The following is a 144,179-nucleotide window of genomic DNA, read 5'->3' as shown; positions in this document are numbered from 1 at the left end:
ACATTTTTCAACATAAATTTGGCATTTTACTGGGACATACCCCATTTTTACTATTTTTGGTGCTTTCAGCCTTCTTCCAGTTAGTGACAGGAATGGATGTGAAACCAATGCTGGATCCCGGACAGCTAAACATTTCTGAAAAGTAGACAAATTTCTGAATTCAGCAAGGGGTCATTTGTGTAGATCCTACAAGGTTTTTCTACAGAAAATAACAGCTGAAATAAAAAAAAAATTGAAATTGAGCTGAAAACAACAGCCATTTTTCTTTCTGTTTTACTCTGTAACTTTTTCCTGCGATGTCGGATTTTTTAAAGCAATATACCGTTATGTCTGCTGGCCTCTTCTGGTTGCGGGGCTATATAGGACTTGTAGGTTCATCAAGAACCCTAGGTACCCAGAGCTAATAAATGAGCTGTACCCTGCAGTTGGTTTTCATTCTATACCGGGTATACAGCAATTCATTTGCTGAAATATAAAGAGTGAAAAATAGGTATCAAAAAAACCTTTGCATTTCCAAAATGGGCTCATGATAAGGTGTTGAGGAGCAGTGGTTATTTGCACATCTCTGAATTCCGGGGTGCCCATACTAGCATGTGAATTTCAGGGCATTTCTCAAATAGACGTCTTTTTTACACACTCTCTTATATTTGGAAGGAAAAAATGTAGAGAAAGATAAGGGGCAATAACAATGTTTGCTATTATATGTTCCCCCAAGTCTCCCAATAAAAATGGTACCTCACTTGTGTGGGTAGGCCTAGCGCCTGCGACAGGAAATGCCCCAAAACACAACATGGACACATAACATTTTCCCAAAGAAAACAGAGCTGTTTTTTGCAAAGTGCCTACCTGTAGATTTTGGCCTCTAGCTCAGCCGGCACCTAGGGAAACCTACCAAACCTGTGCATTTTTTAAAACTAGAGACCTAGGGGAATCCAAGATGGGGTGACTTGTGGGGCTCTGACCAGGTTCTGTTACCCAGAATCCTTTGCAAACCTCAAAATGTGGCTAAATAAACATGTTTTCCTCACATTTCAGTGACAGAAAGTTCTGGAATCTGAGAGGAGCCACAAATGTCCTTCCACCCAGCGTTACCCCAAGTCTCCCGATAAAAATGATACCTCACTTGTGTGGGTAGGCCTAGCGCCCGTGACAGGAAATGCCCCAAAACACAACGTGGACATATCCATTTTTTGACAGAAAACAGAGCTGTTTTTTGCAAAGTGCCTACCTGTAGATTTTGGCCTCTAGCTCAGCCGGCACCTATGGTAACCTACCAAATCTGTGCATTTTTGAAAACTAGAGTCCTAGGGGAATCCAAAATGGGTGACTTGCGGGGCTCTGACCAGGTTCTGTTACCCAGAATCCTTTGCAAACCTCACAATGTGGCTAAAAAAACAAGTTTTCCTCACATTTTGGTGACAGAAAGTCCTAAAATCTGAGAGGAGCCACAAATTACCTTCCACCCAGCGTTCCTCCAAGTTTCCCGATAAAAATGATACCTCACTTGTGTGCGTAGGCCTAGCGCCCGCGACAGGAAATGCCCCAAAACACAATCTGAACACATCCCATTATTTGACAGAAAACAGAGCTGTTTTTTGCAAAAGTGCCTACCTGTAGATTTTGGCATCTAACTCAGCCGGCACCTAGGGAAACCTATCAAACCTGTGCATTTATTAAAACTAGAGACCTAGGGGTATCTAAGATGGGGTAACGTGTTAGGGCTCTGGCCAGGTTCTGTTACCCAGAATCCTTTGCAAACCTCAAAATGTGGCTAAAAAACAGGTTTTCCTCACATTTCGGTGACAGAAAGTTCTGGAATCTGAGAGGAGCCACAAATTTACTTCCACCCAGCGTTCCCCCAAGTCTCCCGATAAAAATGATACCTCACTTGTGTGGGTAGGCCTAGCGCCCGCGACAGGAAATGCCCCAAAACACAACTTGGACACATCCCATTTTTTGACAGAAAACAGAGCTGTTTTTTGCAAAGTGCCTACCTGTAGATTTTGGCCTCTAGCTCAGCCGGCACCTAGGGAAACCTACCAAACCTGTGCATTTTTTAAAACTAGAGTCCTAGGGGAATCCAAGATGGGTGACTTGTGGGGCTCTGACCAGGTTCTGTTACCCAGAATCCTTTGCATACCTCACAATGTGGCTAAAAAAACACGTTTTCCTCACATTTTGGTGACAGAAAGTCCTGGAATCTGAGAGGAGCCACTATTTCCTTGCACCCAGCGTTCCTCCAAGTCTCCCGATAAAAATGATACCTCACTTGTGTGCGTAGGCCTAGCGCCCGCGACAGGAAATGCCCCAAAACACAATGTGAACACATCCCATTATTTGACAGAAAACAGAGGTGTTTTTTGCAAAAGTGCCTACCTGTAGATTTTGGCGTCTAACTCAGCCGGCACCTAGGGAAACCTGTCAAACCTGTGCATTTATTAAAACTAGAGACCTGGGGAATCTAAGATGGGGTAATGTGTTAGGGCTCTGGCCAGGTTCTGTTACCCAGAATCCTTTGCAAACCTCAAAATGTGGCTAAAAAACATGTTTTCCTCACATTTCGGTGACAGAAAGTTCTGGAATCTGAGAGGAGCCACAAATTTCCTTCCACCCAGCGTTCCCCCAAGACTCCTGATAAAAATGATACCTCACTTTTGTGGGTAGGCCTAGCGCCTGCGACAGGAAATGCCCTAAAACACAACGTGGACACATCCCATTTTTTGACAGAAAACAGAGCTGTTTTTTGCAAAGTGCCTACGTGTAGATTTTGGCCTCTAGCTCAGCCGGCACCTAGGGAAACCTACCAAACCTGTGCATTTTTGAAAACTAGAGACCTAGGGGAATCTAAGATGGGGTCACGTGTTAGGGCTCTGGCCAGGTTCTGTTACCCAGAATCCTTTGCAAACCTCAAAATGTGGCTAAAAAACATGTTTTCCTCACATTTCGGTGACAGAAAGTTCTGGAATCTGAGAGGAGCCACAAATTTCCTTCCACCCAGCGTTCCCCCAAGTCTCCCGATAAAAATGATACCTCAGTTGTGTGGGTAGGCCTACCGCCCGCAACAGGATATGCCCCAAAACACAACATGGACACATCCCATTTTTTTGACAGAAAACAGAGCTGTTTTTTGCAAAGGTCCTACCTGTAGATTTTGGCCTCTAGCTCAGCCGGCACCTAGGGAAACATACCAAACCTGTGCATTTTTGAAAACTACAGTCCTAGGGGAATCCAAGATGTGGTGACTTGTGGGGCTCTGACCAGGTTCTGTTATCCAGAATCCTTTGCAAACCTCACAATGTGGCTAAAAAAACAAGTTTTCCTCACATTTCGGTGACAGAAAGTTCTGGAATCAGAGAGGAGGCACAAATTTCTTTCCACCTAGCGTTTCCCCAAGTCTCCTGATAAAAATGATACCTCACTTTTGTGGGTAGGCCTAGCGCCTGCGACAGGAAATGCCCTAAAACACAACGTGGACACATCCCATTTTTTGACAGAAAACAGAGCTGTTTTTTGCAAAGTGCCTACCTGTAGATTTTGGCCTCTAGCTCAGCCGGCACCTAGGGAAACATACCAAACCTGTGCATTTTTGAAAACTAGAGACCCAGGGCAATCTAAGATGGAGTGACTTGTGGGGCTCTGACCAGGTTCTGTTACCCAGAATCCTTTGCAAACCTCACAATGTGGCTAAAAAAACAAGTTTTCCTCACATTTCGGTGACAGAAAGTTCTGGAATCAGAGAGGAGGCACAAATTTCTTTCCACCTAGCGTTTCCCCAAGTCTCCTGATAAAAATTATACCTCACTTTTGTGGGTAGGCCTAGCGCCTGCGACAGGAAATGCCCTAAAACACAACGTGGACACATCCCATTTTTTGACAGAAAACAGAGCGGTTTTTTGCAAAGTGCCTACCTGTAGATTTTGGCCTCTAGCTCAGCCGGCACCTAGGGAAACATACCAAACCTGTGCATTTTTGAAAACTAGAGACCTAGGGGAATCTAAGACGGAGTGACTTGTGGGGCTCTGACCAGGTTCTGTTACCCAGAATCCTTTGCAAACCTCAAAATGTGGCTAAAAAAACACTTTTTCCTCACATTTCGGTGACAGAAAGTTCTGGAATCTGAGAGGAGCCACAAATTTCCTTCCACCCAGCGTTCCCCCAAGTCTCCCGATAAAAATGATACCTCACTTGTGTGGGTAGGCCTAGCGCCCGCAACAGGAAATGCCCCAAAACACAACGTGGACACATCCCATTTTTTGACAGAAAACAGAGCTGTTTTTTGCAAAGTGCCTACCTGTAGATTTTAGCCTCTAGCTCATCCGGCACCTAGGGAAACCTACCAAACCTGGGCATTTTTTAAAACTAGAGACCTAGGGGAATCCAAGATGGGGTGACTTGTGGGGCTCTGACCAGGTTCTGTTACCCAGAATCCTTTGCAAACCTCAAAATGTGGCTAAAAAACATGTTTTCCTCACATTTCGGTGACAGAAAGTTCTGGAATCTGAGAGGAGCCACAAATTTCCAAGGGTCAATGGTAGTCCTTGCATGAGGGCTACTGTTAACCCTGGAGTGATTAATTCCTGAAGCAGGCACTAGCCTTAGGCACACAAGCGGGGTTGTGTTTTTCCTAACATTTCGGTGACAGAAAGTTCTGGAATCTGAGAGGAGTCACAAATTTCCTTCCACCCAGTGTTCCCCCAAGTCTCCCGATAAAAATGATACCTCACTTGTGTGGGTAGGCCTAGCGCCCGCGACAGGATATGCCCCAAAACACAACGTGGACACATCCCATTTTTTGACAGAAAACAGAGCTGTTTTTTGCAAAGTGCCTACCTGTAGATTTTGGCCTCTAGCTCAGCTGGCACCTAGGGAAACCTACCAAACCTGTGCATTTTTGAAAACTAGAGTCCTAGGGGAATCTAAGATGGGATGACTTGTGGGGCTCTGACCAGGTTCTGTTACCCAGAATCTTTTGCAAACCTCACAATGTGGCTAAAAAAACAAGGTTTCCTCACATTTCGGTGACAGAAAGTTCTGGAATCTGAGAGGAGCCACAAATTTCCAAGGGTCAATGGTAGTCCTTGCATGAGGGCTACTGTTAACCCTGGAGTGATTAATTCCTGAAGCAGGCACTAGCCTTAGGCACACAAGCGGGGTTGTGTTTTTATCAGGACAAGTGGGGAAACACTGGGTGGTAGGTTTCCCTACATGGTTGCCGAGCCCAGGACCAAATACTTAGGTAGGTAATTTTAATGGCTCCCTGCAGATCCCTGGACTTCTGCTCATTGGAATGCAAGGAAAATGTGTTTTTTAAACACATTTTGTGATTTCAAGGGGATTCTGGGTGAATGAAAACTGGTGAGAGCCACACAAGTCATGCACCCTTGGACTCCCCTGGTACTAGTTTGTTAAAGTTAACCCACCACTCACACTGGTTGGTTTTAGCACCTCCAGAAATTATGGTTTCAAAGCATGAATACTTATCAAAGTATCAGAATATTGAAACCAAGCCTTCTGAAGGTGGGCCATAAAGCCGCGTCCAGGCACCAACCTCTTTATGGTCCATTCACTCGCCATTAACGCATAACAAACAACCCTTTTATATCGCCAGCCACTGGCCCAATCCAACCAATCACTGCACTCACATTAACTTACCGCTGCCAGACAACGGCCCATCACATTCACACGCCACAGAACGGAATAAGTTTGACTACATTTTACCACCTGTCAAGTAACTGCATCCTTCTTCCTTAACATTACCAAATGCATGCGTAACGAACCTTTACTAATGACTCCTGTGAGAGCCACCTGAGGCTCAGGAAGATATGTTTTTCATGCGCCTTTAAAGCACTCTCTGTGCTAAATCCAACTCCTTCCAGTTTGTGGATGCAAATTGGGGGTGTCCGAGTATGCCGTACAAAGCGATTCTTCGAACTGAGTGAGCATATCTACCTTTGAAACTAAGGGAGACATGCTGGGGATTTCTCACGATGTTACCTAAAGAGAAGGTCATAGGCTAACTGCCTCCTTCTTCCTTAACATTACCAAATGCATGCGTAACAAACCTTTACTAATGACTCCTGTGACAGCCACCTGAGGCTCAGGAAGACATGTTTTTCATGCGCTTTTAACGCACTCTCTGTGCTAAATCCAACTCCTTCCAGTTTGTGGATGCAAGTTGGGGGTGTCCGAGAATGCCGTACAAAGCGATTCCTCGAACTGAGAGAGCATATCTACCTTTGAAACTAAGGGAGACATGCTGGGGATTTCTAATGATGTTCCCTAAAGAGAATGTCATAGGCTATGAAAAAGGGTAGTGTTTGGTACATAGGGGGGTCCATGAGAACGTAGCATATGTCCCAGCCAACATTATGTGCAGTGATGTGACTATAATGCACTTATACAGCAAACTGAACATCTACTAAGTTCTGATGGAGGATGAACATGAAAAGCAGGTCAAACACTGACCTATACAAGTCATTCTCCTTCAGTGCTGGGATGGCACCAATGGGTTTGAATCCATAGGTGTAGATGATCTACATCTGTACTACCTTTACGATCTGCCTTCTACCTGTGCAAGGCACTCCTACCATAAGCTTTCCTTACCCATTCATGTCTCTGGTCTCATCAGAGTCCTGGCTACTCCTGTACAATTGCCAAGTGAACATATACTAGTTTGTGGATGCAAGTTGGGGGTTTCCAACTATGTCGTACAAAGTGATTCCTCGAACTGAGAGAGCATATCTACCGTTGAAAGTAAGGTAGGCATGCTGGTGAAGAAAGGGTACTGCGTGACAATGTGGCATATGTTCTGTCCACTAGTACATGCAGTAGGGGGAATATAATGCATGTTAATTGAACAGAACACCAACCACGTTCTGACGGTGGATTTAGCTGTCAAGCAGTCGAAAAGGAAGTCCATGATGAAGTAAAATTCTGTGGCTCCTTGCCTAACGAAGCAGTGGCCCATGGACGTTCGGTATCCATGCACTTCCACTGAAAGGATTACCCAACGGCAGCTCAACCTCAGTCGATTTCCTAGAACTTTGCTTTAGTATGACACAATGTAAGGCAAGTAGGGATACAGAGGCCTGGTTGTGATGGACACTGGGGACAGTAATACCGACTCTCCTGCCGCTTTCCATGCTTCGAGCACACTTTACAGCGAAGACATGGACGATCCTTTTTGGGTGTTTTAGGAATGCGATCAGCAAAGTGTCACTCCTGCAGCCTTGCCACATCCTCCAGAACATATGAGGTGGAGGCTGCTGCTGCTTCTGAAACAGCAGTGAGGCTTTCAATTACAGACAACTGGAAGTCAAGGAAAATCATGAGTCTTCCTGTGGTTGTCTGACGGTAAACAACATACGCATTATATGTTGCCATCTGAATCAGGTGGGTAAACAGTTTCTTGTACCAAGTGAGAGTTTTACGACACGCATTGTATGGTTGAAGAACCTGGTCGTTTTTGTCCACTCCGCCCCTGTACTTATTGTAATCAATTATACAGATGGGCTTGTGGACTTCGGCCATCTGACCCTAAACCCTGATGGTGCTCTCATCATGAATTGTAGTGAGCACGTATACATCACGCCTATCTAGGAACTTGACTGCGAGCAGTTCATTAGAACGCAATGCAGTACTCTGGGATTTCTGGAGCTACTTGCAAATAAGCTCCTGCGGGAATCCTTTGCGGTTACAACGAACTGTACCGCAGGCCACATTGCCAGCTTTGTATAGCTCACTGAACAGCTCTACTCCTGTATAGAAATTGTCCACATAAAGGTTATAAGACTGGACAAGGCTGGACAAGTTCCCATACAATTTTACCTGTGACCCCTAACGCGGGAGGGCAACCTACAGGGTTTAGGGTTGAATCCTTCCCTGTATACACTCTCAAGCTGTACACATAGCCAGAAGAGCTCTCACACAGCATGTACAGCTTTATGCCATAGCGAGCTATTTTGCTCGCAATGTACTGTCTGAAAAGCAGCTGTCCTTTGTACAGGATCAAGGACTCATCGACTGCTACATTCTTTCCAGGAGTATAGATCTTTGGAAACCTGGCAGACAAATGTTCCACGACAGGCCGAATTTTGAACAACCTGTCATGATCTGGATGGTCCCGGGGCAATGCAGCTGAATTGTCATTGAAATGCAGCATGCGCTGCAGTAGCAAAAAATGATCTCTGCTCATGCATGGTGCGAAGATGGGAGTTACCCAAACCGTGCGAGTCGTCCAGTAGGACTGCAAGGTGGGTTTCTGCACTAACCCCATTTTGAGTGTAAGGCCGAAAAAATATCTTCAGCTCCACCAGCGAAGTGGGAGTCCACTGGCGTGCCCTAGAACGGAGCCCTAGAGTGCCTCCGCCCTCTCCCAGAAATTGGTCTGCACGCAAATTTGTTTGCTACACAATTTTCTGAAGGAAGTCAACATCCAAAAATAGATAGATGTAGTCGACTGACAAAAAGTTAGCTGTATCGACTTTACATCCAGCGTCACCAGTAAAAGGTGGAATTTGGGGCTGCACTAAACAGGGGGGCTGCCAAGAGAGCACTCTCTCTGTGCTTGCAGCCGCAAGCACGTGCTCTCTGGGTTCGGCTAACCCAATGTGGTCCTGCTGCCCAGAATGTGCTTGCGAGGGGACCGCAAGGATTTCGTCATTGTCTCCTTCAGACTCACTGGAAGAGGTGTCGTCGGATGGGACTCCGCCGACTAAAAAATCTCTCCCAGATTCTGCCCCATTGTCCTCTCCCTCAGATGCTGTCTCAGTGTCTGCTATCTCAGTCTCTGAGCCTACATCAGAACTGTCCTCCCTAACCCAAGTTAGGGCTTGATAAGCAGTCATCCAACGAGACGCCATCTCTGCTACTGGCTAAACTGTCCCTCTAAATTACTAGCCTACGTAGAAGGCAGATAGTCACAAAATTGCTTGTTGGTATGTTTGTTGTGTACAATAGGAAATGTCGTCACCTTACCTTTGCTTCTTCTCCAATTCTGCAGATTCTCTGAAAACACTGAAAAAAAACAAAAAAGAATATATTACTTCACCTTACCACACACCCAGTGCAACAGTCACTTTTGGTGATCTGTCCCCCATTACCTCCTCTTCTAATTCCCTCAGTACTACCCAGCAAAAGTGCCACATAGTCCCCCAGGCATAACATTTGTTTTAAAGCGCAGGTAACGCTTGCCTTTACTAATTCACTCAGCTAAATACATATAAATGTATCTCCTTTGCAGCAGGACAATAAACCATCTGCGCTACTTTATGGCAACTGCCACTACAGAAAAGACATGCATGCATGCATGCATGCATATATAAAATACATATCAAATCTCACTGCACTCCACGAGGTTCAAATTGCCATGTTTCATTGCAAGCAACAGCCACGTACGCGTTTCGACTCTCAAGGAGTCTTGATCACAGTAAATGAGTCCCTCTTTTCTTTCATTTTTTATACTTGCAATAAAACATGTCAATTTGAACCTCGTGGAGTGCGGTGAGATTCTTGTTCACAAAATATTTTCGAGGTTGCTCTCCTCCATCACCGAGCACCGGCAGTGGAGTGCGATGCACAACAATCTTTTAACCAATTTGTGTTGCATATATATATATATATGTGTTTAGAAACAAAGTGGTCGAGGGGTGCTGGGCGGCGCACTCCACTGCCGGTGCCCAGTGACAGAGAAGATCTCGAAATTATGTAATGCCGAAAAATGTCACCGCACTCCACGAGGTACAAATAAACGTGTATTTTATTGCAGTCAATAACCACCAATGCATTTCACCTCACCAAGGAGTCTTGATCACGGTCCTCGTGGAGTGCGGTGAAATTGTTCGCCATTATCTATATATATATATATATATATATATATATATATATATATATATATATATATATAACTTTTATGTATATGTGTGGTTTCCCTAGGGGGCCAATTGTGGCTCCCAGAAAACAACACACAAAAGAAAAACAAGCATTTACAATGCAATGGGTCTTGCATCTGCTCGAGTTAGAGCTATTAGCGTTATAAACTCCTAACCCAACTTTTCTTGCCACATAAATTGAAAATTGAAAGCTAAGCACTTTCACATAAGGGAGCCGATTCACAGCGCCACGGCCACCATAAGCATCAGGTGAAGAGATACACAAAAGGAAAAGAAGTTTGCTCACAGTTAAACGTAACAGCAAAAGTGAAATTAGCCATGTACCAGGGGCGATGGCCAAGGCGGTAACAAAACCTCCCCAATGAGGGACAAAGGTAAACCATTTACCAATGTAATCAAAGGATTTTTGAAGGGCAAGCCCACGAACGAGTGGTAGTAATGGACGTGAGGTGGGCGTTGTTAAAAGCCCAGATACACACCAACACGTCAGAAAAGCAGCGCATGCGCGCTGCAATGCTCACACTGAAAAAAATAAAATATATATATATGTTTGTATATATATGTATATGTATATATAAAATATATATATATGTGTGTATATATATATATATATATATATATATATATATAGAGAGAGAGAGAGAGAGAGAGAAAACAAGACACTCATTTTACATAACTTTTTTTTCAGACATGTGTGCTTGCCCTTGGCAAAGCATTCATGTATAAAAAAAAAGAAATGGCCCCATAGATGGTCACCCTAAGGGCTGACCACCAACAATTTGTATTTATTTATTTTTTCTTACAAGTTTTACCCGGGGGGGGTGATCCCCCCAGGGAAAACTAGATTTTTTTCTTTTACCCCCAGGGATCGGCCCGTGTTCTGAGGGCCAACCCCCCATTTTGTTTTAAATTTTTATGTTTTGTTTTATTATTTTTTAAATGTGGGGGCGCGATCGCCCCCCAAAACAGTACAGATTACAAAATAATGCCCCCGGGGGGCGGCCCTTTTACAAGTGGGCCGACCCCCCCAAAGAAGATCCCTGGTGTCTAGGGGCGTTTCCTGGCCATGGATCGCAACCATGCTGCGATCCATGGGCAGGAAACAGTGCCAGGGAGGCATCGATGGAAAGGGGAGAGCCTCCCCTTTCCATCGATGCCTCCTGACATCTGACCTTTTTTTTCCCACCGGAGCAAAAGAGAACGCTTACCTGATTCTCTTCTGCTCTGGTGGGGAAAAAAAGTGACGTCAGACGTCACAAAGGGGCGGGAGGGTGGCGGGATGGAGACGCAGAAGTTGTTCCGCGTCTCCTACGGGGGAAAAAAAATAATAATAATCCTCCGGTACATTGCACCGGAGGATTTTTAACCCCCTCCCTGGTGTCGGCCACCGGTCGTGACCTGCACCAGGGAGGGAGTGTGGGCGTCGGCCAGTGGTCGACGCCCGCACTTATAGGGTTAAACATGATTTGGAAAAGAAAGTACATTTCTACAGCATAAGCCTGTCGATTCATGGGATTGTCTTCCACTTCTTTGCTTATTTCTTCAAAACCATCATCAATGTTGTAGGCTTCTGTTGCAAAACAAAGTACTTTAGCTTATCACAGTTTTGTTTGGCTCATATTAAACAATGATGAAAAACATGGTAAGGCATCATCAGGCATTCTTGTAGACTCCCATGATTGGCGGAGCTCTGGGGCATTACATACTTTGTCATTAAGTCCATTATCTAAATCTTTCAGGATATTTCTTAAAATGGTTCTTGCTGATTGTACTGCTTCCTGTGATCTTATTTTGGCAGCAAGAACTCCAGGGGGCAAATCAACTGAGAACACCATAAGTAGCTTTTGTTAGACTGACAAAAACACATTCTATCATTGCACATTCTCACCACAAAAATCTTAATTTAATTATTAAGGATCAATCCCGTTTTATCAATGTTGACCAATATTTCTCTGATCTCACTGAATGTGGACCCATAGCCAGCACTCAAGAGTGGCTTTAAAACTTTGCTTGTTTTTCAAAGAGTGCACATTTAACTGAAGATTGGTGGTTACATTGCTGTTGGGAGCTCATTGTACATTCATATTTTCAAATGTATGCACACATGCAGTTCGGATGGGCATACAAATCTGCTCCAAATATATTCACCTCTCTCTTTAGATCAGCTATTCGGCTGAAAACTTAATCTTGGAAGAATCTAGCTTCAGATAAAACATGTTTGCCATTTGAGACTCACATACTCTATACTTTATTCTTTCATCAATGCCTTTCGCCCTTGTTCTGGCTAGACCACAGATAACGCATTGAAGAGCCTCTCCTTTCTGATCAGTTGTTGGGAGTAGAGGAGGGGTAGCCATCGAGTTTCTAAGCGGATAGGCATTGTGTTTGGCTGTCGCCACTTTCTGAGAAGACTCAGATTCTTTTTGTGATTCACTGGTTTCTGCTATTTTCTGACAATTTGTTCCAAGCTTTTTTCCATTGTATATGACTTATAGCACTTGTTGTTGTAATGATCAAATATGTGATCCTCTTAATCCATCAGTTTCAATCTTTTGAGAACTTCGTCTTGCCATATTTCGGCAGCATCTCAAACTCTCTTCTGTCCAGCTGCAGTTGATGTTAGCTTTTCCTTTTGATTCGTTTGGCATTTTTGTTAAAGGAATCCTTAGATTTTGTAGTTAGCAACACTCTGTCAGGAGGTAATGATCCTCTGCTTCCACCTGCTTCACTCATGTTTAGGAATTTAAATCAGCTAAACCACCTGAAACAAAAACAATGTTAAAATAAATTACCAATATAATGGCTAAAACACATTGTTTTACAGCCATCATTTTGGAAAATGACAGAAAGGTTGCTCTGAGGAGTTACTTTCTGTCTCTATAAGAGTACTTGACCCTCAAAACCTGTTTTGACACCAAAATGAAGTATATAGGTCTCATGGTTCCTGAAATACTACATCATCACTGCAACACATCCATCATTTTAAAAAAAGTTGTCAAGAAAAAATCTTCCGGATTAGCAATTTCTACGCACAATAAATTACTTCTCTAATGACACAAACACACAAATCAAAAATGAAAATCTCTGGAAAACAATTTTTACAGAGGTATATCAAGGGGCCAGGACTATCTTTAAACCTGACTGAGATTCCTGACCAGACCTACCTGGACATTTAAAAAAAAAGAAAATATAGTTTAGAATCATGTTTGATTGTGTCAGTAGTCCGTGGAATATATTATGAGGCTATAGACTCAACAAATCCATAATGACATATTTTTCTGTAGTCTATGGTCTCACTACAAGTACTCTAGACTATAGAAACAGATCCATCAGGGGTATACAGGTTTCAAAGTCCATGGTACTTCTACTGCACCCACAGATGCCATGTTGGATGCATTGAATCTGCAGATTCGGTAGCATGGATCACAGACTATGAAATTTGTAGACTTATTTTGGATGCCCGTATACATGGTAAATTAGATTCCAAGACCTCAAATTGTGGATCATGAACGCAGGAGGTGAGCCTTTTGAGGGTTCACTAACACTCTTCAAGACATTTTCAAGGTAACTTATTTTTCAGTTTATGGATACTGTGTCCCATGACCTGTAATGGTGTCATCTTCTCTTGCAGTCTGCCAATTGGAGCTCTTAGGCCCCTATTCTGTATTCTCAATCCAGAGACCAAATCGAACAATTGGAAAAAAGTTATTTTCTCCAATGTTGCACCTTTACACCTTTACCTATTATATGTAGGCCTTCAATTTCCCCTTAAAAAAGGTAATGCTCTTTTCTGGGAATAAATGCTATATCATGAAATGTTTGGTGTAATTACAGAGAGCTTTTTTTGTAGTGGACAGCAACTATTACAATGAGAGCTAAAATGGAAAACACCAGTACTTAACCCCTCCTTTACTTCCCCACTGGATGGATAGGTACGAAAATTGCCATACCAACCCAAATCGGATGAATTGTGTTTTGGAAACTTGGTCTAACTATAAGTATACTATGTTATATATAAATATAATAATACACATATCAGCTCAGAACATGCATCTAGGAGCAAAGTATCAGGCTAACTTAAAGTGCTTTTACTGCAAGTCATGACTCAGAGAGAGGATTTTGTCAAACATGTCACTGAAAAGCTCTCCAATCAGAAGCATCACAATGGCAAGATTAATGGGAACTGCTAGTTCCTCACCCATGTTCAATCCACAAAGGATCTTTGACCCAAATTCTATTATGTAATATGACTTCAACTTTCTCAATATTTTATTCCTATCTCCTCTTTGTCTTTTGAGGAGGCATCTGTCAATGCCAAAGAAAGTAATAAGATCAGAGTCATTATTGTCTTTTTCAGCAAAATGCCTTGCTTCAGGATATGTGGAGGTTGTTGCACCTTATTGCGCTAAGGTGCTCCAACACTCTTTTTCCCAAGAGAAAATAATTATACTACAGAGGCACTTTTAAACATCGATACAGTAATCCAAGGCACAAGTCAAGTGTTTGCAAAGTCTGAGTTTGTGCCCAATGATGACAACAAAATTCTTCTCATTTCTACTTTTTCAGCATGCCATGCAATGTCCACATACTAAGAATGCTGCTGTTCTCTCAGTGATCTGTTCTTTCTCAGGGTCACCATATCACTATTGACAAATAATACTCTCAGCAATTTAGATTTCCTATAATTGATGTTGTCCTGTGAATTGATGTCATGACCAATGATTCTGTCTGTTTTGTTAACATTTTACGTATTTCAATTGTTCTCTTACTAAAATTGATAATGAATCTGATAGTATTGAATATGTTTTCATTTGTCTTAGTGGGGTAAAGTAATGTATATTTTTCTTGCAAATATGCTTTATATGCTGGATTTGATAGTACCTGCAAGTGATATTCTGACAAAATCCTAAAATCATAGCCTGCTCTTCTTTGGTGTACAAATCTAGGGTAGTGTAAATTCTCTAATGACATACCTATTTGGGATGTTGCATTCAAGACTAGTTGTGTGATGAATTGAAGCATGTAGTAGGCTGTTGGCTGATGTAAGTGATTAACCTTTCCTTGTGTAGTCTATATGTTTGCTGAGAAAATCTATTTTCTTATCAATAGTATATGCTGTGAAGGAAAGGTTAAGGTTATTCTGATGTAACCTGTTTATAGAAGTTTCTGCTGTTGCCCAATCACCATCCCTAATAAGACATCTTTGATATAACAAATCCACATTATAATGTGGCACATGCACGTGTTGTTTTCACCTGAACTGACAATGTGCTTCTCCCACTAGCCCCTGAAAAAAATTGCATAGATAGGGACTAAGCAGATGTCCATTACAGTCTCAGATGTTACCTAAAAAGTGGGCCCCCAGAAATGAAGATTCTATTTCTTTTTTTCTAAGGACTTTATTTAACCTTTTTGCATGGCTCGAACACACAGTTGTTCTACTGAATACCATACAGTGACAGGCAGCAGAAAGGGAAACAAACCAATATAATTTACATAATCATATAGTATGGTCCCATATTAGTCAACCATCATCCAAATGAGAAGAAGGTACAGCAGATTCTAGGGAAATCATACAGTTTTTTTCATGTAGAAAATATATGACTGTATCCAGTTCCAGAATACAAATTTGTGTCTGCTTGGTCCCACACATTTTTTTCCAACCACCAGCCAGTCTCACCAACTCTAGATGCCCTGGTAACCTAGTATGTTGTTTGTTATAGTTATAAAAGGAGTCCCATACATTATCATACTGGGGCATTCCATTTTCAAATATGGTGGTAAGATAGGTGCTCCATATGTTAGTCCACCACATGCCAATTGTTGGCAAAGACGCACCCCATCATCTCTGGGCAAACATCAGCTGAGCCACCAGCAATAATTTATTTGTGTAGAAAAAAGAGATGGCACAGTCCTTCTTCAACTGTCAGAACCAGTAAGACAGTCTGAGGTGTCATTAGAATTGCAACCTTAGTAATTTCCTTAATGGTATTCAATACTTGTTTCCAAAATTATTGTACTTTAGGGAGAACTACCACATGGGCTTATAAGTCCAAATACACCCCCTCCAAACAGGTGCCTGTGCTGGCAGTGATCACATTAAGGTGGACCACAGTCTTATAGCACCTTAAAATACTTTTGAAGTTGTTAGTTCTCTGTTGGATCCATAGATATAATTTTGCCACTCCCTTCAGCTCAAGATCCAATCAGCTTCAATTAGTTTGAGGTCAAGATTTTCTATTGAATTCTTTGTGTATGTAGGCTGTGTTAAGGGAATGGGCTTGGCTAATACTCTATAGTGCCAGACAGCATTTTGGTAGGGTCCCCTTCAGAAAACATAACTTCCACCTTTGTGGTTATCCTCACCCAGTATTCTCGCACTGTGGGCTGTCTAGCCCAGTCCAGGAGCTGTGTCACCTGGTATAAATCACCTTATTAAGAAGCCATTGTTTCACTGTTCCCTGGTATTAATGGTACAATTCTGGTACAGCTGGCCCAGGTGCAATGTGTTACCTCCATCCCTGGATAAGTACACCCTATCAGTCATGCCCAGACTGAAGTCAGGATTTTCACCTACCACAGTCAGGGAGAGGGATGAGTCATCATTCTCCTTGTTTTGTCCACTTTAATCCAATATTATAGGGACACACTACCAAGAGAGCATCAGGAGTTTCTTAGAGAGGGAGGTTAATATATTCCTGTTCCAAAAGGCACCAATATTTATGCGCATCTACAGAATACCATAGCAAAGCCAAGGATAGTTGAGCAGCTCGACTATAGCATTGTGTATCAAGGTCTACTCCTACACTCATTGTCAAAAGGGATTTAGCTATGCACAGTGATTTATTGTGCAGTTTAAATGGCACATTTTTTATTTGGAAGAGTTTAGAACATCTGCAGGAAGCCTCACTGGTAGGGAAAAAACCTGGGTAGAGCAGGCAAGTTCATATTAATGCAATATATTCTGCATACCCATGAAATTTCAAATCTACCCTATTGGTACAAACCTTTAAATAGGGTGTCAAAGAGAGGAGGCAAATCGAATTAGAAAATATCACTTATCTAAGGAAGGATAACCACTCCCAGGTAAGTGATCGCAGTCGAGGCCAACTGTAACCCATAGTTAGCAGTCACTCTCTCACTATCTTCTAGATTCTCCCCCTCCCCCATTGCTTTAGATTTTTGGTGGGCAACTTAAAATCCTGACATAAGTTGGAATCATTCCAACTCTCTCATCAGTGCTGGGAGAGAGTTAGACAGGTTGGTTAGAACAAATAGAACGCCATCCTCAAAAGGGCTGTTCCCTTGTTTCCAGCCCTGTGATCTCAGGATTACGCATGAGGTGTTTTAACAATGGCCCCATAATCAGGGCTAAGGATTAAAGGAGATAGGGGGGCACTCTTGTTTCATTCCTTGAGTTAACCGTATGGTTTCTGAAAGTTGTGAGCCTATCCGGAGTAACACAGAAGGACCTACATAGTTTCCCAAAATGGAGGTTCAGGTTTGTCTTATCTAGTAATTTAGTTAAAAATGCCCAATTAACACTGATAAATGCCTTTGCAACATCAAACAAGAGAAGGAGTACCTGAGTTCTTGTGGTATATGTGTTATTATCTACACTGAGAGCTAATCTAATATTATTCCATGTAGGTCGGTCCCTGATAAAACCTGCTGGGTAAGGAGACAATAAGGTAAGCCAGGCTCCATTCAGCCTGATAGTTAAGATCTTATCAAATATCATGTCACTGTTTAGGAGGGCAATTGGGCGATGAGAGGCACAGTCCTTGGTGTCTTTGCCCAGCTTCACTATCAAAATAAGGAGAGATTCCACCATTGATGGTATTATCTCCTGGGTGTCAAGGAAAGAATTGTAAATCTTAGTCATATAGGCAGTCAAGAGCACCAAAAATGCCTGGCAAAGTGAGCTAGAGAACCCATCAGAGCATGAAACCTTTTTATCAGACAATGTTGTTTTAATTGCTTGTAGCAACCTTTCCACTGTGATCAGTTGTTCAAACTCCTTTCTTATACGAGAGTCAAGTTTGGGGAAGAAGATTACTGCAATATACTCATCTTGTCATTGTTGGCTACCCTTCTTCTTCCCATAGAGAACCTTGTAATAATTGGAAAAAATCTCTATGATTCCCTGGTTTGTTGTATGGGTGCATTCCCCTTCATCCACTTTAAAGTGTACGTGATTCCATATTTAATGCTCATTAATCTTATTGGCCAATGGCCTGTTTGCGTTGTCTCTTTCTTGTATTAAAATTGCTTAGTTTTAACAGTTCGTGGGGCAGATCTTTTGTTATTAACACCTCTAAGTCACACTGGGCTCGACACAGGGCCCTTTCCATTCTCCTAGAGCTTTATTTTTTAAATCTAGCTCTTATTTGGTGATTTCAGCCTGAAGCACTAAGCATCTGGTACTTCCCATGCTTAAAAAGGCGTGGTGCATTTAATTAGTTCCTCTAGTGTCCCATATTGTATCCCAAGAGATACATTCCATTTCATTCTCATTAAAATCATTTTCCCTCGCTTCTGTTATATTGCCTGTAAGGACAGGATCCCAAAAGGGATTCTAAGATCAACTTACTAACAAGCACATATGGAACTTGGAATAAACTGAATTGTGAGGACCTAGAAACACAACTAACATGCACACTGACCTGGACACAATAAATTGTGCGGCTTCTGAAAGAACTTGATATCCTAATTCCAGTAGAAAAATGAAAACAAGCACCTTTCATGACTGCCAAACTAAAAAAAGATAAAACAGCAAATTACAAAGCTGCAATGCACCTGGCACAAAACAAAAGCACTCAAGACCAACTTTGCCTGTACAACAACCACAGAGTATGTGCCATCTACCAACAAAGCTGACAAAACTACTATTCAAACAGAATTCAGAATATAAAATGTGTGAATAAAGAATTTTACAAACTTCCGTAAACCTAAATGGAAAAAAGAAAACCATACTATTTCCCAAGCATTTACTAACAAACTGACATATCCTTACACAACCAACACAGCCATTTTGTATTCCTATGTAAAACAAATGAAACCCACCAGCACCACCCCTTTTCAAACAATTCCCCCCAGAGACATGGTCAACCCAGTCTCTGCAGTCATTTAAATAACTACCAGAAACTGATTTTATAGTGATTTGTTAAAAGAAGCAGGCAAGCCCCTTTCTCCATTGTCCACCACAATTCTTCAAGACATCCTTTTAACAAACTCTGCTGCCACCCAATCAGAACATTCAGCTGTTATTCCTTGGCAAAAGGAGTTTTTTTCAGAAAACGCAAAAAAACTATGCATGCCCCCAATATTTAAGAAAACAAATCTGGACCTTCAAGACCTGAGAAACTACAGTCCAATTGCAAAAGGGCCATTGCTCAGCTAACAAATAGAAAGAGCAGCATTCACCCAGATTTCTCAATTTATTGAAAATAACTCCATACTTTTAGACTTCCAAACAGGATTCCATCAGGGAAGAGGCACATCATCTACCAAAACCACCATCTAGGATGACCTTAAAAGTGCTTAAAAGTGCAGTATACCACAACAAGGTCACTGCACTACTACTCTTGAACCTTTCAGCTGCCTTGGACACAGTTGCCCATGACACTAATACAAAGACTCCACAAAGCCAGCATTGAGGGGGCTGGTCTTAACTGGATCACATCCGACCTTCAAAATAGAGCAAATGTTATCCATACTCCTCCTTTCTCATCTGAACCCTAAATCTTAAAAACAGGGGCCTGCTAAGCCTCTATCATCTCACTTATGCTTTCCTACATCTACACAAAGACAGCAATGGTGCATATACATGTGTTGGTAAAAATGTATATTCTGATTACATTTATGTATTATGATATGTTCATCTCTCTGATGAAATACAGCTCCGATGATGAACATTTCGTGCACATTTGAATTGGTGTTAATTGTCATTACATAAATATGATTAAGGTATTGATGTATTTGATTAATTTAAGAGAACAAATGAGGTAGATAATTGCTATGATGTAACTTCTTCAATTGGTTTTTCCTTTTCTTTTATATATGGTTTCATACTCATTATTAATATTTAGATTATGTGATAAGGAATAGAAAGAAGAAAAGTGGATTGCAGACTTATGATTCAGATGATGAAATTCAGCCACTTGGCTTTGATGTTATGAACATTTATTATTTTATCATGTTAAAGAAGTGTAAAATGACTGATACACAAAAAAAATGGTTGAACTTTATTGTGTATAATTGATATCTGTTTGAAATAATTAAATTTTTGCATTTGCACCCTGACTATTATACATGTATTTATGATAATTTTTGTTGGTAGATTTCATTTGTTAGTGAATATGTGAAGAGTCTGTCTTCTAACATGGAGTTTGAAGTCTGTTCTCTTCTTCTGTTCTTAGTGTAGGAAAGTGATGTTTGAGGAAAGTTGGGCACACATGTCAAAAATACCTTGGAAGAAGATCGTGCAGATGGAAACGCGTTGCCAATAAAGCGTTTTTGGAACTCTGTGGAGGAGTGCAATTCATTGGTGTTCATATATCAGTGTGGCACCTTATTAAAATATATACATTCCCTATATGCTTGCTTAAAAGCACATAGGTCATTGCAAATATATAAATAAAATTAAACATGCTTATGGGTCTCTAATAGAATCACTCATATTACAACATATAAACCGAATTACATGGAAAGTAGGTGTAAATATGAATTGTTAAATATACTTATCACTTCAAAAATCATAAAATCATCATTCAAAATGACTACAATTAGTTAAAAAAAATACTAATTAGCTAATTGGAAAAAATAACAAAAATAAAATGGGAATGTATCACTCGCTCTACATATTTATACTTACTAGATGAATGAAAGATATATAAATATATTGAAAAAAGAAAGAAATAAAAAATAAACTATATTATAAGTACATGTATATGTAAATGTTATTATTATATCCCTATATAAGTAGAGCAACATATCAATAACATATAAGGTGATGAGCATATGTTGACAGCTTTATTTTCCTACAATAACACATACCTGTCACAATGTGGAAATATGATCATAGCAATTGTATCTATATGTTCTTCACTACTGAAACATTGGGAGGAGGAATATAAAAATAAACATTTATTTACAGCTACAATGGAAAGTCTAAGTTTGTACATATTTATCCATGTATGTACATATGGGACGTTATCTAGTAAAATTTTACATCTCCTGAATATTTTCCATATGTGTATCATGTTAAAACACTCTATGACTCATCCCATTCCTCTTCTGAAATATCTGCAACCTCCACTCTCTGACTCACCCCAAAACGCTTTTACTACTTTAAACTCCCATATAACCCTTTCCAAACTCTTGTCTCCTCTATCCATCCTTTTTCCTATTCATCCAACTAACAGGCTCACTGACTCCTCCCAAACCTCTTTTACTATTATGGAGTGATCACCCCAGAGGGTGGCACCCTGCACCCAATTGGCAAGTGGCGCCCCACTCCTTACTAACCCAGACGCAAGGATACATTTTGCAGAGCTGCCCAACTATTCAGATCCCTGCGGGAAGAAAATACTGGAGAAGAATGACTGCCCTACTGAACACTGTTCTGTACCTTGAGAACTGTACCCACAAGAACTGCACCAGCTGCACACATTGGGTTTCATCAAGAAAAGGACTTTGCCGTGATTCTGCAACTCCGGGAGTGGACCACTGTAAACTACAGGAACAAAGGAGCTAACCAGAGTCCCTGCATCAAGTCTGGCAAAAAGAGCCTAGCTGACAACTATCCAGTGGCCATTTGAGGATTCTGACCAGATGCATTCTGGGAATTGTAGTCCCAACTCTCAAGGAACAACTCAGAGCTTCTGAAACCTTGGATCAAGTTTGTGGACACTTCAAGGACCCAAAAAGGACATTTGGAAGAAGAACCAGAAGTTTGGAGAAATTTGAAGTAACTGATGTAAAAAAAAACTCCTTGATCTGAAGAAGTGCATTGTGAGAGTTGTAGTCCCTGACCTCAAAAGGCAAACCAGAGAACTCTGGACTTTGTCCCAGTCCAGTGTGACCATTTTTTTTTAACCCTTTCAGTGCAATATGCGTTAAATCACTACTTCTACTTTTAATCTTTAACAATTAATGTCTCTGGTTCCCTACATTGAGTTTTTGTCATTTTGGTGTCATTTTAAAGATACAAATATTTTCTATTTTTATGAATTGGAATCCGATTTTTATATTGTGTGTTGTGTTTTACTTATTTACTGTTTTGTTGAAATGAAATGCTTTACACCCTTGTTCCTAAGTTAAGTCTAATACTGGGTCCAGCTACCAAGGGTTGAGCAAGGCTTAATTTTTTTGAGACCTTGACTGGGTGGGGTATTGTGGCCTATTGCTAAGTCTAGGTTCCTACCTGCTTAGCCAATAACCCACTTTCCAACAGTAAGTGCAATCTACTTTGAATGTGAGATCATCTGGGCCTGCAAGAGTGATTTTAAAAAGTCATGAACATATTGCAGTAAATATCAAATTACTGAACAGGTTGGCTTGCAATAGGCCCATCTCATTTTCTAACTCAGCCAGCATTGATTAAATGTCGCATTTCATAGCCAAGGAACTCATGTCCCTGTTAGCACAACCACAGAAAACACCCACTTCTGCCTTACTAGTCTTGTCAACATCCAAGGATATATTTTGCTGTGGTCTCTGAGAATGTCAGAGGTGTTTGATAGCTTGGCCCCTTTGTACACTTGCATTCACCATTAGGTCATGCATGAAACTTTTGGATGTAGGTGACTTGGGGCCCAATTTTTCTCAGTCCATAGGCCCAGCCCAATTTGAGAACCATATGGTGAGCCTTTAAGTCCCAAATAATCTAACTATACAAGTCTATTGTGTGCCTTCATATGGGGGGAAGTCTGTCACTACCAGTGCGGGTATCTAATTTGCTAGATTCTATCCCAAGAGCCGCCCACCAAATCTGTCTTTTCTCAGGCCTAAGCCCCTCCCAAGTCATGTCTCATGCCAAGATACCTCACAAGGCTCTCACCTCTGATGTCTCTGGTCCTTTGGGCTCTCAAATGCAAAAAATAGGGGTCCTGTGAAGGCATCACATGCATACTGCAGACCCTCCCAGGGCCATGGAGATGTGATCAATAAATCAGTCAACAATAATTGAGGTGGTTTCTTTCCCAGTGTAACTTCTGGGGGAAGGAGGCTTACTTCTGTGCTCCCTGGACCACATGCCAGGGGGACTACATGGCTGGATCTCAACCCCCGCATCGAGAGTTCCAGCAACTGCCATTTTGCATCATTTGACCTGGAGACAGAGGGAGAATGTTCTGGCTGTCACTCTTGTTATTCTCTAGGATACAAAGATGCCCTCCAGTTGCACCAGCAGGCACAAGATCACTTCCTGTACATTTTAGGGTTATTGACTCCCATCTGGACATTGCAGGGGTTTTGGATAGCTTTCCAGCTCGCAGAACTCAGTGAGAGCATGGTTGTTTGAGTCTTTGTTGTAGCCACACTCTCAAGATGCTATTTCATAAACTCAAGTCAATCATTAACAAAGCATTTTGACATTATCATTAGATGCCACCCCAAAAGATAACTTGCCTCGAGCAAGCTAGAATGTTAATGCGAACCAGGGCAGTGTAAATTGCAAACAGGTATCAAAACACCTCAATGGGGAAAGTTCCCAAAAAGCCTGGAAGCAAGCCATTCTCCATCCAACCTGCCAAAACAGACCAAGAGGACACTTAGGCATGGCATGTATTCATAATAAACCAGTTCTGGACACCCAACCATTAATATGTCTCCCCAAAAGAATATTAGAACTGAAGTCCAGAGGAACTCTCAAAATGTCATCACCACCCCACCAATGCCATTATCGCAAAATGCACTCAGTGCATGGGTCTATAGGGTGGAGGTCACTGCTAGAGGTTGACTGGTGCTTTTAACGTTACCTGCATGTCTCCCATCATCTAGTTTTCTTTGTTTGCTGTTTCCTCCAAGTAGGATGCTGCTTGTCCAGTTATTCTCCTTGAGTTGCTGGTCACCATCCAGTTTGAAAAAAGAAACAGCTTCCTGTCCTGTGATAGCAAGACTTGTTTCTCTTGATATTGAAACTAGTGGTGTACTAGAAAACCCCATTGACATGGAATCTTATAGGATTGTAAATAGTCTGTAAATATTTTAAAGGACTTCCTCCTGGCAATCCTTAGTGCAGAGACAGCCTGATATAGTCACAGTTTTGATCCATGGAACACTATGGAGTTGGATTTGGATTGTGTAGCTGCTTTCATTATATCCTCTTTCTGTAAAATGATAGTCTAGTCACAAAATCAGGAGTCAGCTTATTCTGGCTTTTGTATGATCTCAACACCTCGTTAATGCAATCTACTTTCACTGTGAGGTCCTCAAGGCATCTGGGCTGGCCTGACACTCAGAATGTGTCTACAAGGTCTAATGCCATCTACATGTCGGATGTAAGTGTAAAGGCAACACACATGTACAATTGTCATCAGACAGTCAGATTCCTAGTGTATGCTTTAAATTTTTCTAAAAAAAAAGTCAGTAGTGTAGTAATAAGAAATCAAACCTACTACAAAGGATAACAGAAAAAACGATTTTTATAGATTATGTTCTCAAAAAAGTCCCATGAGAGGAGACTATCAACCTCCCAGGAAGTCTTGTGTAGCTACTGTCTACCTTTGGGGGCACACAAAAAATATATAGAACACATTATTCGATTTTTGTTGGTCATGTAAAACATCCAGGCCCATATTTATACTCGGTTTGTGCCAAATTAGCATCTTTCTTTAACGCTAATTCAGCGCAAAACTAACTCCATATTTATACTTTGGCGCTAGACACGGCCACCGCCAAAGTTATGGAGTTTGTGTCATTTTCTGGAAGGGAAACCTACCTTGCGTCAATGAGATGCAAGGTAGGCGTTCCCATCCAGAAAATGACAATATGGCCTTAGAGCCATATTTATACCCCGTGCTAAAATCTAGCACGAGGAGATGGGGGCCTTAAATAATGGCACTAAGCTTGCTTAGCGCGATTATTAAAGCCTGGGTCAGTGCAGGTGTTAGGGGAACTGTGGGCCTTTTTCCTTGGTCAGAGACCATGGAAAGAGCCCACAGGTGCCATTCCATGGCCCCAGGGACACCCTCACCCACCCCCACCCACACCAAGAGGATACCGAAGGATGGGAGGACCTATCCCAGCTAAGTCCCAGTAAGTATGGATTTCTTTTTGTCATCAGCTCGGGGACCCTGACTTGGGGCCCACTGCATGGCGCTGGCCTTAATGCCCATGCTCAGGGGATATTCGTTCCCTGGACATGGCCAATGTGGGGGTTGGGCATGGCTCCTGTCTTTAGTAAGACAGTAGCCATGTCCATGGGGGTTGTGCACCAGGAAATGGAGTTACATTGGTTAAAGGCATGTTTTTGCCTCTAAACAGTGATGCACCATTATTCTTCGCACAAGCTCTGGTTTCCCCTACGCTTCACCCAGAAATCTCATTAAAATTGCTCCAATCATGATGGAATTCACAAAGAGAGTATCGCATTTCACTTATAGGCCCTAGCTGGCAGAGCAACATGGTGGACTCAATGTTTGATAAAGTGTGTTTCTCTGTACGTCCCATAATTGGCCATAGCTTCCCAGGACGAGGGAGGGAAGTCACTGTTCCTGAAGATGAAAAGATTAAAAGAAACATTTTAACTGTTTGTTTTTGAAGTTTTGAAGTAGGAAGTTTCTACAACTTGCATCATATTTTACATTTACATTTCTGAAACTACTCCTTCATGCAAATGTGAAGGTCATGCAAATGTGAAGGTCAGTGAACTTGGTTGAGGAAGAAGAGTGGTTCACCTTATTTGCTATTGAAGCGTTATGTGCTCAACACAAACCATGAATAGATTACTGAATGCCAGAAAGCAAAGATTTTCAATGTGGCCGAGGGTGAGTTCATGTTCTGTGTGACCTAAGCTTAGCTGTGAGCAATAGCAGAGTTTGAACTCAAATTGAAGGGTACAGTGGTGCATAAACTGGCTACTATCAAAACAAATGTTGAGCATAAGTTGGTAGCAACATTTCAGGCATTCATTTCGGCAGCAAATAAAACATATGCATGTTGCACATTGGCAAAATAGCCCTCTCAGGTCACAGCAATATCAAATTAGAATGAAACATGGACAACATTTGACAACTGCTTAGAGACTGGTGACTTTAACCTGAAATTACAAAGAGGTTTTAAAAAGCAGTGCAGTGACACGTTGCTGTGCTGCAATGTGTGTGAGAGAGAGAGGAGGAAAGCACCATATCTACTAAGATATAGCACTAGCCAGCTCTCTCCCTGGCGCTGGTGTACAATAAGGCTGTCCAACACCACACACACCTTTACATTATAGTGCAAATGTGCCTTCATCATGTCTAGCATATATTTTTTACTGAGAGGTTATGCTTCCTGTACACAATACTATGTTTAACTAACTTTAAAATGTTCCCCACTTCAGATGTGTGCTCTACAGTGCAGCAAAAGTGCAAAGTGGGAAACGTTAGGAGAAATAAAAGCACTTCTCTTTTTAATGCCTGATTCAAAGTAGCATTCTTTTTTGTGCAAAACCTTGTGCACTATTGTTAGAAGATAGTGTTTGCATCAAGAACAACAGAAGGTTGCATGGGGATGCTCATGTACCACCCCTTCATGCAGAATAAGGCCAAGCAGTATTTGAACTGCTGTGCACAGGATTACAGCGCAAAACAAGAATTAAGAGCTGTGGCAATCTTTAGCATCAGCATTGAATAGTGCTAAGGCATTGTTATGGACCATCCACTGAACATTGTTATCTCCCATTCAGTGGAGATTTTGTTAACCCGTACAAAGACTCAAAATCCAATGCAGCCGTACCAAGACTAAATACCCAAAGCATGTTTGACCCGTTATGAGCAAGTTATATTGGGTTCCCCAAATGTCAATATAAAAAGATACATCGTACTGAATTTAGCCACTCTTCCGGAATCCAATTGAAAATGCAAGGACCCCAAAGATGAGGTTGAGTATGACTGTCTCAAAGTGACTGTATTGTGCACCAAACCTAGAACTGATTTTCAAGAAGTCCGCTTGGATGAAAATGACTATGTCATATTCATTGATGGGTTCTGTTAAAGAGACCCTGATGGAAATATGTGAGTTGGTTATGCCTTTGCACAGTCTCAGTTGTGATAGAAGCTGCTTGGTTTCAAGAGGTCTTTTCTGCCCAAATTGCCAAATTGATTGCTCTTACTGTTTGTGTTTGCATGCTGTGTTTCTGAACAGTTCATAGTGACCATTTTAGCTAGCAGCCTCTACAGATTTGGTGTTGTTCACAACTTTGGACAGTTATGGGCCCAGAGGGGTTTCATGACCTCTTCTCAATCACCTATCCAAAATGGTGGGAACATTTATCAGTTATTGAAATCATTACAGTTACCTGTGAAAACTGCAGTTCTAAAATGTACAGCTCACCAAAGGTCAAATGTTATGCATCCTTCTGCAATAGCTTAGCACACGAAGAAGCTAGGTTTTGTGCCCTGCATTGCACTTCCTTCAATGAGGAATGGAGCTATGGAAGTGCAAATGAGACAAGTCAACATTTATTATGACAGCCATTGATACTTGAGATGCAGTTAAAAGATTGCAGGAAGAAGCGACAGAGGAAGAAAAAAGCACAGTTGGGAAAGAGCAGGATGTCTGGCAAAATGAGGATGAAGTTTGGGAGTTGAGTTATGTGAAAGCAGTGTTGCCAAATAGCTATTAGTCCCTGATTACTAGGTACTACCATGGACAGGCACCCATAGGTAGAGATGCGATGAGCAAAACATTTAGGCAAAATGATACAATGGCAGATTTAGATCAGTTGTGGAAGCAGTGTGTCACAGATGTGTACTATGTCAGCAGAGGAGTGTAGTGAAATTCACTGTTGTTGCCCTGAGTCATATAAGTAGATCAGGAGGACCATTCAACAGAATGCAACTTGATTTTATCGAGCTGCCAGTGTGTAGTGGACTGCGATATATTCTAACTATTGTCCTTATTTTCTCCCATTGGGTAGAAGCTTACCCAACCCAAAGGAATCATAGCCTCACAGTTGCAAAGCTGCTTTTGAGGGTGTTGATACCTCGATTCAGCTTTCCAATGTCTCTGGAATTAGACCAAGGAACTCATTTAAACAGTGAGATTCTTAAACTGTTGTGTGTGGCATTACAAGTTGCGCAAAGATTGCATTGCAGTTATTGTCCAGAAGATTCAGGTCTGGTAGAACAGATAAATGGAACACTGAAGTATTGACTCATGAAAGTATGTGCATCTACAACAATGAAATGGCTAGAAGCCTTGCCTCTCGTCCTGATGAGTATTTGCAGCACACCTGACAGGAAGATAGAACTGTCACCTCATAAGATCATCATAGGGTGCTATGAGATTGCCAGTCATGCCTGCAAATGTTCTTGTGAAATTATAGATGACTTGGTACTGGGTTATTGCAAAGGACTAGCTGATGTGCTTTGTTCTTTGTCTTGCGGTGTTGAATAAGCAACTGTACAACCACTACAAGAACTTTGTCATGACCTGAGTCCTGGTTCATGTGTGATGGTGAAAAGGTATGTTAGAAAGACATGCTTGGAACTGCATTGGGTTGGGCTGTATCAGGTTGTTCTATTAATAATGACAGCTGTGAAGTGTGCTTGTCCTCCGAACTGCATTCGTGCAAGCCACACACACAAAGTCCCATGTCCTCTTGATGAAACAGCACCTGTTCCAGAAGGGACGGTTACAGTGAGAGAAAGCTTTAGCCAAACTGTGGCCAAGGTTAGCCAAGCTGTGGGGACTGGACAAGTGGCTAATGCAGAGCATGCACTATCTGGTGGACTTCTGAGCGAGTCAACAGCAGTTGAAGGTACAGACGTGTCAGGACAGAGTTGGGTGACTCCTGCTAGCTCAGATCAAGATTGAATTCCCAGTCGTGCCAGAGGAAAGAGTTGGACCTGGAGATCAATGGTCCGAGAAAAGTCAAGAGCCAGTGACAAAAATGCCTCCTACCAGTGCTAAGGTAACTAAAGAATAAGAACAAAGTGACAGTGAAACTGAAGGTCGTGTAACAAGGAGGTCAAAGAGAAAAAGAGAGCCAAGTCAAAGATATGGCCCTTGAATGGACTTATTTCACAACTGCTGACAAAGTTTGTTTATTTTGTGTTAACAATTTGACTCCAGATAAACATTTTGGAACCTGAAATTGCTCTTGAAAGGAACTTTGAAATCTCATTACCGTTTGATGAACAAAGGCATTATTTGCTGGAAGTGTTTATTAGTGATTATCAGTTGCTTTAATATTTTATCTTTTTAGTAGAAGCATTTTAATATTTGAAAGCAGAGAAACTCTTGATGTACTTTCTGAAAGTTCAAGGAACTTTGTGAACAATTGAAGCAATTTTTATTTTTGTTTTGAAGAAACAGTTTTTTTTCTTTGCTCAAACAAAGAAAAGACTGAAAAGAGATAGTGAAATAATTAAAAGCTGCTTTGCATTTTTGATTTTTTTAGATGTTATTTTTAATTTTGAATAAGGAACAAAATGTGGTCTGGGTCTAGACAAGCCATGAAACCCGATCGTAGTAAGAGGAAAAAAAATGTAAGTATGTGTGTAGTTTTAGCAGTAGTATGTGTGATTGTGATTATTTTGATAATTGTTGGATTGAGTTTGTCTGTTGGGAATACAAATAAGAACATTTCAGTAATGTGTCCCAAATTCAAAAAATGTACTCACAGATAAAGATTCCATATATGAAAATGAGAGACTTTTACATATTGATAGATCTAAGGGAGATTTGACATCAACTATGTATTACAAATTGTTATACAAATATAGTAAAACAATGGAAGTTCGTAACTGCTATGTATGTACACAAATTCCTTCATCAGTGCATGAACGAATCACTTACCACAGCTTTCGACTAACATATGGAATACCTTGTAGTCTATTACTAACTCTATTGTATGAGCAGGAGTACTTTCAATACTTCTATTCCAATTGTGACTTAGTATTTTCAATCATTCCTATTATAAAGCACCTGAGTAGTAATACTAAAGTGAAAAGGTTTTACACTATGGAAGGATTCTTTAAACCTACCCTGACGTTTGGAACAGTATAGGCCCACAAGAATAATTTGACTTGCAGACTTAGCCCAGTAGAAAAAGAGTTCATTGGACAAGTTGAGAAAAGAAGGATGGCAATGAAAGCCAAATTGGCTGAGAGAGACCCCGCTCATGCCCCAATGAAGAATAGTCAAGGCTTCTTAAACTTAGATTGGCAATGTGTAGGGAAATTATATGTACATAGGCCAAAGACAAAGACAAACAGTCATTATGTAGGAACTAGTGATTTAAGCATATTTTTGTGTTTAGAAGCACATGGATCTTTATGTTAAATGGACAGGATCCCACCATACCAGGTGTTTATTGCATAATAATGATCCAATCTGGGATGAGAAATCAAACTCCAGAGTTAAAAGAGGAGTGAGTGCCTCAGAGATAATGGGAGATATTTTTAGTGCCATAATTCCATCAATGGAAGTGATCTTGAATGATCTCAATATTATGAGGTGTTCAACAATAGTAGACAAACTATCTACTGACACTGCAGGTGCTATGTTTTTAACCAATCAAGAGATGGTTGCTTTGAGATCAATGGCTTTATAAAATCGCCTTGTGTTTAACATTTTGCTCGCAAAGGAAGGTGGAGTCTGTAAAAAGTTGCATGCTCAATATTCTTGCATGTACATTGCTGACAATGGTAAAGAGATAAGAAAGTATATCTTGAAAATCACTAGTTTGAAAAATGACCTGAAAAGTCTGAAAGCCACCGCTGCATGGGAAGCTATTAGAAGCACTGGGAAAGGGAATGATGGGTACCATTGTGAGACCCCAGTTGATTGTGGCTTTATGTGTCATAGTTAGACTTGAACTTTACAAGCTATACAAGATATGGAAAGAGAGAAGAACCAAGACTTGGCAGACGAAAGAGGAGAGAGAAATAGGAACTAGGAGAAACATTTATTATTGTAACCTCAAGAGATTGGAGGATTGCAGCACACCTTATCAGAACCAGTCACTGAATCTTTGAATAGTCCCAGTGGAATGAGAATTTGGCCTCTTTGTGATGGCGCATTTTGCCATCAAAGGAAGGACTGATAGACCTTAAAATTAAGTGATGTCCCTCATGTCACAAAATACATCAGAATGTGACAGTTTAAGTTTTATTTAAAAGTAAAAGAGTGAAAATCTAATGGAGAAAGCTGCACTCACATGCAATTTAAATATGCAAGTGCTTGTATTTCAGAGTTCGACTTAGGTGCTGTTTGAATTAAATCACTTAGAAGGAAAGGATCAAGCTAATGCTAAAATATAATTTAGACTCTAGACTAAAAGTACACATAGAAACAATATTGCATTTTTAGTGATTAGTAAATGATTGAGGTTAAAAATATTTGCAAAGTAAGAAAAATGCACTTCTCTTTAGTACCTTATGAAATGCAGTAGCAAAGCCATTCCATTTCTATGAAATGTAATATTCATATTGATTAAGTATTCTTAATGCTGGATTTAGAAGTTTCCACATAACACATGCTTTAATAAAACATATTAATTGAATGCATTATTATGATTTTGCGTTAGCATAAGTAAGGCATGCAGAGCTTGCATTCTGTAGTCATGTAAGGCACTGAGGGCCAGATGTAGCAAAAATTTGCGAGTCGCAAATGGCCCGAATCGCCATTTGCGACCCTGCAAAATCGGAAATGGAATGCAAAAATCCAGTTTCTGTAGTGCAAATTGCGATAAGAGCCATTGCCGACTCACAAAAATTGCGACATGATTTTGCGACCCGCAAATAGGAAGACGCAATTTGCGAGTCGCAAACCATATGAAAAAGCCACTGGCAAATTGCGACTAGTCCCAAAAAGCCCATTTTGCACACCCAAATTACCACTAAGTCAGAGCAGGTGGTAACCAGAACCAAAGTATAAAAGGAGAACCAGAAGGCATCTGGGTTACTCAAAATGGCTGAAATATATGTGATAGCAAGGAGGAGGAGAGTCCACGCCGCACAGCAGGGGAGGAGGAGGAGCCAGAGACAGGAGAGGATATACAGAACCAGGCAGACACTTTTCCAACAAACTGAGGAGGAGATTTATGACAAATAAAGACTCAGCAGTGCAGCAATCTTAGAATTAATTGATCTACTTAATCCGCAGCTTCAACTACAGACTGTGCACGGCAGTGCCATCCCCACACATGTGCAAGTGCTATTCTCACTGCACCTCTTGGCCTCGGATAGCTATCAGGGGGTCATTTCTGTGGCAGGTGGGGTATCCCAAAGTGCACTCTCACGTTTCTTCAGATGTTTCCTAGATGGCATACTCACACACATGGCCAGATACATATACCTACCCAGGAATGAGGCAGAAATTAACAGCACCAAGTTGGAATTCTACAGAATTGCCAACTTCCCTCATGTAATAGGGTGTGTAGACAGGACACATATACAAATATGCCCTCCTGCAAATCTGGAATATCTGTTCCACAATCAGAAGTGTACCCACTCACTGAACATCCAGGTGGTATGTGACGCCCATTATGTCATCACTGACATGGTAGCCAAATTCACAGGGAGTACACATGACTCATACATTTTCAGGCACAGTGGGATACACCAACGCCTAGAACGTGGAGAGTTTGGAGACGGATATCTATTAGGTATTGCTGAAGACACCCTGAAGCCATACACAAATGTCACTGTAGAAACCATCCATGCCCTGCTAAAATTGCTTATTTTTGCCAAACAGGTGACAGTGCATATGCGCTACGACCATGGATACTTACCCCGTACCTAACACCCAGCAGTGAGAATGAGAGGCGATACAACAGTGCACATAGGCGGACCAGAAATGTCACAGAGAGGACCCTTGGACTGTTAAAGGCAAGATTCCGATGCCTCCACAGAAGTGGAGGTGCGCTCCAGTATGCCCCAATAACAGCATTCAAGATAGTTGGCGCATGCGCAATACTACACAACATTGCCACCAGACGTGGGCTACATCCCACTCATGCAGACCCTGATTCGGAGGATGACGAGCAAGAGCTACCACATCGCCAGCCTGGGGATAGAAGCATTGCAAATCAAGGCAGACAGAGACGGGACCACATTGCAAACCAATACTTTGGAAGGTATGTGGCAACAGACACCACACTCACCAATGTCACACACAAAGAGCCCAGTTGTGAAGTGGATCAAACAAAACATTTTAATAAGTGAACCTAATAACTAAAGAACAGAACTGTCGGTAAGGGGCTGCACATGTCCACCCTTAATGAGGACACATTAACTGCATGTGCCTCATGAGTCCTGCAGTGTTTGTGCCTAACACCTCCTCCTGGTTCGCCCAGCATGGCTCGTGCCAGGTGGGTCAGCAGACCCCTGACGTGCACTGCCACTCCGCAGTACACGTGTGTCTGTGGCAGATGCACTGCTGATAGTGGACCCCTCCTCACTGTCCTGAGGGGTCTCAGCCGTGCCCCTTGACACCTGCCTGGCACCCAACATGTCCACAGCGTGGCTAATGCAGCCCAGTCCCCACGCCACATCCCCTGCAAAGTGGCCCAGTTCTACCTGCAGGCTCACGGTCCGTCGTGACAGGCCTGTGATGTTCAATGCAAGACGGACAATGGACGCTGCCATGCGGTCAAATCTCTGCACTAGTTGGCGCTCACGATGCCTTGCACTTTGTCTCTCTGCCACCAGTTCCATCACCAGTTGACGTATTGATTGTGTTAGGTCACTGACATTGCCATTCAGTCTTGTGAACTGTGTGTTCACTTCTGCCAGGCCATGAGTGAAATTGTGTTCCATCCTCTGCATTGCCCCTGAAATAATCCTCAATTGCCTTGTTTGCAGTCGCTGACCAGATAGGAGGGACGCCTCAACTGCAGACATGGATGCCTCCCCTGTTTCCTCCTGGGACACTGCCTGGACCAGGACTCTGCCTCTGCGACGCGGTGGTGCTTCTGGCTCTTGCTGTCTCACAGTGTGACTGGGACCAGGTGTCGTGTCTCTTTCCTCCGTGCCCACTTCTTCATCTGGAGGGGACTGTGGTGGTGTTGTGCTGGGCCCTTTATTGGCTGCTGCAGCCTCCTGCCCTGCCTGTGGCCTGCTGTCTTCACCCTGGATGGTGTGGCTGGTGGGGGAGTCTTGTGGGAGACCTGTGGGACATAGGGAACACACTGTCAGTCTCTAACATCTGTTGCATGCCTCATAATAAACAATTGCCTATATGCTGCCTTTTGTACTACATTGCCCATAATGCACCATTCTGGTGGTTGCTAGTCTGGAATGGAGCTAGTCTGGTTGTGCATGCTGCTGTGTACTGGGTGAGTGTGGGTATGGCATTTATAGGTGTACATGCATGTTTCATGGTACTCACTTTTGGATGTCCCTTGCGCTGACATGTCCAGTTCTCCCATTCCTGACAGAGCCGTAGGCTCCAGGGTCTGCTCCACCAATTCCTCCATGGCTGTGGGTGGTGGGATGGTGGATGGGCCTCCTCCTGTGCCCCTCATCTCCATGAGGCGCTCTGCCACCCTCTCCTTTGTCCTGGAGCGCAGGTCATACCACAGTTTTTTAATTTCTTCAATGCTTCTGTGGCTCACCCCAATGGCATTGATCCTCTCCTGGATTTCCTGCCAGATCCTCCTTTTATCAGTGTATGGGACACTCAGGGCTGTCTTTCCAAATAGCTGGTCATGGTGCTGGCAGAATTCCTCTGTCAGCACCTCAAGTTCCTTCTCTGAGAATTTAAATTTCCTCTTCCTTCCTGCACTGCCTATGTCTTCCATGGTAGCAGCTGTTCCTCCAGGTAGTTGTTCAGCAGTTTGAAAAAGGTGTGGTCCTCCCTCCTCCCAGGTGTATTTGATATCTTCCTGGCTCTGATGTCATCAGCAAGAGCCAGGAAGTGTTTTTCCAACTGTTTTGCTGCACCTGCATGCAATTTGCGGCCCAGTCGCAATTTGCGACACCCAACTCGCAAATTGCGAGTTCGTTTTTAGCGAGGTCGCAAAAAGCCACCTCGCTAACAACGGACTCGCAATCTGCGGTGCGACATCATTTGCGAGTCGCCAATTGATGTCGCTTTTTTTTGTTGGATCCCATTTTGCGAGTCGGAAATTGCGAGTCGCAATGACTCGCAATTTCCGACTCACACATTTTTTCCTTCCTACATCTGCCCCTGAGTTCCTATTTTTGCATAAAGTCTTCTTTCAGATTTTGCTCCTATGAGAAGCAAAGTCCTTTTGTAATAGACCCCATTGATTAAATGTACTAAGATGGATTCCTTTGTCCTTGAAAGCAACACATTGCAGGATCATGGACTGAGTTCATATACATTTATTACAAGCCTGTTTGGATTCACACAGAAGAGAGATGCTCCCATGACAGACTTAGGAAAGAATTTGACTTTTACGATATGGAGTCATACTAATAATTCCCATTGCATGATGCCTACTCAATGTGACATGGTCTGATAAACTTTGATGAATCAGAATGGTTTGTGAACTCTAAAATACTGATGGACATTTGAAATTTGAGCAGTGCTTGCCAGTTCCTAGCAGCTTGCAGAGAGCTCCAGATGCTTGCAGATGTCTTATTGATCCTACTGCTTTGCTGATGAAGATTCTGTGAAGTCTGTACCCTTGAAGAGATATTTCCGTCAATGACCTTACCTTTGAAATCCCCTTTTAGATTTACAAACCTTTTATCTTTAAACTCTTGGATAAACTTCTGAGATGCTGACACTTTCCTTTTTTTTATTTTTTACTTATTGTGTGCCTAAATTAGGTACTGACCTGCAGTCAGAGATTATTTTATTCCAAACTACTTTTGTCCTTTTATGATTTGTTTTGTATTTTGCCCACATGTGTTTCTCCCCACACATGTATTTCCCTGATTTGGTTAGTTGTACTGTTGACCTGTGCCCAGCCAAAGATTATTGACTCTGCTAAATGGAATTGACCAATGGTTACCAACTCTGAGCAGCGTATTTTCTCAGTGTCTCAGATATTTTTATTCATGCTATGCACTATTATTTCTGAATGCTTGGTGCCATACTAACAGGGCCCATGACACAGGGTGGTGCAGCAAGTGCCTTGCTGCGCCGCCCTGCACCACCAGGAAAGGGCAAAAATGTGACATATTAACAAGACATGCCAGCTTTCTGTCCTCTCCCCCTGTGCTGGCGCAGAAATTGCTGACATCCGCCATGGCAGGCACCCTTGCACCATAGTTCAAGGGTGCCTGCCTTGTGTGGATGATTATTTTTCTGCAGGAAGAGACACCTTCCTGCAAAAAAACAATCACTGGAGATGTTCTCCTACTTCTATGTGTGCTGCAGAATGCAGCACACAGAGAACGAGGAAAAACCTAGCAGAAATAAAGATATTTCTACCTGTTGCATAACCCTTACGCCACCCATGGGGTGGTGTAGACTTTTGAACCATTCCAAGGTTTACAAAATCTTGTAAATCTAGGAATGTGTCAAAATCCATGGATGTTGCGTGGGAGCACCCAAGCAACACCCATGGAAATGCCTCGCTGATGCAACATAAGGCAAAACAGCAACTTGCGCTGTGTTGCATTACTCAGTATCTACAAGGCCATGGAAAGCCACGCATGGGTCAGCAGCCTGCATCACCAATGCGTCACGGAAAGTAACTCTCTGGTGGTGCAGGCTGCTTGTTAATATGGGCCTTAGCCTTATTAATGACTGTTTGCCTAAATCTCTTTTGATGCCTTGGACAACCCTTGGTGATTATGTACCTCTACAACTTGGTTTTGCGCATTGTCTTCATGACTTTGAACTTGTGTTTGTAATATACCCTATAAACCTTATTTCCTGATTGAAATGTTCTTTCTGTGTCCACATTGGTCATGGTGTTTAAATTGTTTGGGGTGTTGTTGAAATCCTGTTGATGGTTCTGCCACACCACTTACTGGGTCCAAAGATTTTTCTACCTCAATGAAAATTAGATTCCTGCAAATGATGAAAAATGCTACAGCATGGTCAATGAATAAAGCCATATCCTCAAACCTGCCACCACCAGCATTAAGAGGGTCATTATGACCCCGGAAATCGGGGTTAATGTGGCAGTAGTACTGCCAACAGGCTGGCGGTGCTTAAGCCAACCCGCCAATGTACCATTTCGACAGTCATGGCGGTAGCAGCCGCCGGGCTGTAGATAACCATCTCCAGCCTAACTGCCGCTATTGTGCTACCGGTGGTATTATGACCCTGCCTACGGCCATCGTTTCTGTGGAGTTCGTAACACCACAAAAACCATGGCGGTAGGCCCTATCAGTGACAGGTAATTGCTTCCCTGTCACTGATAGGAGGCTCCCTCCCCTCCTACACTCACCCGACACCCCTCACCCCCATAGATCCATGCCCCTACACACACACACACACATGCATACACACATACATACATGCATGAATACAGACATCCATGCACACATCCACACACACATCGAAACATAAACGCAGACACGCATTCACATTTTCACACATACATGCACTCACACACCTTCATTCACGCACCCACACACCTTCATTCACGCACCCAAACACCTTCATTCACACACTCACACACCTACTTACAGGCACACACACAACACTAAACACACACCCCCATTCATACTTGCACTCACACATCCATGTACACACACCCACATACACGCATAACACCCCCCCTCCCCTGTTGGAAACCTGACTTACCTGGATCCAGGGGGTCTTCTGGCAGGGGACGGGATGGGGCACTACTACTGCCAGCAGTGCCCACCAGCAGAACACCGCCAGGCCATATTATTTGTCATAATATGGCTGGCTGCGGTCTACTGGCATGGCGATGCTGGGGGTAGAAGGGCCACCTTACTGCCATCCGCCAGTATGGCCACAGCCGGATTTCCGCCCTTCTTGTGGAGGCAATCTATAAGTGGTCATAATATGGTGGATGGCTGGTAGCTGCAGTGATGGTCTGTTGCGGCCGTCGCCGCGGCGGTAGGTGGTTTTTACCGCCATGGTCTTAATGAGGGCCTAAATCTCGACTGCAGTAATGTGTTTGATAATAACTGTGAAACTCAGACACAGAAGCTATTGTTCATGGACTACGTGTACTAGCAACACCATAATTGCACCATCCATTTAAAGGATAGTGAACTGGAGTGTGCATCACTCCTTTAAGAGACACTTTACCACCTTTTTCATCAGAAAGAGCACATTTTCATGTTATGTAGTGGAACGAATTTGAGAAGCGAAGAAATCGAATTCATCCATTTAAAAAATAGCATGCATCATTTAATCAAATAAAAAAATAAATGTTCATCTAGGAAAGAAAACGGTGTGGGCTACCCTACCTCATATAATTATGTTATTATCCTAAAGTTCTAAATTGCTCCACTATCTCGAAAATGATCCAATCAGTTCAGCAAGCACATGTTCCACCATCCCCCTGATCACTTTTGCAATTCTGTTTAAAAATAATGTCATCTGAGAACACATCGAGAACACATTTATATATCAACTTCCAATATACAGCAATGTAAAAATCAATATTGAAAGTTGATATATCTTCAACTACTTATTAGCAAGAGTAATTGCTTACCATAAATGATGTTTCCTATTAAGAGGTGCAACACCCCTTCTGAGAATACAGTTTGGCCAAATTACATATTCATGGAAACATCTTTCTTGGTAAAAAGACTATGATTAGGACTATTTATCTATAATGTCAACCACTCATCAAAATCCTATAAATAGAATCAGTGATATATACTCCCAATCGCACCAGAAAGTCTCAATTCTCTGATAGACAAACAGCATTGGACACAATCATGTCAAAGTTAAATACCATATAATAATGTCTTGAAAAGGTAGCCCATCAAATGAGTCATCAGCAATAAAGGAAGTGATAATAAAGTGAAAGATAAATTACAAGGGCCATATTTATGAAGATGTGGTGCAGCGCAATAGAGCAAGAAAATTTGCTGAATTGCGTTGTGTCACATGGAGTGAGCAGGAATACACCATATCTAGTAAGAAATGGCACATTCCTGAACTCTCCCTGTGCTGCTGCACACAGTGCAGCCTAGTGCCTATGGAGGCACCCTTGCATGCAATGATGCCTGCATTGCAAGCAGGATTGTCTTTGTGCTGGAAGGGACACCTTCCTGTGCAAAAACAATTCTTAGAGGCATTTTCCTATTTCTATGTGTGCTGCGGAATGTAGCCCATGTAGAAAGGGGAAAAATGAGGAGAAATAAAGGAATTTCTCCTCATTGCACATCCCCTGGGGTGGCGTAACCTTTTGAGGCTTTTCCAGGTTTATGCTGGTAGTAAATATGAAAATGCACCAAAATCCATGGGTGGATGCATGGGAACACCCATGCTCCACCAATGAATTCCTTAACAGAGCAGAGTAACTCAAGAGAGCAACTCGTGCTGCCTTGAATTACCCTTTAATTAACACAGATTTACTATGCCACGCAGGGCATGACACAAGGGCAATGCATTCCTTTCATAAGTCTGGCCCCAGATGCTCAGATTAAACAAAGGAGAGCTTTAAAAACGTAAAGAATATATCATTATAACTGTTTAACAGTGAATTATGATGATGCTTTACACCAAGTTCTGAGTGACATCAAACAGACAAAGAGAGCAAAACTTGAGTTACGTTGTCACACAGAAATTCAAGGTGAAAAACATCCTAGCACTTTTCAACCATCAATAATTGCATGTCCTGCATGGCTCCTAAAACAACCCAGTTGCTTTCAATTGCTATGCAGGGGTGGAGGAGTAATGAGACATAAATAACATAATCCAAATGTTGGGAAAAATGCCTTACGTATCATCCTTAACCGAACCCCACCATCTTCCCTGCCTCCATTCCCTCTCCTGCAGGTGTGCATTCTGCTTTTACTAAAAGGAGACAAACAGTGCGGTTTAGACATTCTCTCAGAGATCCAATCAGCTTGGCTTGGAAGGCCTTTGTGACGTGCCAACAACAGTGGGTTACACATTTTTTTTTATCAACTGATGCTACCTCATAGCAGTAAGATAACTGTTTTAGAATCTACTTTTGATGATAAAAACTACTAATGGAAGCCATGCATGGCAATGGATAAATTCACCTACACCAATAAAATACGAAAAAACTGAAGAAATGTACATTGTGGGACATCTGGTTCGCATCACAGAATTAAACAGACTAGTATTCAGAATCGGGACGAAATGTGAAACAATTTGATGAGATATTATATCAAAATAGTAGGTTGCTGTGTACCACCTTGGACCATAAACAGTGGTGTAACATTAGCCCCCACAGCCCTTGCGGTGTGGGGGGGGGGGTCCGGGGCTTAAGGGGGTCTTTCAGCGTGACAGGCTCATGGTCGGAGAGCTCCTGACTGGGGGCTGGCGGGGGCTCCATGTACTTTGCGGGGGGTGTGGTCAAGTATCATTGCACCATTGCCTATAAAGTACTTAACATTTCTTTTAGACGAGGGTATTTAAGGCCAATACTTATGCTGTAAATAAGTACTTGCTTTGTAAACAAAAATAACGCAATAAAGCCTCAAATATTCTCAAAGGAGATGTTCTACAAAGTAGTTAACCATCTTTAGGTAACACACCTGCACCCATGATTGCCCGTAAACCAAAGGGATAGTGCACCTTAACGAATATTTCAAACACTCACGTTCAATTTTAAGCTTATAGTACACATACAAAGAAAATTAATAAAACACTTTTTTAAAGAAAACAAACACATTATTTAAAAAAAGGAACATATATATGGTGGTGTGTGTTAAAACATAATGAGGGTATAATATTAGTGCAGATAAACAGAAACAAACACACACAAACACAGATGCATTGTGGTTAATGGTGATGCTGAGGATACTGATGATGTTAGAACAGGGAGCTGACCAAAATAGAATCTGTAATCATTTCTATTTTAGGGTAAATAATAGTGCTCCCACATCTGAAGTCTGGCAGCACAATACTTTAACATTCACACAAACCAACAATTACTGCGCCCTCAGCAGCATCTGTTGGGAGCAAGTCAGAAAGTACAAATGAATGGACAGCCTAAAATTGTATCCTAAATAAATACACAAACTTCAGCTGTTACAGAATACTGCAGTTTGGAAACTAAGAAATATTAATGTTCAAGAATATAAACTCACATCCCCATAAAATTAATTCTAGTTCTCGTCAATGATATAATGGAGACAAAGGGTTTCTTCTAAGAAGTTGCCAGCATAACACCCCTCAGCAATGGTGGTCCCGAACGCATGCATGGTTTGCATGTATGGCAATATGCTGTACTGACATTATGAAGCAAACAAGGGTTGAATAGAGTGGGGTAACAGGGAGTCATTTCTAGAAACGATTTACCCAGTATTAACAACTCCAGTGAGAACTAAACTAAGGAAAGCAAGTGATTAAAGGTTCTACCTGACCTTTGGTTCCCCTTGCACTAACGTGGTTACTCTTTATTCAGGAGTCTAGGTACCAGCATTAGGACTTTAAAAATCATCTCATGCTCTTGTTTATCCAGTCAGGATCGACTATGAGGCTCTAAATTGGCAAAGAGAGGGACAAGGGTATCAACAGGGTCATATGTAGACTTTAATGCTTATATTCTGTTCTAAGGAAAGACATTTCAGATAAATACATGGTATGTGATTGGGCTGCATGGCGCATAGAGTCTGTTAGGACTTACCCCAGTATGTCTGAGTGAATTACTTTGGACAGCTCAGAGATGTGCAAAGGAGGTGTGAAAATAGGTGTGGGATGCACGTCTGAAACACGAAAAGGCAAATATTACCCTGTGTTTCTGAGCTCCATTATCATCAAAAACATGCAATAACTCTGAAAATGTTCAAGTTATAGTATGCTCTAAAGATGCCAGAATGAACGGCACGGACAGTTGCTGCTCAGAAAAGGACATGTGAAAAAGCACCTGAGGTGGATAACCTTTGCAATGTTGCAATGTTGCAAAATATTTGTTGCAATTTTCTCTGTTGTCAATTTAGAGATCAGTTTCGCTATAAAGACAATTATACAATTCACTATAAAAACATACAATTTTCAATGGTGGTTAATATTTTTACTAAGATCTCTCTTGTCTGCTAAACATTGCTCCTAGTTCACGTGCGTGTTATTGTGTATTGATCCCCAAGCTGAGAAAATGTTTTAGCACTAATTGTGTAGTAAAATATAAAGAAGTATTATTTGTACAACATTTCAAACCTTTGACACTCACAGCAATACATGATTCCAATTTTATTACATTTATTCTAACGAAAATATTTTTTTGAATAACTAGTTCATTCAAAACTTATGACAGACACGTTAGAAAAAATTTACCTGTGGGTTGTCATGAACAATATATTAGGGTCCCATTACTTTAATTTATATATTACATATTATAATGAACGCGGACACATTAAGGCACCGAGACATTAGAGGAGGGTAAGTAACAAACGAATTCTCTCTGGCAATCGTACTTTTATACGTGCTAAAATACAGACAGTCTTTTTTTTAAAACTCATTTTGATGATGTCGCTTATTAAAGGGTAACCTTTCAAACGTTATTAAGGATCGGTCGGCAACTACTCATTTCCATATTGATTATATCTGTTGTTTCTTTCATAATCTTACCAAGCGTTCGGTTGTTACTACAGCTGTGCTGAAGGTGTTGCAAATGTTTTGTACAAAACAAACGACAAGATCACTGAACTTACCAACAATACAATACTGGGAAATTACGTTTTGGCTTGCGAAAGCCCTCCAAATGGCAGTTTAATAGTGCCTTAGGCACTCTTATTTAGCGGGAAAAGATAAATGCTTTCACATTTCAAAATCTTGCCACAACGCAAATTCGTTTTGCACTAGTCTTTGGAGTAAGGTCGCTGGGGGCATTTTCTAAGTTTACAACATTCAATCACAGAAAATTAAAGCAGCGAAATATAGCAAAAAAACAAGGGGCCAGATGTACGAAAGGATTTTACCCATTCTGTGTCTATGGGAAAAAGCTTTCGTACATATGGCCCAAGGACTCGCACGTCAAATCAACACACACGATAATCCTTGATAGTAACGATAGCAGGATGTTAAAAGCTGTTACCTTCAATTTACTAACCAGCAAAATCCACCTGTGCTGCCGGGATATGTGAGCAGAAGGGGTAGCAAATCAATGACTATGTTTCGTTATAATTAAATAGCAAATAATAACATTTATGTAAAATTAGGCACATTGGAAGACAGCATTGGATGATGGTTTAAGGTTTCTTCACTTATACAGCAATGTACACTTTTGGAGGATAATTCTGCAGTACCAGCTTAATGTCATACCCAAGAGACGTGTGAATTGTAGTAGTGCTGTATATACACACATACAATTCACTGCAGCAGTTAACTTTTTTTGTGAGTGAGAATGTACTTTAAGGTGCAACAAAAAATTGATAATTAGCTACAAGTGTGTTTTGGGAAATCGTTGTTGTCTGCAGGAAAAGGAATTGATTAAAAATGCGTGGCAAAAACACGATGGTATCTTTTCTGATTTAATTAACTCCAAATAGGGGAGGGGGGTTGTTAGCTTGATCGTTGGGCCCCCCTCTCTTCCTCATTTCCTGTAGCCTCTTTTCTTCATGAAAAATATTCCCCTAACATTGGTGATGGCCTTGTCTCCAACTGAATCCAACACTTTTCATAGGCACATTCTCTAGTGTGCATGTGCCAGCCGTCCGAGTTTTTACCGGGCTTATCTTTTGTCAGCCCTCAGTCCTTGGACGCCTTCCTGGCTGTAGGGTCATAACCCCTTTGACGTGGGGCAGGCTCTCTAATTGAGCACATCTCGGGCGTAATAAGCTCCACCTCTGTGCTTCACATGGCAGTGCCTCAATCAGCGAGGTTTTATACCTTCCATTCCCATGTGGTCACAGCGTGGAGACAGCAAGCCTCATTGATCCCACCTGCCCCTGCAATAAGATGGGGCTCACAATAGTCTACCTCATCACACGATCTAAATGGACTTGGTAGCGCTTTGAATTTAATAATCAGCAATCCTGTGCCCAAGATGGCCTGGACTGTGAGTTCCTGGCAAGCCATTGTCTGCCTGGCCTCTCGCATCTCATTATAATGCTGGACAAGCCCATGGTAAAAGTGTAGCTGTTATTCTCCATAGCACACTTGTAAACTGCTTGACAGAAATGTAAGGTGAGGTTATTTGAAAATGATATCTTGTGGTATTGCCTTTACTTTCTGCAGCCCACTTTAGTTCACCCACACACTGCTTGAGATCGGCACATTATGCGATTTGTAAAACGACTTTTATTTAAGGCTATGGAGTTTCTTTTTTACCAATCATCAGAATGTGCCATTCTCCGTTCTGTGTAGGAAGGGCAGTGCTAATTTAAAGCTTAACAGGTTTGCTGACTGTGATATTTTATGTTTAAAAGTAAATATAATCTAATCGGTCTATTTCTAAACGTTTTTGATTGCTGGCATTTAGCAAATCCCATAGTTTCAGCATTAGCCTTGATATAAAAGGAAATGCCGGTCCCAGTCTGGTATCTACTGCAGCTTTTTTTGTTTTATTCATCAACTCATTCAATGAACCCTACATGTTTAGTCATCTTTCAGAGCCTAGCGTAAAAGTGAGCTAGAGGATGTGAAACACATTTTAGCAAATAGTGTGATTCTACATTTTGTAGCTCAGTCTGTGACCTTCCATTGCTGGTAAGGTTCCCAGGTCCATCCATGAATAAATAGGTCAGTTCACTTTTTATTACAATGTGTAACTTGCAGACTTATTTAACTTAGTATAAAACCAGGGATTCAAGTCCCAGAATTCTAAGAAAAAACTGAAACTTTATTACCCATTCACACATAGCCACAGGAAACGTGCTAGATGTGTCCCCTACTTGCCACTCTCTGTGGAAGGCAGGTTATTAGCCGTGTTGTACATTGGGAAGTTGGGGTTGGTATTTATTTATTGTGTTTGTAATGTGCCTTACACTGTTGTAAGCTGCCCTGGACCATTTTTGGTAGGATACCTAAGAGACTGAATGAGTGGATCTTAAGGGCAGAATGTGAAGCTCCCTTACTCCACTGTGACTGGGATGCCAAGCCATCTCGCTAAACAGGAACTAATTCTGCACAGACTGGAGGCCTTACAGACAGTCTGCACCGTGCATTTCAGAAGGACATTTACATCCTTCAATATCTGGAGCATAGAGTGTTGCCATCAAGGTATTTTCCAGTAGTGTCTCTCAAAGTAGACTATTGCCTTTGAAAAGACACATCAGAACTTTATACATATGGCTCTTCATTCAATGAATTGACTCAGTTGCTTAGTCTGCCCACTCTTTCCTGTCCAAGATGTGTGTTTATAACTCCCCCACTGTCATTTTTCCCTGGCCGCCACTGACTCCCAATCTATTCTGGGTTGAAGGAAAACAGATCACTGGATACTTCTCATGAAATGCACATCAGCCAATACTTTATGAGGTACTCTCAGTTTGTGAAGTTTCCTAGAACATTAAAATATTCAAAACGTTATTTGACAGCTCATCTTGATGATAGTAGACCAAGAGCTAACTTATGAAAGCAAAGGATCATTAAAAAAGGAAGTACTCAATATATGCACAGAATTAGGAGCTTCTACATGATTATGGATCGAAAACACTCATCCCAGTTGAAATTAGGGCAGTCAGTCAGAGGTTGAGTGAGGCAGGGCATCTACTGAAAAGTGTTTGATGCCTCATTGAAACTTGTGATCCCCCACCCTCCCCCATTTAACAGTGTAGCACCATGGGTTCTGCTGTTTTAGCCTCAGTCTGATCTAAGGTTAGCCAATGAAAGGAGGCTGCAGTCCCAATCTCCCAGGAACCTTGGGGGGGGATGAGATCACTGCTGCAGCTGGTAAGTTCTTTTCTTAATATTTGATGTGTGCATTTGTGTGACCAAAGTTATCCTCTGGAAAGAAACAGAGTAGTCACATAAACCTTAAAAAAGAAAAGTTGAAGGAAAATCTACCTAAGTATGTGAAAGGGAGACAAGTTGATTCAGAATGATATACTCCTATCTAACCCTTATTATAGATAAGATTCGAATGGTATATTTTGAAAAGCCACTAGTGATTGGAAGAAAATGGATTCTTGGGGCATTTTGAGGAGGTCGCTACAGGAAATTATACTCTAATGGAAAGTAGCATCAAAAGCACAGACTTGGAGGAGCAAAAGGGACATTTCTTGTATGAAGCATTCATGCATAGAATAAATTAAACTGTGGAGAGACCACACTCACCCAAGAGCTAAGATGGGAAAACAAGGGCTGAGGAACAGAACTGACTTACATGCTCAGTTGCCTGCTCCAAATTCGTCATAGTAATAACATACATCCATATGCATGAGGAGTCAATCAAAAGCAAAGCCAAGAATGTGAGAATGAATAGTACTTAATGGCTAAAATGTCTGCCAGCATGTATATTGAGATTTCCCATTTCTAGGAGATGTGCTAGTGAAGATGTTACACTCATCACATGCTTCAAAACATTCAACTAAAGTAGAACGCTCAAAGCTGGAAGAAAGAAAAGGGGCAAAGGAGATTTGCCACGTGCAAGCTACTGTGAGTTTTAAAACAAATAAATGGCTTTCTGACCACCCCTTCTCAAAGGCAAAGCCTTGAAGAAGAGGGCTGAAAGAGTAAGAAGCCTTTAGTCTGGTCTTGGATAGCCCATGAAGTTTGGTTCATTCCTGTATCAGCCTGCCAAAGAACACATGATTATGTCAGATGCATGTGCCAATACGCTGTTGGTTTGTGTGATTGAAAGAACATGCGTGCACAATGTTTTACAGAAATTATAAAAGAGATGTCAAAGTTGTCAAAGTATATTGGAATGATGAGCCACATTGACAGATTACTCTGAATGCTCAACAAAGACATAGGGATTAGATAGGTCTTTACCCCATAAAAGCCTTAAATATTACATGACAGAGGACTGTAGCAAAGGATTGGTGTTAGACTTTTCATCCTTGGCGTGGTCTCCCTTAACTTTTTGCCTCTGTTCCCCAGGTTGTTGATGTGTGCTGGACTCTGATTTTGCTGTTTCTGTTACTCTGGGCACTTTACCACTGCTAACCAGTGCTAAAGTGCAAGTGCTCCTGTTTAAATTATATGTAAGTGGTTCATCCATGATTGGCATATTTGAATTACTAGTAAGTCCCTAGTAATGTGCACTAGAGGTGCCAGGGCCTGTAAATCAAATGCTACTAGTGGGCCTGCAGCACTGGTTGTGCCACCCACATAAGTAGCTCTGTACTCATGTCTCAGACCTGCCACTGCAGTGTCTGTATGTGTATTTTTACACTGTAAATTCGACTTGGCAAGTGTACCCACTTGCCAGGCCTAAACCTTCCCTTTCCTTACATGTAAGGCACCCCTAAGGTAGGCCCTAGGTAGCCCCAAGGGCAGGGTGCAGTGTATGGATAAGGTAGGACATATAGTAATGTGGTTTATATGTCCTGACAGTGAAATACTGCCAATTTCGTTTTCACTGTTGCAAGGTCTGTCTCTCTCTCATAGGATATTATGGGGGCTACCTTTAAATATGATTAAAGTGTAGATTCCCCTAGAGAGTAGATGGACATGTGGAGTTTGGGATCCCTGAACTCACAATTTAAAAATACATCTTTTAGTAAAGTTGATTTTAAGATTGTGAGTTTGGAAATGCCACTTTTAGAAAGTGAGCATTTTCTTGCTTAAACCATTCTGTGACTCTGCCTTGTTTGTGGATTCCCTGTCTGGGTCAGTTTGACAGTTGGGTTGTTTTTCACCTCACACCAGACAGTGACACAAAGGGAGCTGGGGTGTGATCTGCATTTCCTGATTAGCCATCTCTGCTAGGAGGGAGGGGTGGAGTGGTCACTCTCATCTGAAAGGACTGTGCCTGCCTCTGACAATGCTGTCTCCAACCCCCTGGTGTGTGTCTGAGGCCTTGCCTGGGCAAGGCAGGATTTCACAAGAAGGTGTGAGTCCCCTTTGAAGAAAGGTGACTTCAAAGACTAAAATGGGTATAAGAAGGGCACCCAAACTTACAAACTTTAGAAACACTTCTGGAATCAAGAGGAACCTCTGCCTGGAGAAGAGCTGATCGCTGAGGAACAAGTGCTGCCCTGCCTGTGACTGTGCTTTGTGGAGCTTTCCTGCAGTGCTGCTTCTGCCTGAGTAAGAGGGCAAAGACTGGACTTTGTGTGCCTTCCATCTTGAAGAAGAAATCTCCAAGGGCTTGATGTAGAGCTTGCCTCCTGTTGTTGAAGTCTCAGGGATAGCAAAGACTTCTTCCTGCCAGCACCTGGAGTCTCTGGAGAGACCCCTACTCTGCTCTGTGGTGCCCTTCCAGTTCCTGGGACCCTGAAAGGAGAGGCTGGCAGCCTAAGGACAAAAATACACGCACCGCGCACCGTGCAGAGAAAAGATCGACGCGAATCCGATCGCGGCTGAGAAAACGACGCGACGCCGACTCCGCAGCTGAGAAACGACGCCGCAGGAAACGCGACCGGAGAATCGACGCCCGGAGCAGGAGAAACGACGCGCAGCATCGCTGACGAAGGCTGAGAGATCGCAACCAGCGCCGCGGGACTTTCGGACCGTCGCGTGGCTGGCTTTTTCGACGCGCCTCGCCGTGCCGAGCTGTTTTCGACGCATATACCCGTGCAGGGTTATTTTCGACGCACACCGCCCGTGCGGGGTTATTTTTGCCGCAAACCAGGTACATTTTCACGCTAGCAGCGCTAGTGTGGTGTTACAACTACCTAAAGACTCTTTTTATTTTAAACCTTTAAAAAATCATAACTTGACTTGTGTATGTTGGATTTTTGTCGTTTTGGTCTTGTTTTGTCTAGATAAATATTTCCTATTTTTCTAAACTGGTGTTGTGTCATTTTGTAGTGTTTTCATTAAGTTACTGTGTGTGTTGGTACAAATACTTTACGCCCAGCACTCTGAGGTTAAGCCTACTGCTCTGCCAAGCTACCAAGGGGGTAAGCAGGGGTTAGCTGAGGGTGATTCTCTTTTATCCTAACTAGAGTGAGGGTCCTTGCTTGAACAGGGGGTAACCTGACTGTCAACCAAAGACCCCATTTCTAACATTGGTGACCAGCGGTCGGGATTTGGACTTGTATTTGTACTTGACATACAGTAATTAAGTGTACACTACTGTTTTGATCTCAGACCACTACGTGACCACATACTACTAGTCTTGTGATTTTTGTTTTTTTACTTGGACTGTTTTTCTCTGCATTCAGTTTCTTTTTTTCACTGATCCCGGGATTGACTTTGCTGAAACTTCATTTGAGAACTTGCTTTTCTGTTTTTGGAACTGTGCATATTTTTTTAACCTCTCATCATGTCTCAGTCTGGAGATGCCCTAGCTGAAACTGCTTTTGATTTGGAGAAATTGGAGAGCTACAAGGTGGCTCAGTTGAAGCAGTTTTGTAGGAATGTTGGCTGTCCCATTGAGAGCTCATCCAAGAAGGATGAGCTGCAAAAGGCGCTGAGGGCCTGGGTGACAGCCAAAGCAGCTGAGGGGCACACAGAGGAGGAGCCAGAGGGGGAAGAGGAGTTGCAAGTCACTCACACTGATGTAGTGGGTGGGCCTGCTATGTCTCAGGGGAGAATCTCTAGGGCAAGTAGCAGTGTATCCTCCAAGGGTCTGACACCTGAAGAGTTACAGGACAGACAGGCAGAAAGGGAGTACCAATTGGAGCAGAGAAGGCTAGCCCTTGAGGAGAAGAAGATAACAATGGCTCATGAGCTTAGCTTGAAAGAGATAGATCATAGAAGCCAGTCCAGTAGGGATGGTGGCAGCAATTCTACAGTGCAGCCTGAGAGAAGGGTACACATCCCAAAAGACCTTGTGAGGGATTATAAGAGGGAGGATGATATCTACTTGTGGTTCAAGGGTTATGAGTCAGCTCTCCACATGAACCTGGTCCCTGAAGCTCATTGGGGGGCAGCCCTGTGGAAGCATTTTGAGGCAGAGGGGAGGGACACACTGACGGCCTTAGGGGATGCTCAGAGTCTCACCTACCCTGCCATGAAGGAGGCCTTACTTACCAGGTATGGTCTCACCCCTGAGCAGTACAAAGAGAAGTTTAGATCCTACAAGAGAAAGGAATCCCAAACATGGTTGGAATGTGTTGATTCTTGTTGCAGGTCACTGGATGGTTGGGTGAAGGGCAGTAAGGTAAACACGTATGAGGGGCTTTACAATTTAATTGCTTGGGAGCACTTGTACAGTTTATGTTTTCCAGAGCTGCGCCAGCACCTCATTGACAGCAAGCTGACTGACCCCAGGAAGCTTGCACAGGAAGCGGACCGCTGGGAGAGCACCAGGGTCCAAAAGAGGTATGGGGGAGACCACGCCAAGGGTGGGCAGGGTCCCTCTCAGAAGAAAGGGGGGGGTAAGGGCAAACAGGATGAGTTCTCTAAAGGGCCCCAAACTGATTCCCAGGGTAAGGATTCCCAACCCCCCAGTGAAAAGAGGCCATGGTTCTCCAAAGGGAAGCCAATGGCAGGTGGTCCCCTACGTAAGTGCTATTCATGTGACCAGGTGGGTCATGTGAGGGGGGACCCCAAATGCCCCAAAAGTACACCGGCACCCACTGGTGCACCGTCCCAGGGTTTGGCCAGTGTAGCGCTTGGGGAGGAGTTGGTTTCAGGTGGGTGGGAACCAGCAGAAATGACCCTTGTCTCACTAGGGGACAGTGAGATGGTCCAGAGAAACCTAGTGCCTGATAACACTAAGAAGTACAGGCAATGGGTGACCATCAATGGACAGAGGGTGGAGGCTCTGAGAGACACAGGAGCCAGTGTGACTACAGTGAGGAGTCACCTGGTGTCTGAAGAGCAGATTGATCCCCGGGTACTTCACCAAGTAGTTGCAGTAGACAACTCTGAGCGCCTCTGCAGAGTGGCGCAGGTTCCCTTTGAATGGGGGGGGTCTCAGGTTCCTGGAAAGTCGCTGTGAGTCCAACCATGCCTGTTGATTGTTTGCTAGGCAACGACCTGGAGGATTCCCCTTGGAAGGAGGTGGAACACAGGTCTCACTTGGAGATGTTGGGTCTGCCTGGGTGGGTATGCGTATCCACCCGGTCTATGGCAGCCAATCAGGGTAGTCAAGAGCCCCTGGAGCCTGAAACAGTGGCCCAGGGGACCGCCAAGAAGAGGAAAGGCAGGAGGCGCGGGAAACCCGCCCCAGAAGTTCCCACGGTCCGGGAGGAGGCAGAGCCTGAGGGTGATGCCCCGGAACCTACAGGGGAACAGGTGGCTGAACTGGGGGAGGTCCCTGAGCTGTCGCAGTGGCAGCAGGAAGGGGGACCCACCAGGGAAGTATTCTGCACAGCGCAGAAGGAATGCCCTACTCTTGAGGGACTGCGGCAGCAGGCTGCAGCCCAGGCGGCTGGCGGAGCGCCAGGTACTCACCTGATTTACTGGGAGGATGGCCTCCTGTATAGTGAGCCTAAGGTTCCTGAGCCGGGGTCAGCTCGTATGCTGGTGGTACCCCAGGGCTTCAGGACCTTCCTACTGGGTTTGGCTCATGATGTGCCTTTGGCAGGACATCTAGGGCAGGACAAGACCTATAAGAGGCTTGTCTCCCACTTTTACTGGCCCTTGATGAACAAGCAGTCAGCTGCTTATTGTAGATCTTGTCAGACTTGTCAGGCAAGTGGCAAGAGTGGGGGGAAATGCAAAGCTCCCCTCCAACCTTTACCGGTAGTCAGTACTCCCTTTGAAAGGGTAGGAATTGACATTGTGGGGCCTCTGGATCCCAAGACAGCCCTGGGCAACAGGTTCATCCTGGTCTTGGTGGACCATGCCACACGGTACCCAGAAGCTATTCCTCTAAGGACGGTCACCGCCCCCGTGGTGGGACGTGCCTTGATGGGGGTTTTTACCCGCATGGGGTTCCCCAAGGAGGTAGTATCTGATAGGGGTACAAACTTCATATCCACTTATATGAAGTCTCTGTGGAAGGTGTGTGGGGTAACCTACAAGTTCACCACCCCTTACCACCCCCAAAGTAATGGTCTGGTTGAGAGATTCAACCGCACCTTGAAAGGCATGATTCAGGGCCTGTCAGAGCCCTTGAGGCGTAAGTGGGACGTCCTCTTGCCATGCCTTCTGTTCGCTTACAGGGAGGTGCCTCAAAAGGGACTTGGCTTTAGCCCCTTTGAGCTCATCTATGGCCACCCTGTGAGGGGACCGCTCAGTCTGGTGAAGGAGGCTTTGGAGAAAGCTCCTAGTAAACCACCCCAGGATGTATTTAGCTACATGCTGGCACTAAGAAACCAGACTGCCCGCTTCAGGCGTCTCGCTCAGGAGAACCTGGAAGCAAGCCAGGAGGACATGAAACGGTGGTACGACCAGAATGCCACTCTGGTTGAGTTTCAGCCTGGACAAAAAGTGTGGGTCATGGCACCAGTAGAGCCTAGGGCTCTCCAAGATAAGTGGACTGGGCCTTTTGAGGTGGTGGAAAGAAAGAGCGAGGTCACCTATCTGGTAGACTTGCAATCCCCCAGGAACCCCTTGAGGGTCCTACATGTCAACCGCCTCAAACCACACTTTGAGCGAACTGAGCTATCCATGCTCCTAGCGACAGATGACGGGGTGGAGGAAGAGAGTGAGCCTCTTCCTGACCTCCTGTCTGCAGGAGAGAAAGATGGGTCTGTGGAGGGAGTGATCCTCTCCCCCTCCCTGACTGAAGAACAGCAGAGGGACTGTCGCCACGTGCTGGGACAGTTCGCCTCACTGTTTTCCCTGATCCCAGGAGTCACACACCTGTGCACACATGATGTGGACACTGGGGACAGTACACCTGTTAAACATAAGGTTTACAGGGTGACTGACAGGGTGAGGGCTTGCATTAAGAAGGAAGTCTCCAAAATGTTAGCCCTAAGGGTTATTGAGCACTCCAGCAGTCCTTGGGCCAGCCCAGTGGTCTTGGTCCCAAAGGCTACTGCTCCTGGTGCCACTCCAGAACTTAGGTTCTGTGTGGACTACCGGGGTCTCAATGCGGTCAGCAAGACTGACGCACACCCCATCCCCCGAGCTGATGAGCTCATTGATCGGTTAGGAGCTGCCAAGTACCTCAGTACGTTTGATTTAACATCTGGGTACTGGCAGATTGCCTTAACTGAAGGGGCAAAGGAGAGGTCAGCATTCTCTACCCCCGATGGGCACTTCCACTTCAATGTGATGCCCTTTGGGATGAAGAATGCCCCTGCCACCTTTCAGAGGTTGGTCAACCAGGTGTTGGCAGGACTGGATGAGTTCAGTGCCGCCTACCTGGATGACATTGCTGTGTTTAGTTCCACATGGGAGGAACACCTGCAACACCTCTGGAGAGTGTTAGAGGCCCTGCAGAAGGCAGGCCTCACTATTAAGGCGAGCAAGTGCCAAATAGGGCAGGGTTCTGTGGTGTACTTAGGACACCAGGTGGGGAGTGGCCAGGTGGCACCCCTACAGCCTAAGATCGACACGATTCTGGCTTGGGAGCCTCCCAAGACCCAGACTGAAGTGAGAGCCTTTTTAGGTCTCACAGGATACTATCGGAGGTTCGTTAAGGGATATGGTACCATTGTTACCCCCTTAACTGAGTTGACTTCTAAGAAGCAACCCAAGAAAGTGATCTGGACAGAGGCTTGCCAGAACGCTTTTGATGCCCTGAAGGCTGCCATGTGCACAGCACCGGTGCTGAAGGCACCTGACTACTCCACGGAGTTTGTTGTACAGACAGACGCCTCAGAGCATGGTATTGGAGCAGTACTCTCACAGCTGAATGAAGAGGGCCTAGATCAACCCGTAGCCTTCATTAGCAGGAGGTTACTACCCAGGGAACGTAGGTGGAGTGCCATAGAACGTGAAGCGTTTGCTGTGGTCTGGGCACTGAAGAAGCTAAGACCCTACTTGTTTGGGACTCACTTCCGAGTTCAGACCGACCACAGACCCCTCAGATGGTTAATGCAGATGAGGGGTGAGAACCCAAAACTGTTGAGGTGGTCCATTTCCCTACAGGGGATGGACTTTACGGTGGAACATCGACCCGGTACAGAACACGCCAATGCTGATGGTCTGTCCAGGTTCTTCCGCCTTAGTGATGAAAACTCCCATGAGGTTGGGTAGTTGCTCCCCACTTTTAGCTGGGGGGGACACGTGTTAGACTTTTCATCCTTGGCGTGGTCTCCCTTAACTTTTTGCCTCTGTTCCCCAGGTTGTTGATGTGTGCTGGACTCTGATTTTGCTGTTTCTGTTACTCTGGGCACTTTACCACTGCTAACCAGTGCTAAAGTGCAAGTGCTCCTGTTTAAATTATATGTAAGTGGTTCATCCATGATTGGCATATTTGAATTACTAGTAAGTCCCTAGTAATGTGCACTAGAGGTGCCAGGGCCTGTAAATCAAATGCTACTAGTGGGCCTGCAGCACTGGTTGTGCCACCCACATAAGTAGCTCTGTACTCATGTCTCAGACCTGCCACTGCAGTGTCTGTATGTGTATTTTTACACTGTAAATTCGACTTGGCAAGTGTACCCACTTGCCAGGCCTAAACCTTCCCTTTCCTTACATGTAAGGCACCCCTAAGGTAGGCCCTAGGTAGCCCCAAGGGCAGGGTGCAGTGTATGGATAAGGTAGGACATATAGTAATGTGGTTTATATGTCCTGACAGTGAAATACTGCCAATTTCGTTTTCACTGTTGCAAGGTCTGTCTCTCTCTCATAGGATAATATGGGGGCTACCTTTAAATATGATTAAAGTGTAGATTCCCCTAGAGAGTAGATGGACATGTGGAGTTTGGGATCCCTGAACTCACAATTTAAAAATACATCTTTTAGTAAAGTTGATTTTAAGATTGTGAGTTTGGAAATGCCACTTTTAGAAAGTGAGCATTTTCTTGCTTAAACCATTCTGTGACTCTGCCTTGTTTGTGGATTCCCTGTCTGGGTCAGTTTGACAGTTGGGTTGTTTTTCACCTCACACCAGACAGTGACACAAAGGGAGCTGGGGTGTGATCTGCATTTCCTGATTAGCCATCTCTGCTAGGAGGGAGGGGTGGAGTGGTCACTCTCATCTGAAAGGACTGTGCCTGCCTCTGACAATGCTGTCTCCAACCCCCTGGTGTGTGTCTGAGGCCTTGCCTGGGCAAGGCAGGATTTCACAAGAAGGTGTGAGTCCCCTTTGAAGAAAGGTGACTTCAAAGACTAAAATGGGTATAAGAAGGGCACCCAAACTTACAAACTTTAGAAACACTTCTGGAATCAAGAGGAACCTCTGCCTGGAGAAGAGCTGATCGCTGAGGAACAAGTGCTGCCCTGCCTGTGACTGTGCTTTGTGGAGCTTTCCTGCAGTGCTGCTTCTGCCTGAGTAAGAGGGCAAAGACTGGACTTTGTGTGCCTTCCATCTTGAAGAAGAAATCTCCAAGGGCTTGATGTAGAGCTTGCCTCCTGTTGTTGAAGTCTCAGGGATAGCAAAGACTTCTTCCTGCCAGCACCTGGAGTCTCTGGAGAGACCCCTACTCTGCTCTGTGGTGCCCTTCCAGTTCCTGGGACCCTGAAAGGAGAGGCTGGCAGCCTAAGGACAAAAATACACGCACCGCGCACCGTGCGGAGAAAAGATCGACGCGAATCCGATCGCGGCTGAGAAAACGACGCGACGCCGACTCCGCAGCTGAGAAACGACGCCGCAGGAAACGCGACCGGAGAATCGACGCCCGGAGCAGGAGAAACGACGCGCAGCATCGCTGACGAAGGCTGAGAGATCGCAACCAGCGCCGCGGGACTTTCGGACCGTCGCGTGGCTGGCTTTTTCGACGCGCCTCGCCGTGCCGAGCTGTTTTCGACGCATATACCCGTGCAGGGTTATTTTCGACGCACACCGCCCGTGCGGGGTTATTTTTGCCGCAAACCAGGTACATTTTCACGCTAGCAGCGCTAGTGTGGTGTTACAACTACCTAAAGACTCTTTTTATTTTAAACCTTTAAAAAATCATAACTTGACTTGTGTATGTTGGATTTTTGTCGTTTTGGTCTTGTTTTGTCTAGATAAATATTTCCTATTTTTCTAAACTGGTGTTGTGTCATTTTGTAGTGTTTTCATTAAGTTACTGTGTGTGTTGGTACAAATACTTTACGCCCAGCACTCTGAGGTTAAGCCTACTGCTCTGCCAAGCTACCAAGGGGGTAAGCAGGGGTTAGCTGAGGGTGATTCTCTTTTATCCTAACTAGAGTTAGGGTCCTTGCTTGAACAGGGGGTAACCTGACTGTCAACCAAAGACCCCATTTCTAACAATTGGCAATATGAGCTAGAACATTACGAAAGAAGAAAAGTAATTTGTAAGGAGCATGCAGTTTATAAGAAAAAGCAAATACAGAGATCCAGATGACGAACAAATTAGTAGGCAGAATGCAGTGATAGTGCTTACTATGTGGGCCATGGCACCTGGCTGCAGTGGGTCACAGGTTCACTGACAAGTCATGCATGACCTGTTTGTGGAAGTGCGTTTTTCCCATTAAGCAATGGCGTTTGAATTCCACGTTCTCTTTTTATGGTAATCAGTGGAGCGTTGAAAACCAAACCATATAGTTTGATGCTCAGAGAAATTGTAAAAAGACACAGTCACAGTCTGAGATGCAGAAGGTGCAGTCAGACAGCAGGCAGATATTAGCACTGGGCAGACAGAATAATTGAGCAGAGAGTACAGTCAAGCAGCACTGGCATGTCAAGCAGGGGTCAAGTGTTGCATAATCAGACAGGAGGCAACAACAGACAGAATGCAAAACAAAGCAGATGAAGAAACAAAATGTTAGAAATATCTATTACCAGTGATGCAAAGTTCCATTATTGAAATTGCACAATTCTAGGTAATATATCAATCACTGTGACAATCGGTTCATATTCTTGCTGACTAGACTCCAGTAAATGTGACATTCTCATTTTGGAAAAATGAGCAAAATAGTGGTATTACATTGAATGTAAAGTAAGCACTGAAACATGCATATATAGAAAGACACTGGTGCAAAGAGCCAGAGAGAAACTGAATCAAGGTTACAAAGAGTCATTAGGGCACAAATGCAGAAAAACACATGTACATTATTCAAATCTCAAGGGACCTGATGCATTTGTGTGCAAATATGATAGTATTTCCCACATTATTGGATTCTTGTAAATATATTTCTTGATTCAATAGTATGTTGTGCTTAGAGTAATTACCACAAAGCCGATACTTCTAAAAGTAGAACGAGTTGAACGGAACAGAGGCTATGATGCACAGAGCTATGGATATGTGGAAGAAGGGAGACTCTGAACTGGAGTGACACAGTCACATTAGTGAAATCTCACACTACCTGCTGGAACGTGATGCAGTGTGTAAAACAGGAATAGGCACATTCTCACTTGTCAGGACCAATGAATGGACTGCTGCATTGGTTGTAAGTCTAGTAAAGTGAGTGGAGTACCACTCCTGTGGCCACAGGGCGTAGTGACATTGTCAATGAGTGCTGGAGTGAGCATAGAGAGCAAGGGGCTAGCAGAATCAAGGTGGGAGTGGTGAAATTCATACACAACATCTATAGTGTTATGTCCTCCATTCATCTTGAATATCTCACTCATTGGATTTGCAAGGGGCTCGGCAAGATTTACTGCCACTTTGGACTTCTAGTATTTCTGTGATGCTTGAGATGGCATGCTTCAATCACTGAGCAGGCTGACATTCACTCATGCACTGTTGGTGATTGGTTTCTCTTCCGCTTTGTGCTGTCTCCATTTCTTTTTTTTAACTCTTCGCGTAGGGATCAGGGGCAACATTTATATCAAGGTGTCTGCACCGCTGTTGTGCTATCCATAAAATACCTACCATTACCAGTCATCCCTCCATTACTCTGCTGCATGGCAAGATCCCTTCCCTCTTACAGACTTCTGCACAGTCCGAGATGCCAAGGGTGACACTATCATGTGACTCACAGTGATCAACACAGCAGTTTCACCCCTGGTGCTGCATTCTGTGCAATATTCAGAGAGAGACGTGATGATGTCTTACAGTACAATAATGAGTGGATGACCGGGGCTGATCTGTGTGACTGTGTGAGCTTGTGCATGAGATAGAAGAGGTGGGCCTGCTCTGTCTTTAAAAAGATGTTTTTTAAACAAGAAATTAGAATGAACGTAGAAACAATCCAGTGTTCCTGCCCTAATGACAATGATATTAGTCAGTTGTATATCCGCTGCTTATATGGCCTAATTTCTTATGATATATAAAGCAGCATTAATTTCTATGAAATCAAGCATAAGATGTTTTTGTACAAAGAATGTCTTGAACGTGTGTTTTTTAAGGTGCACTCTGTGATAATGAAGAAATGAGAGGCTTCGTGAAATAAAATATTTGTCTAGGATCACACAGCTTGGTCAAGCAGGAAAGATGGGATTGGTCCCAGGATCTCTGCTTACACATTGTACAGTTCAGACCTTGGGACCACGCGGCTGCCTCACTTGTGCCTAAAAGTTGGAAAGAAACTTCATGCCCCACCACTTTCAATTGGTGCAGATTGTGAGGTACTGTTGACTGCACAATTGAGATAGGAACTTTAATAAGCTGTTGTGATTTCACTAATATTGATTGATGTGGTGAAAACAATTGTGCAAAGGTGAAGTTACATTGATTAACATTATTTACAACTTGTCAAGCTTTCATTTGTGTGTGTTAAGATATTTGTGTATGAAAAGTCAGCAGGTGACAAAACCTTAATATTCTGATTGGTGAGTTACTTTGGTTTTCTTTAGAGGAGCATACAAGGTGTTTGTTATTTTGTGTTTGTTTTGAGTATTGAGATTGTGTGTAAGAGAAAATTGTAAAGGATGGTGAACCACTGTAAGGATTAAGGAGTTGCATCAGCAAAAGCCAGGCCAGGATTGGGGACAGTTGGTGTGAAACACCACACTGTGATTAGGTGACAAACTAGAAAACAATTGACGTGTGAGCAATTACAAATTGGATGAAGCATTGAAGTATTGAATTGTTTTACTTGTTTATTCCTATAGTCTGATGCCCAGGACATAGTGTTTGGGGTCAAGAAAAACACGTTTTCATGTTTATTTTCCCCTTTGGACAAGTAGGCCCAAGCCTCTGCAGCACCAACTCTTTGGCTGCAAGTATACAGTACCACATTATGAGGCAGAGAAGGGCATTGTCTGCAGGAAGGCTAATATTTGTGTCCCTAAGTTAATGATGTTTGAACTTATATTTATGGTTCATTAATACAAAGTCTTTATTATTTGGATGAGCACTCTAAGAAAATGTTGAATGCTTGGACTACACTACTGACAGTGGTCGCAGCATTAAAATGTGTAAACACATTTGCAAAAGTTCATCAGTGGCTATGCATAATGCTCCCACAATACCCCCTAGGTAAATGCAAATATTTGCGGAAACTTGAAAGCAAGCGTGATTCTTTGTTTTAAAACTAAAATGGTCATTAAAAATGCAACTAGGAAAAAAATGTTTTGCTAAAACATTTTAGGTTCCATTTCTTTGAAGCATCATTTGTTAATTGATGCTTGCTAGTATTTCCCCCAAAAATATTTCTAATGGAAAAATCAGTGTAACCAATTTCAACAAGATTATGGGAAACATGAGAATAAACAAGCATTGGCAAAGCCAATAGGTCTGACACTGGTGGTCAGCCTTTTGGTTTTGTTAACGGGAGTCTTTGTTTTACATGCTTTATGTAAAATATTATTGTTGTGGGAGTTGCCGAGCCCTCACCATCATTATCAACACTGGCAAAAAGCAAAACTATTTTTTGGTCTTAAAAACTACACATTGCCACAGAGTTTCTGGTACTGAATAAAACCACTTTATGTGCCAATATGTCCATTAAGAAAGAGGAGAGTCCTATCACTCACAGTAAAACCAGCTGATAAACAGAGAGAGAGAGAGAGAGAGAGAGAGATAGAACTATAATAAGAACAAAAGATCTTGGATAACAATTAGGTGCCCACTTCTTAAACAAAATCACAAAAGTGTACCCATCAAACATATGCCCTTGCATTGAATGTAGATTTGCAAATGTCATGAATTCACAGGAATTTACTGGCGTAGGTTAGGATATCATACTCCTAGAAAATATTTGTGAACTACATTTTGTCACAAGCAAATACACATGTGCAGATTAGTTCATTCACATCTGTTGAGCATCAATAGGTTCACTTTCCCTCCAATCACTTTTACCCAACCGTGGAAGAAGTTTTACTTCTACCCACATCAAGAGTACATTTCCAACCTTTCTCACTATGGAAAAAGAATAGGCAAGAGATGGTTAAAACCCCTAAAACAGGCAAGTTAGTAGGTTTGTACAGACTCATAAGACCATTCCAGCCCTGAAACTATTGCTTACTCCTATATCCAGCCCCAGTATTTAGATCTAATGAAAGGTGCACATTAACAGAAATGCTAGTATTCAGGCCCTACAATAGTATGAGAAGAAGATTTCGTACTTGGCATAGTCTAAGAGGTAGACTAGAGTGGACCATTTGTAAGAGAATTTAAAGTGTTATTTATTATTGACACCAGAGCTACCAGATCCACTGTTAGTTAGAACAGCAGAAGTCCCAGACTTACCCCTTTCGGGAAAGAAGTTCCAAATTGTAGGTGTTACAAATAAACAGATGACAAACCCAGTTTCAGAGAAAGTCCCTGTAAAAATAGGTTAATTTGAGGAAAATTATCAGTTTGTTGTTTTGCGATCCGATTCGTATCAATCTGTTAAAGAGATATTTGTTGTGCTAAATTGCATAATTGACTATACACCAATGATATTGAAATCCAAACTCATGATGAAGATGTTGAATTTAAAATGGTCCAATAACGAACAGCCGTAGGATTGTACCTTGTGAGAACATTAGAGGATTTACCTGAGACTGTGAACGCAGAAGTATGGGATTTTACAGGAAGGGATAGTGGACTAATCAATGGTGTTGAACTAGTCTGAATCACAGTGAATCCCAATGTAGTGCATCCAAGGATACCACCATATAGTTTGACCCCAAAGACAGTGGCAGGAACAACTCTAGTAATTGAAGATATGTGGACGAAAAGGGTTTTAAAAATAAATTGTTGGAAGCTATTGCAATTCTCTCATCATGGGCTTGTAAAAGCCTAATGGTTAATATTGGATTGTGCAAGGTCTTTGAAAGATTAACACCATTATTGTTCCATGTTGTCCTGGTACTGAATCCAGCTACAATATGTTTTCAAAACCCTTTCCTCGCAGAATGGTTTCATTCCATTGCATGCTGACAGCCCGTTCCTGTTCTTATTTGTGTACTTAGATAGAGTTTTGGCATGGTGCTGATTTCCTCAAGGGTATACAGAGTCAATCAGATCCTGAAAAAGAATCCTGAGTATCTGCAGATGCCTTGCAGATCAGTTTCTATCAATATATTGATGATCTACTTGTGGCATTAGATACATGAGAATCATGTAGAAAGGATGCAAGTGCATTATTGAATTAACTAGCCGAGAATGGACATACGGTGTCTATAAGGTGTCCCCAGGTAAACCTCAATACTGTCAAAAGAAAGTCCAATACTTGGAGCATGCCACTATAAAGGGAACAAGAAAGGTGTCACAAGAAAGAGTTGAAACTATCCATAAGATCAATCCTCTAAGAGCACAGAGAGAATCGGGATGATCCTGGGAATTTCTTGCTACTGTAGACAATGTATACCAAACTTTTCCCTAATGGCAGAGCCTTTACTGAGGCTGACACACAATGATGTGTCTGACCCACTTCCATGGCACAACTCTTGCTTGAATATTTTCCTGGAGCTGAGAGAAAGTGTCTGTCGTGCCCCTGCACTAGGAATGTCCATTTACAGTAAAATGCTTATGTTGTTTTGTAGTGAGATGGAGAGTTGCACTCTCTTGGTGCTTATCAGATGTCTGGAAATTCAGATCTGTAGCTTATTTTTTGATTATCCTCGACCAGGTAGCTGCAGGACTTCCCAGCAACGATATAGTGGTTGCAGCAGTTAGTGTCAGTATTGAGAGGTATGAAAATACACTGATGGGATATCCTCTATTTATGGTCCCTCACCACATCAAGATCTTGCCCACTCAAACAAAAACACAGTATATGGCCAACAGCAGATATACAAAGTGTGAAAAACTGATACTTGCAGCCAAAACTATGCAACTGATACATTGTTGTACATTAAATGCAGCAACACTTTTGCTGGTACCTGAAGCTGTGAATGATGATGATATTGAGCATGGTTGTTTAGTTGTCACAGATTTATGCACCAAGTCAAGACCAGACCTAAAAGATAATCCTTTGGAAGAGCCTGATGATGTTATTTTTGTGGACAGTTCATATCTGAAAAACAATGAGGGTACCCTGAGGGCAGCTTGCGCTGTCTGTACAATTCAAGAAGTTGTAGAAGCTTCATGGCTTCAAGGTGTTACCTCAGCACAAGTGGTAGAAGTGATTGCTTTTACAATAGCTTGTAGTCTATCAGCACAATTGAGAGTGCTTCTATGTACAAATAGTCAGTAGCGCTTTGGTGTGGTCAATGATTATGGGCAGTTATGGTCACAGACAGGTTTCATTACCTCATCTGGCTCACCAGTTTGTAATGGCAGACATGTGAAAAGATTGCTTGATGCCCACAAAAGCCTACAGAAGTTGAACTGGTAGAATGTACCACGCACAAAAGTGGCAATGATTATGTGACAGTTAAAAGCAGATTTGCTGATAAAGTTGCACAAGACTGTGCACTTGTGGCTTGTAACGGCGCATATATGAATGAATGGTAAGAAGGCACTGCTTTGTCAATGTTGCTGTCAGTGGCTGATGCTTGGGAAAAACTAAAAAAGGTTGCCTGAACAGATTTCAGACGAAGAGCATGCGGGGATGGATTAGAGCAGGATGTGGCAAAATGCTGATGGCATTTGGATTTCAGCAGATGGAAGACCAGTACTGCCAGTGTGTTGTTTACCATGACACAACACTTCCATAGTCCTACATATCTTGAGAGGGACCCAACTATGAGATTTTTTAGACAAAAGCGGTTTAACCCCTCATTTAGGATGTGTGCAGAAAAGTTGTGTCATAACATGGGCAGGTGAGCAGCAAACCGCTCACATAATCGCCTGAGCAGAAGCAAATGTGTTGAGCAGATCTGTATCTATACCATTACTGCACCCAGGTTCAGTCTCTACACTACTGGCACTACTCTGTGCCATTTTAGTCGCATGTCACACTAGTGACAGGTAATGAGGCTCCCTCCCCATTCAACACTCTTATAAACACATTTATGGAGAGCTCTAAAACGGTTGTGAATACAGTGAGATTTATGGTCTGGAATTGCCCCCGGCTATGGATGGGACTGGACTGTGTGTTCGCAAATTTCATTTCTACTCTGCAAAATGTGGTACTGCTGATGATTGTAACCCAGGAGATCTGTTTTCAGCTGAAATGTCTGTAATTAACCACATTGGGGAACCTCTACACATAGGGCACATTCCTCACAACACAAAATATTACAGAGAATCCTAGCTGTGAAGTGTGGGTTGTTAAATGCTGTGTTAAACTGGAAATGCCCGCTGCTGACTGCCTTAATATTTGTATTTGATTAATTAGGTCTGTTGGAGGCTGGCCCCCTATGTAGTGTACAAAGTCCAAGTACACTCTGCAGAGGGTCCATACTACCACATGTTAGTTTTCAGGGGTACAAATCAGACCACCTAATGCTCTAATTTTTTAAGTAGCTGGTCGAGCAGTTAGGCTAATCCAGGAGATGTGCTAAGTATTTGCTGTACTCACAAATCCAATCATGGACCACACACACACTTAATGAATAACTCAAGACTAGATTTTATAAAAATAATTCAGACTTTGATAACATTTTTAAGACTATAATCATTAGAATAGGTTAAGTACTTTTCTAGTTATGACTTTTTAAAGTTTTAGCAAAGTTAGTCTTTCTGTGCGTAGTTATACACCATTAGAATCAATAGGCAGCCACTTTAAAAAATGCATTAAAAACCGCACGGTTGAGTTACCAGTCTCTTCTTTTGCGGGATGGTCGCAGGGGTTGGAGGGAAGAGTTTCAACGGGAGCAGCGTTGGCAAAGTTCTTGGCACAAGCACAGGGCCACCTGAATGGGTCACTCGGAAAAGGAGCTGGTTAGCAAATTAAAAGTGATGCCTAGCGGTCCCCTTTGGCTGTCAAGGTCACAAGGGGTTGGGGACCCGGGGCACACAGCAGAACCCATGATGCAAGGACCAGAGCATTTTGGAGGTCTTGGATGCTGTGCACAATGGAGTCCTCTTGAACGGGAGGTAAGCCTCTTTGGGGGTCGTTTGCAGGACAATGGGGGCGCTCTGGTTGGAGGTCCAGGGTGCTCCTGAAGTCCATCGACTCAGGCTTCCTCCTGATCCTTTGTTAGCTCTGGGGAAGCTGGATTTCTCCTGGTCCAATGTTAGATGACCAGGACCCAGGGTATTGCTCTATCTCGGCCACCAGGGGTTGCTGCGCCACCAAACTCAGTACAGTTGGGCGCCACTTCTGGAGATATCAATGACTCAGTGAAGTGTCCTTCACTGGTTTCTTGGGGCCATATGTACAAAAACATTTTCCTATGGACATAGAATGGGTAAAATCCATTGATACATCTGGTCCTTGGTCTTTTGCAGTTTACTCACTTTTCTTGTTTGGTGCCTCCACTCAGGAGGGAGATCTGGGATGATCCTTGAAGCCTGGAGGTCCCCTGGGTTTCTTGGGGTCAGTCCAGTGTTCAGCTCCTCCACTGTCGCGATTGTTGGGACTCTGGTGCAGCAAGCAGGGGTCTTGGCGCCTCTTCTGGTGCAGCAGATCCTCAGTTCTTGTCCTGGTTTTTTCTCTGGTGCTGATTTTCTTGTCTTCTTGGAATCTTCTTCGAGTCCTTTTCAAATCTAAAATATCGGTCATGGGGAGCCCACTAAATACTGAATTTAGTGGGCGTTTTATTGGAAAACTGGCAGTGTCCAATGGGGCACTTACCCTTGGGTGGATAAACCCCTATAGTGACCACTCCCTGTGGGAAGGGTCACTTCCCTAAACCTCATTCATGGTTTCTCTCCATTCCAAGATGGAGAAATCTGAATTAGAGGGTCCCCTTCGCATGTAAGCCCTTAAGGGTGGTGCATGCTCAGTGAGGCCACTTCTCCTACCCTTTGTCTGGATTCCACCTTTGCTCCCACCAAAAGTTGGGGTTTGCAAAGGGGGAAGCCCTCTGCTGCTAGCGGCAGACCTGGGGCTCGAGTTTCAGGGGCTGTAGCCCTTTGAAGCCCACCGCCAGGGTGTTGCACATTCCTGAGTTAGCTCCTCCACCCAGGAAGGGCATTGTCTTACAAACCAGTGAGCCAGGGCTCTCCCACACGTTTGTGTATTGGCTGTCTGGAGTGGCAGCTGGATGGAACCAGCCAGCAACTCTGCCAGTTAGGGTTAGCTTTTGCAGGGGGCATCTCTAAGGTGGTCCCTGGGTACATTTAAGGTTAAATCCAGTACTGACATCAATTTGGATTTAATATTCTGAGTTGTTTGATACCAAACAACCCAGGGTACAGAGCGGCCATTGTGTAGCTGGAGAACTCGTGGTTGACCATTGCCCAGTACATATATTAAAATGGCTGCCCTGTTCACTCACAATGTCCTAAGTTTAGCAAAGACACACTGGGGGCATATTGCTCATACAGCTATACCCTCACATATAATATGGTGCACTCTGACTTATGGCTGAAAGGCCTGCTAGAAGGGTGGCTTACACATAACATATGCAGTGTATGATGGACAGGGCACAAAGAGAGTGTGCCATGTCAAGTTTATCTTTTTAGGGTCGCCCCAGTGTACTCAGTCTGCAATGGGGTGACACTTGGGGGTGGCACAATCAGTGCTGCTGCCCCCAGGGGCCTACTCTTAATATCTCTTGCCCTGGGTACTGGGGTACCCATTTACTAAGGACTTAAAGGGGTATTTAAGAGTGTAACCAATTGTGTCAAGCATCACAACAGTTTTAGGGAAAGAGATCTGGCACAGGAAACCTGTTTAGCAGGAGCCCTGGGCACTACCAACTTTAGAACACATCAACATCAGGCAAAAGTGGGGGCTAACCATGCAAAAAGAGGCATCCTCTCACAAGGTCTAATCACCGATTTTCAGGTGCAGAGATCTCTGCTAACCACAATGCTGGGATGTGAAAAAGATGTCCAGAAAGGGGGCTCGCCACTTAATTGCCCTATTGCTTGTACTAGCTAAATGACAGGTGGCAATGTATTGAGTCGCTGACCCTCTCTTCTGACAAAGTGCTTGATAGAAAATGCTGTCTATTGCCAGACGCAGCTCCAAAACTATTGGGACCTTTTATCACTCAGAGAAAGACCTAAAGGTATCTGGGGACTTATTACCTATTTATCTCTGAAAACCTTGTTTACCCAAAAGGAAATGTATAATTTTCCATTAATGTCAATAGCTTATAAGCAGAGCTGAACATGGAGACGCTGTGAGCTGTCTTACATGCTTGCTGTTCTAACTCCTCATGATTTGATCGAATGTGTCCATTCCCAACAACACAGTGGAAATGTACACTCTGGATAGTTCGAAGTGAAACAGGATGAATGCCTACTTCTTAATTGGTGACATCCACAGCGACAACACAAACTTCACAGGATATACAGTCACATCAGCCTTGGAAGCAGCACCTGCAGCCCCTGCAGCCAAACCTACCTACCTCATTCTGCACAGTATCCCGATGTGTCAATTCACCAACAGAACCCTTCAACTATGAGATTATGGGCCACCAATATGGAACAGTTAGCAGCAACCTATGATGCTGAAGATGGAATATGAAATGCATACACATTTAGGGGATTTAAACACCCAATGCTGACATTTCAGCAGAAACAGATGAGGAGTACTCTGCTCAAAGGTAAAAGGGTGTGGGTTTGGGACACTCAAATATGCAGTCAGTGATGTATCAGAGAGACTCACATGTACAGCCAGTGACATGTAAGAGGAGTTTGTGTGTGCCTTCACATGAGGACTCCAAAGTGCACAGGTGTCACAACTGATATGCTAAAATCAGTGTTTGGACCATTAGAAACTTAGTAGATTGTCTAAACACTTAACCAGACATTCCCAAAGACACCACTAAAGTTTTTGATACAGGGGCATTCTCAAAATCAGGGGTATCATGGTGAAAACAACAATTGCCAGCCACCAACGAGTTCCAAATATTCAATGATCCAATGCTACAGGGCAGCTAGAGCAGAATATAGTCAGGTAGCCAAGACATACTTCAATGTTGTTTGCATGACTGATCAAATGTGCAGGCTCCCATACAATATGCGTCGAGATATGTTGACTTGTGCAGGTTAACATAGTATGGCAATATTTTTCCTATTAAATTGAACATTGTTTAGAGTGAGAAAAATAAATCCTTAGCAGGAATAAACATTATTTGTGATTTTTTTTTTTTTTTTAATATTTAAGATGTTAATGAAGATGCTCAAATGTGTGTGGGAATTGTTTAGTGAATGTCTCTCTTGGAGGCAGTAAGATAAACTCCATTAACAACAGTATTGAGAAGGATTTTGCTCAATGATTACTCATCATCAGATATTATATATTACAAGATAGGATTAAATTTCAACCTGCATCATGGTTGCTAGACCTGTCAGCCATAGGGTCGTCTTTCTTCAAAGTTTGAGCCTTACTTCGCTATTCATGCTGATCTAATTTATGTTGGCCTTAGGACTATGTTCCCTTTACCACTACTAACGAACGGTAAAGCATGTGTGCTCTTGCCTTTAAATATAGTGAAATTGTGTTACACCAATTTGGCACATTTACTTCACTTCTAAGTCCCTAGTAAAGTGATACTACATGCACCTAGGGCCTATAAACGATATGCTTCATGTGGGTCTACGACACTGATTGTGCCTCCCACTGTGGAGGCCTTTAAACATTTCTGAGGCCTGACAATGCAGCCTACACATGCAGTTTTGAACTGCCAATTCAAAATAAACCTTTTGACAGGCCTAAACCTTCCTTTTTAATACATATGTAACCCAGAGGGTAGGTCCTAAGCAGCCCATAAGGTTAGACATGTACTTTAAATTTTACATGTCCCGGTAGGATAAAACCTATTTTTCACTACTGCAAAGCCCACATCTCCCATAGGATAACACCAGCTCAGCTTATTACATTTAATAAGTGGTAACTTTCAGTTGGGAGCAGGCAGAAATATTGAATTTGGGGTCTAAAGAATAGGAATTTAAAACTCTCTTTAAGGGTAAAGTCAGATTTTAATTCACAATTCTGAAAATGCTACTTTTAGAAAATTGGTATTTTATTGTCTCAATCCTTTGTTGCCTGTAATCTGGATTACATGACTAGGTGTACTTGGCAGTAGATGTTTGTGTATTATTACCACACAGTCAGACAAACGGGGAATAGATGTTGTCCTGATGGGCCATGTCTAACTTGATGAGGGGGAGGAGCTGTCACCTACCACACTTGTACATCTCAATGGCTCTGCCTAGCACACTCCCAAAAGGTTTTGACACTAGTCTTACGTGACCGCAAACAAGCTGTGCCCAGGGTAAAGAAGCAGGACATTCCAAACACCTCTGGGGGTTTAAGCCTTCAAACCCTTCTCCTACTTCAAAGTGGGCTGTGGATATAAATAGTGGACCTCAAACCCAACTCTTCAGTATACCTCAGGACCTGCAGAAGATTCAGAAGAACTGCTGCCCAGCTCTACAAGGACTGCTACTCTCCTGTCTTGCTGCGCTACTGCCTGAGTAAAAAGAACCGGGCCTGCATCTTGATCCCAGGACCATCAGAGTGTCTGGGCTTCTAATCAGAGCCTCAGAGACACAAAGGCTCCAACCACCTTGAACCCAGCACCAGGATTCTCTTTGCTACGAGTCCTATCCTCCAAGTGGTTCCACCCCAGTCCTGGACCCTTGTAAGTGGGACTGAAGTTTCTCTGCCAGCCCAGCTGTTGTCCTGTAAGCAGAACTGACTCATCACAACAAATCTCCTCACAGCCACTTCAGAACCATTACAGCAAAATGCATTCCCAATGGAGGACCTCGTATCGCCACCCATAGTATCATCTGAACCACCAATGCATGATGCATCATCAACGCAAGCTTTACATCATAAGCTCCTTGCCATCGTAAGCTTTGGTGACAATGCACGATCTCCCATAGCAGCTTCTTCAAAACCACAAGGGTGCAATTTTTCTTCACCACAGTACTTCACATTGCAAACCCCTCAAAGACAGCATCCTCAATGATGACTCTGAACTCCCCATCACAGCCCCACAGCTTCCTTGGAATTGCCGCCACACATCACATCATTGACACCAGGATTTAAGGTACTTGGTTAGGCGGGCCTAACTTGGGACTTGTCCCTGGTTTGCACTCCAATGAGGCCGGCCTGAACTTGTGATCTTTCCCAGACCGGCATGACCAGACAACCACAGTTGGTGCTTTGTCCTTCTAGGCACTATTGTCACTTAAATTTTTAAATGTCCACATCTCCTGTTCTTCTGATTGGAGTTTTGTTGTTTTGGTCTTAAATAGGTTTTTAGATTTTTATTCTATTTTCATAACTTGATTTTTCTTGTGTTGTGTTTTAACTTTATTACTGTTTGAAGTGCTGCAAAAGTACTTTACATATTGTCTCCAAGTTAAGCCTGACAGCTGTTGTGCCAATCTACTTGAGGATGAAGCACAGGTGAATTTATGGTTTGCTTGTGACTTTACTCTGCCAGAAATTGTGGTTAATGCTTGAGTAGGGTTTCGCCTCTCTTAATCAATAACCTAATTTCCACCAATGATGCTCAGGATTCAGTGTATGCAAAACCTCAGAGTTGATGCAGGCTTCCCTACAGAAAAGTGATCGGTGATGCAATGTGAATGGACACCCACACCTTTGTGAACAGCTGCACACATTCCAATGTTGTACTTAAATGTAATTCTACTTCTAAGTATATACCTTAATGAAAAAGTTGCAGGTGGTACAGAATGTGCAAGAAAGGAAGGCTACTAATTGAAAAATATTTTCAGTGAAAAGTAAAAAGGAATAAATATCACTGTAATGTCTTTACTTCTGTAACTGTATAAATACGGCAATGCAGAAACACTGCTCAAGTAGAGTTAGGAAAAAGCAGTAGTTTGTGAACAAGTTATGTCAATGGACATATGCTACTTGTTGGACTTGTTTGATTATGCAGGGTCATCCCCAATCTTTTTGCCTCCTGCCTCCTGTTTTTTCTGACCTGTTGCTGTTGGCTTTTGAACTCTGAGCACTTTACCACTGCTAACCAGTGCTAAAGTGCATTACTTTACCACTGCTAAACAGTGCTAAAGTGCATATGCGCTCTGTGTAAATTGTATGGTTGATTGGTTTATCCATGATTTGCATATTTGATTTACTAGTAAGTCCCTAGTAAGGTGCACTAGAGGTGCCAGGGCCTGTAAATCAAATGCTACTAGTGGGCCTGCAGCACTGGTTGTGCCACCCACATACGTAGCTCTGTAATCATGTCTCAGACCTGCCATTGCAGTGTCTGTGTGTGCAGTTAAAACTGTAAATTCGACTTGGCAAGTGTACCCACTTGCCAGGCCTAAACCTTCCCTTTTCCTACATGTCAGACACCCTTACGGTAGGCCCTAGGTAGCCCCAAGGGCAGGGTGCAGTGTATGGTTATGGTAGGACATATAGTAATGTGTTTTATATGTCCTAACAGTGAAATATTGCTAAATTAGTTTTTCACCATTGCAAGGCATGTCCCTCTCATAGGTTAACATGGAGGCTACCTTTAAATCTGATTAAAGTGTAGATTCCCTTTGGGAGTGGATGGACATGTGGAGTTTGGGGTCTCTGAGCTCACAATTTAAAAATCCATCTTTTAGTAAAGTTGATTTTGAGATTGTTTGTTCGAAAATGCCACTTTTAGAAAGTGAGCATTTTCTTGCTTATACAATTTCTGTGGATTCCCTGCCTGGGTCAGTTTGACAGTTGGGCTGGTTGCACCTCACACTAGACAGTGACACAAAGGGAGCTGGTGTGTAGACTGCAATTCCTGATGAGCCATCTGTGCTAGGAGGGAGGGGAGGAGTGGTCACTTACACCTGAAAGGGCTGTGCCAGTCCTTACACAATACAGTCTCCGACCCCTGGTGAGTGTCTGGGGCCTGGGCTGGGCAAGGCAGGATTCTGCATTCAAAAGAGACTTTACTTTGAGGTAGGCCTACTTCAAAGGAGAAATTGGGTATAAGAAGGGCACCCAAAACCACAGACTTTAGAACACTTCTGGAAACAAGAGGAACCTCTGCCTGGAGAAGAGCTGAAGAGCTGAGGAGAAGTGCTGCCCTGCCTGTGACTGTGTTTTGTGGAGCTATCCTGCAGTTGCTGCTTCTGCCAGAGTAAGAGGGCAAAGACTGGACTTTGTGTGCCTTCCATCTTGTGAAGAAATCTCCAAGGGCTTGATTTAGAGCTTGCCTCCCGTTGTTTGAAGTCTCAGGGACAGCAAAGACTTCTCTCTGCCAGCACCTGGAGTCTCTGGAGAGGCTCCTGCTCTGACAAGTGGTGCCCTATCCAGTCCCTGGTCCCGTGAAAGGAAAGCTGGTGGAAATCCAAGGAAATTGACTTCGGACGACTTCGGACCGGCGCTGCTGCTGAATCCGGTGATGCCGCCTGCAACTGACTCCGTGATCTTCGCTGGAACGCGATGACCTTCGCAGGCCCGAGGCTGCTGCAGCCCCGCTGAAGTCTGCGACTCCGTGAAAGTCGCCGCACCACGTCGTGACTGACGCCGCTTGAAGTGCGCGGATTCAACGTTTCGCATAGATGCAGCGATCCCCGACTTCGCACATCGGCTTGTCTTCACTCTTCACCAAAGGTGCTGTACTTTGGGGTCTACGCGACTCCATGTCCGGCGCCGCTGGTGTCGGCTTGTTGGGAACGACTCCGTCATGACGCCGTGTTAACACCTCATAACAGTATTTTGTGTTTCTAATCGCTATTTGTGAGTTTAATCTTTAAAAGTTCACATCTTTACTTGTGTATGGCGGATGTTTGTCATTTTGGTCTTGTTTTGTTTAGATAAATATTTCCTATTTTCCTAAACTGGTGTTGTGTCATTTTGTAGTGTTTTCATTGAGTTACTGTGTGTGTTGGTGCAAATACTTTACACCTAGCACTCTGAAGTTAAGCCTATTGCTCTGCCAAGCGACAAAGGGGGTAAGCAGGGGTTAGCTGAGGGTGATTCTCTTTTACCCTTACTAGAGTGAGGGTCCTTGCTTGAACAGGGGGTAACCTGACTGTCAACTAAAGACCCCATTTCTAACACTACTATATCATTCATAAAGCGTCAACACCTGTATTCTAATCCTTCTACCTATGTTACCCCCAGCATTATGCTTATTATTTTATATTTCACATTATAAGGATCTTTTGTCTTCTGCCATAACACTCATAAGTACCATTACTTTGACTGATTCTACACTTACTTTAACTTCACCTAACTCTATTACTTACAATGTAGGTGATACTAGTATTCTCCCTTTTGCTAATAGTAGGCTTAACTATAATACAACCCTTAAACTAGTGTTAATCCTAAATTTTTGTGGACATTTACCAACACCTTGCTTCAGGTTGAGGGTCACAAGAGTGACATAAACACAGCACAAAATGTTGTACTGGGATTTACTACCCAATACAAACCCTGATTTACATTGAAATGTTGCATAAAGTAATGTAAAGTTGCGCATAGTGCTACTCTGCGTCAAGGGGCAAGTCCACAAGTGGTAGATGGATATTCCCTTTGCAAACACAGATGGGTTTTGGCACAAATCTCCACTGACTAACATTGGAATTCATGGATTTCCTCCATAAACGTACATTTTCCAGAAGTAGGTGTTAGGGTTGAGATAGGTTTTGCTTTCTGAAAGCTTTTCTAGCTTTGAGTGTGTACTGCATCTATACAGCACACATACAAGAGAAAAAATATTAAAGCTTAGTTTTTTTTACTGGAAGGGACCCCTTTGAATATAAAACCTATAACTGACAGAACTCCCATACCCTTGAAGAATGGCACATTTAAAAAGTTGGCATTTTCCTGCCCTTAATTTTATGAGGCCTTCTGAAGTATCTAGCGTCCTGGGCCTGTTAATTGCTCCCCTATCAGAAATGATACAAATCTGAAAATGCTATTTTTAGAAAGTTAGCATTTTATTGTCCCAATTAACTGCACCTTTCTGCCAGTGTCCTGGGTCTCATGACTGTGAATATCTCTGTTGTTGAGAGTTATTAATTACTTCAAGACACTGACACAAAAGGCTTTTGTCTATATCACACACAAAGGAACCTGACACCAGGCCGGTCATGCCTTTGGACACGCCAGACAGTTTAGAGCGTTTACCAAGGTAAGGGGAAGAACTGACCAGCACCAGTCTTGAGGGTAGCTCAAGGAGTACCCCTACACAAAGGCTGGAACCAGGTATAATGGGAGGACATCTAGAACCAGTCACTACAATACTTCTGGACCTGTGTAATATTCAGAAAGACTGCCCTGCTGCTAGAAGGACTGCCATTCTGGTTCACAGGGCTCTGCCTTGCTTTCTGTAGAAGGATGCTAGACCCGCTTGCCTTGATCCTGGCTACCCAGAGTGTCTTCAAGGATCATCTGGCTGACCTCATGTTTCAGCTACAGGGACATAACAAGCTTCAAAGACCTGCCTCCAACTGTCTAGCTGACCAGCTCCATCTGCACCTGGCTGGACCTTCAGGAGCTGGCAGATCCCCAAAAAGTGCCCCCAGGCTCTGGATCCTTGGCCAGCATCAATGAAAGCTTGTCCAATGTGAGAAAAGTGAAAATCCTGAAGTTTGGGTATCTCACAACAGCGAAAGGGCCTGTTCACACCAAACTCTGCTCCCATGGTGGCCACCAACATGAAGCTCTGGTGAGATCCATTCATCCTGATCCATTCAACAGCGACTGTCCGCAATGATCAGAAATGCAAGACCTGCACTTCCCTCTACAGCAAAGACAGACCACAATAACTGCCAGTGTGAGACCTGCACTTCCCTCTACAGCACAGACAGCCCACAATGATGGTCAATGAGAAGCTCTAGCCACAACCAGATCTTCGTGCTACAGCAACAAGTATCTGCAATGCTTGACCTGCTCTTCACAATTAAAGCCTCTTCCTCATGGCCTCCTCCAACATGAATGGAACTCTTGACGCCAGACTTAAGTGGGTAACACTTAACAGGGACTAATCAGGTCCCATGCTCTATTGCGGTCTCCCTGAACTTATGATTTTTCCAAGGCCTAGTGCGACCAGATGACCATGAGTGGCACTTAGGGCCATACGTACAAAGCATTTTTCTAGTCGCAAACAGGCCGATTTTCAGAATCGGACAGTTTGCGACTAGAAAAAAGCTTTTCGGATTTGCAAAGCTAAAATTGTGATTCAGTAACTTGTTATCAAATCACATCTTGGGTTTTGTGATTCTGAATTAGGAAAGGGAGTGTTGAAGGGGTCCCTTCCTAATACCGAATATGAATGGTATGTATGATTGTGTTGTGAACGTGAATGGGGTCACAAAACAATCACAGTTAGCATCAATTTCAAATTGGTGCTAATCCATTCACAAACCCATAGTGAATGCATGCAAAAACATTTTTTAAGAGCAGGCAGTGGTCCCACGGACAACTTACTCTTAAAAAATGAAACTGAAACATTGATTTTTTTTCTTTTTAAATGCATCCCATTTTCCTGTAAGGAAAATAGATTACATTTTAAAAAAATAGCTTTATTTTAAAGCAATCACAGACATGGTGGTCTACTGACCCCAGCAGGCCACCATCCCTGTGATTTTTGCGATTCCGCGTGGGTCGCAAATTGCGACCTACCTCATTAATATGAATGAGATAGGTCTACTTGCTACCCACTGAGAATTGCAAAAGAAACTCAGTGGACTTTCTTGCATTTGGAGTGCGATTTCTTAATTGCGATTCACATGGAATCGCAATTAGGAAATTGCAATTCCAAATGTTCGTACATGTGGCTGTGGTATTTTCATTAAAAACGTAATTAATATTTACATTTCTACTTCATTCTGCAATCATTTTATTCATTAAAATGTACTCTATTTTTCTAAATTGTTTTGGGATTTTCTTTGTTGTGGTTTCCCTTTATTGCTATTTGTATATGTCATAAATACTTTACACATTACCTCTAAGTTTGGTAAAGCACCCATTAATTTAGTGACTTTTGTGATTATTCTTGACAAGGATTGTAGTTGTTGTCTGAGTTGGGCTTACATCCCCTCAACCAATAACCTCAATTTCTTACAATTTATTTTAGTTCTTTATATTCAATGTAAAATGTGTGAATTTAAAAAATGAGGTTTACCGTGACCCAAATTTGTGTAATAATTTTATAATATATCTTATGCTGTTTATTTTCTATTGAAAGATTTAAATCCAATTTTTATATATTGATTTTTTCAATGAATTAAAGTGTGTCCTATTTTTGTAGTGTTATGTATGTCTTATTAGTAAATTATTGAACATTGTCTGAAAATATGTTTTTCTTTCTTTTTCTCTAATTTCAGTGAATGGATTTATCATAAGAAATGCAATTATACTAAAATAATTATTCTGAACAAATTGGGGATTCCCATCCCGTTGTTTCACATATAAATCATTACTGAAGGTGTTATATAAAGTTGTAGCATTTAAAGTAATTCTAGAATGTATTGTATTTTGTGATCATGGGTCATTTAGAGGTCACCAGAGGTCGCATCTTTGACCCCTGCTTGCCTTTTGCAACACCTGAAACTGCCCTTGCTACCTCTGCCTTCAGAGGTGGCAAATTCAGCATCAGGAAAACAGTGACAGCTCGTCCTTATGGACATCAGTTGGGGCTCCACACTTTGTTTTCTGACAGTTTTTATAACACTAATAGTGACTAATATTAGGCTATTCCCTATTAGTGTATTAAAAATGGAGTTAAATTTGCTGGAATATGTCCTTTCATGGCAGCTGCGGTAAGTAAAATAGGCTGTGAGTTGTGTGCATGCTTACTGGTGAGAGTATGTTTATGTGAGAGACCGTATGTAAGTGTGAATGTGGATGTGCGTGTAATTATGTGTGCATGGATAAAAGTGGAGGTCAGAGGCATGTGATCTTACTTCCGCTACCCTTGGCATTTTTGTGAATGTATGTCCATAGTTGTAATAACTTTTGAATAAACATTTAAAATGTTTTTATTTTATTACTTTAAAGCTGAGGGCAGGATTATGGACCAGATGTACATAGATATTTTGCATTTCTTAATGATTTGAATCACTATTTAAGAACAAAATGTGCTTTTAATATGTACAAAACCCTTTAGGGAATCACAAATAGGGATTACCTATTTGCTATTCCTATTCAAATGTACAAAGCATTTCCTAAATGTGAACTGGGCATTTAGGAAATGCAATTACCATCGACTGACCATGTGCAAGTAACAAATAACAAAAAAAAAAACACCCCAAAATGCTTTTTTAAAGTGCAATAGAGCACACGCATGCCCTTGGACCTATGTGTGCTCTACATGTGCACCACTATTTTTGGGGTGCGTTTCGGGGGGGCCTTTTCCCCAGTGCATCCTAGGTTTTGCATTTCCCAAACAGCAGTTTCCTAATAGGAACTTGCTATTTGGAAAATGCAAAACTGTCCCCTTTTCACAAATGGCATGGGATCTCTTATTTGCGATTTCCGAATGGCAATTCCTACTTTGTAGGAATCGTTGTTAGGAAATCAGTATCTTGGTACATAGGGCCACATGTACGAACAATTGGAGTTGCGTTTTCCTAATTGCGATTTTATGTCTGTGATTGCTTTTAAATAAAGCAATATTGTTTTTTCTTTAAAGGTTAACGGGATGCGTTTAAAAAGAAAAAATTAAACGTTTCAGTTTCATATTTTAAGAGTAGGCAGCGATCCGTGTGACCACTGCCTGCTCTTAAAAAACGTTTTTTCATTGGACCTCTTCCCCTTTGCGAATGGGTTAACACCAATTTGAAATTGGTGTTAACTGCAATTGTTTTGCAGCCGCATTCATGGTCACAAAACAATCATACATACGATTCAGATTCTGTATTAGGAAGGGACTCCCTGAACACACCCTTCCTAATGCTGAATCCTAAAATCAAAATTGCGATTCGGTAACAAGTAACCAAATCAGAATCTGGGCTTTGTACATCCCCAAAAACATTTTTTTTCCGCAAACGGGCCGATTTGCGACTCGAAAAATGCTTTGTACATGTGGGCCCTAGCGGTTTGCATTTCCTAAATTGCCATTTCTATATAGTCGCTATTTAGGAAATGCAAAATTTATTCTGGCCATATGTGCTTAGGGAGAGCTGAGAAGGACCGACCTCCAGAAGGTTGATATTCTGTCACTTGTCTGCTTTGTTCAAAGATAGAAGTTATTCGGCATGTCTCCAATTAAAACTCATAGCACTGCATAATCTACACTCTTAGAGAAATCTCTAGGCTGCAGCTCAGTCATGCAAAAACAGCAAGTGAATGAAATAAGTGTGACTTGTTCGGTTGCTTATTAAATTGAAATCAACTTTATTTTGGCCGGACTGGTGGTGCTGATAATATGCCTGTAGATTTCGAAACTGGCAAGCAAGTCCTCACGCCATGCATGGTCTTTAACTACCATGGAGAGGTTGGCAGGCTAGACGCTGCAAAGATTTATGACTTCAGAGTCTGACAGTGTAACATGTTTTTGCTAGCAGAGGGTGGCTAAAAAATGTAAAATGATTATCAGGATTTTATACATGGAACAGTTTAATGACCTGAACAATAACAGGCATCAAGCAGAGCTATGAGAAAATAATCCGGATGGCAAATTACCTACAACGGTGGATGTGCCAAAAAAGCATTCAAGCTGACCTGCAGACATTTCAAGCGACTTTGCTATTTGAGAAAATGCATTGTTTCCTCTGCAAACACTGAAAGGAATATAACATTGTTATCAAACCACTGTCACGTGACACGCCATTTAATTTTAGGTAACGTTAACCCGAGCAGCCTCACGATGGATTTAAAATATTAGCATCATGTAGGTGATGATTGACAGGCACTTTGTTATTGTATTATATTTTGCTAACTTTGTTTTTACTAGTTAGCACTCGCCTCAACTTAGATAACAAAGAAAGTTAAAATATGAATTAAATATACACGTTCTCCAGGTGTCATGCTGATGTATAATTTTGAGTTGCTAAGACCTCAAAATAAAAAAAGTGGAGGTGGAGATTTTTTACCATACCAGTGTCTATGTGAAAAATAACTAAACGTAGGTACTACAGTCATTTAAATCTGTGTACAAATGAATATTGGCATGGAAATGCCCTTCAATGCAAAATCAAGGATATTTTACCAAGACTCTCCCAACTCTGGAGAGCCGCGGTATGGCAAGGAGCCAGGGGACAGGCAGAGGTTGGTTGCACCAATTGCTCTGTACCTGGCCGGGGGAGAGGATTGGCTGCCTGGACATTACCCTGGATGCACTAAAGTACTTTTGGGGTCACAGGGTCATGGACAAGGTATTTAAAAGCACTCATGACACACAGGCTGGTCTCTCAGTACCTGCTCCTCACAGGAGTCGCAACTCTCCTGTCTTTACTCTCATTCACACACCCCCAGAGCACGGACACTTCCATCCCCGAAAAGGAGGCGGCTGACAGCCGTCAATCACTTCCAGCCTTCTGGGAGACACACAGACTGAAAGTTGTTTTCTCACCACACCTGGGAGCATTGCTTAACTCTCAGGGGTCGCTCTAGAGGGCCTTGGTGCAGGAGGTGCAGTGAGGCCTGAGCTTTTGTGCTGGTCTGGTTGACTGCTGGCGCCCTTCGGGCTGTTGTGATGTGTTGGGGAGAAATGGCGATTTCTCTTAAAGAGAAATCACTATTTAGGAAATTCAAAACCCGCCCATTGACAGAAATGTAATCGGATTTCATAATATTGAATTTCTACTTTGGGAGAATCGCTATTAGGAAATCGGTATCTCTGTACATAGCATTTTGCATTTCTTAAATAGCAATTTTTATTAAAATGCTATTTAAGAAATGCAAAATTTTATTTTTGTACATCTGGCCTTATTGTGTTTCAGATTTCACAAGTAAGTTAAAAAACACTTGTGTAAGGGTCCATGCACCAGGAGATATTTGTCTTTTATTCGATTTTTTAAAATGTATTTAGGTGGGTGGCCTGAAATTTCAGTGGGGGCCTAGTTATTGTTTTACTAGTAATTCTTTAAAGGAAAAATTTTGCACAGTTAGCTACATTTTCTCCATGTTTTGCAATATTTATTTGATTCACTATGGGCCAGATAATTGAAGCCTGTTTGCATTTCTTAACAGTCTGAATCAGTATTTTGAGATGGAAATTGGGCTTTTCCAATGTACAACGCCCTTTAAGGAATCACAAATTGAGATGTCTACCCTTTAGAAATCGCAATTTGTGATTCCCAGAACAGGAAATGCACATAAGGATTTACTATTTGCATTTCCTATTCTGTTGTACCATGCATTTCCAAAATGCGATTTGGGCATTTTGGAGATGCAATTACCACCAACTTGAATTCAGTGGTAACCAGGTGCAATTTAAAAAAACACCCCAAGGTGCTTTTTTAAAAATTGAAATGGAGCACACACATTCCCGAAGGCATATATGTGCTCTACAGGCGCACCCCTATTATTGTGGTACACCAAGGGGGCATTATTCCCATTGCTATCTCTGGTTTTGCATTTCCCAAATAGTAATTTCTTAAAAAGAAATTGCTATTTAGAAATGCAAAACCGTACCGTTGACTTAAATGCAATAGGATTTCTTAATACTGATTTCCTAATAGTGATTCCTACTTTGTAGGAATCGCTATTAAGAAATCGGTATCTTTGTACATAGCATTTTGCCTTTCTTCTTTAATGATTTTATGAAGTCGTTGTAAGATGTATGTTGTTGTTGTAAAATTTACTTTTTTAGCCCATTTAATTTTCCTTTTTGGATTTGCTGACTTAATGTTGTTTTTTCTCCTTTGTTACCACACTAATACCTCATTTATCTGGCCAGTGTGTGAGTGTGTTTACCTTAGGCCGCCATTTGTCTTTGTTTCCCAGGCTTTGTAGCCAGGGCCCTTTTTAAGGTCGAGCCTGCGTTGCATGCGCTCGCGCATGCGTATCGCTGAGCGAGACACTTTTGTAATTAAAAAGGGCTCGGAGCCCTGTCCACGTCACGTCAGTGTTTGTCATTGGCTTGTGGGCTTGCCTGTTAGAATCTGCTTGATTTCATTAGTGGAAGGCATGCATACGTCATGCCTTTTCCGGTGGATAGCCCTCCTCGAGCGCATCGACCAAGTACAGAAAACATGCAAGGCTCGCTGTTTTCTGTCTGGCTCGTGGACTACTTTTTCTCACTTTTCCCAGCGCGATCTCACTTGTTCTCTTATTGTTTTGGTATGTCATGTTGTAATTACCAGCATTTAAAAAGTGCTATAATTCAGTTTGGGGCAAATGGATACTTTGTGATTAAGAGCGTGTATATTTTGTTCATGTTTTGCAGTATTAAGATGCCACTTCGGACTAAAACGTGTATTGTACTGCTACTATAATGCTAAAACACGGGAAACGTATTAGAAAATCTTCTGTCATATCTTTGCAAAGGTAGTAAATTAAAGCGCTAACATGCACGTGAGTGGTTGTAAAGAAAACTGTCATCCGATAGTCAAACTATTTCATGATCTGATTGCTGAGAAGTTATTTCAGGCCAAGGGAGAAGTTAGATTGTGGTTAGCAGGAAGTGGTTTTTGCTGTTCCCTGTTCCATTTCCTTGGCAGGGGAGTAAACCACAGAAGAGAGGCCGGTCATAGCGAGGGAGAAGCGTTATTGGCCCTTCTAAACCGACCAGATTACGATCCGGCTGTTCATCATATTCACTTGACCACTCGTTATTGACCTCTCCTGGTCTGCCCAGAGAGCATGAGAGGCCCGATAGCCGGCTTTACTGATCTGAGGCAGTTAAGCCTCACCTTTCATTACTGTTTAAAAAAACACACGCACACGGAGGCCAGTACTCACCCCTCCATGCGAGGCTTAACGAGAAACAATTTATGAGCAGTAGCAGCAGCGCTGCAGACACTTCTGACAGAGCAAGACAATTTAACAAGCATTGGCAAAGCCAACAGGTTTTGCCTATGAGAGACCTATTTGTATTGTCAGTGTTTTTAAAAGATGTTGCACAGCAGCATGGGCTGCTGGGAAACATGGCTCAAAGCGAATAAAAACAAAGTGCTATTGACCAACCTGCGTTTGCCGCATCACAGTGCTTTTAAGGTCGAGTGCGCAAACGTTCTGACGTGTTGTAATCTGTAGGCTTTTAACCATGCCCACTGCACGCCTATCATTACCACTTGTTCATGGGCTCGCCTTTCAAAAATCTTTTCTTATCATTGGTGAATGTTTCACATTTGTCCCTGCTTGGGGCAGTTTTGTTACCGCCTTGGCCATCGACCCTGTTACATGGATAATTGCAAGGTTGCAGATTAGGGTGACCACCTGGCATTGAGGCAAATTCTGGACAGGGCTGTAAACAATTCTGGACAAAGGGTCAAAATTCAGGACAGAAATTCAGGACAAAGGGTCAAAATTCAGGACAAATCTGTAAATCTTGTTATTATCTCATCACATTTGCTGTGCATTCAAAGAACAAAGTCAAATGTCAGGCTCTTTCTTCAGTGGGAACTTTGTGTTTACTTTTCTTTCTCTGACTTCAAAGTGAGAGGATTTATGTGACAATCTTGCTGGATACTGGGGTTAAGAAATAGTTTTTTCTATCACATGACAAAGTTTAAATAAACTTCAGAATATATCAGAATTAGGAGTACAAATGAAGCACATTTTGTTAATTCTTAACTGTGTTGGAAACAAATACATTTATATGATTAAAACAAATCATTGCATTACGTGATGCAGCTTCCACACATCATCATCTGTGCACAGTATAGTCTGATTTGAAAAAAGTGTATGTCTGTGCAAATGTAAAGGTCATTTCAATCAAAAATGTGTTGTCTGTAATGGCAGTGTGTTACCACACCATGCATACTCCACTCTGCCCTGCGCCACTCCACACCACTGCACCCTACTCTGTATCACTCACTTTACACCACTCCATGCCACTGCACTGCACTCTTCTCCATTCAGAACCACTCCACATTATGCCACTGCACTCTATGCTACTTCACACTATGCCTATCTACTCTACTCTGTACCCCTCTACTGTATGCCAATGCACTTTATACTTCTCTACACCACTGCGCTCTGTGCCTCTGCACGCTATACCACTCCAGTCTAGGCAACTCCACTCTATGCCACTCTGCAACACTGCACTGTACACCACTGCACTCTAAGCTAATACACTCTATGCTTGTGCACTTTACTCTGTAACACTCAACTATATGCCCCTGCACTCTACATCAATAAGCTGTACATCACTCTACTCTACTCTGCACCTCTGCACTCTGTGTCATGGCACTCTACACCACTTTATTCTATGCCATCACACTCTATGTCACTCTACGCAACTCCACTCTACCCTGCACCTCTCCACTCTAAACCACTTCACTCTACTGATAAACAATCTAGTTTACGCCACTGCACCCTGTGCCACTGCATTCTATGAATTATCTTAGGGAACCACTGGTCTCAGGAGCAAGAGCCCTCAAGCATCACAATGGATGACTAGTATCTGTGAGAAAACAGGGCTGATTGCAGAGGCCCCGTAACTTTTTGCCCCCATTTTCCTCTTTTTGCTGGTGTTTTCTGACTTTGATGGTGCCCTGGGTACTGCTAACCAGTCCCAGGGCCTGTGCTCTGAGTAAAATGGATATGCAAATTAGGCTAATTATAATTGGCCAAGTTAACCTACCTATAAGTCCCTAGTATATGGTAGGGCATGTAGGTTTAGGGACCACAGCATAGGTGGTGCACACCTAGGTGCACTGCTGAGGTGCCCAGTGTCATTTTAAAGGCAGGCCTGCTTTGCTGGCTGCTTTTAACCCCTTCGCTGCCAGGCCTTTTCCCCCTCCTGTGCCAGGCCCTTTTTTGCCTATTTGGGGCAGTTCGCGCTTAGGCCCTCATAACTTTTTGTCCACATAAGCTAACCAAGCCAAATTTGCGTCCTTTTTTTCCAACATCCTAGGGATTCTAAAGGTACCCAGACTTTGTGGGTTCCCCTGAAGGAGGCCAAGAAATTGGCCAAAATACAGTGAAAATTTCGTTTTTTTCAAAAAAATTGGAAAAAGGGGCTGCAGAAGAAGGCTTGTGGTTTTTCCCCTGAAAATGGCATCAACAAAGGGTCTGCGGTGCTAAACTCAGCAGCTTCCCAGCTTTCAGGAACAGGCAGACTTGAATCCGAAAACCCAATTTTTCAACACAATTTTGGCATTTTACTGGGGCATACCCCATTTGTGCAATTTTTTGTGCTTTCAGTCTCCTTCCAGTCAGTGACAGGAATGGTCATGAAACCAATGCTGGATCCCAGAAACCTAAACATTTCTGAAAAGTAGACAAAATTCTGAATTCAGCAAGGGGTCATTTGTGTAGATCCTACAAGGGTTTCCTACAGAAAATAACAGCTGAAAAAGAAAAATATTGAAATTGAGGTGAAAAAACCATCAATTTTTCTCTACGTTTTACTCTGTAACTTTTCCCTGCAATGTCAGATTATCGAAAGCAATATACCGTTACGTCTGCTGGACTCCTCTGGTTGCGGGGATATATAGGGTTTGTAGGTTCATCAAGAACCCGAGGAACCCAGAGCCAATAAATGAGCTGCACCCTGCAGTGCGTTTTCATTCTATACCGGGTATACAGCAATTCATTTGCTGAAATATAAGGAGTAAAAAATTGCTATCAAGAAAACCTTTGCATTTCCAAAAAGGGCCCAAGATAAGGTGTTGAGGAGCAGTGGTTATTTGCACATCTCTGAATTCCGGGGTGACCATAGTAGCACGTGAATTACAGGGAATTTCTCAAAAAGATGTCTTTTTTACACACACTCCTATATTTGGAAGGAAAAAATGTAGAGAAAGACAAGGGGCAATAGTACTTGTTTTGCTAATCTATGTTCCCCCAAGTCTCCCGATAAAAATGGTACCTCACTTGTGTGGGTAGGCCTAGCACCCGCGACAGGATATGCCCCAAAACACAACGTGGACACATCACAGAAAACAGAGCTGTTTTTAGCAAAGTGACTACCTGTAGATTTTGGCCTCTAGCTCAGCCGCCACCTAGGGAAACCTACCAAACCTGTGCATTTCTGAAAACTAGAGACCTAGGGGAATCCAAGGAGGGGTGACTTGTGTGGCTCGGACCAGGTTCTGTTACCCAGAATCCTTTGCAAACCTCAAAATTTGGCTAAAAAAACACATGTTCCTCACATTTCTGTGGCAGAAAGTTCTGGAATCTGAGAGGAGCCACAAATTTCCTTCCACCCAGCGTTCCCCCACGTCTCCCGATAAAAATGATACCTCACTTGTGTGGGTAGGCCTAGCACCCGCAACAGGATATGCCCCAAAACACAACGTGGACACATCACAGAAAACAGAGCTGTTTTTAGCAAAGTGACTACCTGTAGATTTTGGCCTCTAGCTCACCCGTCACCTAGGGAAACCTACCAAACCTGTGCATTTCTGAAAACTAGAGACCTAGGGGAATCCAAGGAGGGGTGACTTGTGTGGCTCGGACCAGGTTCTGTTACCCAGAATCCATTGCAAACCTCAAAATTTGGCTAAAAAAACACATGTTCCTCACATTTCTGTGGCAGAAAGTTCTGGAATCTGAGAGGAGCCACAAATTTCCTTCCACCCAGCGTTCCCCCACGTCTCCCGATAAAAATGATACCTCACTTGTGTGGGTAGGCCTAGCGCCCGCGACAGGATATGCCCCAAAACACAACGTGGACATATCTCAGAAAACAGAGCTGTTTTTAGCAAAGTGACTACCTGTAGATTTTGGCCTCTAGCTCAGCCGCCACCTAGGGAAACCTACCAAACCTGTGCATTTCTGAAAACTAGAGACCTAGGGGAATCCAAGGAGGGGTGACTTGCGGGGCTCGGACCAGGTTCTGTTACCCAGAATCCTTTGCAAACCTCAAAATTTGGCTAAAAAAACACATGTTCCTCACATTTCTGTGGCAGAAAGTTCTGGAATCTGAGAGGAGCCACAAATTTCCTTCCACCCAGGGTTCCCCCACGTCTCCCGATAAAAATGATACCTCACTTGTGTGGGTAGGCCTAGCGCCCGCGACAGGATATGCCCCAAAACACAACGTGGACATATCACAGAAAACAGAGCTGTTTTTAGCAAAGTGACTAACTGTAGATTTTGGCCTCTAGCTCAGCCGCCACCTAGGGAAACCTACCAAACCTGTGCATTTCTGAAAACTAGAGACCTAGGGGAATCCAAGGAGGGGTGACTTGCGGGGCTCGGACCAGGTTCTGTTACCCAGAATCCTTTGCAAATCTCAAAATTTGGCTAAAAAAACACATGTTCCTCACATTTCTGTGGCAGAAAGTTCTGGAATCTGAGAGGAGCCACAAATTTCCTTCCACCCAGCGTTCCCCCACATCTCCCGATAAAAATGATACCTCACTTGTGTGGGTAGGCCTAGCGCCCGCGACAGGATATGCCCCAAAACACAACGTGGACATATCACAGAAAACAGAGCTGTTTTTAGCAAAGTGACTACCTGTAGATTTTGGCCTCTAGCTCAGCCGCCACCTAGGGAAACCTACCAAACCTGTGCATTTCTGAAAACTAGAGACCTAGGGGAATCCAAGGAGGGGTGACTTGCGGGGCTCGGACCAGGTTCTGTTACCCAGAATCCTTTGCAAACCTCAAAATTTGGCTAAAAAAACACATGTTCCTCACATTTCTGTGGCAGAAAGTTCTGGAATCTGAGAGGAGCCACAAATTTCCTTCCACCCAGCGTTCCCCCACGTCTCCCGATAAAAATGATACCTCACTTGTGTGGGTAGGCCTAGCGCCCGCGACAGGATATGCCCCAAAACACAACGTGGACATATCACAGAAAACAGAGCTGTTTTTAGCAAAGTGACTACCTGTAGATTTTGGCCTCTAGCTCAGCCGCCACCTAGGGAAACCTACCAAACCTGTGCATTTCTGAAAACTAGAGACCTGGGGGAATCCAAGGAGGGGGACTTGCGGGGCTCGGACCAGGTTCTGTTACCCAGAATCCTTTGCAAATCTCAAAATTTGGCTAAAAAAACACATGTTCCTCACATTTCTGTGGCAGAAAGTTCTGGAATCTGAGAGGAGCCACAAATTTCCTTCCACCCAGCGTTCCCCCACGTCTCCCGATAAAAATGATACCTCACTTGTGTGGGTAGGCCTAGCGCCCACGACAGGATATGCCCCAAAACACAACGTGGACATATCACAGAAAACAGAGCTGTTTTTAGCAAAGTGACTACCTGTAGATTTTGGCCTCTAGCTCAGCCGGCACCTAGGGAAACCTACCAAACCTGTGCATTTCTGAAAACTAGAGACCTAGGGGAATCCAAGGAGGGGTGACTTGTGTGGCTCGGACCAGGTTCTGTTACCCAGAATCCTTTGCAAACCTCAAAATTTGGCTAAAAAAACACATGTTCCTCACATTTCTGTGGCAGAAAGTTCTGGAATCTGAGAGGAGCCACAAATTTCCTTCCACCCAGCGTTCCCCCACGTCTCCCGATAAAAATGATACCTCACTTGTGTGGGTAGGCCTAGCGCCCGCGACAGGATATGCCCCAAAACACAACGTGGACACATCACAGAAAACAGAGCTGTTTTTAGCAAAGTGACTACCTGGAGATTTTGGCCTCTAGCTCAGCCGCCACCTAGGGAAACCTACCAAACCTGTACATTTCTGAAAACTAGAGACCTAGGGGAATCCAAGGAGGGGTGACTTGTGTGGCTCGGACCAGGTTCTGTTACCCTGAATCCTTTGCAAACCTCAAAATTTGGCTAAAAAAACACTTGTCCCTCAAATTTCTGTGGCAGAAAGTTCTGGAATCTGAGAGGAGCTACAAATTTCCTTCCACCCAGCGTTCCCCCAAGTCTCCCGATAAAAATGATACCTCACTTGCGTGGGTAGGCCTAGCGCCGGCGACAGGAAACACCCCAAAGCGCAACGTGGACACATCCTAAATTTTGGAAAAAAACAGAGGTGTTTTTTGCGAAGTGCCTACCTGTAGATTTTGGCCTCTAGCTCAGCCGGCACCTAGGGAAACCTACCAAACCTGTGCATTTCTGAAAACTAGAGACCTAGGGGAATCCAAGGAGGGGTGACTTGCGGGGCTCGGACCAGGTTCTGTTACCCAGAATCCTTTGCAAACCTCAAAATTTGGCTAAAAAAACACATGTCCCTCACATTTCTGTGGCAGAAAGTTCTGGAATCTGAGAGGAGCTACAAATTTCCTTCCACCCAGCGTTCCCCCAAGTCTCCCGATAAAAATGATACCTCACTTGCGTGGGTAGGCCTAGCGCCGGCGACAGGAAACACCCCAAAGCGCAACGTGGACACATCCTAAATTTTGGAAAAAAACAGAGGTGTTTTTTGCGAAGTGCCTACCTGTAGATTTTGGCCTCTAGCTCAGCCGGCACCTAGGGAAACCTACCAAACCTGTGCATTTCTGAAAACTAGAGACCTAGGGGAATCCAAGGAGGGGTGACTTGCGGGGCTCGGACCAGGTTCTGTTACCCAGAATCCTTTGCAAACCTCAAAATTTGGCTAAAAATACACATGTTACTCACATTTCTGTGGCAGAAAGTTCTGGAATCTGAGAGGAGCCACAAATTTCCTTCTACCCAGCGTTCCCCCAAGTCTCCCGATAAAAATGATACCTCACTTGTGTGGGTAGGACTAGCGCCCACGAAAGGAAAGGGCCCAAAACACAACGTGGACACATCACATTTTTTTATAAAAAGCAGTGCCTACCTGTGGATTTTGGCCTGTAGCTCAGCCGACACCTGAGGAAACCTAGCAAACCAGTGCATTTTTGAAAACTAGAAACCCAGGGGAATCCAAGATGGGGTGACTTGCGGGGCTCTGACCAGGTTATGTTACCCAGAATCCTTTGCAAACATCAAAATTTGGCCCAAAAAACACTTTTTCCTCTCATTTCGGTGACAGAAAGTTCTGGAATCTGAGAGGAGCCACAAATTTCCTTCCACCCAGCGTTCCCCTAAGTCTCTCGATAAAAATGGTACATCACTTCTGTGGGTAGGCCTAGCGCCCACAAAAGGAAATGGCCCAAAACACAACGTGGACACAACATATTTTTCACTGAAAACAGAGGTGTTTTTTGCAAGGTGCCTACCTGTGGTGTTTGGCCTGTAGCTCAGCCGGCCCCAGGGGGGGGGGGGGGCAGAAATGCCCTAAAATAAATTTGCCCCCCCAACCCCCACCCTCCCCCGTCGGGAGCGACCCTTGCCTACGGGGTCGCTCCCCCTGCGTGACATTGGCACCAAAAAACAAATCCCCGGTGCCTAGTGGTTTCTGCCCCCTTGGGGGCAGGTTGACCTAAAATCAGCCAATCTGCCCCCAAGGGGGGCAGAAATGGCCTAAATACAATTTGTCCCTCAGGGGAGCGACTTTTGCCTGATGGGTCGCTCCCCATCTCTAAAAAAAAAAAACAAAGAAAAAAATGAAAAATTCCCCTGGCGCCTAGAGGTTTCTGCCCCCCCCCCCGGGGGGCAGATCGGCCTAATAATAGGCCGATCTGCCCCCCGGGGGGGCAGAAATGGCCTAAAATAAATTTGCCCCCCCAACACCCACCCCCCCCCCGGGAGCGACCCTTGCCTACGGGGTCGCTCCCCCTGCGTGACATTGGCGCCAAAAAACAAATCCCCGGTGCCTAGTGGTTTCTGTCCCCTTGGGGGCAGATTGACCTAAAATTGACAAATCTGCCCCCAGGGGGGCAGAAATGGTCTAAATACAATTTGCCCCCCCAGGGGAGCGACGCTTGCCTGATGGGTCGCTCCCCATCTCTAAAAAAAGAAACAACAAAAAAAAAAAAACACAAAAAAAAAATTGCCCTGGTGCCTAGAGTGTTCTGCCCCCCCCCCCCGGGGGCAGTTCGGCCTAATAATAGGCCGATCTGTCCCCCGGGGGGGCAGAAATGGCCTAAAATAAATTTGCCCCCCCAACCCCCATCCCCCCCCCGGGAGCGACCCTTGCCTACGGGGTCGCTCCCCCTGCGTGACATTGGCGCCAAAAAACAAATCCCCGGTGCCTAGTGGTTTCTGCCCCCTTGGGGGCAGATTGACCTACAATTGGCCAATCTGCCCCCAGGGGGGCAGAAATGGTCTAAATACAATTTGCCCCCCCCAGGGGAGCGACCCTTGCCTGATGGGTCGCTCCCCATCTCTAAAAAAAGAAACAACAACAAAAAAAAAAGCAAAAAAAAAAATTGCCCTGGTGCCTAGAGTGTTCTGCCCCCCCCCCCCGGGGGCAGTTCGGCCTAATAATAGGCCGATCTGTCCCCCGGGGGGGCAGAAATGGCCTAAAATAAATTTGCCCCCCCTACCCCCACCCCCCCCCCCGGGAGCGACCCTTGCCTACAGGGTCGCTCCCCCTGCGTGACATTGGCGCCAAAAAACAAATCCCCGGTGCCTAGTGGTTTCTGCCCCCTTGGGGGCAGATTGACCTAAAATTGGCCAATCTGCCCCCAGGGGGGCAGAAATGGTCTAAATACAATTTGCCCCCCCAGGGGAGCGACCCTTGCCTGATGGGTCGCTCCCCATCTCTAAAAAAAGAAACAAAAAAAAAAAAAACACAAAAAAAAAATTGCCCTGGTGCCTAGAGTGTTCTGCCCCCCCCCCCCGGGGGCAGTTCGGCCTAATAATAGGCCGATCTGTCCCCCGGGGGGGCAGAAATGGCCTAAAATAAATTTGCCCCCCCTACCCCCACCCCCCCCCCCGGGAGCGACCCTTGCCTACAGGGTCGCTCCCCCTGCGTGACATTGGCGCCAAAAAACAAATCCCCGGTGCCTAGTGGTTTCTGCCCCCTTGGGGGCAGATTGACCTAAAATTGGCCAATCTGCCCCCAGGGGGGCAGAAATGGTCTAAATACAATTTGCCCCCCCAGGGGAGCGACCCTTGCCTGATGGGTCGCTCCCCATCTCTAAAAAAAGAAACAAAAAAAAAAAAAACACAAAAAAAAAATTGCCCTGGTGCCTAGAGTGTTCTGCCCCCCCCCCCCCGGGGGCAGTTCGGCCTAATAATAGGCCGATCTGTCCCCCGGGGGGGCAGAAATGGCCTAAAATAAATGTGCCCCCCCAACCCCCACCCCCCCCCCCGGGAGCGACCCTTGCCTACAGGGTCGCTCCCCCTGCGTGACATTGGCGCCAAAAAACAAATCCCCGGTGCCTAGTGGTTTCTGCCCCCTTGGGGGCAGATTGACCTAAAATTGGCCAATCTGCCCCCAGGGGGGCAGAAATGGTCTAAATACAATTTGCCCCCCCAGGGGAGCGACCCTTGCCTGATGGGTCGCTCCCCATCTCTAAAAAAAGAAACAAAAAAAAAAAAAAACACAAAAAAAAAATTGCCCTGGTGCCTAGAGTGTTCTGCCCCCCCCCCCCCCCCCCGGGGCAGTTCGGCCTAATAATAGGCCGATCTGTCCCCCGGGGGGGCAGAAATGGCCTAAAATAAATTTGCCCCCCCAACCCCCACCCCCCCCGGGAGCGACCCTTGCCTACGGGGTCGCTCCCCCTGCGTGACATTGGCGCCAAAAAACAAATCCCCGGTGCCTAGTGATTTCTGCCCCCTTGGGGGCAGATTGACCTAAAATTGGCCAATCTGCCCCCAGGGGGGCAGAAATGGTCTAAATACAATTTGCCCCCCCAGGGGAGCGACCCTTGCCTGATGGGTCGCTCCCCATCTCTAAAAAAAGAAACAACAAAAAAAAAAAACACAAAAAAAAAATTGCCCTGGCGCCTAGAGTGTTCTGCCCCCCCCCCCCGGGGGCAGTTCGGCCTAATAATAGGCCGATCTGTCCCCCGGGGGGGCAGAAATGGCCTAAAATAAATTTGCCCCCCCAACCCCCACCCCCCCCCCCGGGAGCGACCCTTGCCTACGGGGTCGCTCCCCCTGCGTGAGATTGGCGCCAAAAAACAAATCCCCGGTGCCTAGTGGTTTCTGCCCCCTTGGGGGCAGATTGACCTAAAATTGGCCAATCTGCCCCCAGGGGGGCAGAAATGGTCTAAATACAATTTGCCCCCCAGGGGAGCGACCCTTGCCTGATGGGTCGCTCCCCATCTCTAAAAAAAAAAAAAGAACCAAAAAAAAAAACACAAAAAAAAAATTTGCCCTGGCGCCTAGAGGTTTCTTCCCCCCCTGGGGGCAGATCGGCCTAATAATAGGCCGATCTGCCCCCAGGGGGGGCAGAAATGGCCTAAAATAAATTCCCCTCCCCCCCAGGGAGCGACCCTTGCCTAAGTGGTCGCTCCCTTTGCGTGAAATTCACGCAAAGAAAAAACTCCCTGGTGTCTAGTGGTTTCTACCCCCCTTGGGGGCAGATTGGCCTCATCAAAATAGGCCAATCTGCCCCCAAGGGGGGCAGAAATGGGCAAAATATAATTTTCCCCCAAGGGGAGCGACCCTTGCCTAAGGGGTCACTCCCCACCAAAAAAAAAAAAAATGAAAAAAAAAAAAAAAAAAGGTCCCTGGTGCCTAGAGGTTTCTGCCCCCCCTGGGGGCAGATCGGCCTAATAGTAGGCCGATCTGCCCCCAGGGGGGGCAGAAAAGGCCTTCCCGAAAATATGCCCCCCTGGGAGCGACCCTTGCCCAAGGGGTCGCTCCCTTTTGTCAATAACCATAAAAAAAAAAAAAAATCCCTGGTGTCTAGTGGTTTCTACCCCCCTTGGGGGCAGATTGGCCTCATCAAAATAGGCCAATCTGCCCCCAAGGGGGGCAGAAATGGCCAAAATATAATTTTCCCCCAAGGGGAACGACCCTTGCCTAAGGGGTCGCTCCCCACCTCAATAAAAAAAAAATGAAAAAAAAAAAAAAAAAAAAAAAAAAAGAGGTCCCTGGTGCCTAGAGGTTTCTGCCCCCCCTGGGGGCAGAAAAGGCCTTTTAAAAAAAATGCCCCCCCTGGGAGCGACCCTTGCCCAAGGGGTCGCTCCCTTTTGTCAATTTCTACGAAAAAAAAAAAAATCCCTGGTGTCTAGTGGGGTTTCAAAAACCGGATTGCAAGCAATCCGGCTTTTGAAACCCTCGGAGGGACTTCAAAGGGAAGGAAATACTTTTCCTTCCCTTTGAAGCCCCTCCGGGCCTCCCAAGTGATTGAAAAAGAAATGCTTTTGCATTTCTTTTTCAATCGCGCTGGAAGCAGAGCTTCCAGCGCGACGAGGGAGGCCCCTGTGACACATCAGCGCGCGCGCGCGCGCTGACGTCACAGGGGGGGTGGGGGGGGGGTCGGGGGTGGAAGGGGAAGGTCTTCCCCTTCCATCCCCGACTTGGGGGGGGGGAGGGGGGTGCACGGGGGGCGCGTTAGCGCGCCCCCAAGTTCCCCTGTGCCATGGACGAGATGATCTCGTCCAAGGCACAGGGGAACTGTAGCCTTGGACGAGATCATCTCGTCCAAGGCACAGAAGAGGTTAAATTAAAGTTATATGCAAATTCGACTTTGGAATTAAAGGTACTTCCAAAGTCTTAAACTACCTTATTTTTACATATAAGTCACCCCTAAGGTGTGCCCTATGTGCCCCTAGGGCTGGGTGCCATGTAACTATAAGCAGGGACTTTATAAAAATAGATTTATAATCCCTGGTGAGGTAAAAACAGCCAAATTTGTTTTTCCCTCATTGAAGTAAATGGCCTTCATAGGCTAGAATGGGCAGACTTTATTTTAAATTTTAAAGTCTCCTTAAATGTTACATACCAAGAATTTGGTATCAAATTGATTGTTATAATAAATCCCACAACTTCCAGTTGTTGGATTTAATATAACTTGTCCAGGTAAAAAGTTTAGACTTTACCTAAAAAGTTGCCAATTTCAGCTCTGCATTGTTTTTGCTGCTGTGCTCTGATTGGCCAGCCTGCAGTAGCTTCTGCCAGGCTGCCTTGATGAGGTGTGAAGTGGCCTAGCTTCACACAAAGGAATGCGCTTGGGGGAGAGAATCTCCCCTCAGCAGATGGTGAGGCAGGAAGGGGGAGGGCTGCCAAACTGGTCTTCAAAGGCAGAGAAGGACATTTGCAGCACCCAGCAACACCCCCACATCCTGCAACCCCAGACAGCTAGGTGCCCCCTTGATTAGATTAGGAGAGGGCAGGAGAGGGGTGTGTTTATGATTTTTGGCCACACCAGTGGGTGGGCTCAGCCAGATGTAACCTCCAAAAATCAGATTCATCCATGTTGGATTTTTAGAGACTGTTGCCTTCTGGGATGGATTTTTGCCACACTTCCCAGGAAGTGGTCATCACAGGGGGACGACCCTGTCCCTGATTGGAGAACCAGGGCCCCCCTGCTTTTCACCCAGGAGCAAGGATAAAACTGGCAAACCTGCACCCACACCTCAGATCCCCTCCAGAATTCAACAAGAAAGGAACTAAAGAAGAAGAAGGACTGCCCTGCTGGACCCCTGGCCTGCACCTGGACCCTCCACTCAGAAGGACTGCACCAGCTGCACACTTGGGCTTCACCACAAGAAGGACTTTGCCTGGCTTCAATTGGTTCAAGGAGGGACTCCCTGTTTGCTACAGGTGAAAAATTGCTAAACCAGAGTCCCCTGCACCAACTCCTGAAGAAAGCGACCAGCTGACCACTGTCCAGTGGCCAAAAAGGAGTTTGCGCCAGGTGCATTCTGGGAGTTGAAGTCCGCACCCCCCAAGGACCATCACAGAACTTCTGGACCCTTGGGGTGAGCTGTGGACCCCAAAAGAACCTTAAAAGAACATCTGGGTGAAGCCCCAGAAGTTTGGAAAAGATTTGAGAATTTTTGGAAAAAAGCTCCAGAGAGGTACCGACCCGCCGCGGAAATTCTAGCCGGCTTGCCTCAACCGCGACCTGGCCTGACTTCGTGGTTCGTCCCGGTAAAGAAAAACATCCAAAAAAGAGACTAAGTCCGAACGTAAAAAGTTGACCGGGACCTCCCAGCCATCGTATCCGAGAAGGGCTCCATGGACGTTCGATCAAGAATCAGGTTTACCCCGGTCGAAGGATTTTCATCTCGAAAAAACGACTAAGTCCGAAGGTAAAAGTCTCCACCGAGGAAACCCACATCGCGTATCCGGACAAGGGCTCCAGGAGGTCGGATTCAACTGGCAGGTTCGTCCCGGTGAAGAAAAACTTCAAAATAAAGACTAAGTCAGAAGGTAACTTTTTAACCGAGGCCTCCCGCGACCTGTAGCCGAGCAGGGCTCCATCGCGGTCGGCCTGAAAGTTTGACTTTGCCCCGGTCGAGGTGCAACCAGATGACCCGATTGGCGCTTTTTGTTTCTAAGCGCTAGAAAAGTAATAATTTTTTAAAAATTCATATCTCCGGTTCCCCTGAACCGATTTTAATCGTTTTTGTGTCATTTTAAAGATAAAAATATAAACTATTTTTATAAATTGGTTTTGGATTTTTAAACTGTTTCCTGTGTTTTATTTAATTACTGTTTTGTGATATTTGAATGCTTTACACTTTGTCTCCTAAATTAAGCCTTGACGCTCGTTGCCAAGCTACCAAGGTTTGAGCTGGGATTAATTTACTGAGACCTAACTGTACCTATGTGGAGGTTAGTGGCTTGTTGCTAGGTGTAGGTACCTACCTGCCCTACCAATAACCCATTTTCCAACATAATTGGAAGCAGCGATGGGATCCTGTACTTGTGTTCAATATCACGTTACAGTTTTGGGTAAAACAAATTAAAAATCCTTTAAATTGTCCTAGTGCAAAAAAATTTTTTAATTTTTAATTTGGATTAATTTCAATTATTGAATTTTTGTAATTTTTCTAAATTCTTGTTTCCAATTTTTGCAAAAAGTTTTTGTTGACACAAAACTATGGAACCATGGAGCTTGATCTGGCTAGCCTACCCACACTGACAGTAGTCCAGCTTAGGGGGTTGTGTATTGAAAGAGGGTTGCCTGCAACCACTGATCTCAGGAAGCAAATCCTGATCACATCCCTGACAGCATGGGCTGAGGCCCAAGAGGTAGAGTCAGAAGAAGCTCCAGAGGAGGGAGAAAGAAGGGAGGATGCAAGCTCTAACCACTCAGGGGAGGGAAGGCATCTGAGCCCAAGTGAGGATGAGGAAGAACGGTCCTCAGTAAATACAGTCACTAGGGGCAGATCCAAAGCTAGTGGTGGGAAGAGGGTCCTTTCAGGAGGAGAGAACCCATCCATCAGAGAAAGAGAGCTGGAGGCCCAGCTAGCATACATAGCTTTGGAAGCAGAGAAGCTGGCCCTAGAAAAGAAAAAGTGGGCATACAAAGAGAAAAGAGATGGAAGCAGCGATAAAGAAGTTGAGGTGTCCATGGGTGGGGGAGTTTGCCCCAGATTACCCAAGGGGGTAGTTCCTGCTTATGTAGAGGGGGATGACATAGATAAGTGGCTGGGGGCCTTTGAGAGGGCACTCCAAATGAGAAGGGTTAGGCCTCAATACTGGGGTTCCCTTTTGTGGGAGTTGGTCCCCAACTCAGGGAGGGATAGGCTTCTGACCTTAAGGGGGGAGGAGGCAGATTCATACCCTAGTATGAAGAGGTGCTTAGCCAAGAAGTTTGGTCTGACCCCAGAGCAATATAGAATGAAGTTCAGGGACACCCAGAAGGTCAGTACCCAGTCTTGGGTTGACTTTGTGGACATTTCACTAAAGGCACTAGAGGGCTGGATTATTGGTAACAAAGTAGATACTTATGAGGGGTTATACAATCTGATCATGAGAGAGCACATCTTGACCAATTGTACCCAAGAAAGGTTACGCCAGCATCTAGTGGACTCTAAGCAGACCAACCCTAGAGAGCTAGGGGAGGCAGCTGATGAGTGGTTGAGAACCAGGGTGGTTGTCAAGTCCCAGGGGGGAGACTCCAAGAAGGGGGGGACAGGTCCCCAAAAACCTAAGGAGGGAGGTGGTAAGCCCACCACAGAGACTCCCTCTGTACCCCAGAACCCTAAGAAGGAGGAGAGTAAATCCCACTCCCAGTCTGACAAGCAGAGACAGGGAGACCCAGGGTTAAAAAAACTCTTGGACAGTAGGGCTTGCTTTGACTGTCAGCAGACAGGTCACTTCAGAGGAGATGCAGCCTGTCCAAGGAAGGTGGTTAGCACTGGGCTGTCCAGTGTAGCCATAGAGGAGGATTCCTCAGATGAAGAAGTCCTCCTAGCATTCTGCTGGGAGACAGGACCAGATGGTAAGCTGGTGATCCCTGAGGGTGGGAGTAGGCACTTCCACCACATTCAAGTGAATGGGATCCCTACCACTGGCCTGAGAGACACCTGTGCCAGTCACACTATAGTGAGTGACCGGTTAGTGACCCCAGACATGTATGTCCCAGGAAAGACAAAGAAAGTCAGGATAGCCACAGGGGAGGTCACCTCCAAACCTGTAGCCATAGTGCCCCTAGAGAGGGAGGGTATCCTTGACTGGATTAGGGTGGTAGTCAGTGCTGACCTTCCCCTAGATTGTATCCTGGGCAATGACCTCCCAGAGGTGAGTCTGGTCACAGATGGGGTGGTCGCCCAGGGCGCCCCCCCAACCCAAAGTCCTGGGGAGTCAGTCCCTACAGTTAGGAGACAGGGGTCCCCAAGAAAAGGAAAGAAGAAAAGGAAGGGTAGGCCACTCTTAAAGAGAGTTCCAGGGAGCCAAAGGCCTTCTGCCCCAGTAGGGGGGGAGCCCAGAGTTGGCACTGGTGAGGCCTCACCTGACCCCAAGGAAGTCCTGAGTAGTCAGGCAGCTGTCCAGATGCAAGGTGTTGCCACTGCACTGACAGAAGAGAGAGTGGAAGGAGGGTGTCTGCCACAGGAGGTGGTAGCCCCCCACTCTAGACAGCAAGAGGGGTGCCAGGACCCCAAAGATGCCCCTAAAGCAGCTCAGCCACCTGTCAGTGGAGAGCTTAGGGTGTGGTTCTGGGTACTGACAGCTGTCAGTAGCCTCTGCTGGGTGCTAGCCTTCCAGGCAGCACTGTACTTGGCCTGGGAGGCAGACCCCAGGGCCAATAGCAAAGTAGGCCCCCTGACCCTGTTGGTCATGGTGGGGTTGCTCAAGTGTTGGGTGACCTCTTTGGGTAAGCTAGGTGTTGCCCTAGCAAAGTTTGCAGTAGGGGAGGTGGGCACCTCACTACCCAAGTTGGCAGAGAGAAAGGAGGAAGACCCCCCTAGAGGAAAGTTTCAGTTTGTGTTGGGTCCTTTTACTGTTGGGATGGCTTCACTACCCATAGGGAGTGACCCTGACAGGAGGATATAAGGCAGAGTAGGCCCTGCAAAGGGACAGCCAGTTTTCTTCACTGTCTTCCTCGCCTAACAAGCCAGGAAGACTCTCCCAGGGTTGGGCTGAGTCTCCTGGGCGTGTGGGCTGGGGGGGGGGGGGTTGTGTGAGAAAACAGGGCTGATTGCAGAGGCCCCGTAACTTTTTGCCCCCATTTTCCTCTTTTTGCTGGGGTTTTCCTGACTTTGATGGTGCCCTGGGTACTGCTAACCAGTCCCAGGGCCTGTGCTCTGAGTAAAATGGATATGCAAATGAGGCTAATTATAATTGGCCAAGTTAACCTACCTATAAGTCCCTAGTATATGGTAGGGCATGTAGGTTTAGGGACCACAGCATAGGTGGTGCACACCTAGGTGCACTGCTGAGGTGCCCAGTGTCATTTTAAAGGCAGGCCTGCTTTGCTGGCTGCTTTTAAATTAAAGTTATATGCAAATTCGACTTTAGAATTAAAGGTACTTCCAAAGTCTTAAACTACCTTATTTTTACATATAAGTCACCCCTAAGGTGTGCCCTATGTGCCCCTAGGGCTGGGTGCCATGTAACTATAAGCAGGGACTTTATAAAAATAGATTTATAATCCCTGGTGAGGTAAAAACAGCCAAATTTGTTTTTCCCTCATTGAAGTAAATGGCCTTCATAGGCTAGAATGGGCAGACTTCATTTTAAATTTTAAAGTCTCCTTAAATGTTACATACCAAGAATTTGGTATCAAATTGATTGTTATAATAAATCCCACAACTTCCAGTTGTTGGATTTAATATAACTTGTCCAGGTAAAAAGTTTAGACTTTACCTAAAAAGTTGCCAATTTCAGCTCTGCATTGTTTTTGCTGCTGTGCTCTGATTGGCCAGCCTGCAGCAGCTTCTGCCAGGCTGCCTTGATGAGGTGTGAAGTGGCCTAGCTTCACACAAAGGAATGTGCTTGGGGGAGAGAATCTCCCCTCAGCAGATGGTGAGGCAGGAAGGGGGAGGGCTGCCAAACTGGTCTTCAAAGGCAGAGAAGGACATTTGCAGCACAGCACCCAGCAACACCCCCACATCCTGCAACCCCAGACAGCTAGGTGCCCCCTTGATTAGATTAGGAGAGGGCAGGAGAGGGGTGTGTTTATGATTTTTGGCCACACCAGTGGGTGGGCTCAGCCAGATGTAACCTCCAAAAATCTGATTCATCCATGTTGGATTTTTAGAGACTGTTGCCTTCTGGGATGGATTTTTGCCACACTTCCCAGGAAGTGGTCATCACAGGGGGACGACCCTGTCCCTGATTGGAGAACCAGGGCCCCCCTGCTTTTCACCCAGGAGCAAGGATAAAACTGGCAAACCTGCACCCACACCTCAGATCCCCTCCAGAATTCAACAAGAAAGGAACTAAAGAAGAAGAAGGACTGCCCTGCTGGACCCCTGGCCTGCACCTGGACCCTGCACTCAGAAGGACTGCACCAGCTGCACACTTGGGCTTCACCACAAGAAGGACTTTGCCTGGCTTCAATTGGTTCAAGGAGGGACTCCCTGTTTGCTATAGGTGAAAAATTGCTAAACCAGAGTCCCCTGCACCAACTCCTGAAGAAAGCGACCAGCTGACCACTGTCCAGTGGCCAAAAAGGAGTTTGCGCCAGGTGCATTCTGGGAGTTGATGTCCGCACCCCCCAAGGACCATCACAGACCTTCTGGACCCTTGGGGTGAGCTGTGGACCCCAAAAGAACCTTAAAAGAACATCTGGGTGAAGCCCCAGAAGTTTGGAAAAGATTTGAGAATTTTTGGAAAAAAGCTCCAGAGAGGGACCGACCCGCCGCGGAAATTCTAGCCGGCTTGCCTCAACCGCGACCCGGCCTGACTTCGTGGTTCGTCCCGGTAAAGAAAAACATCCAAAAAAGAGACTAAGTCCGAAGGTAAAAAGTTGACCGGGACCTCCCAGCCATCGTATCCGAGAAGGGCTCCATGGACGTCGGATCAAGATCCAGGTTTACCCCGGTCGAAGGATTTTCATCTCGAAAAAACGACTAAGTCCGAAGGTAAAAGTCTCCACCGAGGAAACCCACATCGCGTATCCGGACAAGGGCTCCAGGAGGTCGGATTCAACTGGCAGGTTCGTCCCGGTGAAGAAAAACTTCAAAATAAAGACTAAGTCAGAAGGTAACTTTTTAACCGAGGCCTCCCGCGACCTGTAGCCGAGCAGGGCTCCATCGCGGTCGGCCTGAAAGTTTGACTTTGCCCCGGTCGAGGTGCAACCAGATGACCCGATTGGCGCTTTTTGTTTCTAAGCGCTAGAAAAGTAATAATTCTTTAAAAATTCATATCTCCGGTTCCCCTGAACCGATTTTAATCGTTTTTGTGTCATTTTAAAGATAAAAATATAAACTATTTTTATAAATTTGTTTTGGATTTTTAAACTGTTTCCTGTGTTTTATTTAATTACTGTTTTGTGATATTTGAATGCTTTACACTTTGTCTCCTAAGTTAAGCCTTGACGCTCGTTGCCAAGCTACCAAGGGTTGAGCTGGGATTAATTTACTGAGACCTAACTGTACCTATGTGGAGGTTAGTGGCTTGTTGCTAGGTGTAGGTACCTACCTGCCCTACCAATAACCCATTTTCCAACAGTATCATCATTGGGAATTGCTCCACACCAAGCTGGCGCTGCAATGCCTGGCGGGCACCCCTGACGGGGAGCTTTGGACCATAATTGTTTAATCATGCAAGTTATTATGCAGTCAGAGGTGCTGACATTCAAGCACCAATGCAAAAAGAGAGGTCAAAAATATAGTTAAAATTGGTTATTCATCTTCCTATAGACATCATAGTTTTAATCAGTAAGGTGGAGATGAAGACCAAGATTAAAACAACGAATAAAAGTCATATATAGAGTGCAATGCTCATAAGACTTTCACGCAATACTAAGGACTCATGGTTTTCGTAGGGCCCTTAGGAACAGGTCAACATGTTTCGCGTCTATCGGTCCATCCGGATCCACCGACGCTTCATCAGGACCAAAAATGAATCACCTCTTCAAAAAATACTGAAAATAACCACCACTGGTGGATAGAAAAACCATTAACTTACATTTAAGTATACTGGTTACAACAGGTCACCCATCCCTGAATTGAGAAAGGGCCACTTGGGTAACACGTTCCTAGGACTCAAATCGACAGGTTTTGTCGGAGGTCCAAACTGTGGACCTACCCTCTGGAACGGTGTCCCGAACAAACCGGGACACCGTTCCAGAGGGTAGGTCCACAGACCTCCGACAAAACAAAACAGCACCTCTGACTGCATAATAACTTGCATGATTAAACAATTATGGCCCAGAGCTCCCCGTCAGGGGTGCCCGCCAGGCATTGCAGCGCCAGCTTGGTGTGGAGCAATTCCCAATGATGATACTAGTCATCCATTGTGATGCTTGAGGGCTCTTGCTCCTGAGACCAGTGGTTCCCTAGGATAATTCATAAGATTTTGGAACAGTGTACCTTACATTTTTCACTTGAGTTTGGGAGACCGTACACTGGACCACTCAGTCTCCCGGTCCCTCCCCCAATTTGTTTTCTGAGACCACTGCATTCTATGCCATTGCACTCTACTCTGCACCTCTCCACTCTATGCAATTGCACTCTACTCTGAAACAATCTATTCTACGCCACTGCACCCTACGCCACTCTGACCACTGCACTCTAATTCAATGCACTCTACGCCACTGCACGCTGACACTCTACTCTGCAACACTGCACTGGCTGCCACTCTACTCTACTCTGAACTACTACATTCTGCACCAGTACACTCCATGGCACTCTAGTCAGCCCCATGCCACTCTATGGCACTGCACTCTATGTCAGTGCACTCTAAACAACTGCACTGTATGCCACTGCTCTTTACTCTGCACCACTGTATGTCAGGTGCTAGCCGGCGCCTACAGGGCCGATCGGGAGATTGTAGTCATTAAGGACTACACTTCCCATGAAGCCCAGCGCGGTAGAGATCGCGTAAAAGTCGGCGCACCCTGGAAAGGGTGTGCGTTATTTGTGCTAATGAGGCAGGTCGGAGCCTCAACGAAGTAGGAGCGGACGGCGTTCCCCAGGGGGGAATTCATCGGCGGCCCGAAAAGAGGAATGAGATTCAGCATGGCCCCCTCCTGGAAACTGACCTTTTACCGGCAGAAGGAGTTCCGAGCTGCTCCTCCTTTCGAATTCCAAGTACTAAGAAGGTGGTAAGCGGCAAGCTTGCTACTTGCCGGAGGCTATCGCCTTTCTTTATTTCTGCATTCCTTACGGCCAGGTTGGGGGTGACTGTCATAAATTGGAGCACTTTACTTTTTGAGGTACCATAATAAAGGAACGGCGATCTTATGAGACATAGGGCCTGATTCTAACTTTGGAGGACGGTGTTAAACCGTCCCAAAAGTGGCGGATATACCACCTACCGTATTACGAGTTCCATAGGATATAATGGACTCGTAATACGGTAGGTGGTATATCCGCCACTTTTGGGACGGTTTAACACCGTCCTCCAAAGTTAGAATCAGGCCCATAATCTTTTGGCTTTTTGTTGGCGGCGATTCAGAATGAGATTTACTGTTTGCAGGATTCCAAACAGCCGGGACAAATAATTCTTGTCAACATTCACTGAGATATGAACGAAGTACTTCTTCAAATATACGTGACATTAACGAAAGGCTTAGTGGGTTAACTGAATCATAGGAAGAAGTACAAAATAGATTTTCTTCACCTTATTCTTTCTCCTCATGTTCGTTTCGTTATACGTACTGTAGTATTGTTTAGGAGGAAGGGCGGTGAGACCCTTAGGTGATTATTAGTGGCCGTAGTTGGCTTGGGGCATCCATTGGTGATGCTGATGGAACATAGTCAGGCTTTGGACTAGTTCTGCCCTTATGAGTTATGGGCAGTCCAGGTCGTTTTGGTTTTAGTGAGACCTTATGAGAATAGACAGACAATGTGATAATTAACACTGTGTATTTTTCTTTACAGTTATCCCGTCCCTGCTGATCCTTCCCCTTCCTTCCCTCGCTTGATTACTCCAATGCACTGTGGTTTTTTATCAGTGACTTGGTGGTGTCAGGAGGTGGACCTTGTTTGCATCACACCGAGTCTGAGGAGTACCTACACCGTGACAGAATAACGCACCCACGAATAATACTCCTCCTGCTCGGTGTAATGCAAAGATGGCATCTATGGATGATGTATTACAGGCGTTAGTGTTAGTGCAGCAAGAGTTGGCAGATTCTAGGGTGGAGGCAGCGGCACTAAGGGACAAGGTAGAAAGGCTTACTAGGAATCCCTTCGATGCCTCAGCATCTACACCGCAGATAACCGTGAACGTCTCCCCTCCTATTCCTTTGGCCAGTCCGGAACGGTTTTCAGGGGACCCCAGGAAAGTTCAGGCTTTTTTAACGCAGTTGTCTCTTCAATTCTCATGTAGACCGGCGTCTTTTCCCTCTAACCTTTCCAGGGTAATGTTCGCTATTTCTTATCTCTCGGGAGATGCAGCCAACTGGGCAGTGCCGTTAGTTAGAAACGATGACCCATTATTATCGGATTGGAATGCCTTTCGGTCGGCCTTTGAGAAGGTGTTTGATCACAGAACAATCACCTTTAGTGCTGATAGAGAGTTGCTGGAACTGAGACAGGGGTGGTTAAGAGACTGGGACTTCTGAGAATTCCAAGAAAGAACCCCGAAATTGTGTTGGCTGTTGACGGTACACCACTGAAGTCTGGACCCCTTACTGAACAAACTGAGGATGTGGGGTTGGTTTTCAGTGGAGTATCTCCGGCACGCAGAGAAATAATCAGGCTAGATATAATAGAGGCTCCTCAGTATGAAATAATTTTGGGAATGCCCTGGCTAAGAAAGAGCAATCCTGTTATCGATTGGCAAACCAAGACGGTTAGTTTTCAGTCCGTGAGGAGTGAGAAAGTCGGTTCCTTATATGATAACCCCCCCGCGTTAGAGTTGGCTCAAGGGTTACAGTTGGCCACAGTGGTGGAGAAAGCGGTGATATTGCCCTCTGTTTACGCCAAGTTCAAGGATTTGTTCGACGAAGGTCAGGCGGAGACATTGCCACCCCATCGTATATACGATTGCAAGATAGATCTGATTCCGGGAGCACTCCTTCCTTCTTGTAGGGTATATGCTCTATCAGACCCAGAAACCAAACATTTGCGAAGATATCTTGACCGTTTCCTGGAAATCGGGTTCATTAGACCATCTTGTTCTCCGGCAGCTTCTCCACTCTTTTTCATAGCTAAAGCGAATAAAGAGTTGAGAACCTGCATCGATTATAGAATGCTGAACAAGAACACGATAAGGAATAGATACCCTCTTCCCCTCATTCCTGTGTTATTGGAACAGGTGAAAGAGGCAACTATCTATACAAGGTTGGATCTGAAGGGGGCTTACCATCTGGTCAGAATCCGTGAAGGGGATGAATGGAAGACGGCGTTCAAGACCCGTTATGGCCTGTTTGAATACTTGGTAATGCCGTTCGGGTTGTGTAACGCCCCGGCGGCTTTCCAATACTTTCTGAACGATGTTCTCAAAGAATACGTAGACCACTTTGTGATCGTTTATATAGATGACATATTGGTGTATTCTACCTCCTTAGAGCGGCACATGGAACATGTTTCCCTAGTACTCCAAGCATTGCAACAGCACCATCTTTATTGCAAACTGAGCAAATGCGAGTTCCATGTACAGGAGGTTGAGTTCTTGGGGGTGGATTTAAGCCCGGAAGGGTTCTGCATGTCGACAAGAAAAATACAGGCGGTTCAAGAGTGGCCAGTGCCCACTAGTGTGAGAGACGTGCAATGCTTCCTGGGGTTTTCCAATTACTATAGAAGATTCATCTGTCATTTTTCCCACATTGTGTCACCTATAACAAGGTTGCTAAGAAAGGGAGTGTCTTTTGTTTGGTCAGAGGAGGCAGAGGAGGCCTTCTGCTTCTTAAAACAGGCCTTCTGCTCAGCGCCTATACTTCAGCATCCACAGCCAGAAGTACCTTTTATAGTCGAAGCAGATGCCTCGGATATAGCCATTGGGGCTGTGTTATCCCAAAGAAACAAGACCTCAGGACAGCTTCATCCGGTGGCGTTTTTATCTAAGAAGCTATCTGCTGCGGAACTCAACTATACGGTGGCAGAAAAAGAACTACTAGCCATCAAGAAGGCATTTCAGGAATGGAGACACTATCTCTGGGGGGCCCAACACCCGGTCACGGTATATACTGATCACCGAAACCTGCAGTATATGAAGGAGGCTAGACAGCTTACCCAGCGGCAAATGAGGTGGATGCTGTTCTTTTCAGAATATGAGTTTGTAGTAACCTTCCGTCCTGGGGTCGACAATCGCAAGGCAGATTCACTGTCTAGACAAAGGGACGCGAGGAACGTCACTTCAAGACCTGATGAAGCAATCATCCAACCGGAAAAAGTGCTTTGTGCCCTTCATATATCTCACTTCCTAGAAAAGGTCTCTAAGCATAAGTCTGCTGCTCAGTGGAAGGAGTGGGCCGAAGTAAGTCAGGACCGTACCCTTAAGCACGGAATACCGTTGCAAGGTAATCGTTTGTATTTACCAACACCTGAACTTCGAATGCAAGCCTTCAATTGGTGTCATGATGCGGTAACAGCTGGTCATCCGGGGTACACCAAAACTGCGCAAATAGTTCAACGACATTTCAGGTGGAAAGGTTGGGCTAAGGACGTTGCGACATGGGTAGCTCGGTGTGAGATATGTGCTCGATCCAAGGGAGAAAACGCGAAGAGCCAGGGCAAGCTGATGCCTTTGCCCACTCCGGAAAAACCATGGCAAACCATCAGCGTGGATTTTGTGGTAGGATTGCCAATGGATCAGGGGTACAATGCTATCATGGTGGTAATTGATAGTCTTACCAAGATGGGTCACTTTCTCCCTTGTAGAAACCTACCTACAGCAAGTCAGACCGCCCATCTAATTCTGTCTCAAGTGGTGCGGTTACATGGTTTACCAAGAACCATTATTTCAGACAGAGGCCCCCAGTTCGTTGCTAGGTTTTGGCGCATGTGGTGCAAGGTTCTGCGCATTGAATCCGCCCTATCCACCAGTTTTCACCCACAAACCGATGGCCAGACGGAGCGTCTCAACCAAACCCTGAAGAAATATCTGAGGTGCTATGCAAAAGACGCGCAGGAATCGTGGGTGTCATTGCTATGGCTGGCCGAACTATCGTACAACAATGCTTGGCATAGCTCGATAAGGGAGTCTCCTTTTCGTGCTAACACAGGGTTCCACGCGGAGATGTTGCCCATAATCATACCTCGGGATGTCACGGATCAACCTACTGTCCATGCTATGGTTAAGAACCTACAATCCATGCAAAAGAAAATACGACTTAATTTGGATAAAGCCAAGGAACAGTATACGAAATGGGGTGATGTACATCGGCGTGAGGGGCCGGTGTATCAGCCAGGGGACCGAGTGTGGCTTTCCACCAAGTATATACGTTTTAAGATGCGTAGCATCTTTCATCCTCGTTACATTGGTCCTTATGAGGTGGTACGCAAGATAAACCCTGTGGCTTACCGTCTCAACTTACCTGCTTCCTTAAGAATCCATCCGGTGTTTCATTGCAGCCTTTTGAAGCCAGCTCTGTCCGCGACCCGGCGGGCGGTGCCTCCGGTGGTTAGAGACGGACAGCTGGAGTATGAGGTGCGCAAAGTGTTGGATTCCAAACTACGGGGGGGTAAGTTATGGTACTTGGTGTCGTGGAAAGGGTATGAGGCCGAGGAGGATTCATGGGAGCCGGAAGGCAATGTTCATGCCCCTAGGGCGGTGCAACGGTTTCATGCTTGTCATCCCACTAAACCTGGCCCTAGGAGGCGCTTTGGAGGTGGGCGTACTGTCAGGTGCTAGCCGGCGCCTACAGGGCCGATCGGGAGATTGTAGTCATTAAGGACTACACTTCCCATGAAGCCCAGCGCGGTAGAGATCGCGTAAAAGTCGGCGCACCCTGGAAAGGGTGTGCGTTATTTGTGCTAATGAGGCAGGTCGGAGCCTCAACGAAGTAGGAGCGGACGGCGTTCCCCAGGGGGGAATTCATCGGCGGCCCGAAAAGAGGAATGAGATTCAGCATGGCCCCCTCCTGGAAACTGACCTTTTACCGGCAGAAGGAGTTTCGAGCTGCTCCTCCTTTCGAATTCCAAGTACTAAGAAGGTGGTAAGCGGCAAGCTTGCTACTTGCCGGAGGCTATCGCCTTTCTTTATTTCTGCATTCCTTACGGCCAGGTTGGGGGTGACTGTCATAAATTGGAGCACTTTACTTTTTGAGGTACCATAATAAAGGAACGGCGATCTTATGAGACATAGGCCCTCATTACAACTTTGACGGGCGGCGGAGGCTGCCCGCCAAAGTTGCGCCGCAGGAATACCGCACCGCGGTCTGAAGACCGCGGCCGGCATTCTGAGTTTCCCGCTGGGCAGGCAGCGGCCGCCTTAAGGCCGCCCGCCAGCCCAGCGGGAAACAACCTTCCCACGAGGACGCCGGCTCGGAATCGAGCCGGCGGAGTGGGAAGGTGCGACGGGTGCTACTGCACCCGTCGCGTATTTCACTGTCTGCTATGCAGACAGTGAAATACAAGCGGGGCCCTCTTACGGGGGCCCCTGCAGTGCCCATGCCATTGGCATGGGCACTGCAGGGGCCCCCAGGGGCCCCGCGACACCCCCTACCGCCATCCTGTTCCTGGCGGGCGAACCGCCAGGAACAGGATGGCGGTAGGGGGTGTCAGAATCCCCAAGGCGGCGCAGCATGCTGCGCCGCCTTGGAGGATTCTGACGGGCAGCGGAAAACCGGCGGGAGACCGCCGGTTTTCCTGCACTGACCGCGGCCAAAGCGCCGCGGTCAGAATGCCCTAAGGGGCACCGCCAGGCTGTCGGCGGTGCTCCCGCCAACCGCGAGCCTGGCGGTCACAGACCGCCAGGCTCGTAATGAGGGCCATAATCTTTTGGCTTTTTGTTGGCGGCGATTCAGAATGAGATTTACTGTTTGCAGGATTCCAAACAGCCGGGACAAATAATTCTTGTCAACATTCACTGAGATATGAACGAAGTACTTCTTCAAATATACGTGACATTAACGAAAGGCTTAGTGGGTTAACTGAATCATAGGAAGAAGTACAAAATAGATTTTCTTCACCTTATTCTTTCTCCTCATGTTCGTTTCGTTATACGTACTGTAGTATTGTTTAGGAGGAAGGGCGGTGAGACCCTTAGGTGATTATTAGTGGCCGTAGTTGGCTTGGGGCATCCATTGGTGATGCTGATGGAACATAGTCAGGCTTTGGACTAGTTCTGCCCTTATGAGTTATGGGCAGTCCAGGTCGTTTTGGTTTTAGTGAGACCTTATGAGAATAGACAGACAATGTGATAATTAACACTGTGTATTTTTCTTTACAGTTATCCCGTCCCTGCTGATCCTTCCCCTTCCTTCCCTCGCTTGATTACTCCAATGCACTGTGGTTTTTTATCAGAGACTTGGTGGTGTCAGGAGGTGGACCTTGTTTGCATCACACCGAGTCTGAGGAGTACCTACACCGTGACACTGTACTCTATGCCACTGTTCTCTGTACCATTCTACACCACTGCACTGACTCTATACTCTGCAACACTGCACTCTGCATCACTATACTCTGTACTACTGCATTCTATGCCACTGCACTGTGCATCACTGCACTCTATGCCACTGCACTCTAGGCACAATACTCTACTCTGCGCTGCACCACTCTATAATACTCCACTCTGCACCACTCTACGCCACTGCACGCTATGCCATGTGAGTCCACTCTGCACTTTATGACACTGCACCACTCTGCATTGCTACACTCTCTGCCACTCTATTGTATGTCACTCTTCTCCACTGCACTCTATGCTACTCTACCCCATGCCACTCTATGCCACTGCACTCTGCACCAATGCACTCAAAACAATTGCACTGTACACCCCTGCCCTCTACTCTGCACCACTGTACTCTACGCCACTGCTGTCTGTGCCACTCTACTCCACTCTAGATCACTACACTGATACTCTACTCTGCAACATTGCACTCTCCACTACTGTACTGTACTCCAATCCACTCTGTACTACTGCATTCTATGCCACTGCACTCTATGCCACTGCACTCTATGCCAGTCTACTCTGCATCATTCCTCTCTATGCAACTTGCACTCTCTGCACTACACCACTCTATACAACTCCACTCTAGGCCACTCTCTGCCAGGCGAGCCTAGTCTGCACTCTATGCCACTACACCATTCTACACTACTGTACTTCTTGCCACTTTATTGTATGCCACTGAACTCTATGCCACTCTACTCTGCCCCACGCCACTCCATGCCACTGCACTTTGATCATGGACAACGGACGGCAGGGCGAAATTACGGGCAGTCCGTGAAATTTACAGACGGGTGGTCACCCTATTGCTGATATGTTTGACTGCGAGCAAACTGCTTTCTCCTTTTGAATCTCTCCTTAGCGCTCATGCTCATGGTGGCCGTGGGGCCTTGAATTGGCTTGCTTATGTCAACTATTTTACTTCTTATTTTCAATTTATGTGGCAAGAAAAGTCCAGTTACAAATTTACAATGCTAATAACACGAGACCCATTGCATTGCAAATGCTTGTTTGTATAGTCAATTATACACTGACATGTGTTGCTTTTTTTCTATTTATCCTGCTTGTTGTTTGGCCACGTGGCTGGCATGCATTTTGTGCAGGCAGTGCAGCCAGTGTGCTTTTCCCTTGGGCCTGCACATGCTCTTTGTTGTTGTAGCCATATCTCCTTGGTCGTTGTTGCTGCTGTTTGACCAAGTGGCTGGCTGCCATTTTGTGTAGACATCTTTTTTTTGGCTGTGCTCCTTGCATGTTGTTGTTGCTATTTGACCATGTGGCTGGTGGCCATTTTCTGTAGGCAGCCAGTGTGCTTTTAGGCCTACACATGCACTTTGCCCCTCTGGCCAGTGCTAAAGTGGACGTGTTCCCTAGGTGAAATTGTATGTGTAATTGACTTTTCCATCATTTCCATATTTGATTTACTAGAAGGTCCCTAGTAAAGTGTATTAGAGGTGCCTAGGGCCTGTAAATTAAATGCTACTACTGAGCCTGCTGCACTGATTCCGGCACCTGCATGAATAGCCCTGTAAACATGGCTCAGACCTGCCACTGCATTGTCTGTGTGTGCAGTTTGTAAACTGCCAATTCGACTTGGCAAGTGCACTCACTTGCCAACCCTAATCCTTCCCTTTCCTACATGTAATGAACCCTTAAGGTAGGTTCTAGGTAGCTCCATGGGCAGGGTTAAAGGTAGCACATGAACCTAACAGTGGAAAACTGAAAAATTTGTTTTTCACTGTTGCAGGACCTATCTTTCTCATAGGTTAACATGGGGCTGTCTTTAAATATTCTTAATGTGCAGTTTGCCTTTGAGAGCAGATAGAATTATGGGGCTTGGGGTCTCTGAACTCACAATTTAAAAATACATCTTTTAGTGAAGATGGTTTTTAGATTGTTAATTTGAAAATGCCACTTTTATAAAGTGGGCATTTTCTTGCTTAAACCATTCTATGACTCTGTCTATTTGTGGATTCCTTGTCTGGGTGAAACTGACAGTTGGGCTGTTTGTGCATCTCCACTAGACAGTGACACAAAGGGTGCTGGGGTGTAACCTGCATATCCTGATGGACCATCTAGAATGGAGAGAGGAGTGGTCACTTACATCTGAAAGGCTGTGCCTGCCCTTACACAAAGCAGTCTCCAACCCCCTGGTGTGCGTCTGGGGCCAGGCCTGAGCAAGGCAGGATAATGTAAACAGACTTTTCTTTGAAATTGGGCAACTTTAAAGGCAGAGAGAGATATATGTATTGGACCCAAAACCCCAGACTTCAGATTACTTCAAAGATTCAAGATGAACTTTCGCCAGGAGAAGAGCTGAAGGAGAAGTGCTGCCCCTGCCTGTGACTGTGCTTTGTTGGGCTAGCCTTTGAAAGGGGACAAAGACTGAACTTTGTTGTGCATTGCTGCTTGAGAGGTATCTCTAAGGTCTTGGACTAAGCTTGCCCCCTGTCCTGAAGTCTTAGGGCCATCAAAGACTTTCCCTACGAGCACCAGAACTCTCTGCTGAGACTCCTACCTTGCCAAATGGTGCCTGATCCAGTCTCTGAGCCCTTCAAAGGAGAAGATGTTGAAAAACCAACAAGAACCAAGTAGTGCACTGACTTCGGACAACTGCAGACTGATGTCACTGCCAGATTCTGTGATGCCACCTGCAACTGAAGCCGTGGTCCTCGCTGGAGTTGGACAACCCCACAGGCATGACACTGCCACAGCCTCGCTAATGTCCATGACTCCGTGAGTCTCGATGTGACATGTCACCTCACCTCCACAGCTCTGCAGCAAGGACACAACGCCTCGCACTGATGCCTCCACTCCTTCGCTCCTCAGCCCCGGAGCTGATGCCACACCAGATCCAGCGACACCTCAATCCCTGACTCTGTGCACTGGCTTATTTCCTCATTTTCACAAGTTACTGTACCTGGCGGTCCGTGTTACCGGCGCCTTTAGTGTTAGTGTTGGTGTCACCAATTCAAATTGTTTGTGTTTCCAAGTGCTATATTGAAGTTTAATCTTTAAACATTCAGATCTTGACTTGTGTATTTTGGATTTGTGTTGTTTTGGTCTTGTTTTACTCAGATAAATATTGGCTATTTTTCCAATGTGGCGAGGAGTCCTTTTGTCATGTTTTCACTGTGTTACTGTGTGATTGTACATATACTTTACACATTGCCTTTGACATAAGCCTGACTGGTTGTGCCAAGCTGCCCAGGGGGTCATCAGGGGTTATCCTAGGTGTGTATCTCCCATATCCTGACTAGAGTGAGAGTCCCTACTTAGACAGAGTGCAACCTGACTACCAACCAGAGACCCCAGTTTTAACAATAATTAATTTATTTAATTTTGAAAAAAAATATGATTGATTTTTTCTTAATTTTTGAATATTTTTTAATTAAATGTTATAATGTAAGTTTTTTTTAAACATTTTTTTTAAATGTTCCCCATTTTCCCCATTATCCCCATTTCGGCCACAGGCACACATCTGCACAACTTTATTCAAGTCTTATTACATTGTCACCTGCACCTCCTGGAGTGCCACATACCAACTTGATTCACATAAGACTAACAGTTACATCAGTCTATTGTAGTTGTTGCTCTTTCTTATTCTCCCTGAGTGTACATGATGATAAAAGTTTATTTGTTGTGGTTTTACAAGTGGATACAATGTATTGTTAATTATTTATAATGTAAGTAACTTCTAAATTATATTGCTTGTACCACTAATTCAACTGCAACAATGCCACATTTCACTGATGTACTTCTTGCATGTTTGCTTTTAGGTGGACAAGAGAAGAGAAAGATACATCACCTACAGTACTGCCAGACAGAAGGCCTGTGCACGACGTGACGCGTGACAACACTCATAATACAGGCATCTCTCCAGCTTGTGAACCAAGGTGGTACTGCAAACTGACAGCTTCAAGATGTTCCCAAAGAAAAGTGCTACCAAGAAAGCTGCCAGTGATAAGAGGGCCCTTCCCTTCGCTGGTATGTCGCCCCTGACCTTTCTCTGGCAAAAACTTGTGCCCGCCACACAAGCTTCTGTGAGGCAAGCTGGGAGCAGCACTCCTGCATCAGTGTCCCCACTACAAACTAGGCCCAAGTCTATGTCTGGGACAGAGGCAGCCTCTCTAATCAAAGCAACACAGATGAGCCATGAAGTTGAATTGGACTTTCTCAAAGTAATACAAAATTGTTACCGGAATCTCAGCTCAGTGGGCAACAACAACTGCAGCTAGCAATAGTAGTTTCTCCGAAGTAGGAGCATATCTGGATATTGAGCTTCATGCTGAGGAAGTCGAAGAAGCGCCTCTTTCAGAAGATACACTGTTTTTCAGATCTCCACCATCATCTTCTTCAAGCTCCCCTTCTGATGATCAGGACTCCACTTGAATGCCACCTCAGCCTGAGGCATGCCAGGAGAAGCAAGGAGTAAAAAGGAAGGTTCCTGAAAGCTTAAGAGTTAAGTAAAAAGAAAAGGAGGATAATGAGTCTGATGATGAGCCAGTCATCATGGATGTTAGTCCAGAAACAGTGGAGTCTGACATTGCCCCATCTTCTTAACCTGCTCTGAGGGATGTGGCACAGATACCACTACCACCACCACCATCACCAGTTTCCATATTTACAACAAGGCCCTGACAGTTACCTACATCCACCTCAGTAGAAGTAGGCACTGCAGAGAGGCAAACACCATCAAAAAACTCACCTACTGCCACTTCTTCTGACATTCGCAGTGGCACCAGTGTTAGAAAGTTGATCTTCTTAGTTGGGACCTCTTTACTGCCAGTGAGAAGGAACTTAACATTGCCTTATGATCCATTTGCAGAGCGAGTGCTAATCATGGAAATCTTGGTACAAACACCACACAATCTTCTGGGAGATGCACCTTAGTAGCCAAAAACCTGCAAGTGGTGTTGGTAAAGGTGGTGAGAGCAGGGAACCTGATCTGATCATGGTGGACAGTGAAGGTGAAAAAAAGGTTGACATTTTTGTTACACAAATCAGCCCTGTCCCCAGCAGTGCAGTAGTATCGTCAACTACATCAGCAACATCGCATTGGCACAAGAAGACTTAGGCCCATATTTATATCTTTTGACGCGTCAAAAATATTACCACCAGCTAACACCATTTCTTTGCGCCATGTGGGTGTCAAATTTATACTTTGATGCATGGCGGTGCAAACCATAGGTGTGAGTCATTTTTTTGGACTCAAACCACTGCGTCACGTCGTAAAGGAAAACAACGTTAATGCAGCTGAAACGACTGTGAGACGGTTTGCGACTCCGCAAACTGGATATGCGTGTTTTTTGATGCAATAGCATCAAAATTCGCCGCAAACACAGCAATTTGTGCAGAGGAGAGCCAAAATGGATCCCAGATGCTTGCACAGACCCCAGGAAGATGACAACAGACCAGGAACCAGCCAGGAGGACCCATACAAGACCCAGGTCAGGGAGAAGAAGAAAATAAAGTGTTGCTTCAGTGCAGAGGAACAGGAAATACTGTTGAAAGAGGTGATGGAACACCAGCACCAACTGTTTGTCACCTCAAAGTTGCCAATCAGTAGGAGAGAGGCAATATGACAACAAATTGTTGACAAGATCAACAGTGTGGCAGAAGTACACAGAACAGTCATTGAGTGCAAGAAACGCTGGCATGACTGCAAGCACAGGACCAGGGAAAAGATGGCCAGGAACAGGAAGGCAGCACTGCAGACTGGAGGTGGGAGTCCAGCACCACAGGAGTCCCTGGACCACATGGAGGAGATGGTAGCAGCTGTTATCCCTGAGGAGATCGTCACAGGGATTCAAGGACAGGACAGCGCAGACTACCAGGAGACAACACACATGCGGGGTAAGTTGCATGGGGAATTAAAATGCACTAATGTTTACTGCAACCAGGGGGGGTGGACATACCTACTACACAATGCATGTCAGCCATGATATTCAGAGAGTGGAATGGGTAAAGTGGCACGGCACGGGGCCATGGCCCGTACTGAGGAAACCTGGGGCACACCACTACACAACACCAACAACCTTTGCATGGGGGTATGCTGCCATGCCAAGGATGTTGCAAAGGTTCAGCCAGGCCAGGAGGGCAGGGTACAACATAAAACTGGCAGCCCGTCACACGTCAGCAGTCTACTCCCTACATTAACTAGGGCCCAATTAACAACCTATGACCACACCTGCAAGTGGAATGTAACATTGACAACAGTTGCAACTACCACCTCTGCTGTGTGTGCAGGTCAAGTAGCTAATGGCATTAACGTCCCCATGGATCAAACACACCCAAATTAGAGGGTTCAAGGTGACAACATTATCAATCCCATGAAATCAAGACAAATGTTCCAATCCTGTCAAATGTGATTGCCAAAAGTTGCCACAAACTTCACCCATTGTCATGAACATTAGGAGGTACACAGCACTAATGTCATTCCCATGCTGCATATGTCAGGGTCCACCTTGTGCCTGGGTCACTATAGCTCTAATGACACCATGCAACATTCCAAATGTCATACTGCTCAGACAACAGCATGGAGGGGGAGGACACGTGTAACTGTTCACAGAAATACACCAGCACAGTCAGAGGAAGAAATAGGACACTGCTACGACTATTAGTGTACCACACATTCCCCAACATCAGCAGTACACATTACCAATGCTGACATCCATATCGTGCCATAACAATGCTATACACAGTATATGCTACATCTCAACTACATATAGGTGGATGTGAAAGATCAGAGACTGGGGCAGGTCCAGATTGTTACGTGTGGTGCTAGTGTTATCAGAGCACCCACAGCCAGTGAAAGGCCTCACCACAAGAATGGAAGTAGACAGAGGATTGAGTAGGACAAGAAGGTGGCAATTCACTATTTGGCCAGAACCAGCACCTAGAGGATATGATGCTGACAGGTCCACTAACTGACCACAATACATGTGACATGCAGGTGGGGCATAGGCCATCACAGAGGACCCACCTACAACACCAATTGTACGACCTGCCAGCTGCAACACAGCTGATGACTCTGACGACACTGGCACCAGCTTTGAGAGAACTGTAGTTGGAGTACATCGGGAGCTGGCCAAGAAGGTGCGGGTGGGGATGCAAAATATGGCAGCCAGCCTAGAGGGGGTGCGTTCGTGCATGATGTCAACTGAAGAACAGGCAGCAGCTATGCAAGGGCGAACAACTATCTTGCAAGAAGTAGAAAAAAGGTTGAAGGAAATCAGCACAGCCGTAATACAGTTGACCCAACACCTACAACAGCAATCCTGTCAATGCGTGCACGAATGCAACATTGACTCACTCGGGGCAGACCTGGCTACCTACCACTGTGATGTGGCTGCTATTCTTAAGAACCAGCAGATCCTCCTTGCTGCAGTACTGCTCATAAGACCCCCACAGGTAGCAGCTACCGGGATGTCTGAATCCACGTCTTCAAACACTGAGGTGTGTGTTGCCCCTTCACAACCACCACCACCAAGGGCAGAGGAGACTACACACACATCAGAAGATGAAGACGTGGAAGAGATCACCTTCACACGTAAGAGTACCCGGTAGCACTAGTCCCTGCCACATGGCCACATATTACCAAGGTCCTGTGCTTTGTAACATGCCAGTCTTGCAACAACTGTACTCAAGCACTGTTCTGCAACCCACTGTTTATCTTGTCACTGTGCCCGGTGATTGTCTCTTACTAACTCATTGGCAAATCCTGTCCCTCTGCACTGTCTGACACTTCACCCTAGCATGTCCAATGACATGTCCTTTTGAACATGTGTCTGATCACAATGGAAGATGTCACAATAATGGACTCACAATCATGGACAATGTATATATAGCACTACAGCACTTTTAAAATAAATAGCATAGTAGATCAGTGATGTCGGCCTCCTGTCAATGATTATAGATTGTCAATACAACTGCCCTGAAGTAATGTGGGTTGATAACTATACACAGTGGCCTGGATTGGACCATCATCTGTCCTTGCTGAGGGTTAATTCTGAGGGAAATAGAAACTATACTGTATAATGTAGTGTTGGACAGAATAACGCTTCCTCAAGGGATGTCTAAGCCAGAAAGTACTGCCTTCAATTGTTGCTGAAAGTGAAAACATTAGTATTTGACATTTGCCCCAATTTAAACCTAACACACACCAAAATGCATGAAGGGATGTTTATGAGTTTCCATACATATAAGTAACCATGCTGCACATTGTAACAACTGATATGTGCGAGTTATGTACACTACACTACAAGAGAGCATACTACCACTCACCTTATAAGGAATTGCTTGGACATCAGCCTGCAGGCAGACTTAACACAGTGTCCCCAATACCAATTCTAGTAGCACAGTATGTGACATTGAAAACATACATCACAAAATAACCACACTTTGGGATCCATAGTAACCGTGAGTGGTGGGTGCAATGAATGGCTGAATCTTAGCTAAGTAGCTTTGGGGTAGCTGCCAATGTATCAGTTCAGTTGGGATATGGTTGCAGCATGAAACACAAAAGCTAATACAAAAGAGAAACTGTTCACTCATGGCAAGGCCCTGATCTACATGCATTTGACACATACTGTAAAGGGTTACCTACATATTTATTAAAGAGTAAAACAGAAGTTAAAACTAGGGGCAACACCTTACCTAACCTAATCTACTCTAACTACACATTACCACAACTGTCCCTAACTAACCTAAGCTAAACGTACTTATCACATTTAACGAAACGATCTAAACATCAACTCCCCACCCCCCTAAAAGAAGGGACACATGGAGGACAACAGATACTAACCTAAACACATACTATCCTATACTAAACAAATATATATTTTTTTGGAAAAAACTTTTTGTAATTTTGTTTTGTTATATTTTTTTAAACAGCAAAACCCCAACATTGCCATCCATCCACACACATAATAAAAAACTGTAGAAATATTCTGAAACCCCCACCCACTACTACTAACTAAACTAACAGCCTATAATAACCTATCACTAAGCCCCCTAAACCCACTAAGTTTAAGAACCAAGAAAGAGGAGGGAGGGGAGGGAATCATGTCCGCGTTCATGCCAACAGGTTGGCCCTCCTCAGGGTCTTTTCAATGGCACACACCCGCCGGTTGACCTGTGCCACCTCCTGCTGGGGTCTGGTCATCTTTCGTAGGACACGGTCCAATTTCCTTTGCATCTCTGCAAAAGCCGAAGGGTCTATGGATGCAGCAGCCGAGGAAGTATGGGCCCTTGTCGGTGCAATGTCTGTATGCTGTGGGGCAGGTGGTGCTGTGACTGCTCCTGGAGCTGTTGCAGTTGATGGTCCCGCAAAGGTCCCAGCTGCTGTTGGTACCACCTGGCTGGTAGTGGTGGTGCTGGTGATGGTGGCTGTGTTAGACATGGGGGGTCCCCCTTGTTCAAATGCCCTCCACGTTCCAGAGGCTCTTTCATGGTGATATCTTCTTGCCATGTTGCGGTACCAAGACTCAACATCAAGAATGTGGCGGTATCTCATTGCATGGCATTGAAACTCCTGAATCTGGATGGGAGTCGTATTTGCAGCTGTTAGGACAAATAGAAAACCAAACATTAGGTACTGCATTGTGTGAAATGGCTCAAGAAGTAAATCAGACAATACATCTAATGTATCTGTAACAGCCCATATCGTCATACAGATCACTGACAGTCCCTGAGGAAGTACATTGCAAGCCAGTCTACAAATGTCCTATCATCAAATAGCACATCCAAACCCTACAAGATGGGTAATAACTGGAATGAATTTGGCATCATAGTTCTGCCAGTTGTCAGGTAAAAATCATGCTGCATATCTTCCACCACTGCCTGGCCAACACATTTCTATGTACTGGATGGCAATCTTGGGCCACAAAATCTGTGAGTTGTAAATGGACTTGCCAGTTTAGGAAGCATGTGCTAATCATGAGTGGGTACCCTAGGTTTGGACACGTGATTTACTGATTTACATGTCTGTGTACCAAACTTGGATCATTAGTCCTAGGTACACTATTCCCCACCCCACACCTGTGTCTGGGGGGGGTGGACAATCAACTACTACTTTCTAACAACAAGGACACCCAGGAAGCTTTAGAAAGCTGTACATAGGTTTGGCCAGCACACCACATGTAAGGAGGAACTCCAAATAGGATACAGCCAAAACTTGGACATTCCCATCAACACTTATCTTTGGAAATGGATACCTTTGTCCACATCAGTTACTACCATTAAGCCATGACTTACAACAAACAGATAGATACAAGCACACCTCTGGCTGTGAGCTGCATGCCCACCTAGGCCATTGTACTCAAGTGCCTCATACTCGTAGCACTACATGTGGAGCTACATGCAGCTAGGAAGTTTAACATACAGTCAAACATGTCAATTAGTGAATAGAGAAGCTGAATTCTGTGGCTAACACTTTGGCATCCCTATTCTGGGAGAATCAGGGTCTGACTGGCTGACTAATTCACTAATATGGTCCACTGCCACTTTTTCAGATTCAAGTTTTATCCGCATGACTCATCCCTATTCACATTGCCTTGCCTACAGGACTGACCTAGAATCCCAAATTATGACAATACGATAAGGATTGGCCAACTCAAACATGGTGATAAAATGATCTTCCACTCATGGAACAAAACAAATGATTGACCAGCGCATCACACCTTGCTATGGGTCCAACACACAGGAGTCAATCACACATCATCAGCTAACACAACATAGAACATAAATATCAACACTTACTGGAGATGTCTGGGTCCGCAAATTGAGCCACCTCTCCAATAGTGTAGGGTGCCGGTCCACCTGTAAGGCATGGAAGGGAGAAATGTGCTCAATGTCTGTGCACTGTCAGCAATTCAAAAAACAAATACCATGTGTAATGTGAACTCAGAAAGTAAAGCCTCTCAGACATGATGATACTGCATCCTACATACCACTGCAAACATGTACAGATCCGGGGACTCCAGTGAGTGATACACACATATCTGTACAGATGCAGAGGCCCTATCATGTCGTGGCAAACATGCTCCTTCATTAGTGAGCAGACAAAATCATGGAGTGTATTCCTCTCATCATGTGTATCCATGAGAGACATCCAAAGCCACTTTCCGTGAGGACTGCAATACCAGTCACCCAGACATTGTGACTAAGACCAATTTTAGACACACAGGTACAATGTACAGAGGGCCAGGGACAGTTGTTACCCCTCAATTTGAATCATTTTCTTCAATTGATGTGCCACAGCTATAGTGAGTTGCACCAACCATAGAGATATGAACCCATGTGCATACCTTTTGTCAGCCACCCTAATTGAAATGTGGCACTCCAAACTCCAAATTTCAGTCTAAGATGTTAGCTGAGCGCAGCTATAACTTGTTACGTATGTGTCCAAGTCCACTTCAGACATGTATCCGAAAAAAATGGAGGGACACAATATTTATGAACATTTTCTGTATTTCCATGATCTGTTTCCTGACACACTCACCGACCACACATGAAACATATGTTTGTGCCACATTGCCATCATCAATTGACGTGGAGGCTGCACTAATAGTCTGGCTACTGTTGTGTTTATAAAGTTAGTGTAGCTGTTGCGTCAACAAATGCTGGTAATGTGTCTGAAATTTCTACACCTCACAGGCAACTGTGGCCCATTTCTAAATATATTTTGCACCACATTTGTGTTGCTGTTTGACACAAATGTGGCACAAACTTACTACATACGATTGTATTTTGTAAGTTTTTGCCGCTCTTGCTTCAAAACAGCTCGCAATTGTGGTGCTAACAAAGTAGAAATATGGCCCTGTATGTTTCACTAGCATTCCACAGGTTCAAAAACATTGCTGGCAGATTATGAAAAAATCAGCTACTGTCACTACAGAGCATTTAAACGTGCACATTACCCTGATTTGTACTCACCAACAGGGCCACCAATCACAATGTCCAGGTGGTCCAGCAGATCTTGCTCCCTGGATACAAGGTCAGCCCAGCGGTGATTCAGCTGGTGGTCATTTTGTGGTGTGTTATATATCCTCTGCAGATGGTGCAACACCTTTGCCCACCGGAACCTCCATGCCTCTGTGTGATAACCTTGGATCACACAACCACCTGCCTCAATCATCAGGGGTAGGAAATCGCACACCAGCCAAATGAACCCACCCAGCTCCTCCTCTCCCAGACGAGGCCTACCCAACATTATGTGAGAAAAATAAAGAGGAGATAAAGGGGAAAAAAGGAAAATAGAGAGAAAGTAGGACAGGAAAAATGCAAAAAAAATGACAAACACTATACCCAAACTACCACTACCCACAACAGACTCCCAACACAACAAAGACAAATGTTGACAACACAAATTACCACAAAAACACTCAGACAGGATACCAAAGACAGTTATGAAACACAAAAAGACAATTTAAAGACCACACTGGAGACCAAATCACAAAATGCACAGAGAGACAATTGTAGACACTGCCACACAGTCAGGAAATATCACAGACTGCAAAGTGAAAGTGAAAGTACACCCACTGTACCATTTCTGTAAACAGGATATCCTATTACATCACTTCCTGCCTAAAATGTGGTGCATTTTTATTGTTATACGTCAAAATATTATGACGCTTACAGTCTGCGTGTAATTTTTTTTTTACGCACATGAGTAGATTTAACCCCGCATCCATATGGTTAAAAAATGTTTCCAACTTAACCAATTTTCGGGGGTACAGTGTGGGAAATACCGCTTAGGGCCAATGGATGTTTCAGGGCATTGTGCATCATATTTCTAAGCATAAGCATCATTTTTAGACGCATGTGTGTCATTTTTTGACACGTATGCGTCGAAATTTCTGACATAAACTGGGTTTGGGTAATTTTCCCATTTAAATGGCACATGACAGTTGTGACAATACAGAGATAGGCTGATTGCACCCACTTTGGGCATTATGGTGTATGGGCACATGTGACAGATCATACTACTGCGGACCATGATCCGCTACTGGGTGTACATGATTTTCACTCTTCACTGATGCAATAGATGGCCAAACGTGTGGCCTACAAATATGTATTACCCAATTTGGGCAGGTATGGCGTCAAGAGAGGATAGCAAGGCGACACACATAAGTACAATAAGTCAATGCCTATGGGTCAATGTGTGTGATTTGGCTACTACTATTGTTGTTGACCCACTGTGTGACCATTACAAGATGCATTGTAGCAAATATGCTTGTATGCATGTGGAGACATTGTGTCAACCCTCAGATGCAAGTCAGTGTGGAAATGAGAGAGGACATGTGTTAGTCATACATGTAGCAACAACTCCTGTGTGCACTTTATAGTTTTTTTGGAACATAAACAGCACAAATGACAAAGCATGCACTGGATAGATAGCAGACGGTTGTTCATGTCAATGGTCCAAAACGTGGCCATCACATGTCCTGGAATGTTGGATACTACTTCTTAGGCACTTGTTTGTTGAGCCACCATGAGTCAGGCACGGGTACATACTATGTGGGAACCGTGTTTGTGACACGGAGAACCAGAGATAACCCACATTTTTATTGTTACGCCACAGTTGAAGTCATATAACTGAGCCATGTCGCTCCTGTGGCAGTGGAGGACCAGCAGACCAAGCAGCACGTGTTCACATATTTCCAGTGGTCAAATGCACAGAGGTGTCTGGTTCAGGTGTGTGGGCCAATGTTTCCCCTGTATAAATATTGGGATCTATGTTGTCACAATTACGTGCAGGCCTAGTCATGAGTCTGTGGCGCCATTTCCTGTATCTACAAAGTATCCTTCGCAAATCTATAGAAGTAAAACCAATGAGGATTTGAGAACACACATGGGGATGGTCCAACCCTGTCACTGCAGACATGTTATGAGACTGTCAACAGGGCAACCTTGGTGTGCTGATACAGTTAATATCTCAGGATTATTGTACCAGCAGGTGTCATCACAACATTTGTACACAGGTTGGCCTCTAAAATTCCCACTGCATCTGGGAACATCAGTGACTATGTGCTGAGTAATCTCACAGCCATTCACCACGCACGCCCCATCAATATGTTGGGAGCAATGTGAATCAGCGTGTGGACTGTCAGGGTCCTAACATGTGTAGACATTTCCTGCACATTATCTGACATTGTTTGTTGTGCTGGAGGCACCATACCCAATCCCTGCATACAGCCATGGTACACTGTCACAAATTATCACTCATGCATACATGAGACCTAGTCAAGGGATAGTCCATGATTCGGGTATTTGGAGACAAGTTCCCACCCATGGTACGATAAATAAATTGATTATGCTATACATTTTTTTGAGTAGGCATTGTAGACCCACCTGACACAATACCCCAGGAGGAATATGAGGTTTGGGAAAGCAACTATGATACAAATGTAGCCACAAGGAACCTTTAGGGTAACGCAATGACAGGAGCCAGTGCTGACAGGCTAACAGGATGCAGGGTCAATCAGGATCCAGACAGTTCACAAGGTAAATACACAGTGGTCAGACTGAGACTGGTCAAAGGAGGAACAAGACAGTTGAAATGGAAAACTGTGTTTGACGTGTGTTTTGGTAGGTAAGACATTAACCCAAGGGCTGTGTTACACAGCTGATTTATACAGCAAGGCATAACAGTGTTATAGATATAATGGCAGCTTCTATGCTGTTCCAAGCATCAGCAAGGGCAGTGCATGTTCAAATGGCTGGTCTCCATGGATGTACTCACAGGTGTGTGCAGCATCAGTCTCTCACAAGTCCTGTATGTGAGATTCAAGTTCAAAGGGCCAACAGTACCTTTCACATGGGAATCACTGTACAAGTAATAACAGATCTTAGAAACTAAAAGCCAGTGCATTATTTAACGTGACGTCCATGCAGACAGAAGTACAATGACTATGGCATACCATACTAAAGGGTGAAGCACACTGGATTTAGATTGTGAGTCTGGGAGTGTGTAGAGGAGGTATTATCTGTGTAGACATATTACCATTCCAGGGACCTCTGAAGACGGGTGGGGTGAGACCGGGAACATGGGTGTGTCAGGACTTAGGACATGGGCTGACATGTGCAGGGGATGTCATGTAAGCAATGCCTGTCATATCTGGGGCACTTGTGCTATGACTTTGCTCCTTATATGGAAATCTAGTCACACATTGTCCTTGCAAAGATATCTGATGTAACAGTTACTGCTGTCAAGGGTCTGGTCATTCATTCCTGTTACTAGTACAATAGCACATCCACTGTCTCATGTATGATGATTTTTTTTTCCATTATTGACTGATGGTGTCTTAGTTGTGTGCCATATGCTGAAATGAACCTTGTTGCCAACATGTATGTGTGAAATAGGTGTGGTCCTCTGCTATTGCCCTTCAAATGTGACTTGTACAGGATATATGTCATTTACAGTGTGAGTGAATGTGGCTGTACATTCATACGCATCTAACTAGTTTAGCAAAGTTCTGTGTCATAATCGGTATTTCAGCAATGCTCCATGAGGTTACACTTTGAAGCTGATAGTTAGAGACAATGTTATGCAAAAATGATTTTCCAGACCATGATATGGTGATTAGTGTAGGTGTTTATTTACATATGGTTAGACAGTGGTGATGGGTGAGTAGGGTCATAAGAAATGTTGTGCAATCTGTTGTCTCTGATTCAATCCTGCTGCTGTGTTTGGACGGTCCTCATGTTGATGCCATGCATCCTCCTCTTCAGGCATTTGTGGGCCAGGTTCATTTAGGGGAACGTTACTTCTTACACATAAGGTGTGCAGGATGGCACAGGTCAAATTTATTTTGCACACCATTTCTGGTGAGTATAGGAGGCTGCCTCTGGTGATGTTGAGGCACCTGAATCTTGACTTCAGGATGCCAAAGGTCCTCTCGACTTTGATGCATGTCCTCCTATGTGCCTCATTATAGACACGCTCTGATGCAGTGCTGGGTTGCCAAATGGTGTCATAATCCATGGCTGGATCCCATACCCCTGATCAGCTGAAAGAGAAAATGAGTGAGAACTTGTTGATGTAGCTTGCCCCATAAATGTCACCTTGCATGGCAGTAGTCCTCTTGTGTTGTCTGTGACTCATTGGTGTTTGTGTTATTGTATCGATTGCTAGGCTTCTAGGATGTACCATCAGCATTTGGTTGTTTCCTTATCGGAACGGGTGTTTGGCTGTTGACCGGATGTCAGCAGTATTTTTGGAGAATTGCAGTACAGTGTGCACTCCCTTGCATTGTTACTTGTGAAACAGGTATCCCTGTGTCTTAACTGGGGGTGAGATGATAGTTGCATACACAGAATCAATTAGACAGTGGTGGTAACACAGTTGCATCTATGTACCCTGGACATCCCATACTATTTGACATATGCAATAGATTAATTTAAGCATCTGTGAGACCCTTTGATTTGGCAAGGTGACATTGTGCAAAACATCTCAATACGTTGTGAGCACTGACATGTTAACAATTGACTATACACTGGTTTTACATGTGTGACAAGTTCACTGCAGCCCTATTTCTCTGCCTTTGCCAAGTCGACTCAGGTTGTTACGTGTTCCTATACTACTGAACATGTGCAGGTTAAGATGGCTAACTTGGTTGTGAGGTTGTCTTTCAGAGTTTCAGAAGGTCCGTATGGAAGTACATCTGTTGTGTGTGTGTTAATTTGTCGCAATGGGTATGTGTAGGAATGTGCACTTTCAATATTGTCCCATCAAGATGTATATAAATACGTTTCTTTACTTACCAACAAGTAGTCCATTTCCATGTCGTCCATCCTGGAAGTGCTGATTGATGGTGCAATGACGAAAGATGAATGAATCATGTACACTCCCAGGATACTTTGCCACGATGTTGGTGATCAATCCCTGTGATCGACAATGAGCTGCAAATTGATGAAATGTGTGTGCTTCCTGTTGCGGTATAGATGTTTGGTTGCAGCAGGTGGCACAATGCGTACACGTGTGCAGTCAATGGCACCAAGGACGTGTGGGAAGCCATTAATTAGGTAAAACCACTGTTTTGTCTCCTGCTGCTTCTGCTGTGTGTTGGGGAAGCATATGGCATGGGGTGTGAGTGAGATGATGGCATCTAGTACCTTGGGGAGGAAGGTGGAGAATGATGTCTGTTAGATCCCAGCAACCAGGGCGCCAGTGGTTTGAAAGGAGCCACTTGCCAACATGTGGGGTACAGCTAGCAGCTTGGTTTCTGATGGAATGGTGCGGGGTGTCTGCAAGCTGGGTGCCAACTGTGGCTCAATGTTGCGCAGCAGCTACTGAATGGCTTGCCAGTTCAGCCTGTACCTCTGAATGTTGTCTTGTTGGCGGAGTCCCATAAGGGTTGTTCTGATGCGGAATATCCTCTCCTGCCTTCTGCATTGCCTTTGGGGTCCCTGCTGGTATTGTGGAAGCTGCTGTTATTGTTCTTGTGCTCTGCGTCTGCCTGCATGCTGGATGAAAAGCACCTCCATGTCTTCCTTTTGGAGCTCTGCTGTTGCTTCTGTGCGGTTTCATTAAATACAGGTGTGTTTGCCCCTTTTTAATGCCTGCCCTGACCCAGCCGTTATTTTTCACTGCAAATCGGGTTGTGCGTCATTTTCCCGACTCCGTCTCCTGGCCGTGCGTAGTTTGTGCGCGGTAGCATAAATAAGGCGCACAGGTGTTTAAGTCATTTTTGGACGGGAATGCCTCCCTTGCATGTCATTAACGCAAGGCGGTTTCCCGCATCCAGAAAATGACGCACACGGCGGGATTTTGGCGTTCGCGTCCTCGGGCGTCAAAGTTTAAATATGGTGTATGGTGCACGGTTAGCGCCGAATGTGCGTAAAAATTTTTGACGCACATTCGGCGCAAACAGAGTATAAATATGGCCCTTAGAGTCAGGTTGAGACAGCAAGGCAAGAACATTAAGTGGCTGCCCTGCTGAGACACACATTGAGCCTACTACCACGTTCTGCTCTCAAGAAGTTGCTTGCATCAGTGGCACCAGTTAAGAAAAAAATCCAGGCTACTATTTCTGGCTTGTTTAGGCAGGAGGGGCAGTATAAATGCAACCATCCAACAGCATGTTTGGAAAAACAGGAATCTGGCTAAACTGTTACCGCTGGACCTCCTCCCTATTTCTTTTGTGGAAGGAGAGGGTTTTATAGAATTTGTGGTCCCCATCTGCCAAAAGTGGAAGGTTGACAGCCAGATGTATTTTGCAAGAATTGCTGTTCCAGCGCTACATCACAATGTGCTTGAATTGGTTTGACAGGTTTTGCAGATGAGAGCTGTCCGCTCAATCCACATGATGACAGACATGTGGACCAGTTGCCAAGCCACTAATTACATGTGCATCACTGCACACTGGATCTCTTTTGTGGAGGTTAGAAAAATTATATCTGCAGGTGTTAACACTGCAAAAATGTGTAATGGTGCTCGGAAGCATGCAATGGTAGCTATGTTCACCCTGGAGGAATCCCATACAGCTGCAAACAACTTGGATGACTTTAACAACAAGGTTTTTGAATGGCTGTGCCTCAGATGGCTTAACATTGGATTTGTTGCCACCGACAATGGCAGTAATATAGTAAAGGCCATGTCAGATGGTGGCTAATTCAGTGCCATTTGTTTGGAAACCTGCTTCAACATCATTGTACAGGACTTTCTCAAGAGAAGAACCCTAGGGGGTTATTCTGACCCCTGGCGGGAACCGCCATTTGGCCGCCCCGCGGTCAAAAGACCGCTGGGGCCATTCCGACCTTCCCGCTGGGCCGGCGGGCGTTAACATTGTTAGCGCCCGCCGGCCCAGCGGGAAGGCGGCCTGCAACACTGAAGCCGGCTCCGAATGGTGTTGCAGGTGTGCGACGGGTGCAGTTGCACCCGTCGCGCTTTTTACTGTCTGCTAGGCAGACAGTAAAAAGCAGGCTGGGCCTTGTTAGGGGGCCCCTGCACTGCCCATGCCAGTGGCATGGGCAGTGCAGGGGCCCCCAGGGGCCCCAGGCCACCCGTTCCCGCCAGCCTCTTCCTGGCAGTGTAAACCGCCAGAAACAGGCTGGCGGGAAGGGGGTTGGAATCCCCAGCCCTGGAGGATTCTCCCAGCCGGGGGAAATCCGGCGGGAAACCGCCGGACCCGGCTGGGCGACCGCGGCTTTACTGCCGTGGTCAGAATGACGAATGAAGAACCGCCAGCCTGTTGGCGGTGCTTCCGTCATTCGCGACCCTGGCGGTCTATCACCGCCAGGGTCGGAATGAGGGCCTAAGTCAGCAACTTACTATCCACATGCAGAAGAATCTGCACTCATTTCAGCCCTTCTTTTCAAAGGCTGGAAGCTGTTGAGTATTATCCAGTGTGGTAATGGAATGCAGTTAAAGCACTCATACAGGAGGTACCACACAGTGGAATTCAACTTATTACATGTTGCAATGTCTGTTTGAGCAGTACAGACCGATCAATGAATATGCCATGAAAAGAGGGGATGCAACTGTGAAAAGCATGGTCATTGAAATGGACCAATGGGACCCGGTTTAGTGCCGGCCAGAGATGCTGCTTTCTTTTAAAATTTTCATATGGGAAATCAGCAAGGAGGACTGTACCCTGGGCCAAGCTGATCTCATTGTTGCATATGCTGCAGAAACAGCTAAAAGATTATCTCTGAAACATACACAGGTGTGGATGAAGAAAACAGATGGCCAGAAGTTAATGGAGAGCTTAATCCTTTGCTTATCTGTCAATACGAGGTTGTAGAGAGACATTGTGTCATCCAAACATTACATCTGTGCCACAATTCCTGACCCACGGTACAAACAATTACTGCCCACATTAATTTATTTTTCAGACCAGATGTTTCAACCTACAAGACGTGGAATGCTGAGCAAGCCAGCAACCTATAAAAAGAAAGGCTGGGAACTAGAGGCCCACTCATGGGAAGACCTTCTTCGATGCATCCTGCAACTTCCATAAAGCCTGCAGACAGTGATTTTGGCTCACAGCAGCCAAAACCAACACCAGAAACAACAACAGAAACTGGAGAAGCAGCCTCAAAATCTGCATTTGATTGGTTTCCAAAGGCAGGGCTTAAGTCCACTGCAGAGGCAAAGGCAAAAGAGGTCCAGTATGGTGAAGTACCAATGGCTATTGAGAGGATGGTCCAGGCCTACCTGGATGACCCACAGAGGTCTATGTGATTCAAAACCCATTGGTGTACTGGTATGGGTAGAGGCACCAATGGCCAGTGCTCAGCAGGATGACAATAAAGTATCTGGCTTGCCCTGTATCCAGTGTCTCCGCTGAGCGTGGGTTCAGTTCAGCCAGTGCAGTTGTCACAGTAAGAAGGACCAGTCTCTTGCCCCAAAACTTCGAGAGATTGACCATGATCAAAATTATTCAACACTTTATACCCCCAATTTACTTCATACCTGTACAACAGATGGAGAATAAAGGTGATTGGACATACTCAGGTCATAGTAGTGTGTTAGCTGAACATCTTCTGGGCTAACCACATGAGCTTGAGGACAAACTCCACTCTTGACTACTAAGTAGACCTGGGCCACCATAGAACTTTCTATCAACGAACTGCTTTGGGGAAAGAAAAAAGAAAAAGAAAAGAAGGATATAGGTATCTGGGGAGACATTTTTACTTTGCTTGTTTGTGGCTCACTGACTAATGAACCACCAACGATTTAGACATGTGTATGGCTGGATTGGAGTTAGACCAGTGTGCAGTTAAGAAGCTACACCCTCAATTTCCTTCAAGGACATTGATGAGACAATGCCTGCTCCATCCTTTGTCTGTACTTTCTTTTAACCCCCAGCATGATTGCCCCAGGTACTTTATTTACAACTTGCTGGCCAATGTGTGTTTTATTTCGTGAACAAAAGAGGATCATCAATTTACCACCATGCTTGATTGGAACAGGTAAGTAATGCTATGTATCAGTGAGTGATATGATTGATTCTTGTTTCAATGTTGAGATGATTCATGTGGTGGCAGATAGTGAGAGTGGGTGTTTATCGTTTAACTATATTTATTACACTTGATTGTGTTTGTGAATGATTTACTATGTTGGTTGCCTAATGGGCGATCATTTTTTTGCGGAGGTTAAGTATTTCCCTCCCCTTTGACACTTAGCAAGATTTGTTTGCCAGTTTCACATTGCTTTGTTTTCTGCTACTCACGCCTGAAAGACCCAACCAGTCCATTTAGTTAACAAACACAAATCTAGTCTACACAAAAAACTACTCAATGTTTATCTTGTAGTTCAACTCAGCATTGTGCTATAGGTCGTTCTCTCTCAATTGTGTTGGGAGACTGGGACTCTCAGGAGGAGTTGTAAGGAGTTGGACATAACCTTTAATCTGAATCAGGAGGATGATGGAAGGGCTCAGAGAGTAAATTGACAACTTCAGCAACTGCAGGAAGGATGAAGTTATCAACATTGATAATTATTCTAAGAGGCCTACTCAACTCTGTGGTTTGGTAAGCGGCATGTTGATGATTTGATTTGGGAAACGTAATGTTGCTGCGTGTGTGTGGTGGCTGGCTCAAATTTTAAACCATGTAGTTGGGCAGGGGCTGTTGGTATGCTTTTGCTCTGTCTCCTCTGAATCTTCTTGGTAAACTACTCTTCATGAAGCTTATCTTCCATTCTGTCCTTCTTCGTGATTCTACAATATCGTGATAATCATTTCTGTTTTACAATCCGCAGACCTTCTCTTCTTGTGCACAAAATGCAAAAGAACCATAACACTCATGCTTAACGTGTGGACAGCTTCAGCCACTCAAGATTGACAGACCAATCCAAGAAGAGTGCAGAAGCACCACTCAATTTGGCAATGCATAATTTTTCTTTTCATGTTGTTTTTTAGAACTGTGTGTGTTTGCTTCACTCCAACATTATTTGTATATACTATTTTTCAAACTTAGGTGAAAGAATATTTATTTATATATATAATAACTTGGGTCTCTCTGGGGCTGATGGACTGTTTGCAGTGCATTTAAGTTAACTGTGTCATACTCATTCCTTTGTATTCCTCACACAATAGGCTGCTGATCATTGTCCAGAGGAATATTGTGCTTGTTTAGTCTTTGCCTTCTCATCACACCTTTCCCAAAATCCCCTTTCCCATCCATTCATCAAATCCCTAACCCTCTTCCTCTGGGCTATGTGATTTATTGTGGTGCGAATTTGTAGTTTACATTATTAATAATCACACACTTGGTGGTGCAGATGTGGTGAAAGAAATACCAACTCAGTGTGCAGGATCTTCATTTAAGCTCACCTAGGTGAGTGTTCTAGCAAGCTACTAACTACCACCATCATGGCACCTTGGGAAACCATGCAGCCCTCATTTCATAAATTCAGGTAAGAGAACTATGGACCATTGTTGTAATTTTAGGCAATATAATAGGCAATGGCAAATCTCGTCCCCCCCCACTCCTTATGGGTCACTATAGTTGCAGACTGCAGTGGAGAGACTAGGAGAGTAGTAGGAAAAGACTGCATAACTAACTGTTATACACTATCAGCAGATTTTAAAAACATGCAGCAGTGCAAAGTAAAACACCCCAAAAAAGACTTGAGGCATACATAACATTAAATAAATATTTATTAACCCTAGCATGAAGAATAGAAACCCACCCTGTCCTCCCACAACTTGCCCACCCCTCGCCCCAAACATATTTCCCGGTCCCCAACCAATGTCCACAAAAACTCAAATGTCCACGCCAAAGGTCCAGTGGTCTCCATCCCAAAAAAACAAACTCCCACCATCTCCACCCACAAGTCCTACCCACGAAAACAAAGTATAAAAAAGGAGCAGAAAAGGGGACTAAAGGTAGGCCAGGAGCTGTTTCAGGAGCCCCTTGATATTTGCCTGCCTGCTTTTATCCACACCAGCCTTCACAAGATATGGCGTTGAAAAGTACTGTCTGGGAGGGCAGCAGTGAAGGAAAGGCAACAGGTGCCTTACACTGGATTGCAGCACAAGTATTGAGACGAGAGGCTGGAGGCTCTGGCGGCTGGCTGGGGCCCTGGGCACTAGCAGCTGTTGCTGCTGCCTCTTCCTCCTCCTCCTCCAGGACCACCAGCCACTGATATTCAGCCCTGATGGCCTCCAGCTTCTGCTGCCACAGCCAGGCTGCTATTTTCTGTCTTGAAGATGGACCAGCAGGAGTACCTAACTTATGAAAGAAAAAGGACAAATTATAAACAATGCTCTGTCCAAAAACTATGTGGTGGCACAGTAGCAGTACATTTGCTGGTCACCTCAGGCCATTCGATTTTGATGTGATTAGAGTCACAGCCAATATGCACAATGTAGTACAAGTATTCTACTCTCTCCTGTTGTGCTAAATTAATAGAGGCATGCTAGCTCAACCTGCACCTCAGTCATAGTTGTTAGTCATTCTTTGCTACTATCTTCAGCTGGAAGAGCTGTAATAGACAATTACCTTATTCTAATGGCCCTGTTCTTCTCCAAAATACTTTTCAATTCTACCCTGACTACAAGGCAGATGAATACTATGAATGATACACGTCACGTACTATAAAATCAATCATGCAGACATGCTGTCTGACATAAGTAGATGGTGGGAAAGGCAATGTACTGCAGTACAAGGAAAGGATTAAGGAACAGGATATATTGACTGTATTTGGTACAGACTATCCCATTTGCAAAAGTCAAGGCACTTACTTAGTCCACTTCACTCCCTGGCCTAACCCACCTCCATCCTACTTTGAAATTAATTTATAATACATTTACTTGGCAGTAAGGAAAATAACCTTAACTTACTTCTCTATAGGGTAAATAAGAGGGGATTAGGCCAGGTAGGTAGAGTAGATGCTTTACTGATCATCAACATCATCATCATGTGCCTAAGCTTTGGCTAGTAGTGAGTCACTGTGCTTGATTGGCAAATGTAAAATCGTAAATCTGCCATGAAAGCCATAACAAATATATCACTTGGCTAGAAAAATGTGGCACGAGCAAAGAATGAATTTCTAAAAAATTTTGGGAAGGCTGGGACAGAACTTAACAAAGATTAAAGGAGTTAAATACTAGGAAGTGACTGAGTGGGTACTGGGAGAGAAGGGAAACACATCTTGTTTTTGCATCACCGTGCATTGAAAACTTTGTAAATAAGTGACACGTTAACTTAACTTAAGCAGATGCACATTGCACAGCCACCACTGCACTGTCAATTCTGCTGAATTGAACCATGCAGCTGTTAGGTCATCATGGGTGGCACTGGTGAAATGCCATAGGAGGTGATGAATAATGATGATGGGATACATATTATCTGCCTCGCTTGAAAATTACTGTGAGTCAAGGGAATAGTCAGAAATACCACCCACCCCTTTGAAACAAAGCTTTGATAAAACCATTCCAAGCAAGTAAAGTAGGTGAGAAGAACACCCCTATCCAGAAGAGGTCCCTTGTTTATTCATTTCAAGCATTTATCCATTAATTTTTGCACTGTTCCTCTAGTATTCTTATTTTCACCCTTGGTTTTGATACACACATTTGAGCTTTACATTCTCTCATCCAGTCTTTCACCATTGAAAACCATCCATATCCATCCAAATTCCAAACATGGCTCTCAATGCACCTTTCACCAACATCTATTTATCCAATATCTACCCATGCGCCCTTTCACCCAATCACCCATCCAAGATCCAACCCACCCGAGGATTTCTTTCAACCATCAAAGCAGGCATCCTTTCACCCATACCCTTTTACCCACCTAGGGAGGCATCCTTTCATCCATATACCTTTTCAACCATCCTTCACCTACCCATGCATCCTATCACCTACCTAAATGATTATGCACCCTTTCGCCCACACATCCTTTCACTGATATCATATTTCAACCATCATTTCTCCTTCCATCCTTCTTTCACTTTTTCACAAACCCATCATAGTTAAAGTTCATTGTGAACCTTTGTCTGCTGAGTTGCAGCTAGAAAAGACCATAAATACTCAACTCCCACGGTATCTGCTAAAGCAGGATGTTCACGAGTGAGTCAACACTAGTACACCCTTGCAGTGAGTTTATTACTAATTGTCAAAAAGCAAGAAATATGACTTAACACTACCCGCCAGTGCCACCGCAGACACTCCCCCTTCAACTCCCTTTACTGCCAAATCTGCTGCTGTGCTGGTACTGTCACTGCTGGTCCCGGCACTGGTGGTTGGTGCGGCTAGATAAAAAACATTACACATTTTAGATGCCAGATACACCTACCCCTATTGTTTTTTTGAATAGCAAAATACAACCATAATACACACTACAATTTGGTTACAGTATATTCTATCAAAATATCAGGTGGGCATTTTGTTTGTTGGCAATTTTGAAATGCCAGGTAGTCAAGCCAAACAACAACTTTTTGTAATGGAGGGGCAGAGCTATTGATGAATCTCAGTTTTTGAAGAGAAATAAAAAGGTGCAAGAAGTGGTCAATTGAGGACATATGGTCTTGGTGGGCAAATGCAATGGGGCCGTCCTCCTCATACTTCCAGTCGTCATGCGTGGTTATCAACTGCTGGTATACTTTAATAATACATACACAAAATTGGAGGGTCCAATTACATGATCATGTCCAAGCACTCTTTTCTTACTGATTGAGCTGGAGCAAGAAAGGGAAAGCCTTCTCAACAAGCATGTGCAGAATACCTTGCTTGGGCATGCAATTGTCACAGTAACGTACATGGGATCTCTGTGCCCTACAGTACCACCAGTCCACAAGGTAAATAAATAGAGAGGGAAAGCGTACTGACAAAGCATAAGAAAGGAAGCTACAGACATACTAGTGCAGACAAATAGATTGAAGTAAAATACAGAAACTAGATATATAGAAAATAAGTAAATAGGATAATGAAGGGATAAGAAGAATTCAGGAAACAGATACATCGAAAAGGAATTGGAAAAATAGGAGACATGCAGTGAAAAGGTAAAACAATAATTCTAAATGTAGAGTGGTAAAGGTTAGGGAAATAAATATTAATATTAACAACAAGAAGTCTTACTGGGGCCAGCAGAGCGATCTACCTGACACTTGTGGAGGGGGCGCCTCCAGCTCCTTCACTCACCTGACCAGGCCTCTTCTTTCCCCTGGATGCTGAATGTTATAAGAGATAAAGAAGAAAATAAAGAAAAAAGATCAGTGATAAATTGAATAATAATCTCTCAAAAAATATTTTTGGGCAGGAAAAGGCAAATGCACGCAGTAGCATTTAACTTTTTAAAATCAGATTGTCTGTATAGATCTAGTATTGTGGACCATTCTATTGCACATTTCCTAAACCTAACCCTATTCCAAATTTCCTAAACTACATTTTGGAATTATTAATAAATGGCAATGAATTATTTTTGCTTCTCATCTCATTCTCAACCCCCTTTGACTAGCCAACTCAGTCTGCATTTTTTAATGCATAGTTGGATGCTTGCATGCACACTACACATCACTGGGTAATAACTTGGCACTCTATGAGTTACAAAAAATAAAGGCACAGAGAAGTGAAAGAATGTGTCTTACTCACTAATATTAATAGCAGTCACTATCTAAGTGACATGACTGGACACAGGAGGAGTCTCTGCATTACTTCTTAAATAATCAGCCCAAGTGAGTGCCAACAACACGTATGGTTAGGTAGCACAGAGCACCTGTCTATATAACTTACCTGATTGTGAGCAGCATGCTTGCTATTTGTGAAAAAAATCTTTGCATCAAACACAACTAATAATTAATTATTACTCACCAAGCCCCGCAAAACTTCATGTCTAGCAGATTGAGCAGGTCCATCCCATGATCTAGGTTGTTGGGTGTGCCAGACGCCAGAGCTGCAGTGCACAGCCCGGAGCACCCTTTCTCAGTGCTGCCAGTGCTTCCTGAGGACTTACCCACTCCCGGTTCTGCCTCCTGCTGCCAGGGTGGGGGGGGGGAGATGGTGTTGCACATGAAAAACAAGTGCTGCCACCTCCACCTCAGAAAAAATGGCACAGGCTGCACCCCTTTGCGGCGCCACCGCCCACAAGTACGGTGGCTGACGGTGGTGGTTTGGGGGAGCCTGGCGCTGCCGCTCCTCTGCTCTGCCACAGCATTGGGACCCGGGGGGGAAGATAGAAGAAAAGAAAAAGAAAGAAGGAAGAAAAAAAAATCAGAACGTAAAGCTAAAAATTAAAAGAGTACAAAAGTCACAAAATACACAAAAAATAGAAAAAAACATAACATACATAAACACCAAGAGAAAAGGTAAGATAATAGATAATAATGTAGACATTATAACGGATCAAAAGTAGGCCCCTGCACAATAACAGAAGCAAAGAATCAAGATGGCAGCGCCCATATGTACCGCGTGTTGCTGTTCGCACGAGATTCCCAGCGTGAGAACACTCTTCGCATTGCCAGTGATGTAAGACATTACACAAATGGGCGCAACATCAAACTCCACCCACTCGCAGAACACTGCATAGCTAAGTGGAGTTTATTTACCACTTCACAGAGTTTCGTATAGCGGGACTACACAAACTCTGCCCGGGCCTAATGCTTCTATTTAAAAGCACTTGGATGTATGCAAATCACCCACAAGGAAGGCAGGCAGATGGATGCCATTTTCTCAGTATCGCCTGAGAAGTGTGGGTAATAAAACATTCAAGTGCTCTCAGTGGGCTAGCATGGTTTGGTGAGTTATGGAATATCAGAGCGGAACGACAACTTGAAGTAGCACAGTGAGTTGATGCCCCATCCAAAGAAACAGACTTACAAGTGCTATTTTCTAGAGCATCAATTGTGGGCTTCAGAGTCAATAATTGGTGTCAATAATTGGTGCCATGAGTATTTTGATGCACCTTGAAAGGTTTTCATTGGTCACATGCAGCAATGATTACAAGAATTGTTTTATAATTTTTTTTTTACAGCTTTAAAGCTGCCACCGTTGAATGGTAAGGGTATTAAGGTAACGTCATGCAAAGGTATTGCAAACGATAGGAGCTGGCAGGTCTTGTTGCTGGCATTTTATAGGCTACAGCTACTCTACAATTTTTCTCCAGACAATGGGGGATTTGGGTGAGCCTAACAGCATATACAAGGTGGTAGGCGTAATACAATACCTGGAGATGTTGTCTGCCAGCAGTCCATTTCAGTGCGATAATAGTTTGGTTAGGTCACATTACCTTTTTGGGATTAGGTGTCAGCTTCTTGGTGTTCTTAAATCCTGGTGGGAGTGGTGTGGTTTCTCATCCTGAACAAAGGAATATAGGGCCATATGTACAAACACATTTTCCCATAGACACAGAATGGGCAAAACTGCTTGCTACATCTGGCCCCTAATTTCTTCTATGGTCCTTGTACCTGTTTGCTTGTTTAGGCACCTTAACATTGCAGGGTAAATGTTGTTTCTCTTGCTGACATGTCCCTGGGTGCAGTAGACTTCTATCTGGAATACATCCTGGGGCCACCTCACTTTATTTGTGCAGTGGAATTATGTATTGGCCTCTATTGAAAGGTAATTTCATTCTCTCTATAGATTTTGATTTATGTGTATCCTATTTAATTTATGGAGGCAGCATCAAGAGTCCATGTCAGAAGGTTTCACCCAGTCACGGTGAAAGCAGACCAGGGCTGGACTGGGAGGTGGAGGTCCATTTCAATGACTTCTTGTAATAAGGTATGAGGCTCTGGGAGGAATGGTTAGGGCTTGTGCCTATGGTAGCACAGGCTCCCGCAAGGCAAGGGTTCAAAACCCCCCACTGCTGTTAAATAAGGGACTTTTTTATTTTTTATTCATTGATAGTTTGTACCTTTTTCTTTCTAATGTGGTTAGCAAGTAGTATTTGCAGGTTTATTTTGTTTGTAGTGATTGGCAAATGTATCCTTTGCACTTGGCCTTGCTCCATGCAGCAAGTTTTGTTGAACTTGAAGGTTGGCAGCTGGGGACAGCCCAGTCTCAAAGATTAGATCTTGTGATGGTTCGCTCAGCTCTTGGGGACTTTCACTGGCTATCTCGCCACTGTGCATCAAGCCAAAGGAAGGACAATGACATATTAGCAGAGGCTCCCTGCCATCAAACTAGTGCAGGGATTGCCATTTCTGGAGTCAGCCTGGTGCCCCTACTCATGTTGCTCTGGGCTTTCTTCTGCTTGGATTTGTTGCTTGATGATATGCCCAGTGGCTTGCAACAGCGCATGGCCTTGCCCAGGATATGGACCAAAGACAGAATATCAGTAGAGTCAAGATTTCAGTGATGTTACCACCTCCAAAATGCTGGAAGTTAGGCTACATACCCTGCCACATACCGAAGGTAAAAAAAACTAAAACTGTTCCAATTCTGTTGCAGCAATTTTCTGGGCCGCTAAAACATGAGACTGTGTCTAGAAGAAATAAATGTGCTAGTCAGTATGGTAAAATACTAATCAAAGCTGCCTGGTAAATATGTCTCAGGTTTTTTCCAGCTCTGCCCTTAGATAGAGGAATAGCAAGTAAGTACACAGATTCTCTGCTCAAGGGCAAGTCGTCTTTAACAATTATGTCAGTAAAAGAAAACACCATGCCCTGTTGGGGGCTGCAAGTATGGGTTTCGTAGGCCTTCGTACCTGCTGCACCAATGGTAGCTACCCCCTTGGTAGAATTTAGCAAGTTTCATGGTAAAATTAAGCCACTAATGTGGGGTTACAATTTGGGTAAGTGACCAATGAAGATATGAGTTGCAAGCAATGGATGCCGTTTTCATCCCTCATGTTGTGAATCCATCAACCATGGTACAATTGCTTGTAATTGTATTTAAAGCATGAGATCAGTGAGTCGGCTAGTAGGAATGTCAAATGCTCTTCCTATAACTCCAGCATTTTCCATTGGGTATTTCAAGCATTTGAGTGGAGGTGTTTTACAGCATATCTTAGAATGCATTCTTCCTGCAAGGTCTGATACTCCTCTAGGGGGAGCAGTGAGTTAAGGGTTTCTTGGCAGGGTGATGCCCTTGAAATGTTCCACTCCTTGCTGCATTTTGATCAAATAAGCCATTTCATCATGTTCAGTGAAATAGATATTTTTCACTTTGTTCAGGGAAGAGGGGTTGCAGTGAAAGAGGCATAAGATGGAGGGTCTTGAATTCTATTATGGTGATAAAGCATAATCTTCTTATTGGTGGCAAGTGGCCACATTCATGTATGTCAGCACAGTACAGCCATGTTTCTTGAGGCTACACGTATTGTAGGTTTCAGGAAAAAGAAGGGATTGGTGAAGTGTTTGTTTTTTGCCCAAATCTAGGATAGCATCTCTTGAAGGCCTTGAGAGGCGAGGGGCTATATCAGCTGGTGCTAAACACTAGACAGCAATATTTCCCTTTATTAGGATGCTAGGTTATGCAGATTGGCCAGCATTTTCCTGGTGAAAAGCGCGTTGAAGGGCTAGTGAGGGTTCCAGGTGCCCCATAGACACATTGAAACTGATGGGGATCAAGGCCAACCTTGAAGGGTTGTGCAGTCCAAGCTGAGATTTGCCTGTTTAGGGCAGCTTTCCCTCTGGTGCTCTGAGGGAATAGGGTGCTTGTGGCAAAAGGGCAGGAATGACAGAATTGGTGGCTGGCAGTTATGAAATGTACACATGGCTCTTTGGCAGTCACCATTTACCCATTCTGAGTCTGACTAGAGAGGTGGCGGGGACGTCATACTGTTTCACAGATCCCCTGGGAACATTTGCCACCTGAAGAAGAATCTGGCCACCATTAGGGCACACCAGTGAGAAGGTGGTTTCATGCGGTCTGGATGCCAAGCAATAAGTCCCCTTTTTAAACAGGAAACAGTTGGGAGCACACTGCCTCACACTCCAGCATGCAGTTTGCCCCATTGCATTATGGTAAATGCAGTACAAATTTGTGCTTACTTCATTTGTAGCTTTTCATCTTAGAGGGTTCAGCGAGTGCTGTATATCTCTAGGCACATGTTTATGGGTTTGGCCCTCCATCATTAGAGAGCAGAAGGCTTTTTTTCTGGGGTTGTTGGAAATGCTTCCAAAATCCTCTCAGTACTAGTCACTGGCACACAGGTCCATCAACCAAAGCTCATCAGCTTGTTGGCTCAAGGGAGCCTTTTTAAATGGGAAACAGTTGGGAGCAAACTGCCTCACACTCCAGCATGCAGTTTGCTCCATTGCATTATGGTAAATGTAGTATAAAGTAGTGCTTACTTCATCTGTTGTGGTTGATGCACCCATGTGCCAGTGAGTGTTATTGAGACCTGAGAGGACTTTGGCAGTATTTCCAGCAACCACAGAATAAAGTCTGCTGGTCTCTACTGATAGAATCGCTAAACCCAGAAACGTGAGATATACAGCACTAGCTGCACCAACTAAGTTGAAAAACTACAGAGTGCAGATGAAGTAAGCACAAATAGGTACTGTATTTACCATGAATTCTCCGTAATGTCCTTGTACTGAGCCAAGCCAAAATAATTGTCAGTTCTTTTTTTTCGAGCCTAATGCAATAGAGTTAATTTCTTCTGTAGCGGATGTTGGTGCAACTCAGACAGGTCTTCTCCAGGGATGACCAGGGTCAGGGTGTGTACAGGTACAAGGAAGCAAAGGCTTCACCATCCAAGGACGAGCTGAGCATAGGAATATTCTCTACACTGCCAGTAGAAGTCCATCAGTGCAGAGATACACCAGTGTATGTCTTGTGCATTTAGTATTACTCCATAATTCTAATTTGTGCCAAGGGGGGTCACCCCTTTGCCTCTGAAACACAAGGAATACAGTGTAAGTGTCCATGCATTTAGGGTTAGCCCCTTCCCCTCCAGCTACATGTGCCTATCTTTCTCAGCTTCCCAGATTTCCTGACATGATATTTATGCTGGTATTCAATCCTTCCCTCTGAGACTTGTTTTCCCTTGTATCATTGAGGTGGATGGCCCTACACAGGAACTTCATATCTGGGGTCCATTTGTTATTAAAGATGACTTCCCCAGATGCACTAAGAGCCACCATGGGACCATAGATGGAGGCAGGAGCGGATGTGTTTGTGCTATGGTTCTGTAGTTTTGTTACCTCTATAACCTTTTTTCTTGAAAGTCTTAGGGCCAATCAGTGTCCTCCTCTACAGTGTCTCACCTCACATCCTGTCTAGCTTAGTTTGAATATTGTTAGACTCAGTGGAAAGGTAGAGCGCAGTGGGACTAGTCTAATATCGAGTGACGTCTACTACCACCCTATGGTATTTCACTATACTAGGTTATACCTTGGCCCTAATCCAACATAGGTACAAGTACAAATGGATAAGCTATTTTACTTTCTGGGGGGCTATCTCCTGTGATAAATAAATCCTATCTGTGCCTAGGATATGTGGTATCAGCGAACAGACGTACCACAGTCTGACTGATATCTGGGTGCCCATTATTCTCATGTGCTGATACCATGTGTTGTGAAAGTGCTGAAAAGTGCGTGCAAAATACTAACAGTGGGTTCAGTGTAATTGTAAGTGATGTGGGAAAGGCCCCTATGCAAGTGCTGTAAAAGTGTTGAGGTAGACTCCAGGGGCCCATATTTATACTTTTTGATGCAAACCTGCACCAGCGCAGGTTTGCGTCAAACATTTTAACGCCGGCTACCGCCATTCCAAACACGTCAGCCAGGCGTCATATTTAAGGAACGGTGGTAGCCGGCGCTGTGGTTTGGTTAGCATCAAAATAAATTACTCTAACCGGGCAGCGGAGGCGTAAGAAAATCGGGGGGTTGTGCGTCAATGAATGGTGCAAGTCAGGTTAGAGTAAAAAACAATTACTCAAACCTGACTAGCGTCATTTTTTGACACAACCCCCATGGAAATGACTCCTGTCTTAGCAAAGAAAGGAGTCATGCCCCCCTGCCCAATGGCCATGCCCAGGGGCCTTCTGTCATTGGGCACAGTGGCATGTAGGGGGGCCCAAGTTAGGTCCCCCATGCCACCTAAAAAAAAAAAAAACGAATTACTAACCTCTACTTACCGTAGATGGGTCCCCCCATCCATGGGTGTCCTCCACGGGTGGGTAAGGGTGGCAGGGGGTGTCCCTGGGGGCAGTGAAGGGCACCTGTGGACTGCTTCCATGGCCAGAGACCATGGAAATGAGCCCACAGGTCTCTTAACGCCTGCCCTGACCCAGGTGTTAAAAAACTGCACAAATCCAGCTGGGTGCCATTTTTTAAGGCCCACCACCTCCTGTGCATCAAACTGACGCGGGCCGATAATTAAGGCACGCATGCCATAGAGTAATTTCTTGCACAGGAACGCCTACCTTGCATGTCATTAGCGCAAGGTAGGTTTTCACAAAAAATGACTCAAACTCCATAACTTTGGTGCTGGACGGGTCTAGCACCAAAGTATAAATAAGGAGTTAAGTTTGCATCGAATTTGCGGAAAAAAACAGAGTATAAATATGGGCCCATGTGACTAGGCAGATTTCTGCCTATTGATGTATTCGGCAACACCCACATCAAACAGAAAGCAGACAATCAATGAAAGAAAATACACAACTTTTGAGATTTTGTAGGTCTTGATATGGGTTTCTGGGGAAACATCTGCAGTCTTCAGGTGATCGGGGGTGTCTCTGCACTTGGCAAAAGAGCTGCACTACCTAGGATGTCTTTGCTTTTGGGAAAAAAAAGAGTTTGTGGAAGAATGTCTGTAAAAAAAAAGTCTAAAACTGTGTGTGGTCTTTTTCTTGTACACTTGGGTTTTGTTGAGGTTCTAGAAGTTGTTGTCAAAGAGGTGGCGGGTCACTGTTAAGGTGGTGCACTTGTGGTTCAGTCACAGACCTGTTGGATTAGAGCTGTGGGTTGTAGGTTAGCTTTAGAAAAGCATACATCATTATTTAGTCTCTGGCGATTCATGTGCCTTTCTTTTTACATGTTTTCTGTACACTTATTTTGGAGGTGGTTCCAGTTGAGGGACTATTTTTAGGGAGGGGTAAGGGTTTTAGTTATGGATCACCTGAGTTGTATTTTGTGGGCCATTTGGTCCTCTCCTCTTGTCATGACAGAGGAGAGAGTTTTTATGGTGTAATCATTACAATTATTCCTTTTTCCTAAATATTTTCCTAATGTGTGTGTGTGTGTGGTTTACCAATGCAGATGGAAACTTTTGACCTGCACATGCATGAAACATTGTGAAATAAATATGGGGTGTTGCAATTTGGATGTTGCTAGTGATCGCAGTGTGCTCCAAGGACACACGTATGTCACTCTAGTTCCTTCACATGGTATGCAATGAGGTTCTCCCTAATGGAGTCATGTTTCTTGGATACGTCCCTTTTCTGGAAATTTCTTTCTGGACTTCTTTTTTGTGAGTTGTTGGGTGCCTACCTAGTTCTTCATGTAATGCTGTTTTTATTGCAGTATACTAGAGAGAGTCAGAGAGGTGCTCTGTGGCCCCCGTTGGATTTTGGTGCAGACGTGATTTGGGTGGGGCCTATTGCCTCCTTGGACAGTGTGTGAAAGGTGTGTGTGATCTGATTAACAGGCTGAATGTGGCAGTCAGTGTATCTGCATACCTCCCATGGGGCTGTGATGGTCATTTACAGGATCCTTTTTCCTCCCGGCATCTACCTCTCCCTTGGATCCAGGATGTATTCCGTCTGCTAACCATGGCTGGGACATCCACCCAGCAACATGCTACCCTTGCTGTTTTGAAGGAGCATGATCTGATAAGCACTCTTTGGACATTTGGAAGCCTTTTGGGGAGAGGAAAAGGCAGATAATTTGCTTTCGATGGGAGTCAGGTGTACAGCCTGGACTCACAGAGACTTGCCCCATATAGGTAACAAACTGGGATGGCTGAGTGCTCTGGTGAATCTCCCTACTGATTTAGTGCCATATTGTTGTTTCAAAATCTGTCAGATTTGTGCGTGGACTTCGGCATCTTTTGGGGATGCCATTATCCCAAGTGCACAGGAAACTGGCTTCCGGCACTGGAATATCGATTTGCTTTGGAACTGAAAAAGGAGCCTTTGTTGGCTGGAGGCCGGTTGTTGAAGAATTGGGTCCTTTAGACTTGGAGCTCATCAGCGATGACTTGGATGAGGGGCCCTGGCTGCTTGTTTTTAATGTGCTCCTCATCAGGCTGTCCTCCTCCTAGGGCGTAGCCAGCCAACCCCACCCTGGGGGAACAGCAGCAGAGTGGGGCCTAGGCCAATCTCCTACAACTATTGTGGTGTAGTTGCCTATCTGAGGGATCCATCTGGGTTTTCCCTGCTCGTGCATTTGTTTACGGACTATGTATCACCCCACATATGATATGTCAAATAGTTGCTCCAGGCCTAGGTTGCAGGGCTTGCCTGACCATGAATTTCTGAGTCTGGGTTGATGAGGAGGTCACATCGGGTGTAATCAACACCACTGATGCAAGTTTGTTGTTATGTGCGCACATATCATGCCGTACATTGAAATCATTTTTATCAATATCAACACTGACATAGTTGACTGGTAAAGGAATACTCTCCAACTTATGAAGGTTACAATGACGCAGTAGAACAAACCATCAGTGAAATTTCCTTTACCAAAGGAAAAGTACACAGAAGGAAATTATGCAGGTGGATTTTCCTTCATTTATTATTTCCTTAGAACAACAGATGATATTCCTTTACCGCTCAATTCTGATTCATGCCTTAAAGGTTATGTTATCAGATAAATAACACTGCGGTGTATATGGTGCCAGGAGCAGAATGATTGCAAAAGGAATCATTATATTGATAAGGAAGGCATGGGACCATTTCTTAAAACAATAAAGGGACAGGTGCAAGTTTGCACCCATGAATTAGGTCACAGAGCTAACTCAATCTGCTGCCCATTGTAGTTATAAGCTGCTG

Source organism: Pleurodeles waltl, chromosome 8 (assembly GCF_031143425.1).
Source record: "Pleurodeles waltl isolate 20211129_DDA chromosome 8, aPleWal1.hap1.20221129, whole genome shotgun sequence".
In the NCBI taxonomy this organism is placed as follows: domain Eukaryota; kingdom Metazoa; phylum Chordata; class Amphibia; order Caudata; family Salamandridae; genus Pleurodeles; species Pleurodeles waltl.
The sequence above is the reverse complement of the archived record's forward strand: the minus strand, read 5'-3'. Positions refer to the sequence as shown.